Source organism: Quercus robur, chromosome 1, assembly GCF_932294415.1.
Source record: "Quercus robur chromosome 1, dhQueRobu3.1, whole genome shotgun sequence".
NCBI lineage: Eukaryota > Viridiplantae > Streptophyta > Magnoliopsida > Fagales > Fagaceae > Quercus > Quercus robur.
Window position 1 is genome coordinate 21688754 of NC_065534.1, and position 144179 is coordinate 21832932.

The 144179-nt window shown below is 36.7% G+C and overlaps 7 protein-coding genes, 1 long non-coding RNA gene and 1 pseudogene across 12 annotated transcripts; 4 read left to right on the top strand and 5 right to left on the bottom strand.

Annotated features, from left to right (window-relative positions):
• Positions 1-20685: 20685 nt before the first annotated feature.
• On the bottom strand, positions 20686-23022 carry LOC126732808 (cytochrome P450 704C1-like; annotated as a pseudogene).
• Positions 23023-28482: 5460 nt separating this feature from the next.
• Positions 28483-30720, top strand: LOC126725391 (elongation factor 1-beta 2-like). Its single transcript, XM_050430102.1, has 5 exons — positions 28483-28807; positions 28899-28971; positions 29782-29896; positions 30123-30236; positions 30337-30720. The coding sequence occupies exons 1-5, from the start codon at positions 28605-28607 to the stop codon at positions 30498-30500; spliced, it is 669 nt and encodes a 222-aa protein (XP_050286059.1). The 5' UTR covers positions 28483-28604; the 3' UTR covers positions 30501-30720.
• A 17724-nt stretch (positions 30721-48444) lies between these two features.
• LOC126725401 (probable E3 ubiquitin-protein ligase RHC1A) lies at positions 48445-50987 on the top strand. Its single transcript, XM_050430112.1, has 2 exons — positions 48445-48703; positions 49633-50987. The coding sequence occupies exon 2, from the start codon at positions 49707-49709 to the stop codon at positions 50583-50585; it is 879 nt and encodes a 292-aa protein (XP_050286069.1). The 5' UTR covers positions 48445-48703; positions 49633-49706; the 3' UTR covers positions 50586-50987.
• Positions 50988-57261: 6274 nt separating this feature from the next.
• On the top strand, positions 57262-58523 carry LOC126725418 (uncharacterized). Its single transcript, XR_007655449.1, has 3 exons — positions 57262-57956; positions 58046-58118; positions 58211-58523. It is a non-coding gene; the product is annotated as an uncharacterized LOC126725418 (long non-coding RNA).
• A 34-nt stretch (positions 58524-58557) lies between these two features.
• LOC126725404 (uncharacterized) lies at positions 58558-83141 on the bottom strand. The gene is made up of 14 exons (XM_050430120.1): positions 82743-83141; positions 82535-82575; positions 81984-82076; positions 81829-81903; positions 80273-80322; positions 78966-79055; positions 78758-78814; positions 74484-74553; positions 73506-73607; positions 73384-73436; positions 60044-60194; positions 59843-59927; positions 59402-59530; positions 58558-59011 (listed from the first exon to the last, which is right to left on the bottom strand). The coding sequence occupies exons 1-14, from the start codon at positions 83044-83046 to the stop codon at positions 58830-58832; spliced, it is 1482 nt and encodes a 493-aa protein (XP_050286077.1). The 5' UTR covers positions 83047-83141; the 3' UTR covers positions 58558-58829.
• On the bottom strand, positions 67862-69144 carry LOC126725413 (uncharacterized). The gene is made up of 2 exons (XM_050430131.1): positions 68676-69144; positions 67862-68594 (listed from the first exon to the last, which is right to left on the bottom strand). The coding sequence occupies exons 1-2, from the start codon at positions 69075-69077 to the stop codon at positions 68049-68051; spliced, it is 948 nt and encodes a 315-aa protein (XP_050286088.1). The 5' UTR covers positions 69078-69144; the 3' UTR covers positions 67862-68048.
• Positions 83142-83753: 612 nt separating the features above from the next.
• Positions 83754-92248, top strand: LOC126725435 (4-diphosphocytidyl-2-C-methyl-D-erythritol kinase, chloroplastic). 3 transcript variants are annotated; one of them, XM_050430191.1, is made up of 12 exons: positions 83754-84154; positions 84258-84353; positions 84670-84738; positions 84912-85016; positions 85103-85159; positions 85263-85463; positions 86541-86633; positions 86724-86823; positions 87712-87811; positions 90284-90369; positions 91283-91394; positions 91674-92248. In XM_050430191.1, the coding sequence occupies exons 1-11, from the start codon at positions 83966-83968 to the stop codon at positions 91381-91383; spliced, it is 1197 nt and encodes a 398-aa protein (XP_050286148.1). In that variant the 5' UTR covers positions 83754-83965; the 3' UTR covers positions 91384-91394; positions 91674-92248. The 3 variants fall into 3 exon arrangements, with proteins under 3 accessions (XP_050286148.1, XP_050286158.1, XP_050286141.1); XM_050430201.1 differs by having other exon boundaries at positions 91752-92248; XM_050430184.1 differs by lacking the exon at positions 91674-92248 and having other exon boundaries at positions 83755-84154; positions 91283-91597.
• Positions 92249-92349: 101 nt separating this feature from the next.
• Positions 92350-101642, bottom strand: LOC126725419 (uncharacterized). Of its 3 annotated transcripts, XM_050430161.1 has the most exons (4): positions 101427-101642; positions 99947-100069; positions 99729-99850; positions 92350-94526 (listed from the first exon to the last, which is right to left on the bottom strand). In XM_050430161.1, the coding sequence occupies exon 4, from the start codon at positions 94503-94505 to the stop codon at positions 92526-92528; it is 1980 nt and encodes a 659-aa protein (XP_050286118.1). In that variant the 5' UTR covers positions 94506-94526; positions 99729-99850; positions 99947-100069; positions 101427-101642; the 3' UTR covers positions 92350-92525. The 3 variants fall into 3 exon arrangements, with proteins under 3 accessions (XP_050286118.1, XP_050286110.1, XP_050286128.1); XM_050430153.1 differs by lacking the exons at positions 99729-99850; positions 99947-100069; XM_050430171.1 differs by lacking the exons at positions 99947-100069; positions 101427-101642 and having other exon boundaries at positions 99729-99897.
• A 5631-nt stretch (positions 101643-107273) lies between these two features.
• On the bottom strand, positions 107274-117221 carry LOC126725453 (SNF1-related protein kinase regulatory subunit beta-3). The gene is made up of 4 exons (XM_050430210.1): positions 117117-117221; positions 116713-116802; positions 108075-108176; positions 107274-108002 (listed from the first exon to the last, which is right to left on the bottom strand). Exons 3-4 carry the CDS (start codon positions 108099-108101, stop codon positions 107676-107678), a joined length of 354 nt encoding a protein of 117 aa, XP_050286167.1. The 5' UTR covers positions 108102-108176; positions 116713-116802; positions 117117-117221; the 3' UTR covers positions 107274-107675.
• Between the last annotated feature and the right edge of the window lie 26958 nt (positions 117222-144179).

The following is a 144179-nucleotide window of genomic DNA, read 5'->3' on the forward strand; positions in this document are numbered from 1 at the left end:
TCAACACGGCCACCATTGTTGCCTCTATTGCCAACATTGCCAACGCCAACGCTACCACCATTGCCCGCATTTCCATCTATCCCCACTATTCCAACTCTACCAAAACCAACATTGTGAACCATGTCCTTAATTCGGCAAATCCTAATTACTACAAAGGTCTAGTCTCAATGTCCTCAATAATTTAGTTCAATTACAAGGTTTACAATACTTAAAAACAAATGGAAAAAACTAGTGTTTGATGGTGGTACAATTGCGTTATGAAATTGAGGACCACATGCTTTTTTAGCATCTCAAATGTTATGTGAGGATTTAATTTACGATGTGATATTTGTTTTATCGTGATTTATTATGTATCATCTTGGAGTTTGGATTGTATGTTATCATACTTAATAATCTATGTTCATAATAATTTTTTAAATTTTCGATTGGGATTTCTCCTAATTTGTTGTTGTTGTTGTTAGAGAAATGAGAATGATGCCTATCCATCAAAATTGATCTATTGACCTTGGCTTATCTTCTACCAAGATTACACAAATATGGTGGTACATATATAAGCATCATAAATTTATATATACGTATGTATGTATATATATATATATATATATATATATATATATTTGTTTATTTATTTTCATTATCAAAATCAAAATTAAGAAAGAGCTTAGAGGTTTTGGAATCAATAGGCTTCATTCAAGTAGTTGCGATCTTATGCGGATATAAGCCTATAGTTTCCTTTATTTTCTATAAAATAAGGTAGTCTCATCAAAACGAAACAATGTTGAACTAGCCCTTAATAATATATACACCATTATGTGGCCAAGGCCTTATATATATATGTATATATATAATTGTTGGATACACAAAATGGTGACACGTACCCCTTTATCAAAGCCTATAACAATGATAAATGTGAAAACATTTAATAATTATCAGACTTAATAATAAATACATTTTAAAAAAAAAATGAAAAGGGAAAGAACCGCCATACCTTTAATATTAAAAAAACATCCGAAGTGAAGAATTTGACCAGGAAGAAAAGCCAAAATTAAATGATTTCTTTGGTTACAAAGTTAATTATATTATCATTACCATAGTTATAACTATTATGTTATAAATAAATAATACAATAGAAGTACTCAAGTCTAAAAGCACATACTTGGTGCGATAGTGGAGGCCCATTGTGTCCGTAGTGCTTGGTATCAAGACACTCCTTATCTTGGAAAGTAGGAGGCCCATCCTAAACTAGTTGTTAACTTGTCATTCCATTTGCATCAAAAGTTCAAAGCATGATGTTGTAACAAAGCATAGTACGAATCCAAAATGATAGGAATTCATTCCTCATCGTAGTGAGGGATATCACATGGCATCTAATTCAAAAAACCATTGCTCACTTGCATGGACATTGCATCAGGTTTAAGCATAAAAATCAAAGTTACACTTCTTTCATGGCAAGCAACGCAACATAATATGGGCATTAACCTTAATTTGATGAGCAGAGGAAAATCTCATTGTCACATAATCAAATCATGCATTCCCCAAAAAAATGAGCAAATTAAGAGTTTCATGATGATTTTATGGAACAAAGGGTGTCCTACAAAGGTTGTATATTCTCTTTGTCATCCAAAATCCTAAAGCTTAACATAACCAAGAATGGTTCTTGATATGCAAATGGTTTTTTCGCTTTTTTGACCCAAGTTCAAAAGAGGGGAGTCAGAGACTCGAGATCTCACCCCACTCTAATGTTTTAGACAATGAAGGCTAGTGGTGCACTATGAAGAACCGTTCAAAAGTTATTGCTCACCAAAAGAAGTATCAACAACTTTAATTGGTTGGAGTTGGCTCATATTTGTTACTGAGCGATTGAGTAACCCTATTTTCTCATATAGTTGTTATTTGTCAAATTCTCCAATAGATATAAGCACACTGTCAAATCACATAAATTCTTTGTATTGATTTATCTCTTCTTTAATCTTGAGTAAACCAATTTTTCACAATATAATCCTTGCATAATATTAATAATGTCATAATCACTATACAAATAATTGGGGAAATAATAAAGAGGTGATGAGAGAGAGAGAGAGAGAGAGAGAGAGAAAGAGAGAGAGATGATTCATGTAGTGGGAATTAAAATCATCTATCTTTCAACAACAGAGAAATATCTTGTGAAAATTGGAATTTCTCAATAACATTAAAAAAAAATACGAAACAAATGCATCTAACAAAATTGTGGTGGAACATACTTTAAATTATGAGGATTTATGAGAAATCTAATCAAACCCAGCTATTTGCCAACTTACTTTCTACAATGAATCTTACTTGCAATAAAAGACATGTATATGCACATGAACATACTTAACACTATTGTAAAACCCACATACAGTATAGTGCCCAAGACCTAACATTTATAAAATTTCACCATTTTGACCCTTTAAGTTGAAGGAAGATCACTTCTAAAAATATATAATATACAATCATTATAACATAAAAAGAATGATAAATTTTAGGCGTCTACACAATAGCACACGGGAACGTAGTGGATAGTAGAGATGACTATGTGAACTTTGACTCAAATTTTGAAGTAAATTTAGAGAGTTTTTTTATCAAATTTAATTGAAATATAATACGCCTTGTGCCCATCATAACTTAGATTGAAATATTAGATTAAGCGACTTTATTAGTGTTCTAAAGAAAGTATAAACAATATGAAAATGCAATATTGGCAACCGGATTTTGATAGTTGTTTTAGATGGTATATTAATGAGCGAATAATTACGTTGGTTTGGGATTTGTACATATGAAAAGTATAACGGTTTGCTTAAGTGTGCAGTATTTTCTTTTTAAATTTTTTTTAATGTAAATGTGGCTTAATAGGAAGTAATTTAGAAATAAGCTTCTGCAATTATATGTAGTAATAGACTTATGTCAAAAAAAAAAATTTGTTTAATGTATATTATGTGTAAAGTTGTGATTTACAAATATGTATTATGTTGGCTATTATTTCGTGCCAAATTTGATTGTAATTATATTCAATATTTTATACCCTGTATTTATTGTGGGATTTGATTGTAAGGGTTGTGTGATAGAGAGAGAGAGTGTGAAGACTCAAGCAATTGAAGCCAGAAGATTTCTTGCGGGTAGCTCGCGAGTAAGCATCCCGCGAAGTGAAGCTTGTGCCCTGCACATGATTGGAATGCGAAGAGTTAGTACAGATGGAGACAGCTGTGTTTCGCGAATAGCTCGCGGATAAGGCCTTCCCGCGAGACACCGATGAGACATTTTGTTCTGCCAGACTGTACTATCTGATACACATTTTCTGTATCCACACTATATATACCCACATTACCCACAAATGTTAAGGAGTGCTTCTGAGAGAAAACCCTAACCAAACACCTTAAGTTAGAGATTATTTATACCCATATATCTCTACACATGAGCTTGTGGATTTCCTCAACTCCTACCTCTCCATTTCCATACCATTGAGAGGTTGATAGCCCAAACACTTACCACACACTTTGAGAGTGTCAAGTGAGGTTTTGGTGCTACTGGGAAGCATAGGAAGAAGCCAAGGATGGCAGATGCAACATGGAGCTTGTTGCGGGATCCGGAGAGCTGGACAAGACACAGTTCCGAGAAGCCTTGTTGGAGTAGGAACTTGGAGGGCTTAGGTACAACGGGTAGATTAGGCTTGGAGGGTCTCTTGCTAACCCATGTATCCCAACTGATTGTCTAGTGGATTGATTATCGCTTGGATTAACAATAAAACTTTATTGTGTTTGTTTTCTTGTATTGCATCGTGTTTGTGTTTTGGACATGCATATATCCCTATGCTATTGTGCTTCATTGAATGCATGTTCGAATGATCATTTGCTTTGCTATGTGATCATTGTAGTCATTTCTATATGACTGTTTTGGTGTATGATCAAGTTGCTCACATGTTTCACATCATGTTTACTTGATCGTAATTTGCTTGTTACATTATACTTGTCATTTTATTACTTGCTTTACCTTGAGGGTCTAATGTGTTTTGTGCAAGTGTTTCAGGTTACAAGTATATATGTTCCAAGTGCATCACAGCTTCTCATTACTTTGAAGGGGAGAAACTTTATGCACTTTTAGTTTATATCGTTTAAGTTTTTATTCAATATAATGTGTTTGTACCCATGTGCTTTTGTAAGCTTTTAGGGTTATGTTTTTATGCATATTTGTAGGCTTTATGGTTTGTACCATGCTTTATGCAGCCTTTTATGCTTTGTTTAAATAAGTACTTCTATATAAATGTATTGCATTTTCTTTTAAGTACTGTCACTCTTGTGCCCTTGTAGGATTTTTCCTAGATGCATATACTTAGTGTATTATGCATTGGTTGAGTGTTGGGCATACAATTAACTTGCATTGTTCTTGTTAGCTTGTATGTTCAAGTGTTCATTCCAAGTGTGAATGAGCATTGTGATCACTACCTTGTAGTGATTGCTTGTTTGATCAAGCCATGGTTTGTTTCTTAACTCCATCTTTGCTTAATCACATATTGCTTGCTTCATATGCATTTCATGCTTTTCTACATACAATGATCATGGTGTATTGTTGTGTTTCAGGAGATTCATGTTCATATGATTCAAGAGCTGCACAGTTTCTAGATTTAGGTGTGAGTGAGTTTTGCCATTGTTCCCAAACTCACGTTTAAGTCTAGAGTCTGTTTTAGGGTGTTTTGTCATGGAATAGCCAAAGGGGGAGATTGTAAGGTTGAATTTAGTCAACCATGTGTTGGCTTTATTCCATGACAAATTTGCTTATAATATAGCACTTAGAAACCTTGTATTTAGGTGGGAATCATGTAAGGGTAGTGTGTGAGAGAGTGTGTGAGAGAGTGTGAAGAAATGCTCAAGACAGTGCAGTGAAGCAGAGACTCGCGGCTAGGACTCGCGGGTGGCTCGCGGCTTGCAAGCCGCCAAAAGTTGCTCACGTGCAGAGCATACAGGGGAGCTGAACAGTCACGCCACCTGGAGCACTACATGACAAAAATCCAGACTGGCCATTAAGTTAGCTCGCGACTCAGTCAAGTCGCGAGGTCAAGTCGCCAGCCAGCCCTGTTTTTGGAAAAACTGACTCTTCGTATTCCATTCTCACACCAGTATAAATACCCCTCATTCCCACAAGATATGAGTGGCTATTCAGAAAGAAAAACCCTAAGAGAGGTTTCTTCAAAACACCCACCCAATTAGAGAGAGCTACTCATTCTTAGAGAGAAATCTTTGTAGTCTCTTCTCATTCCCTCTCTCATTGTCATACCTATTGAGAGGAGATTTCTATCCAAACACTACCCACACCCATTCAGAGTGTTGAGTGTCTTTGGAGCTTTGGGAAGCATTGGAAGATGCCAAGGATGGCGGATGCTACGGTCTAGTAGCAGAATCCGGTAAGCTAGAAAAGAAAAAGGTTCGGCGCAACCTCGTTGGAGCAAGAAGCTTGGAGAGCTTAGGTACATCGGGTAGATTAGGCTTGGAGGGTCTATTGTTGTTCATGTATCCCAACTACATTTTCTAGTGGATTATTGACCGCTTGGAGGGCGGCGGAGAGGTTTTACGTCGAGGGCTTCGGTTTCCTCTTCGATAACACATCGTGTGTTGTCCTTGTGTTTGAATCTCTCTTCCCTTTATCTTTGCCTTTTATTTTCTGCTGTGGATGTGATTTATAATTGGCTTAGATAGTTTTTACCAATTCCATATTATAGCTTATGTTCATTTTCCGCACACTAGTTGTTTGACATAAAGCTTGAATTGGTTAAGTTGTAATTTGGTGGTCTAAACGTTCAAAGGTGTTTATACACGTTTTTGAATTGTTGTAAGGTTGAATTTATTCAACCATCTAATTGGTTTTATTCCATGCCAAATTTGCTTGTAATTCAGCATTTAGTAACCCTGTATTTAGGTGGGTTTGTTGTAAGGGTAGTGAGTGAGATAGAGTGAAGATTGCTCAAGAGTGTGCAAGAAAACAGAGACTCGCAGCTGGGACTCGCGGGTGACTCGCGGCTGCAAGCCGCCAGAAGCAGCACACGTGCCAAGCATACTGGAAGATGAACAGTCATGCTAGCTGGAGCACTACAGGACAAAACAGGACAACTGGCCATACGATTAACTCGCGACTGGATCTCGCGACTTAGTCAAACCGCGAGGTCAAGCCGCGAGCCACCCCTGTTTTGTAAAACCTGACGTTTCACATTCCTCTTCCACTCCAGTATAAATACCCCTTTTACCCACGATTGAAAGAGGGCTTCCAGAGAGAATTTTGAGAGAGAAACCCTAAAGAAAAACAAGATTGTTTCACCCACAATCTATACCTTAGAGTCTCTTCAAATTCCTCTACTCTCTTCCTCTCCATTGTCAAATCCTTGAGAGGCATTATACCAAACCTGGTTCTCACCATCATCATCACTGTGAGACAGTTGTTTCGATTTCTAGGAAGTAGTTAGGAAGGAACCAATCTTCATTGGTTGATGCTACGGTCTAGTAGCGAAATCCGGGAAGCTAGAAAAGAAAAAGGTTCGGCGCAACCTCGTTGGAGCAAGAAGCTTCGAGGGCTTAGGTGCACTGAGTAGATTAGGCTTGGAGGGTCTATTGCTGTCCTTGTATCCCAACTGTATTTTCTAGTGGATTGTTTACCGCTTGGAGGGCGGCGGAGAGGTTTTTCGCCGAGGACTTCGGTTTCCTCTTCGATAACACATCGCGTGTTGTCTTTGTGTTTGCATCTTCCTTCCTCTCTATCTTTGCCTTTTTATTATCTGCTGTGGTTTTATTTTGTTATGGCTTAGATAGTCTTTAACCAATTTCATATTATAGCATGTGTTAAGTTTCTGCACACTAGTTGTTTGACATATTGCTTGTATTGGTTAAGTTGTAATTTGGGGGTCTAAACGTTCAAAGGTGTTTTATACACGTTTTTGAACTTTCATTTCATATTTTGAATTTGTTGCATGATATCTTCATTATTAATCCTACAAACTATATCTCTTTCAATGTACACAGCCAAGAAATCATTCATCAATTGATCTCCTATTTTATTGATTTATTTCAATTTTTTTAAGATCTAAGTGAATTTTTTCTAAGGTAGATCAAGGATGATCAAAGGGGCACAAAGTAATCCATATAAATGCATGAATGTAATTAAACAAGATGTTATGGATGACAAGATAATAGAAGGATGCAAAACATGTAAAAAAACAAATTTCTCAACAAGAAAAATGTTAAGCATATAGATCCCAAAACACACACACACACTAAACAAGTCTAACTAATTTTATATTTCAGAAACAAGTTAAGACAGTTTAGTGAGCTTACATTAACACAAGTATTCCTTGTGATGGCCAAATCACATTGTACCTGCACATGTATCAAGAGTAACAAAGAATATTGTGTGTCGTGTGTGAAAAACATTGCAAGATTGCATAAGTGTATACATGTTATGACGATTTGAGATATGAGAAAATCACTTTAACTCACACACAATCATAACTGTTTGATGGGGACTATCACTTTCGAGGTACATCCTATAATTCCCACATCTCCTAGAATACACGCTTGCAATCATATTTAAAGCATTTTTTATCTTTTTGCTTTTTATTTTCTTTGCATATTTTTCTTTTAAGCAAATCATGCATGAGCATATAAGAGATAAAAAAGAAATACCCAATGATGGTAAGCATTTGACATTCTAATTTTGCTATGCCGAAGCACACAAATGTCATTGACATCACACTTTTGCTATATCGAAGCATACAAATGTCATTCATGATTGGCGGGCAACAGTGGTAAGATGGTTATTTATGCCTTTCTCCTAGGATTTTCTAGTCCTGCCCGTCAAAAAGAGTGATATGAGTGTTAAGTACAAGAGATAACTTAATCTTACTCATCACAAACAGGAGTCACAAAGCTCACTTGCTCAGTTGTGCATAGAGATGCTCATCTAAGCTACAAGAGATACAGAGTATAGAAAACTTTGTTTCAATAGCCATCCAAGGTACACAAGTACCAATGTACACAAAACACGCACTGTTTTTGTATTTTCTGATTTTTCCTTTTTATTTTTATTTTGAAAAAAAAAAAAAAAAAAAAAAAAAAAAAAAAAAAAAAAAAAACTAAACAATCAAACAAAAACAGACAAACACATGAATGCATGAAAGAAAGATGCATATGCCTAAAGGCATGATAGAAAGATGCAGATGCGTGAAAGCATGATTCCAAAAGCAGATAAGAAATCAAGCAAAGAGAGTCCTACTTTAGATAGAAAGAATTAAAGCAGAGGACAAACAGAAAAGACAATTAAGTCTTAGACTCCTTTCTCACCCATACAACACAAGTCTTTGGCCGTGAAGATGAAAGGCACGTGTCTTAGTATGTCTACTAAAGGACATAGAAGAATTAAAATTCTCCTAAAATTGAGTTAAAAAGCTCAAAGCTTTTAATAACTCACCAAGAATAGGTACAAAGCCTTTAGTCAAAGGATGAGACCTATTTGACACTCGCTTATGAGGAAACAACTTAAAGCAATTAGGACGAATGTGTCCAGCAATTAGACAAATCAGTTTTGAATTTCATACCTTTATCACCTTTCTCAGATTGGGGCACAAAGACAGTCCTTGATCCAGAAGCCATGGAAAAGGAGGGGCTGGAAGAAACAGTATATCCTAAGCCAGTCTTATCAGAACTAGGCTTTTGAATACTCAATACCTCATCAAGCTTTGCACTAGACATCCTCTCTATTTGAGTTCTAGCTTGACTAAGCTCAACCTCAAGATTCTTGACCTTCTTTTCTAATGAGGTGTTCTCCACAACAAGAGTCTCAACTAACCTTGTAGTCTCATCTAGTTTGACTAACAGATCAGCATTTTCAGTTTTTACCTCTTTAAGCTCTTTTCTACAAAGACGAGAAATCTTTTTAGATTTTATGAATTTAGTGCATAGCTTATCATAGGCTTCCTGAAGGGTCAACTTCTTGGGTACTTCATCACCAGAAGAATCCTCACTGTCACTGGCACTCTCCACAGTCACCTTATCAGTTGTGGCAGTAAAGGCCATAACGTGACTACATTCATCCACATACTCATCAGAAGAGTCATTCTCAGTATCACTCCAGGTAACAACCAACCATTTATCTTTTGACTTCTTAGTATTTTCCTTCATGAGGTAGTTTGGGCACTCTATCCTCATATGACCAAAACCTTTGCACTCATGGCATTGGATGAGGGGTTTCTCATTCTTACCCTTCCTAAAGGATTTAGATTTCTTAGAAGGTTTGCCCTTATTCTTTTTCCTAAATTGAAGAAGCTTGATAATCTCATCAGTTATAAAAGATAGATCCTCATCCTCCTCTTCATCACCTTCAGAGTCCTCAATCTCTTCCTCTATACCCTTAAGAGCCAAGTTTTTACTCTTTCCACCTTTTCCCATTGAGCCTAATCCCATCTCATAGGTTTGAAGGTTCCCTACAAGCTCAGTCAAAGGAAGTTGATCAATGTCCTTGACTTCTTCAATGGAAGTGATCTTGGCATGGAATCTTTCAGGTAAGGACCTAAGGATTTTTCTAACAATCTTGGATTTTGCTATAGATTCTCCAAGATTGAAGGCAGAATTCACAATATCCTTGAGTTTAGCATAGAACTCATCAAATGTCTCATCCTCCTCTATCCTTATTTCTTCAAAACTACTAGTGAGTCTTTGAAGCTTCACAGTCTTTACTGCCTTGGTACCTTCATAGGTGGTCTCAAGAATGATCTATGCTTCCTTGGCAACTTCCGTGGATGATATTTTCTTGAATTCCTCATTGGTCACCCCACAAAACAAAGCATTCAAGGCCCTACTATTGAAATTTGCCGCTAAGATTGTTGCATCATCCCAATCCATCGGCACTTCCTTTGGCTTAATCCAGCCAACTTCAACAGCTTGCCATACATGTTCACCTAGAGCCTACAAAAAAACTTTCATACGAACTTTCCAGTTCGCATAATTAGTTCCATCAAATAAAGGAGGAATCAAAAGAGATTGTCCATAATCCATGACAATAGGGGTTAAGGATCACACTCAGGAAATTAATCCAATCAGAGTGAACCTGCTTTGATACCACTTATTGGGAAATTTAGACCCCGGTTGATAGAATTAACAAGTTTTAAACCCAAGTTGTTAATTAGATTAATTGTGAATAAACCTTGTTAAAACAAACAAACATCAATATCATGTCAAAATTATGCACAGTGAAAAAGTAAATAAGATAAGATATGATGACCCAGGAAAACCAATAAAACAAACTAGTTTCATAGTAAAAAAAACCTTGGGGGAAACCTTCCCGAAAAGCAATCCATTATAGTAAAAAGAAGTTTCAGATCTAATACAAAACCTTTGTCCCTATACTCTACAATCCCCGTAGATGAACTTACAGCAGAAACCTTCTACTGCTTCAGAACCTCTAAACTCTTCAATATATGAACGCCACCCTTTTTGTTGCACGAATCCCAGTACGTGACTCACTCACCAACTTAAAGAAGATGTTGGCTGCAAAGTTCTTCACTTCATCAACAATGAAAATCAAGAAGCACTTGGTTACAAAACCCTAAGACGCAAAGACGCAATAGCTTCTTTCAGAGAGAATAAGGCATTGGTCACCTTTTGCATATGTTCTCCTTGTATTCTCACATGTGACGGCCTCTAAAATAAGCCTTATATAGGTCTAGGGTTGTGAGAAAAGAAACCCTACACAAATATAAAAACATGAGCTAAAAATCATATCTGAAAATCTGAATTCCCGTAACCTCGATTGATCGGGAGGTGTCTAGGAGGTGTCGAGCTTTAAACTTCGACATATATAGCTATTAAGAAGCTATCGAGGAGACAGGAGCTTTCTCGATCGATCCACTAGCTATCGAGAGGTATCGAGATTGCGTTAAGAAACAGCTTAAGAGCTCGATAGATAGCCTAGTTGTCGAGAGGTGTCGAGAAGCTATCGAGTTTTAAAAAATCAACACTTCTTCAATTGTTTCTTGGATAGACTTGCATGGATTTAACACTTGAACTTGAAACAAGGTTTCCTAAAGTATTAAACACATCCTAGATCTACCCAAATACAAGTAAAGTGCGTTTTGTCAAAGGATTAACCAATTACATAAAATAGTGACATGTGTTCCTAATAAGTGAATCACATATGTCCTAATAGTCCCAACCAATAATAAAAGGCCACCTATTTAAAACAATGCTGACTCAACTTCCTAAATGGCAAAGCAAAAACCAAACCCATGTTAGATTTAACCACACAAATTAAACTCTAATTAAAAAGAATTAACCGAGAAAAAACACACATGAATTTAAAAACCTTTCTCTCCAGAAAGAGGTCTTTCTCTCTCAAAAACTCTAGATTAGTTTTCCTTCTTCCACTCCACAACCATTGTGTAGTCTCAGATGTTCTACAAGATGATGTCAAAGAAGCAACACCATAAGTCTAAGGCTCTTCAACGATTGTTATATTCAATAGTGGGTTTGCTGTGAGTACATTGGTTCTAATGTGATGTACCTTTCTGGTTTGAAATTGTAATGTTTTTGGCTTATTAGAAGGTTGCCATTAAACAATGAATATATTGAATATAAAGAATCTGTATAGAAGAAAGGATTCTTGGAGATATATATATATATATAGAGAGAGAGAGAGAGATGGGTTCAAGTTACACCTGATATAACTCTAAACAATGTTATATTACCCAATAACTTATTATTGAATTAATATTTTAAAAGTCTAACCGCTGAATTATATGTTCTTAACATGCATGCCAATCTTCATGCCAATCCGATGTAATTTGTCATTTGATCCATAAACTCATCTGAAAGTTCAATAAATGTATAAAACAACTTGAACGTTTAGACCCCCAATTTCCAAATTACCAATTCAAGCTTAATATCAAACAATTAATGTGCAAAAAATGAACATAAGCTTAATACAGAATTGATAAACAATCTAAACCAAATAAAATCACATCCACAGCAAAAATTAAATGGAAAAGATTAAGGGAAGAGAGATGCAAACACAAGGACAACACTCGATGTGTTATCGAAGAGGAAACCGAAGCCCTCAGCGTAAAATCTCTCCGCCGCCCTTCAAGCGGTAAACAATCCACTAAAGAATATAGTTGGAATACATGAACAGCAGAAGACCCTCTAAACCTAATCTACCCAATGTACCTAAGCCCTCCAAGCTCCTACTCCAACGAGGTTATGCCGAACCTATTTCTTCTTTAGCTTGCGGGATTCCGCTACTTGACCATAGCATCAACCAATATGAAATTGGTCCCTTCTTAACTGCTTCCTAAACACCAAATGGTCTTCTCGCAGATATGGGTATGGTGAGAAAAGGTTTTGGTAATGCACCTCTCAAGGATTTGACAATGGAGAGGAAGAGAGTAGAGGAATTTGAAGAGTCTTTATGTGAAGATTGTGGATGAATTAATCTTGTTTTTCTCTAGGGTTTCTCTCTGGAAGATCTCTAAATATCGTGGGTATAAGGGTATATATATAGTAGGGTGAGAAGGAATGTGAAAAGTCAGTTTTTCCCAAACAGGGTGTTCTGGTGACTTGACCTCACGACTGGGTTGAGTCGCGAGTTCAAGCCGCGAGCTAACAGCCTGGCTAGCTTGGGACTTTTGTCCTGTAATGCAACAACTGGTGTGACTCTTCAGCTTCTAGCATGCTTGGCACATGTGAAACTTCTGGCGACTTGAAAATCGCGAGCCACTCGCGAAATCCAATCGCGAGTCCCTACTTCTTTGCACAATCTTGAGCATTTCTTCACACTCTCTCACACACTACCTTTACATGATTCCCACCTAAATACAGGGTTACTAATTGCTAAAATATAAGCAAATTTGGCACGGAATAAAGCCAACAAGATGATTGATAAATTTCAACCTTACAATCTCCCCCTTTGGCTATTCCGTGACAAAACCCTAAAACAAACTCTAGACTTAACATGTGAGTTGGGAACAGTTGAACAAAACTCACTCACACCTAACTCTAGAATCTGATAAGCTCTTGAATCATATGAACAAGAATCTCTTGAAACATAACAACACGGTATCATCATTGTATACAGAAAAACTTGTAATAGCATATGAGACAAGCACAATGCGATCAAGTAAAATGGAATGAGAAATAAACCATGGCTTAACCAAACAGGCAATCACTATAAAATAGTGACCATAATGCTCATTCACACTTGGAATGAACATCCGGACATACAAGTTAATAAGCTCAATGCAAATCACTTGCATGTCCAACACTCAACCAATGCACAATACATAAAGTATATGCATCTAGGAACAAAATCCTACTAGGGCACAAAAGTGAGAATACTTAAAGAAAATGCATAACATTTAACTAGAAATATCAGGCAACAAAACATAAAGGCTGCATAGCATGGTACAAACCATAAAAGCCTACAAGCACATGGAAACAAACCCTAAAAGCTTACAAAAGCAACATGGGCACAAACCATAAACATACTGAATAACAACTTTAAATATTAACAAACCAATGTAACATGAGTGTTTTAAAACATATCCATGAGTTTAAAACCAAAACAATAACCTAAGTGTTTTGACATATCAAACCCATAAACTATAATAGACATAAACTAAAACCAAAGCATAAACTGAAAGAAAAGAAAAAAAAAACAGTTTCTGACAAGCTCCCCCTTAAAATGACACTCCCCTTCAAGAGCTGTCCCTCAAAAGTTCTCCCCCTTTTTGACCGGAATGGCCAAAGAGTCACTACTAGGTGCTAAAACTGTCAAACTTTGCTGAAAGTAAGTTAAGCTGATCCTGAAGTGCTGCCATCTTGTCAGTATGCTCATTCTGGACCTCTCTGAGTCCATCAATCCTTTCCATAATGATCTGGAATGCATCAGGAGATACCTCTGATGAGGTTGAAGCTCTGCTCCTATTGCCTCGGCTTCTAGGTGTTGAAGCTTCTCCTACAGTCACTGTCTCAGTCTCCATTTGGTCACCTTCATCTTGATCACCCACCTCTTCATCACCTGGAAGACGAACTTGAATCTTGATGATGGTTAGCTTGTTGATGGTTGAAGGTGTAGGCATGGGACTGATATCTTGAGGGATTTCAACACCTTTTGCTCTGAAAAGCCTCATAAGAAGGCTAGGAAAGATCAGCTTGGGCCTAGAGGTGGTTTTAGTCTCATCCACAATAGTGTCAAAGATGTGAGAGCTGATGTCAATGAAGGTTTTCTCCTTAAGTTCCATGAGGAAGATAGCTCTGGCATTGTTGATTGTAGTTAGCTTCCTCACAGGATACAGATTGAACATCATGATGGTGGTTAGGCACCTCATGTCAGCTGGAAATGCGGTAGTGTTGAGGCATCTCCCTTCTCTTTGTCCACCAATGCAAATTTGGACAGTTTCTATAGAGAGCATCCTGTCCTTGTAGTTAGTGAAGTCAGAGTCCTCTAATCCTTCAAGCCCTAGCACCTCACCAATATCATGGGCATCTATGGTGAATTCCTTTCTTCTAACCCAACAACTCAACTCATCCTCCCTTATCACAGCATTAGCATAGAATTCTCTAATTAAAGGCTCACAGACAGCAGGTAGGTCACTCAATAATTTATCCCATCCTCTGCCCTCAAAGCAACTTGGAATGAAGGTGTCCTTCAAATCCCTTAAGTCAACAAATCTTTCCTGAATGATGGTTCCCCTCAAGAAAGAATCCCTATTTCTATCAAAGTGTTGAACCAACCTAAATAGGTTATGGTCCATTTTCAACCTTTTGTCAGCTTTCTTAACAGGAGTCTTCTTCTTGGTAGGAGAAGGTGCCATCTGTGAACAAGCAGAAAAGGCCACAATACAGAGCACAATAGAGGGACAATCAGAACATTAGTAAAACATTATTGTTAAAAATATAGCACCAAAACACTCAATCAAGACACAATTCGGAGGCAGGTGTAGAATGAGAAAGCTCAAAGCAGAAAGGAATAGAACAGTCTATTTACACAACAACTCAAACACAAACACTCTAGGTCACAATTCCAAACACAAAAAGCAACACCACTACTCAGTTGTATTGAAACAATGAATACCACATTTAGCCAAAAAATATGTCTATGAGACATATCTAAATGATTATGATATGATCAAACCAACACAGAGCAAATAGCATCCTCAAGGCAATAGTAGCGTTCATGAGAACAAGAAACTATAGCAACAAGCAGACAAGACATTATAACTCAAGAAACAAAACTCAACCAAATTGAAACAAAAATACTCACAAACAGAGTATATCACAAAAACAATATCATATGACAATGTGGCCAATAAACATGGGTATGAGATTTACCATACATCATAGATCAAATAATAAACTCTAATAGTGAAAAGAAACATGAAAGTAATCATATTTAGCAACCTAGCCTAAACAAGATCAACCAAGCCCAAACACCCAAACTCAACAAACATGAACTCATCCCATAGTCGAAACCACAAAAATTACAAAACTCAATAACGAATCACAAATCCAAGAAAACAAAGCACAAAACATGAAATATGTAGAGAGAGAGAGAGAGAGAGAGAAAACCCATACCTTTTTCTTGAAGATTTGAATGAGAAATGAAGTAAAATGGAAGTTTGTTTGAGAGTGACACGGTGAGTTTGAGAGTTTTTCAGAAAAGGAAGAAGATGAATAGTCAGAAATATTCGAGGGTAAACTGAAAAGGTTTAAAAACTAACCCATTTTGTGCAAAACACGCGATTTTTGCGACTGAGACAAGTCGCCAGGACTAGCCACTAGAACACTTGAAAAAGAAATCTTGAAAAAAATTTCTAAGTGTTTTTCACAACTGGAAGTTCCACTTGCGAGAGAGTCGCGAACTGAGCCGCGAAAATCTCTGTGTACCCCTCACGACTGGACCTTCCACCCGCGAACAAGTCGCCAACCTGAGCCGCGAAAAGTATAAAATTCTAAACTTTTGGAAAACATTCTAAGTCTTTTTCACGACTGAAGCATTTACCCGCCAATGAGTCGCTAGTGAGTCGTGAAAATCTCTATGCTGGACTCGCGACTAGTTCGACCCGCGACTGAGTCGCCAAAACAGGGCAATACAATTTTTGAAATTTTTGACAATTTTTGCAAAAACAAAGTACTTTCCAAAAACAACGAAAACACTCAAAAATCTTTTTGTGATTGATCAACAAAGATTGAGCATGTGAAAACACATTTAGTCAAGTACAATCACACGAATGAATATGGCATTCATTGAACATAGACATGTGTGTTATGTGTGAATATCAAAAATGAGATAGTCATTAGTCTAATGTGAAGCTTCAATGATCAATTCAATCAAAGCATACACAACTAGCACTAGATAATGTGATCCATCTCAATTATAGAAATATGCATATATGACCTCCCACAAAGGCTTGAGTACAATATCTTTGAAGCTTTTCATTTGGCTCCATGTTTGACATATCATTTGATCTATTGAATCAACACATCTCATTTTGAGATCGATGCCTGAAATTTTTGATATTTCATATTGATGAGTTAGCCTTTGGCTTTTTGGTATTTCATATTTCCTAGTTAAATACTAGTATGTGCGACAGGCTTTTGCAACTCAATATCTCTTTTCATTAGGAGATTTACATTTGGTGAGCTCTTTTAGCAAAAACAATAAAATAAAGAGTGGGAAGATATATAGACACAAGTCTATGCATGTCTCAAGATCAACAAAACCAGTCACTAATCATTTATGTCAAGGTTGAAGATCTATTTACAACAGTCACAAAGATTTCAAAATTTCTCCCACAATGATATAAGTGTATAGAGAACAAGCTATGCTCGAAGATGCACAAAGCCATTTGCACAAAGGTACAAGGTAAAACATATTTTGAGATAAAACTCAACAATGTCAATCAATCTTTTTGGATTTTCTACTTTTTATGTGGTTTTTGGATTTTTGACACACAAGAAGGAAAAGATTTATTAAAAGCAACAATGTAAAAACAAACAAAAAAAATGAAACAAACAAACAATTTTCAAATCTCATAATCAATAAACAAACCAACAATCACACAACATAGGAAGTATTAATGCATGGACATGTGGTAATGTTTATGCATGAGTACCCTTCATCACACACACGTCACGTGCGTTTGGGGTGATATCCTTATAGGATTGGATATGAGAGTTAGGACTTTCAAACCTTCTAGTGAAGCTTTCCAAGCAGTTGGTGAATGCACCAATCATTTTCATCACGTCCATCATTCCGAGATCAACATTTCGATCTCTTGATGACTCAACAGCCTAAGTCCTCTTGTCATTTCTTGGCCTTTGATCACTAGCATTCCTCAATGCTCTCGGCTTATGATAATTGGTTCGGGTGTGCCCTTGAAGTCCGCAATAATGGCACACATGATTCGTTCTAGGACCTCTTTGCGATTGTAGAAGAGATTTTGATCTGCCTTCAAACCTGACCACAGATTGATTACGAGGCTTTTCCAACACCCATTGGTCAATTACATTCTTCTTCTTCTCAATATTTGCCTTTTCAATAGTAGGGGCAACTACAACCGGCTTTTTGGCCTTCTTTGGAGATGTTCACAGCTGAACTACTTTCTCCGATGTATCCTAATCCGGTTTTGTCGGAGAAGGTCTTTTGAGAAGAAAGGACATGATCAAGCTTCTTTGTAGAAACTCGCTCCACCTTGGCATTTGCTTGAATCACCTCAAGCTCAAGGAATTTTACCTTGGTGTAAGCCTCGGTTAGCTTGCCATTTAGTGTCTCTATCTCACACTTGGCCTCCTTATATCTCACTAGAAGACTTTTATAGTCCTCTTCAACTTTCTTCATCTTTTTCACAACTGCTTTGCCCACCTTTGCATATTCTCCTGACTTCTCAAGTAGATAATTGTAGTTCTCTTTAATACTAGTTGTATCTTCATCTTCTTCAGCATCTGATTCTTCTACAATTCCCATGAATTCCTCATCACTATGCTCCCCAAGTTCTTCCACAAGCAAATTCAAGTCCTCCGAAGACTCAACATGAGCAACAGTCATGAATGTTGAGAAATTCCCTTCTTCATCACAGCTATCCTCCGAATCAGAGGTGGAGGAATCTGAGTCACTAAGAGTGGTGGCATACACCTTGCCCTTCGATCTCAGATAATTAGGACATTCCTTTTTGAAATGGCCATGTCCATTACACTCAAAACAAGTGACTCCTTGTGTAGATTGGGACTCCTTCCCTTCTCTCTTTTTGAAGTCTTTCTTCTCCTTTCCGGAACTCATAAATTTCCCTTTATCACCAAATTTCTCACTATTTTTGAACTTTAGAAATTTGCAGAAATTCTTTGCAAGGTAGGCAACTTCCTTTTTTACTGCATCCTCATCCGATGAACCATGACCTTTTACCCTTTCATTTATTGTCTTAAGAGCCTGTGACTTGCTCTTTCTTTGATTTGGTAATGAAAGTTCATACGTTTGGAGAGAACCGATCAGCTCTTGGACTTTGATTTCATCAAGGTCTTTGCTCTCCTCAATTGTAGTCACCTTTGCACAGAAGCTCTCCGGCAATGAACGAAGAATTTTTCTTACAACTTTTGAGTCCTCCATTTTCTCTCCCAAGTTAAACTTGCCGATGACTACTTCATTTAGCTTACTATAGAAAGAGTCAAAGGACTCATCCTCGCTCATCCTGAGCTCCTCAAATCGGGTAGTCAGCATTTGTAACTTTGTGTCCTTAACTTTCTTTGTACCCTCATAAGTGGTTTCCAAAATCTGCCATGCTTCCTGGGCAACGATGATATGAGAAATCCAATGGAATTCATCTAGGGACACACCACAAAAAATTGTGTTAAGTGCTTTACTATTAGCATTTAACGCCACGAGGGCTGCCTTATCCCAAGTGGATTTGGCTGCCTCTGGGTTTGTCCAACCTATTTTAACAACATCCCAAACAACCTCATCTATAGAACACAGAAATGCTCTCATCCTTACCTTCCAAAAGGCATAGTTGCTACCATCAAAATATGGTGAAGCATTTAAAGATTGAGACCAGTCCATCTCAAAATGGGGTCAAGGATCACACTATGGTAATGAAACCAATAAAAGTATACCCGCTCTGATACCAATTGAAAGTTTAATAAGTGTATAAAACACCTTGAACGTTTAGACCCCCAATTTCCAAATTACCAATTCAAACTTAATATCAAACAATTAATGTGTGGAAAATGAACATAGGTTTAATACAGAATTGATAAACAATCTAAACCAAATAAAATCACATCCACAGCAGAAATTAAATGGAAAAGATTAAGGGAAGAGAGATGCAAACACAAGGACAACACTCGATGTGTTATCGAAGAGGAAACCGAAGCCCTCTAAGCGGTAAATAATCCACTAAAGAATGTAGTTGGGATATATGAATAGTAGAAGACCCTCCAAGCCTAATCTACCCAATGTACTTAAACCCTCCAAGCTCCTACTCCAACAAGGTTATGCCGAACCTATTTCTTCTTTAGCTTGCCGGATTTTGCTACTTGATCTAGCATCAACCAATATGAAATTAGTTCATTCTTAACTGCTTCCCAAACACCAAATGGTCTTCTCACAGATATGGGTATGGTGAGAAAAGGTTTTGGTAATGCACCTCTCAAGGATTTGACAATGGAGAGGAAGAGAATAGAGGAATTTGAAGAGTCTCTATGTGAAGATTGTGGATGAATCAATCTTGTTTTTCTCTAGGGTTTCTCTCTCAAAATTCTCTCTGGAAGCTCTCTAAATATCGTGAGTATAAGGGTATATATATAGTAGGGTGAGAAGGAATGTGAAAAGTCAGTTTTTCCCAAACAGGGTGTTCTGGCGACTTGACCTCGCGACTGGGTTGAGTCGCGAGTTCCAGCCGCGAGCTAACGGCCTGGTCAACCTGGGACTTTTGTCTTGTAGTGCAACAGCTAGCGTGACTCTTCAGCTTCTGGCATGCTTGGCACATGTGCAACTTCTGGCGGCTTGCAAGCCGCAAGCCACCCGCGAGATCCAGTCGCGAGTCCCTGCTTCTTTGCACAATCTTGAGCATTTCTTCACACTCTCTCACACACTATCCTACATGATTCCCACCTAAATACAGGGTTACTAATTGCTAAAATATAAGCAAATTTGGCACTGAATAAAGCCAACAAGATGGTTGATAAATTTCAACCTTACATCATCTTTTATGTATTATTTTAAATTACAAAAACTTGAATTTAAACAATTGATTGATGATATAGCTATTGATCTTTGATCATCTGTAAATTTTGTTAGCATTGAGAATATACGAAGATAATGTAATCCAGCTTCAAATTACATTATCTTCGTATATTCTTCATGCTTGCAAAATTTCAAGGTGATCAAAGATTTATAACCATGACATCAATCAATTTTTTAAATTTAAATTTTTGTAATTCAAAATAATGCATAAAAGATTAGTTATGGATTAAATGGTAAATAACATCCAATTAACATGAAAATTTAGAACATATAGAACATGTAATTCAATAGCAGGATTTTCAAAATATGAATTTTATAACAAGTTATTGGATGATGTAACTTGAACTCAACTATCTATACATTGGATGGTTTTTATTTCCACGCTTATAATATACCATGCTACTTTCAACGCCTGTGGAAGGCATGAATTTCGAGACCTCCATCTATGTGAAGATTAATCATTGTCCTGTAATTGACAATTTTGTTTTCGTTAGCCATTTTGAACTCGAAACAGCCTAAGAAGGCAGCTGAGGAGATCTTCATCTGCCTGTAGGCAAACTCCTTTCCTAGACAAATTTGTGGCCCTGCCTGTAAGCAAATAGAAATTTAATTCTGGTTTCTCCAACAAGCAGACAACAGTCTTTAACTTTCTACCCTAGAGGTGACTTTGCATCAAAGGAAAATTGTCTATATGTAATTTTTGCAGTAAATTTGTACGGTGACATTTTTATGTTACTTTAAAGACAATTAAATGTTAGCCACAAAACTAAAACATGTCTATGATGAAGATGAGCCTAAAGCATGAAAACAGAAAAAGTAGAAATGCAATATGTCCCAACACAATTTCCACTAACCTGGAAGGCTGTGAACTTGAAAGGGCTCTCTGGCTGGAATATTCCTTCTTCATTGAGCCAACTCTCTAGTTTGAATTCCTCAGTGTTATATATCACCCCGTATGAATTTCATCCTACCCATTGCATAAGGTTGGTAAGCCACCATATTTACTTTGTTCACATTGTATCCATCTAGTAGAGTATCATCAGAAAAGCATATCTTTGCATTCTGTAAGGTTTAGAATTACATTTGGGGGAATCATGTCAAACTGGTGGGAAGTTACTAGGAAGTAGCTGTCAGACATTTAGGAAACTAATGGTGGCAATGTACATGTCCTTATTAGTTAATAATCATGAATATGTAGTGTTACTTTGTAGTAAAAATTTTGGTGAACCATTACTCTGGAATCATGCACATGGCACATATTCATCTCTAAGAGGAAATATTGAAGAAAAGACATGCAGTATTTCATATGCAACTATGAAATGTTGACAGTAGACATAGTCAAATTTCCTTACCACAGGAACTACAGGATAGAGTCTGAGAGTTTCAGTGATTTATGCATGGTGATATTGCATCTTTTCTGGAGCTTCTTCACTAATACTGGCTGCAAACTCTGCATAGTTTGTGATCTCTTTCATGTTAGTAGCTTCCTTCACTACTTTTGCAATTTTCTACTGCACAGCAAGATGCTTGCAGACCATGTAAATAAACCAAGAAATTGTGGTTGCTGTTGTGTCTTTTCCAACTATGATGAAGTTAAGAATTATATCTCAAGTATGTTGGATCAGTGTTTTTCACTTGCAGAAACCTTGATAAAATGTCTTCTCTCTTCATCTGCATTGTGCATGATAACAAATTTATCTCATGGCAAAGTAAATAGTAAGGGCTAAAACAAATTTATCTCATGGATGTATCAACTAATATGAAACAAGAACTTTTAGCTAAAGTCTACCCACGGAAGATTCGTTCACTGAATTCTTCATTTGCTAGATCTTGCTGTGGATTAGCTTAAACACGAAATTGTTAACAAGTTTGGTGCTTCATTTTAAGGTTGCTTCTGATCCGATATTTAGAAACTTCTTGATCCTCCAAAAGATATCAACATAGCGCCAAAAGGTCATAGCACTTGAATCATTAAAGGCATCGCAAAAATTTTGGCCTTCTTCATTTGATCCACACATGCTATCTAATTCAATTCCAAATGCAACTTGGAACAACAAATCCATAGTTGATTTCATCAATAGATCCTACATGAATAATTAGAGTTAGACAATGCACAATACCATAAGGAATTAATCTCTTTGTGAATGCTGAATTGTCCAAAACTTACTTGAATATCCAATACCCGGTTGGCAGTTGCTACTTTAGACACTAAATTAGCAAATTTTGCAGCATATTTTTAGAAAAATCTTACTACCAAAGTCCCTCAACACCTTTATGGAGAACTCATGGCTTGTTTAGACCCCAATTTTAAAATTACGTCTAGATTACTTTTATACTAACTTAACAAAGTGCGGAACAAGAATAAATATGCACAATAAACCAGTAACACTAATTTTATTGCATGATTGTGAATAATTATATTGCATGATTTTAGAAATGATAGATAAATAAGTTGTGTAGCATACTTAAGGTAAAGATGTAATTTTTTTTTTTTTTTTTTGAGAAAGAGGTAAAGATGTAATTGAAACAAAAGTTTATAAGAAATAACAGATCCGTGATGCTTCTTATTAGAAACCTTGAAAATTTAAGATAATTAGGAGTAGTTACTTTTTTTTTTTCTTGTAACAAACCACTAAATGAATGTCACGCAAATGCTAGCGTTTACTTAGGTCATTGCTATGAATTGACCAAGATTAATGGCAAATTATGGCCCAAATTGAAGATCTTATATCCTTACATCATATCTGTAATATATATATATATATATATATATATATAGCTAAAGCTCAGAAAAAATCCAATTAGATTTTAATTGGATTCTCAATTTTGTGTCATATGTCCCATTTAATTTTTAATTTTGTGCCAAGTGAATTATTGAGTATAAAAATCGAAGAGTCCAAATTCAATTAGATTCTAAATTGGATTTCAATTAGAGTTCAATTTTCTATTGTTAATGCCCATTTTTGACAAAGGGCACAATAGCAGAAGAAGCCCAACAATAAAGAAGATGAGAAGGAAATGAGGGGCAAAACAGTAAAGAAATAAGGAAACAAGTCCACCATGCTGAAGCAGCAGGATTGATGGCCAGCAGGCCTATGAAAATAAAAGAGGTAAAGAATGAGTAAATGGGCTGAGGAGGCCTAAGGAATGAAGCAGTAAGCCCATGGGAATAATAAAAGGTAAAGAAGAAGCAAATGGATCGGAGAAGCCTAGGGAATGAATTGGTAAACTTAATGGGCTGGCTTAAAGGCCAATAAGCCCAAAAGGTTAAAAAGAGGTAAAGATGTAGTAAAAAGGTCGAGGAAGCCCAAGGAATTTAGCAACAAGCCCATAGGAGTAAAAAGAGGTAAAGAGCAAGTAAATGGGCCAAGAAAGCCCAAGGAATGAAGTGGTAAAATGGGCAAACATGGTAAGAATGTTGACCAACAAGCCCAAAAGAGGTAAAGACATGGAAAGTGGGCTGAGGAAGCCCTAAGCAAAGGATTGATGAAGAAATAGGTTGATATGGCAGGAACGTTAGCCCACAAGCCCACGGGGTAATAAGAAGTAAAAAGAAAGACAAAGTTGTAGCAAACACAATAAAGTGATGTGGTAGGATTAATGGCCAAAGAAGCCCACGACCATAAAGAAGAAAGCATGGGCTTAGCAGGAAGATGAAGGCTTTCGCCCGAGTGATACCCAGTCCAAGAAGGGATGAAAGGAAGAAAATATGAGCTCAAAAGCCCACGCATCCTTCACGCCACAAAAGATAAACATCAACTAGTACGTACAGCAGAATCAAACAATGCAAGGGCAACAAAAATGGTGTGAAGGACAAAAAGGAACAAATTCAAACAGAGTGGAGCATGTACAAAGGGCCAGGACACCACCTACTTGTACCTAGCCAATACATGGGAGGTGGGCCATGAGTCAAGGTATTTAGAGGGTGTGGTTTGTCGGTGGGGAAAAATGGGGGGTCTATTCTGGAGTTCCCACTCAAGCTTCTTTGGAGGAATTGTCCTGCTGGGATGGCATTTCATCCAAAAGATGTAAGTATGGGTTAGGACCACTTGATGCATGCCATAGAAGCAGGTGATGAGGCAGCTTAATCCTTTTCCACATGGGTAAAATAAGAACAGAGAGAGGTAAGAAATAAGACAAGTAATTTTGCCTAGGAAAGGAGAGTGGTACAACCAACACACTTTGAGTAGAGGTAATGGCTTGGCAACCGGCAGGCTAGTGAGTAGTCCTAGAGGGATACCCATAAGGAGCCAAAAACGGTTGAGGGACAAAAAAGGTAAATCCCACAATGGCAAATGATATAAAAAGGGGTAGCCATGAACAGTAAAGGGGGGACGGAGGAAGTAGAAAAAGAAAGAATAAAAAATAAAGGAATACACGAAAAAACCAAAGAGAAAAGAAAGAAAGATTGGAAAGAAAACCAGAGAGAGAAAGTAAACAGTAGAAATAGAGGCATGCATCAATAGACCAAATTTTCTTTCCCTCTTGACAGACCCGCTCTCTAAAGATCAAGAATCAAAGTTCAAACCATTTAGACCCTTTCTCCAATGTGTGTAACTTCTATCGCATGAGCCTTTCTTGAGGTTACTCGCGTTGAAGATTGGTTCCCTTCTTGGGTCTGCTTTTGCTGAAAAGTTCAGCCTATCATTTGGCAGACAAGCTTTTCTTTTTACTGGTCATATTTATTGGGTGATTCACCCACTGTTCAGTTATTGAGTTATTTACTTTTTTCTACTATAGTGTTATTTCTATTTGCTGTATTATTCTGTTGTAACTCTGTTAACTATCTTCTCGGTGTTAGTTTTATTTATAACGTTTAGTATCGTAGTTATCCTGCTATACTGTATTCCTGCTATAACACTTGTAACAGTTATTCTTGCTATGACCACACCATACTTTCAGCCCACAGCACTCATGCTAGGATGCATCTACGTTGGGTTGGCTCGACTTGTGCACAAGCTGGCTTGAAGTGTATCCCGAGTAAGGCCAATCCCAACTCTCTTACCTCAAACTAATGGGCCACATCGCAGCAGAAGGGATTGAGGCCCAACAGTGCAAAAAAGCCCACCACATTTAAATTGGCAACTCCACTCGAGATCGAACCTAGAATTTTTTGTGGCAAGTGAATTACTGGGTACAAAAATTGAAGAGTCTAAAACCAATTAAATTCTAAATTTTATATATATATATATATATATATAATGATAAGCCATTACATATTTTAAAAATGTATGGTTTAAAAAAAATATAAACTAATAACATGTATAATTCGAACCTCTTTCCAAAAAAATGTATAATTTAAACGGTATAATTGTAATTATTTTTTATTGTACGCATGCATATGCACAGAGCTACACGCTAATAGTTATAAAGGTTAAATAAAAGAATAATTTTCCGTTGGTTAGGATGATCATCAAATGTTACACAACAGCTCCATGTATGTTGGACTAAACTTTCATCGTTACCTATTCCATGAATTTCACATGTGTGACAGACAATGTGACCGATTCCCAGGCAAATCCTAAGCACCACCAACGACACCCTATTCATTGCCAACCCTCTATGGAACGAAGCTCCCAAAATCCAACCACACTTCACAATGGCCTAAAATCCATCATCTATCACCACTTTTAAAGCCATTGAAATCTACATAAACCCTTGTCAATCTATAGATCACCACCACATAGACACCCACCACCTAAGGCAAACACTACCGCACAAATGGCCAAAAAAATCAATACTCAACACCACTTAAACCACCAAACACTACCTAACGTGCACCACACCTCGAACCTTCACAACATGATGCTCATGGCTAAGGAGAGAGGAAGGGGGTTAGAGAGAGAAAAGTCGAAAGGAAGGCTTGGCCAAGTGGAGAGAGAGAGAGAGAGAGGTGTTGGCCAAATGGGGATGATGAGGAGGAATTAAAAAAGGAAGAAGAAATAGACCATAAACCCAATCATTATCTTGGGTTGGCCTACCACAAGTGCGAAATTCTATCCAATTAAGACCACCAAAAGAAAAAAAAAAATGTAACATTTTTAGTTCAGTCCGATGTAAAGTGTGACAATTAAAAATTCAGGGAGCAATGTGATAATAACATTAATCATTGGGAGGATTAAGTCATCTGCCCATTTAAGGTGTAGCAAATTGAAATGTTCAAGTATTTTTTTTTATAGTTTCTCAAAAAAAAAAAAAGTATTTTTTTTTATACAAAATAGAAATTTTACTCTAATCTAATCTAAGTGTATATGTGTGTATGAAGCTCTCTCCTTGGGACTTGAATCCTAACCCTTACCTTCCACACTCCACAAGCACACAATCGCACTAAGAATATGTTTTGGTAAAATATACAAGTATATATGGACAATGATAAGTTTACATTTAGTATTCATGTAAATTGTGCCCACTCAATACACTCATTCTTTCCACCCAAAAAAAAAAAACACTCATCCTTTCAATGTGGCTAATATTTATCACTTTGGAAGAAAAGTGTACAATCATTTTAAACTTCAATGTACACTTAGTGATTATTAACTATTTTATGTAAAGTGTACATTGGTTTTTTTTTTCTTCTCTTAATTTTAGGATTTATACATACTCTATAATTATGCAAGTGCTGTTGACCTTGTCAACTTGAAATGATGAATTCAACGCATATTCTAAAAAAGTATCACAATTTTCAATTCATCAAAAAAAAAAAAAAAAAGTATCACAATTTTCAAATAAATTTCAAAATACAATACTTGCAATATGTTATTGTTTTAATTTTTTTATCAAAATATAATTTCCACCCAACACTCATGTTTTAACATAACACCAAGTTATTCCAAAATTACAACCTGTTTCACACTCTTTTTCACAATTATCATACATGTCAAACTGATAATTGTAGTCTGAAAAGTAAATTATATTAAATTGCGATTAGCAGTTTGACACTTTCACATAAACTCATCACTTTTTTTTTCTCTGTTAATGTAGTCTTATATGTAGGGGTGTCAATATTCGACCCAACCCGCGAACACGACACGAACCCAACACAGGTTTTTTCGGGTTAGGGTTGGACCTTAATGGGTTTGGGTCATAAACGGGTCGACCCGAAAGCGACACGATAAGAAACGTGTCATAAGCAGGTCAACCCGCGTAACCCACAATAGACACGTTTGACACGCCAATTTATTTGTGTCAACCCGAAATGACCCACATAACACAACCCGTTTAACTCGTATAACAAATAAATATTTATTTTATTTTAAATTTAAAAAGAAAAGTGAGTAATTACAAAAATTTACAAGGGATATAATTTGAAATTGAAACTTTATAGACCCTAGAGCTACTAATACCTTTTTTTTTTTTTGGCTTAGAACTTGCACAAATGAAAATGGATGAGCTTGTGAAAGATGTTATGAATTTGGACATCAACAAAGAATCTATGGATGATAATCATGGTCATAGTCAGGATTAGTCTACTGTTTGCTCAAATTCTTTCAATATTGATTCTTAGCATTTGGCGAGTTTCAAGGATATTATATTTTTGTTGAACTATGTTATTTTATTTTTGTTAAGTTTTGTTATTTTGAATTTGGGTTGAAGTGTATGCACTTCTTTTAGAGTGTAAAGAACTTATATTCTGGATGAATGTTATATTTTTGTTGAACTATATTATTTTGAATATGGATTGAAAACTTGAAGTGTATGCACTGCTTTTTGGGATGTAAAAAAAATTATTTCTAGATGGATGTTATATTTAATATTATGTAGGTTAAAATGGGTTATGTTCATTCGTGTTAACCCAACACGACTCGTTTATTAAGCGTGTCAAATGGGTTGGGTCAGGTCAACCCGCCTTATTAACAGGTCGGGTTAGGGTTGAAGGATCATGACACGATTATTAAATGGGTCGGGTTAGGGTTGAGTCATTTAGTCGAATACCCCTACCTCGACACGATACGAACCCGACACGCTAACCCGAATTGACACCCCTACTTATATGGAGTAATTGTGAAAATATGTGAAATAAATTATGGGCCCTATAATTTATTTATTATTTTATCTTTTTGAGTATGAAAGGTAACGAAGGAGGTCAAAAATAATTCCTCACCCGAGTCACATTGGAAAGAGAATAGTCTAGGTTGGGTAAAGGGGAATATCCGTTTTAGGGTTAGCGAATGAATATGTACACTATAAATACTCACTCATATCGCCCCGTACGCTCCTCTCTTTAGCTCCTCTGCTTTTTCTCATTTGTTAAACTCCGCCTCCCTCGTAAGTCGCATCGTCCAACTGAACTCAACTCAACTCAGATCAGATCGAATCCAAATCCAATGGCTATCACTTTCTCAGATCTCCACACCGAATCAGGCCTCAAATCTCTCGATGAGTTTCTTTCCGGAAAATCCTATGTTTCCGGAGACAAGCTCACCAAGGACGACATCAAGGTATACGCTGCCGTTTTGGTTAACCCCGGTAACTCTTTCCCCAATGTTTGCAAGTGGTACGACGCCGTTTCTTCCCAACTCGCTGCAAGGTTTGCTCTCTTCTCTCTCTCTCTCTCCCTTTATTTTTATTAATTTATTTAGTTTTTATATTTGTTAATTGTCAATTGTTGTTATTGTTAGCTTCCCTGGAAAAGCTGTTGGAGTGAGAGTAGGTGGCAAAGGTGCCCCAGTTGTTGCTGCTCCTGCCAAGGAGGTATGTTGTAACTTGTCACACATTTCCAAGACTTGGGTCTCTATGTATTTTACATATAGTAATTCTGTTTGGTGTGGTGTGGTGTGGTGTGTGTGTGTTTATGTGCTATGCCTCTAGAATAAGATTTTAATGGACTTTTGGTTATAAATCCCGGAATGGAATATGTTGCATTTACTCTAGTGTGTTAGTGCATTTAGTGTGATCAGATCAGTCAACAGATTAGTCAGGGATCAACAAAAGAAAGATTTTGGTTAGTTCGTTCGTGGCCGTTAGCGCCTTTAGAGTGATCAGTGTATAATGATTTTCAATGTAAAAGGAGGTTAAAATTTTTATTTTTTTTGGTAAGAGCGTTTAATTTTTAATTGGGTCTTTTGTTATAGTTTTTTTTTTTTTTTTTTTTCTTTTTCTGTAAGGATTTTGTAACCTCTCCCTACCTTTAGAAACTTGATCCAATTCCACAAGAATAGAAAATGAGAATTAATGTGAATTCTGCAACTGGGTCATAAAAGTGTCACTACAATTGTTGTTGGTTTCTCATTCTGAAAATTTGTATTAAAGTTGAAAGGGGTTTTAGAAGTTTATGTCTTGGTTAAATACTGTTACCCAATAGCCTTTACTTATTTGTGTTAATGGAGCTGGAATTTTCTTTATTTTTATGCATTTGTTCATGTATTGCTCATTCTGTGGTTTTGCTGTTCCAGTTTATGTTGAAAGCAGTACTGTGTCCATAATATCTAACATAAAAAATAAATAAAAAAAAATCTGGCAACTTCAATCGGAATGTTTCTTATTCCCATGTGAAATTCTCAGGAAGCTGCTGCTGGAGATGATGATGACCTTGACCTCTTTGGTGATGAGACAGAGGAGGACAAGAAAGCTGCAGAGGCAAGGGAGGCAGCTAAGAAGCCAGCCAAAAAGAAAGAGAGTAAGTTTTATTTGTTAAATTATCTGACTTACATGAAGTACTTATCAATAATGAATTACAATAAAATTGCATTATGTTCGTGTTGAAGTTATCAATCATGTAGGTCTCGCCTAACATAACCTTAACTCAACTTTTGCTTACCTTATTTCCTGCCAAAACTAATGACATTACCAGCAGTGTTGTTTTATGCCTCTTCATTTAGTATTTTAACATTTAATCATTATAGGTGGAAAGTCTTCTGTTCTTTTGGATGTGAAGCCTTGGGATGATGAGACTGACATGAAGAAGCTGGAAGAGGCTGTTCGGAGTGTTGAGATTCCTGGTCTCTTTTGGGGAGCATGTACGGTTTAATTCTTTATCAATATATATGGCTTCTCCATAAAGGCACTTCTAATTTCCAATTTTCTGATGTGAATATTAATACATTTTCTTTGTTACAGCAAAATTGGTTGCAGTCGGTTATGGGATAAAGAAGCTCCAGATCATGCTTACCATTGTGGATGACCTTGTATCTGTGGATGACCTAATTGAGGAGCGTCTTACTGTCGAACCTTGCAATGAGTATATCCAAAGCTGTGACATTGTTGCCTTCAACAAAATCTAAGAAACTTCTTACTGGTTCTGGGTAGTAGCCATTTTCATTCGGCTATATATTTTTTTTGTCGTTAGTTGTCATCTCCAGTTACTGGTTTCTTTTTTTGATGTGCTTTTGTTGTGGTTTTGTTTTCTATAATGGTGAGAGATGAAAATTGAACGTTTTGAATCTCCTTGTCATCGTGGCTACCTAATGATATACTCTAATTGAAAGCCTTTGTAGGCATGTATGGAATGTCTTCCTCTATCCATCGTGAAAGAGCGCCCCCATAAAAAATATAGATCTACATAACATGGGTTTTGCTGGGTTCTCCTGTAAGCATTATGTGATTGTGGAAGTCTGCTCTTCTTCTCTCCAACCAAATGTGCTTACTGTTTAGTAATGTCATCTTTTCAGTGGAAAAGAAAATTAAACCATTTGGGCTAGAATAGGGTTTCTTAATTCTTTACTATTTTTATTTTTTTAAAATAAAAAATACTATCCTTTGCCTATTTGGTTCTTTGGATGGGATTTTAATGTTAGTTCTTCTACTTGTATGAAAGTTGAATATCGGTGTTTAAATAATGTGTCATTCAATAGATTTTATTGTTTGATGAACATTGATTTTTTATTTTAATAATTAAACAGTTTCATTTCTTAATGGATTTGGATAGAATAGGACCAGATTGATTCATTTTGGTAAAGGGATTATATTGACAAAAATTAAAAAATTTTGAGCACTAATTTGACAATTGAAGTAGGGGATTTGAATGAATTTCAACATTAAAAAAGATCAAGAAAAAACGTTCTCTTCCGCTACGCCTTTGCTCTCTCTCTCTCTCTCTCTCTCTCTCTCTCTCTCTCTCTCTCTCTCAATTTGTTTTGCCACTTCATGACAATGTGGTGTTGAAGGGGCTGTTATTGGGTACCATCTTACATAAGAATAGGTCCCATAGTGAAACCCACCTATATGTGAGAGAGGGAGTATATTTTTAGAATTCCCAATAAATTTCCAATTTCCAGTATTAAAGTGTCTAATTGTTAGGCAACTTTGGACTTGTGGTATTAGTTGTGATTGGTCGTGGGTAGCTTTTTAACCTTTTAATTAGAGGTTATTAGTTATTATTTATTGAAAAAAATTAATGAATGTTCTAAGAGCATTGATTTAAAAAAAAAAAAATTAAAAATTTTTATAGGAAAAAAAGTAATTAATTTTTTTAATGGTTTTTTTATTATATTTTCCACGAAAATACTGTAAAATTTTTCTTAAAATGGTTTATCATCAATTGTCGTAAAAGGTGCCTATTAACATCATCTTTATTGGATGATGGGATGTTTCTTGGTAGGGAAAAGGCAATCAAGTATGGACTAGGTTTGATTGGGCATTTCTTGGCAATAGTATTTGTAATGGGATTAAATCCCTCCTTTCCTCCAATTGGAAAATAAAAACTAAAAAAAAATTTATGGTAATTCATTTTTATTTTTAATAATCTCATAGTTGGAAAATGGGTGATTTTATCATTTTGGGTGATTTGTATCCTAGATATCTCAATAAATATGATGATGCCAAAAATCATCAGTAAGCTGCATGGTCCTCACGTACTCAGGACAACATCTACGCAACACAGAAAAAGAAAACCTTGCAAAGATTACCAGTGTGGTACTGGCTAAATACCCTCCGAATGTTTAGTTAGAAAACTTTCATAACTCTAGAGTGTCAAAACTGGTGTAAATTATGCGTACCTTAGTTTGTAAGGGCTTTGAAGTTTTTATAGCAGCATAGGGTTGACATCTGTTTCTTGGCGTAAAAGACCTTTCCTTGTAGGGAAGATCATCATTAATATGCGTATCTTGCGGGATCATTTCCTTGCAGGAATTCTCTTGATTAGGGTTAACTGTGAGGCACAAGATGTTTCCTTATATACTCATGCATGGAGGCCAAGCAAGGTCTTGTCAGACCCATCAAAGGTTTCTTTATCCCTGTCAGCTTCCATCAGTCAGCTTCTTATCTCATCTAGGCGTTCTGGTCGTCTTAGAGCATTTCCAGCAGATTCTCCAAATTTTTGTATAGTTTGGAGAATGAACAGTGACTTTTACCTTTTAACTACCCACTTTTTCAAATACACTTTCCAACAGATTCTCTATCTCATTTAAATATTATTTTTTCATTCATTCATTATTATTTTTTTATCATCATTTATTCTTTCTATATTTATTCTCAACAATTATATTTTTTAATGAAAAGTGTTATATTTACAACATTTTTCGCAATACTTTCACAATAATTATAACAAAATCTTATATGAAAAATTGTTACTAATTCTAATTTGAACCCACCACTGAAATTATATTTTTACTCACCAATATTAGCTAATAACAATATGTTACTTAAAATTTATTGTGAAAATATTGTAAAAATATTGTGGTAGTATTTCCATTCTTTCATCCATATGTTTCCTTTTTTTTTTCTTTTTTTTTTTCTCTTGTTTTTTCTGCATCACACACGTATACCCATATATCTCATCCTCTCCTTTTTTTTTCTCTCTAATTTCCACTTGATTCCAGAACCTCCCTCTCTATTTCTTTCTCCAGCTCTCTCATTTTCTACTCTTTTTCTTTTCTTTTTCTACCATAATCTAGCTTTCTCTGTGATACGTCTCACATAATCTTGTTTGCCTTTTGGTGTCATTATCTTCAAACACACACAGACACGCATGGAGAGAAAGGAGAAATTGCCCCTGCTCCACCACACCGCCCCCGCTGCTCCTCCTCCTCACCGCTACTGCTCGACCACACACATGCGTCTTTATTTTTTTTCTTGATCTTTTGTTGTTCTATTTTTTTTTTTTTTTCTGTTCTTGATCTGTTGTTGTTGTTGTTTTGATTTTAGATTTGTTGTTTAAATTAAATCAGTTTTATGAGAGCAAGAATTGTTTTGTGAGAGCAAGAATTATTTTGTGAGAAGAAACAAAAAGAGAGAGTGTAAGACCCAAACAAAAAAAATCAAAGAAGAAAGAGAAAGAAGTGATAAAATATTAAATGCTGGAATTTTTTAATGAAAAAAAATCAGTTGCTAATCTACAGTAGCCCATTAGACTTGATGAGCTACTGTTCATGAGCAAAAAAAAAATTGAGTTTTAGAGAGACTGTTGGAGCACTCTTTTCCTCTTTTTTCCGACTCTATATTTTTGCTATGCATACTCTATTGAAGATGCTCTTAGAGCATTTCCAGTAGATTAGGCAAACTTTGTACTATTTGAAGAATGAACAGTGACTTTTACCTTTTAACTACCCACTTTTTCAAATATATTTTCCAACAGATTCTTTATCTCATTTAAATATTATTTCTTCATTCATTATTTATTTATTTTTTTTAACAACTACACATCTTCCAACATTTTTTTATTCAATACCTTATTATTATAATAAAAAAAAATATTTGAAAAATGAACAGTAGCCCATCAGACTTGATGAGCTGCTGTTCATGAGCCAAAAAAAATTCAGGATATAGAGAATCCATTGGAAAATGAACAGTAGCCTATTTTATGGGTTTACTCTCTAAAGTAGAGAGCATTTTGTGTTTAGCTCTCCTGTTGGAGATGCTCTTATACAGGTGTCATTGATCTTAAGGTGGAGTCGTCTATGTCTCTGAAGCATAAGGCTGACGAGTTCATTGGGACCATCGGCTTCATCTTACGTGAACGAGTTTAACATCTTTTTAGAATTACCCTTATCAGCTGCCCCTTACTCCATAGCTCCGTCGGCTCTAGCTAACGGGTTATGGAGTTTGATTTGTAGCTTTTCTATCATTTTTTATTTATTCAGGAAAAAAAGGGGTGTTTATTAATGGTTCCTTGAGTAGCCATCATTAAATGCTAGAACATGTGGCACAAGCTAGTTGGCCTCATTTTTTAACAAGAGCATCGCTTCGTTTCCCGTGTATTTTTCGTCCTATAAATATCTCATCTCCTCCTCTCATTTTTCCTTATTCCATCTTTGAAAACCTTAAAAGAAAGAGCTATCGTCCCGTTATCTTTACTGCCGTCAGCTTGCGAACCCCGTCATTTCTTAAGTCGTCAATTAATCCTGTAAGTTTTCTTCCTTTCATTTCTTTTTACTTCTGCTTTTGTGGTTAGTCGTCACTTCTATAGAAAGACCCGTCAAATAGGTTCTTAGTTTACTTCGACGCTTGTAGGTGAATAGATGTCAGGTGATAGAGAAGCGATGAGTGTTAGTCGTCAATCTGTTAGGGAACGGGCTACGACGAAGTCTTCTTGTCAGGTCATAAGCCCGAGGAGGACTTTTCCTAGTCGTCAGAGAGGGAATCGTCTACTCATTCTCCTGATGACAAAGGGGAAAGTTATGATGGAAAGGATGTAGAGAATGTAGAAGGAGGTGAGAATGAGGGAGAAGAGGATGAAGAGTAGGGGGGAGAAGATGACGGAGATTAAGGTGAAGGTGATGAGACGACTCCTAAAGGAGGAGATTCAGAAAGCCCAGAGGACGATCATACTCGTCCCTTCATTCTTCCTAAGATGTGGACCGTTAATGACTTCAAGCTGACGATGATGACCAACATCTTTAAGAACTTAAGAGACCATTATCAAATCCCTAACAATGTCCCAATCCATCTGCCCAGGAAGTTTGAAAAGTGCTACTCGAGGAAGATCGTAGACGTCGACATGTATGATGCCATGTTCGCAACAAGACTGAGGTTACCACTAACGGCACTACACTATCAGTTGGCCAATTTTCTAAGACTCTCTGTCAGCCAAATTGCTCCTCAACACTTGGAGGATATTCATTGGAGCTGAAATCCTTTGGGGTCGTCTTAGTGGTGGGAACCGTCAGCTTACTCTTGATGAGTTCTTTTGGTGCTATAGACCCCAACATATTGTCTCATCTCATGGGATATATCACTTTGCAGCGAGGAAGAAGGCACTTAGGTTGGTGTCAGACATGCTTAACTCCAATAGGAATTGGAATGGTAGATATTTTTTTGTTCAAGGGACAAATTAGGTATGCCATCGAGAGGAGTGGGATATAATGCCCCATAGCTTCAACAATACTTAGGGTATTATGAAGGGCTCAAGTTTAGTACCATCAGTCTTTTCACTTTTTTCTTTGTTTATTTGTTTAAGTATTTAATTTCATCCACTTCTCCTTTTTTAGCTAGCATTCACCCGTGTATAACTGACGAGCAGGAAGCTTTTATTTGTCGGGTTCTTGAGATCCCTTTTGAAGAACGAAAGTGTAGGGACCTGATCACTCTTGATACACTGCACGCCTACTGTGGAGGTCCTAAGCCGATGCCTACAGCATGTCGTCTAAACAGTTACTCCCGTCGACATAAGTTCTTACTTCCTTACTTCTTCCCGTCGTTTTCTTTTTGCCTTTTTATCTAACTTTTGTCATTTGCCCTTTGCAAAAATGGAAGCAGCCAGACAGAGAGCTTTGGTACAGGGTCAGCCGCGACTCGTAAAAAAGATAAAGAGGGGGTGTCAATGTCAGCTCCCAAAGTCGTCAGGAAAGGGTCTTCAAAAAGGAAAAATGAAGGGAAAGACGATTGTCCCCTTAAGAAAGGACCGGTCATCCCCGTGGGCGACAAACAAAAGAAGTCGTCGCCTCCCAAACCCAGCCACGGAGCTGGTAAAGGTTTGATGATGGCGATGGGTCCTGTCACCCAAGGGACCATCCATCATCTTCTTACGCACAAAGAGCATGCCATTGAGATGGTTGAGTCAATCATTAAGGACACAGATTTGGATCCTTATGCCCAGCAGATGACAGAAGAGTTGGGGGCGTCAGGTCTTTTCGACCTTTCTAGGGTACGTCCTCTTTAACTTTCTTTTATTGTTGTTCATACACCGGCTGACGGTTGTCTTGTTTTTAAGCGCTGGTGTGTATGAAGGTGCTTCAAGATAGAAGCATCGCTCAGGAAAGGGTGATCAGCCACCTTCGTAAGCATAACGAGACCCTGACCAATAAGCAAGAGCAATATAAAGAGGCCCTCCGTACACTTAACAAGGAGGTGACGGCTTTAATTGAAAATCTGAAGGAGGAAGCCCGTCTCTAAGAGAAGGTGTAAGAGGAAAAAACGAATATGGAGGCAAAGCTGATGACCATTTGTGGGCAAGTCGAGACGGCCAAGGCTAACGCCATAACAGAGTTCAAGGCTTCCCAGGTTTTCATTGATGCCTACGCCATCTATAATGGTGACGAGTTTGAGGACTGCTTGAAGCAAGTCAGGTCCATCTACCCAAACTTGGATTTATCCAAAGTCTCCATGGACAACCCTCTGCCAACGACCCCTGTAGGTAGCGACACCATCAATGAGGAGACCGATGATTCTACTCAGTCAAAGCAGGATCCAAAAGATGACAGTGTGGTCCTTGCCCAACCTGCAATCGAAGGACCTGTCGCTCCCTTGGCTTCGTCTGCTAATGATCCTCCTCCTAAGGACGTCGGGAACCCTTCCGTCGAAGATGCCTAGAACCCTCCTAATGACAACGAAAACCTTCTTTCTCAAGACACCCAGAACCTTCCTGCTTAGTTTTAATTTTTTATTTTTCTTGTATCTTATTTTCAGAAAATATTAAGTGCCCTTCTGTTTTTGGGCCTTGTTTGTAAACACTTCATTTTATTTATGGTGTGTTTTTATTATTTTACATCCGTCACTTTTAGTATATTTTTCCTATGTGTTGATCTTTATTCTCAGATATGCGTGTGTCCGTCTGGTTCTGTGGATTCATGTTAGAATGTACTTGTCTCCCAAACGACTTGGTGGATATCTGGGATGAACCCATCTACTTTGGTGGACTCGTCCACCTATAGACTTAACAATGAACTCGTCCTATTTGAGGACCTAATAATAAACTCGTCCACTTATGGACTTAACGAATTCAGAGCATCCCTATGGGGTGAACTCGTCCTTTTGTGGACCCGATAATGAAATAATGAACTCGTCCTATTTGAAGACCTAATAATAAACTCGTCCACTTTTGAACTTAATGATTTCAACACATCCTTATGGCATAAACTCGTCCACTTATGGACTCAATAATGAATTGGTCCACTTGTAGACTTAATAATAGATTCTCCATGTGCAGACTATATAATGAACTCGTCCCCTTGTGGACTTAATAATTTCAAAGCATTCACATGGGATGAACTCGTCCACTTGTGGACTCAATAATGAACTTGTCCATTTGTGGACTTGATAGTAGATTTGTCCACGTGTGGACTTTATAATGAACTCGTCCACTTGTGGACTCAATGATGAACTTATCTACTTGTGGACTTAATAGTAGATTCGTCCATGTGTGGACTTTATAATGAACTCGTTCACTTGTGGACTTAATAATTTTATGGGATGAACTCGTCCACTTGTAGACTTAATAATTTCAATGCATCGAAATGAGATGAACTCGTCCACTTGTGGACTTAAATATAGATGTAGTTTTGTAGAGGCACATACATACACAGGTCATCTTTGAATAACTCCTTTTATTATGATAAATGTGTGCATAAGTAAAAAATTGTTCTTAAAAGAGAAAAAACTACCTTTGGGCTTAAAAGGTACTGTAGATATTAAAAATTAACAAAAAGGAAATAAACTGGAAATGAGGAGTGTTGTTTTTCATACCATTGTCTACTGGTATTATTTCTTCAAGTGCTCTGTGTTCCACGGGTGGTGCAACTTTTGTCCGTCTAGCTTATTCAGGTGGTAGGTGCCTTTCCTCTACCATGAAGCGATCTTGTAGGGTCCTTCACAATTAGGTCCAAGCTTTCCCTAGGAGGGATCTCTTGTAGCGCCCGTCACTTTTCTCAATACGAGATCTCCAACCTGGAAGTCTTTGTGCCTGACTCTTGAGTTGTAGTGTTTGGCCATGAGGTATTGGTACTGCGCTAATCTTTGTTCGGCAGTTCCTCTAACCTCATCCACCAAGTCAAACTACAGGCGCATAGCTTCATCATTCCTGCTCTCGTCATGGTTTCCCACTCTGTAGCTTGTGAATCCAACCTCAGCTGGGATGATTTCCTTGCTTCCGTATGCCAGTCGAAACGGCGTCTCTCTTGTAGGCGTTATGGCTGTTGTTTTGTATGCCCATAGTACGCTTAACAATTCTTCTGGCCATATACCCTTTGCCCCCTCAAGCTGAGTCTTGATGATTTTGAGCAAGGATCAGTTCATAACCTCAACCTATCTGTTGGCCTGAGGGTGGGCGAGGGAGGAGTAGTGGTTTTTGATCCCTAACTGTAAGCAAAATCCCCTGAAAGAGTTGTTGTTGAATTGCTTCCTATTATCGGAGACCAAGACCCTGGGGACCCTGTACCTACAAATGATGCTTCTCTAGACGAAACTTCATACATTCTTTTCTGTGATGGTAGCCAAAGTTTTAGCTTCCACCCATTTGGTGAAGTAGTCTATGCCGACTATTAGGAACTTCAGCTCTTTCATTGCTATTGGGAATGGGCCCATGATGTCCAATCCCCATTAAGCGAACAGCCATGGGGCCATCATTGGGGTGAGCTCCTTTGTCGGCTGTCTAATGACGTTGCTGAAACTTTGACATTTATCGCAAGCTTTAACATAAGCTTATGCATCCTTCTACATAGTAAGCCAGTAATATCCAGCTCGAATTAGCTTGTGCACCAAAGACCAAGACCCTAAATGGTTCCTGCAGATCCTTTCATGGACTTCTATCATGACATAGTCTGCTTCTTCGGGGCTTAAGCACCTTAGGTACAAGCAGGAAAAGCCTCTCTTGTACAATACGTTCTTTATCAGAACAATTCGTGTCGCTTAGACCTTCAACTTCCTTGCAGCCTCTTTACCATCGGGTAGCATGCCATATTTTAAGTAAGAAACTATCGGTGTAGTCCAGCCGCTTCCCGAGTCTATTTCCTACACGCCAACGTCGTCTATTAATGGTAAGGGCTAGATAAAAGAAAGTACCTTACTTGGGATTAGCATGTGTTCCATCGAGGCGGCTTTGGCAAGGCGAATAGCTTTCTCGTTCTCTTCCCTGGGAATCTGGATGAACTTAGCCTGCAGCTCATCTACTCGTCTCCTCACTTGCTCTAGATACTTCTTCATCTTTTCACCTTTGCATTCAAAATCACCATTCACCTGAATGGTGACCACTTAGGAGTCGCAATACACAATCACACTTGTTACCCCTGTGGCTTTAGCGAGATCCAACCCTGCTACTAAAGTTTCGTACTCTGCTTCATTGTTTGTTGTAGGGAAGTCAAGACGGACCATGCATTCGATCTCGTCCCCTTCTGGAGAATGGAGTACTACACCGACTCCTCCAGTTTGTCTGTTAGACAACCTATTCGTGTGGACGCTCCACTGAGGGTATTCTTCTGCCTCTTGGCCTTCCATATTGGTCAACTCTACAATGAAGTTGACGACTACTTGTCCCTTTATGGCAGTACGTGGGTGGTATTATACGTTAAATTCACTCAATTCTATCACCCATAACACCATCCGTCCTGCGGCTTCGAGGTTACTTATTACTCGCTATAGAGGCTTGTCAGTTAGGATGACCACAGTGTGGGCCTAGAAATATGGTTTAATCTTATGGGTTGCAGTAACTAAAGCAAAGGCGAGCTTCTCCATTGGTGGGTACCTTTCCTCCGCTCCACGGAGTGCTCGGCTAGTGTAGTATATAGGCTACTGCACCCTGTCTTCTTCCCTAACTAGGGCAGCACTGATGGCAGCAGGGGATACAACCAAGTAAAGGAATAATTCTTCCCCCAATTTGGAGGGACTTAGCAATGGTGGGGAAGAGAGGTAGACCTTCAGATCCTCAAATGCTTGTTGACACTCGGTCGTCCACTTAAAAGACTTTTTCAGCATGCGGAAGAAAGGTAGACACTTGTCCGTTGCCCTTGATACAAACCTATTCAGTGTGGCTACCTTGCCGTTGAGGCTTTATACTTCTTTCACGTTCCTTAGTGGTGCCATCTCTATTATGGCTCGGATCTTGTTTGGGTTGACTTCAATTCATCTCTGAGACACCATGAACCCCTTTCTAGTCGTTACCCTGAATGCACACTTACTCAGATTGAGTTTCATTTTGTAGGAGTGGAGGGTGTCGAAGGTCTCCTTGAGATCATCCAAATGTTCATCCTTCCTTCGGCTTTTCACTAGCATGTCATCAACATAGACTTGGACATTTTTCCAATCTGATGTCAATCTAATGTGCAAACATCTTGTTTATGAGCCTCTGATATGTTGTGCCCGCGTTCTTGAGGCTGAACGACATTACTTTGTAGCAAAAGAGGCCTTGGCTGGTGACGAATGAAGTCTTCTCCTAATCAGCTTCGTCCAGTTTTATCTGGTTATAGCTAGAAAAAGCATCCATGAAACTCAGCAACTGGTGTCGGGCTGTAGAGTCTACTAGGACGTCAAACCACGAGAGAGGGTAACTATCCTTGGGACACATCTTATTCAGGTCCGTAAAGTCTATGTATATCCTCCACTTCCTATTAGCTTTCATGACCATCACCACGTTGGCCAGCCAGTCGGGGTAGTAAACTTCTCTAATGAAGTCTGCATCTTGCAACTTACGAACTTCTTCTACTATGGCTCGGTCTTGTTCTTGGGCAAACACTTGCCTTTTTTGACGAATAAGGGGGAAAGTGGGCAACACATTTAACCTGTGCACCATGACTGAAGGGTTGATCCCGAACATGTCTTCATGGCTCTAGGCAAAGACGTCCTGGTTTTCTTTTAGAAACGTGGTAAGCGCCTGACGGATTGGCGAACTAGCGAGAATGCCGATTCTAGTCATTCGCTCAGGCCTTGAGTTATCGAGGAGTATCTCTACCAATCCTCGACGGGTTCTACAACCATCCGTTGTTCCTCTATGCTCATGGTCTATAAATGGTCATTCATTTCTAGCATCGCTATGTAGCACTCGCGTGTTGCCACTTGGTCTCCACGTACCTCTCCTACTTCGTACTCGGTGGGGAATTTGATTATCAAATGGTAGGTCAAAGTCATGGCCTTCCACGAGTTGAGAGTAGGTCGACCCAAGATGGCATTATAGGCAGATAAGCAGTTGACAACAAGGAATGTAACATCCTTAGTAATCTGCTGAGGGTAATCACCAACTATTACGGGCAATGTGACCGCGCTGAGGGGATATACTCTTGTTCTTCCAAACCCCATGAGCGGGGCATTGGTCGAAACTAGCCGTTCTCTCTCAATTCTCATTTGCTGGAATGCCGGGTAGTAGAGGATGCCGGTAGAGCTCCCGTTGTCAACTAAGACTCAATGACTGTTTTAGTCCCCTACCTGTATGCTAACAATGAGTGCATCGTCGTATGGGTGGTGGAGACGTCGAGCATCTTCCTCCGTGAACCCAATTATAGGGTTGTCAATCTGTGCCATCTTTGAGATAAAGTCCGTCAGCTGGACATTCTGTACCATGCGTAGGTAGGTTTTGCGTGCCTTCTTGGATGAACTAGAAGCCGTGGTTCCCCCTACGATCATCCTTATTTCTCCTAGAGGGGCCTAGGACTCTCGTTTTCCCTCCGGGCAGCTTGCTCTTGTGGTGTGTCCATCCTCTCCTCGCTGACGAACTTTTGTAGCTTTCCTTATCTGATAAGAGCTTCTATTTGCTGCTTTAAGTCGTAGTAATCGGATGTATCATGACCGTGATCATGGTGAAAACGGCAGCACTTGTCTCTAGACCTCTTACTAGGATCTCCTTTCAGCTTGCTAGGAAATGTTAAGGCTCCTTCATCCTTGATCTGCATCAGGACTTGGTCGATCGGGGCAGCTAGCGGGGTGAAGCTTGTGAATCTCCCAGTGGGGGGTTTGGAGCGCCTGTCTTCTCGTCGGTCTTCAGTCCTAGCCAACTTCCGCCCCCTATCTTGTCGTGCATCCTCTTGTCTTCCCTCTTCTTAGGTTTCTGTTCTCGGGCCAGCAGTGCATCTTCCGCATTCATGTACTTAGTAGCTCTGTAAAGTACATCCGACATGATTTTTGGGTCATTCTTGTATAAGGAAAATAAAAACTTCCCCTTCTATAACCCATTGGTAAACGTTGCCAATAGTATCTTGTCGTCAGCTTCATCAATCGAGAGGGCCTCCTTGTTAAAGCGAGTTATGTAAGACCTTAACGTCTCATCCTCCCGTTGTTTGATGTTCATCAAGCATGCAGTGGACTTCTTATACTTGTGCCGCCCGATAAAGTGCGAGGCAAATTGTGCGCCCAACTCCTTAAAGGTGCTAATGGAGTTTGGCATCAGCCTGCTTAACCATACCCTTGCGAGATCCTTCAACGTAGTTGGAAAGGCTCGGCACATGATCTCATCTGCCACACCTTGCAAGTGCATCAAGGTTTTGAAAGACTTCATGTGATCTAAGGGATCCTTAGATCCATAGTAAGCCTCTACTTGTGACATGTGGAACTTCGGCGGAAGGGGAAATGAAGTGACGGATGCAATGAAGGGTGAATCCGTCCGATGTACCAATTCGTCGAGGTCACTAGACACCCGTCCCCTAAAAGCGTTCATCATGAAATCCATTCGTTCTTTCATCATCTGCATCTCCGCGACCATGTATGGTGGAGCCGTATCTACGACAGATGGATGGCTTGTATCCTATCGCTCTTGTTTGCTTGGGGCATTGCTGCCTTCTAGCCCTTCTTAGTCCATTCTCTTAGCGCTGGTACCTTCTTGGTCCTCCTCTTGAGTGTTAAGCCCTACATTCTTTTGGTGCAGTTGCTCCTCTAGGTTATGGTTTTGCTTAGTGAGGCGTTTTATGGTCACGACAAAAGTCTGAACGTGTCTCTTGAGGGTGGTGGTACATGGTTCGTCTCCTTGATTATTTTTTGTGGTTGCTATTGAGTGAGTAAGTATCATGCAACTCTTTGTCTAAGAAGCAGTAGTATGGATTACAAGTTGATTCTCCACAGACGGCGCCAACTGATGATGCCAAAAATCGTCAGTAAGCTACACGGTTCTCACGTACCCAGGACAACACCTACGCAACACAAAAAAAAAAAAAAAAAAGACCTTGCAAAGAGTACCGGTGTGGTACCGGCCAAATACCCTTCGAAAATTAAGTTAGAAAAATTTCACAACTCTAGAGTGCCAGAGTTGGGGTAAATTATGTGTACCTTGGTTTGTGAGGGCTTTGGAGTTTTTATAGCAGCATAGGATTGACATCCATTTCTTGGCATATAGGACCCTTCCTTGTAAGGAAGATTATCATTAATATGCGTATCTTGCGGGATCCTTTCCTTGTAAGAATCCTTTTGATTAGGGTTAACCGTGGGGCATAAGATGTTTCCTTATATACTCGTGCGTGAAGGCCAAACAATGCCTTGCTAGACCCGTCAAAGGTTTCTTTATCCCCATCAGCTTCTTATCTCATCTAGGCGTTCTGGTCAACTTATACAGGTGTCTTTGATCTTAAGGTGGAGTCGTCCGCCTTGAGGTGGAGTCGTCTATGTCTCTGAATGCACAAGGCTGACGAGTTCATTGGGACCGTCGACTTCATCTTACATGAACAAGTTTAACATCTTTTTACAATTACCCTTATCAAAATATATTGAAAAGTATCACTTGAATTATAATATAAGTTATAAGACTTAGAATAAGTCATTGTTTAAGAAATAAATTTTTTAATTATGGGAATTTAAGAAAAAAATTTGTAAAATATGAACTAGCCCGCATTCACACCTTGTCGTATAGGAATTTTTTTTTTTTTTTTTTTTTTTTTGGAGAAACTTGTCGTATAGGAATTTGATTCTTCTTCTATTGCGCTAAGCATAACTTGACCTCATGATGCTTACCTCATTTTTTAAAAATTATTTATTATTTATACTGTATGTTTGACAAATCTTGGTACACCAGTTTCCATTGTTTTGTATTAAATTCTCGTGATATTACGGTGAAATGAGCTTAGAAATTCGCACCTCGCTAGTATTAGGTAGATTCCAAGTTGCGTGATCGGCTAATAAAATCATTGTTTACCCCCTTTGACTGTTATAAAATATACTATATAGTTTCGCATTTTAAAAAATTAAGCAAACAATTCTTCATAGTTCAGAAAATAAAAAATGTTAAAGTCGAATATGGTATTTTTTTTATTTAAAAAAAAAAAGTCAAAAGCCTTCAAATTTTCCCACCCAATTATTTATTAGTATTTTTTTTAACTTCACATTATTTGTCTAATAGATTCTTTCATTTCACATTATTTCTCTAATAGATTCTTTCATTCAAATGCAACGCAATATAATCTATTTAGTTTGCTAAAAGTCTTGTAGTTCAACTGGTTAACAGCTCATTGTATATCCAACAGAAGTATTCAAGGTTTATTTTTTCTTTTTCCTATCCTATGGGGTTGGTTTAATGGTTTCTATGGCTTCTTGATATCTATGAGATCCTGGATTTAAAACCTCTTACTAGTATTTTGGGGTCACCTAACCTGGTGAAAGTAAAATGGGGGATTGCATACACTCGAGAGAATAATCAGATAATCAAAGAGGTCTGGACAACCTCATTTGTAAAAAAAAAAAATCTCTTTCCCATTGTAATTATCAAATTACCAAAAAAGAAAATCTGTTTAATTTAATTTTAGTGAACATCATGTTTTGTCACCTTAAATATAGTTTCAGTTTAATTTTGGTCTCAATTTTAAAAAAAATTTCTTCAATCATTTAAATTTTAAAAGCCAAAATGTATTATCACTCCATGGAGTTTGGGTTGATTTTTAGGATACTCCTTTTTTTTCATATGCGTAAATTATATATATATATATATATATATATATATATATAATTATTATTGTAAAGAGACAGCTTCATGTACAAGGAACAAGAGGAAGTATAAAGTATTATAAAAGGATATAAATATAATTATTTACAAAAAGGAAAAAAAAAAAATCTATGAACTCTAAAATAGAGGTGTTATTAGTGAGACTCTTATACACGAGACTAATCAAGTAAAGAACCTATAAACATATCTAACAATCAAGTCCCTGTATTTTTCGCATGCTCAAACATACGTTAGTATGTTCCTTGTAGATTGCCCAGGAAAAAATTGCCAAATTTCCTTTTCGGGCAAAAATAGCAACTCTTTGCCCCCTTTCTCAAACTAATTAGGAAAATGCCCTTATTTTGAAACTCGATTTGCAATAAATCAAGTTAGGCCCTATAGCGGCGATTTTAAGGAGCCTATAGTGACGTTTTTAGGACCTATAGTGGCATTTTGTAACTCAACCTCTATGAAATCTAGTTATAGGTTAAAAAAAATAAAAAAAAAAAAAAAAAAAAAAAAAAAAAAAAAATTCCTATAACTCGATTTCATGGAAGTCGAGTTACAAAATGCCACTATAGGTCCTTAAAACGTCACTATAGGTCCTTAAAAACACTACTATAGGGCTCCAGAATTTTTTTTTTTTTTAAACTCGATTTATCTCAAATCGAGTTACAAAAAAAGGGCATTTCCCTAATTAGTTTGGAAAATGGAGCAAAACACTGCTTCGTTTGGGAGAAAAGGGCATTTGCCCATTTTCTCCAGATTGGCCACATCAAACATAAATACAAATAGTTCCAAATTTTCGACAAATGCTTACTAACCCAATTCCTCCAACCAAACAAGAGGTCAATGACCCTCCTCAAATACACTCATTCAATCTCCAAAACTCAAATGCAATAGTGTAGTTTAGTCACTACCTCGGTACCTTCCCACTACACCGACACATACAACACTACCCTATTAATATATAATTTTGCTTAATGAGATTGTCACACATATAACCTTCCCCCATGCCAAATAAAAAAAAAAGAGACCTAGCATGGCGCCTTATCGCTCTAAATACTATGATAAGTGTAATGGACAAATCAATCCCTCGTTTATAGTTTTGCCTATTGTGTATATGAAGTTGCTCACGTCGTTTGCTTGTTAGGAAAGTATCTTAATAAAAGAGTTTATAATAAGAAGGAAAATCATCACGTACAGGTAACAGTTTCTCCCTTTGTAGGGAATTTCTATGAACAGTCTTACATATCTTGAGGGACAACCTCATTGTCATCGGAATATGAATGGATAAAAGTATGCACATAACCCCCTTAAAATTTAATTACCAAAATGTGGGGAGAGTGGATCAAGCACATGACTAGCTCCATCTTGAAAACTAGTTGTTACCCTTAAATCCCTTGGAAAGACATATTCCCCATCACAACTTGGCGAATTTGGATGGCTAGTAACAAGAAGGTAATGGAAGGACAAAATTTGGATCCTCCAAACGTTTTAAGGAAAATCAAAACACTATCAATCGAGACTATCGAGTTGTACCATGCATTATGATAGAAAAAGGCAATGCCTAAGGATGGCTGCAAGTTCTTTGGATGGAATAAACCACCTTTGGATTTCTACAAACTCATCACCAATGGCTCAATATAAAGGAATTCAAGCCAAGCAAGTGTAGGAGGTCGAACAAGAGATATTAGGGGTCTTTGGGTAAGGAATTTCGCTAGATACATTGGATGCACAAACAAAGTCATAGGGGAATTTTGGCCTCTTAGAGACGGGCTCCAATTAGCCCATAGAATGCAAATTCGAAATATCATTTTAAAGTGGAAGCAAAATTAGTAGTAGATATTCTATTGCAGTATTCTAATGTAGATAACACATACCACCCTTGTAGTGCCTTAATTTCTTATTTTAAATCACTCATTTAAAATTTTGAGGCTCAGCAGCTCTAACACACTTTTCATTAAGAGAATTTTTGTATATATCTTTTGGCGAAGGTAGAGGGAGTAGTTATAGGGAGTCTTTTAAATTGTTTTTAAATCCTCTTTCTTTTATTGTAAGCCAATTATTGGTTGATGCAAGGGGTGTTTATTATCCTAAAATCCATTGTTATAATTAAAGTACTTAATAATTTTTTTAATTAAAAAAAAGAGAGAGATGTTTTTGTTATATGGATTGGAAGGAAGTAGGTTTGTGTTTTTAAAAAATTTGTACTACATGAAAAGTTTACAAAGCTTTATGGGAGCATATAAAGTAACACAAATACTCCAAATAAATAATAAAGGCAGTCTATGGACACATGACACTAGATCTCACACACACAGTGTGTAGCACACTTAGCACTTAGACATGTAGCTCATACGAGTATGATGATGCGTGTGGTCAAGATTGGACAATAATTTTTATTTTATTGAAATAAGATGAGATAAACTGGATCATAATGCATGGAAGTAATTTCTTAAAATAGAACAACTAACTTTTAAAAAGATAACTATTTTTGAAGGGTTAGGAATTAATATGAATGAACCCACCCACTTTCAAAACAACACCCAGACCACCATTCAAACCAAACCACCCATACCGTTGAAACCCATCCACCACCACCATTGAAAACCATCACATCACCATAGCCCACCACGTTACTCTCCATCAATCCGTGCATGAGAGAGAGGGAGAACAATTTTTTTTTAATTTGGATTGGCGATGAATAGTACTCAATGAGTCAATAACTTGAGCGAGGTATTGTTCATTTGCTACATTTTCCTTTTTTTAGTATTCTATCGAGCCAGTTGTAGATTATTTTTGGATTGGTTAACCAAAATTTTTTTTTGCTACTTTTAGTATTCCAAGCTTTTAGCAAGAAATATATGGAAAAAAGATGGATAAAAGATGGTTCCCTTTTCCAATTTTTTTTTTTCAAAAAAAAAAAAGGGGGAATATTGTTGGAATAAAAAGGAGAACCTTTTTCAACTTTAAAAGATAAAACATAAAAAACGGATTAAAGTATAGAAATGCATAGACCCCATATTTGAGGGATAATTCCCATCATTGAATTGAATTATATAAATATAAATATAAATATAGGGATTAAGATTTTTCCAAATGAGTAGGTGACAAAACACAAATGAAGCATTTAATAAGTTTAGTAAAATAATACGTATATTAAAAAAGAGTGGGCAAAGGCTAAAGGCAAAAAGGTTTCCAATCAACACACATACAATACAAGAATACAAAGAAAGACCATAAAAAATCTTAGAGGTCTTCTTCCTCTCGCACAGTCACCGCTCACACCTCACAGCCTGTAGACTTGGTCTCCTCTCTCTCTCTCTCTCTCTCTTACATTCTCTTGAAAAAGGGTTTCTGAAATTCCCAACCTTCGAATTCAATTCTTCTCCCTCTCCATGTTCTTCGTTCGTTTCTCCGTTGAGTCGTAGACCCTGTTCTCTCTCGGTATGTGCTTTTCAATCGTTTGTTTTGTTTCCGATTTGATTTTCGTTTTTTATTTCATTGTTGTGAAGATTAATCAGTTAATGGGTCTTGTTTATTTTGTTTGAATTTGAACTGTTGCTGTTGTTTTGTGGGTTTTACATAAATTGGGTGTTTATTTATTTATAATTTTTTTCTTGCTTATGCTGGCTATTCAATTTCACTTATGTGTTATTATTATTTTTTTTTTTAACTTTTTTTTTTTCCTCTATATAAGTGGGATTTATGGATTTATCATATTTTATGTTTCAGTTCTGCTTCATATTTTTCCATGATTGCATTTTTTTTTGGGGGGTTCTGGTTGTCAATATATTTTATGCTTATGACTTTTGAGCACGTTGAATTTGGCTTTAATAACAATCAAAGCTATTGAATTTTTGCTATGTTATTGTTCTTGCCTTATTAGCAATAGTATGAGCAGAATTGAAATATTCAGCGGTGGTGTGTAGTGTTAGGGAGTTATGCAATTGTTCTTGCTTTGATTAATCAGTTTTAAGAGTTCTGTTTAGCTGTAAATATTTTATTTGGGTTGGAGATTTGTTGGCTTGTGTGGAGATGGAGTGAGACACACACGCACATATATATAAAAGTTGTGCAGGGTTTGGGAGAGGTGGCTGATAGGCAGTCTTACCCTCAAATTTTCGTTTGTTTGTTTGTTTTCGGAAGGTCTGATTCCCAGACTTTTTGAGAATAAATGGCAGAGTCTGATTTCCAGACTTGAACCTATAACATGCTGCGTTGGGTGTAAGGCACTTGCCATTGCACCAAGACCTGACCTCCACACACACACACACATATAATTGAGCTTTTAATTGGCTTATATTTCTTATCAAAATTTTATCAATTTTTAATTGTTACTAGGTTGTTGTTGATCTTCTATTGACTATTGCCAGGGTGCACAATAAGCAGGCAAATCAATACATTGTAATCCAAGGATTTTGGTATTACAATTCATTAGAAAGAAGATATGTCAAATGTTGGATACACACACTGGTGCTACCAATGCCGTCAGCGCTTAAGGCTTGAGGGAGAAAGTGCTTGCCCTCACTGTGGTGAAGGCTTTGTTCTAGAACTCAGTGAGATATCAGAAGATGTCCTATCCAATTCAGAAGATGATTCTACTCATCCAATACCCGATCTATTTGAACTCATGTACACATTGATGAGGCAGAGGAGTCCTGACCCAAGATGGGAACTTATGGATGTTGTTAATGGCTTTTTGACCCAGAGTAGAATGGCCGGAGGAAACACTAGTATCGATGTTAGGGGGAGAAATGGTTTGCTTCCTGAACAGGGTTGGAACGCTTTTGGTTCTGGTCAATATGTTGTATTGAATCGCATTCCCAGTCCATCCTCTAATGGCAGTCCAGGAAGTGGACCTGGGCGAGCTGATTTTGATGACTACTTTATGGGCCCTGGATTTGAAGCATTCATTGAACATCTTTCTATGAATGATCGACGGGGTCCACCTCCAGCATCTCGTTCTTCAATTGATGCGATGCCCACTATTAGGATTACACAAGCACATATGCACACTGACTCACACTGTCCTGTCTGTAAGGAAAAATTTGAGTTGGGCTCTGAAGCAAGGCAGATGCCATGTAACCATATTTATCACACTGATTGTATTGTTCCTTGGTTGGTTCAGCACAACTCATGCCCTGTTTGCCGCCTTGAGCTGCCTCCTCAAGGGAATGATAGTACTCGTGGTAGTCGGAGTAGGGGCACAGGGAACAATGTCAGCAGCAGCAGCAGCAGCAGCAGTAGCAGTGACTATGGTGGCTCTGGTAGTCGGCAGAATCAGGGAAGGAGGAATGCATGGGCAAATTTTTGGCCGTTCCACTAATCAAAGTCAAATGCTCATATGATGCTGAAGTAGAGGAAGCACGCCTCAGCCACTCATCAACAGAATAATGAGAAGAGTTATCCTGATTGGCCTTCTGATTGGTTGGCTTTCCTTGTCAAGTGTGCTTGGTTACCAATTAAAGGTAGTGAAATGAAGTGGGTGAAGCAGAACTGGTTTTGGAGAGTGGTTTATTTCAAACTTTAATGTATGGTTGAAAGGTAGCTGGAGGTCAATAGGAGTTTGATTAATTCACACTTCTGTATATGATACTGTGCTAGGTGGAGTGGAACTGGTTTTAATAGTTTAATATATTATTGTAAAGAAATTACAAATTCAGTAGTACTTTTTTGCATCTTATTTATGCCAAGTGAGTTAGTGCTTCTCAGCTTCTCCTTTAAAGAACATGGTGTGTTCATGGTTTCCTTGCATTAGTAAGTCAGCTTTATTTCTCTTTCCTTGCCTTTATTATCTATAGCTTGCTGCAAATAGTCAGATCATAAAAAAAATTTACATGAATTGTATGTTGATTTCTTGAGTTGTGCCACTACAGTACTGTACTTAGTTTTTTAAAATAAAATTTCTTACGTTACTTGTAAAAAAAAATGAATTGTATGTTGATGATATGATGTTGGTCTTGAAATCTACTTGCCTCCTTGCACTATTGCATCCCCAACCAAGACCACTGCTGTCACTACATCACCACCGTTGCTACTGATCATGCATAAGTATCGCCTGATTTGTGTGTATCCATAATTTGCCAACAATGTAAGATGAAAGTCTACCTCCTTGGAAGCCTTTATGCTTGTCATACTTATTCATGGTTTTCCTCTTTAAAAAAGAAAAATTATGCTCCTGCTTTTTTCCATCCTATACTCCGTGTGTTTTTGATGAGCTACCCTCTTTTATGATTTTTTTTTATATTTTTTATGTGACATCCAGATAGCATAGTGCCTAGTCTCATGGGTATGTTGTCTTCAACCTTGCCCATTCCACCATTGGTGTGGATGCAGCTTGATGTATTTTCAACTTTTACTGTTGGTACTGGTCATAACCTTATAGATCAGCCCTAGGGTAAACTGGTTGGGGCTTTTGTGCTTGGATGCATTGAAACAAATTTGAATGCATGATTAGGGATAAAGGAGTTAGAATGTAATGCAGAATAGTTTTAGATTTTTCTGATGAACTCTAGCTTGATTGGCACCTCCTTGTCCTTTGACAAAGAGGTTAAGATAGAGGTACATGGTCGCATTTTGGTTTGGACCCTTTGGGGTACCCTTGAATTTCAAACCTCCAAAGAAAAGGTACATAGTCAGGGGGTGCAGGATGGGTGGAGTGTCGATTAAAACTCAGAATTGACATAGGGTCAAGCCGACTTGTCTTTAACCCATCCTCGGATCCACCACAATGGCTGAACAGAGTTCTATATATGTGATGTGACTAGAGGCTTTATTAATGGGTTGCCAAGATTGTAGGATCCCAAGTCGAATGCTATCCTAAGAAAGGAAAATCAGGTTTTGAGTATAGAAGTAGAAACTTGATCCTTCCAGCTTATCGTGATTTAAACGCTCTGAAGCTACTGGGATTCTTCATGGTCCCCAAAATCCAAATGTTGCTTCCCTTCTTGGGGCTACTTCTTTTATTAAAACAGAACAATCAATAACGAAAAATTTACATACCTTACTATAATTGTCTACTATCCCAAGTGTTGTTTACTAGGCAAGCAACATATATACATCTTTTCTGTGAAGGAAACATTAATTGATTCGTGGGGTTGGAAATGTATTCTTTATTGCAGAAATTCAATGTTAACTGAAACCAAGTGGTGTTTATGGGATGTTAAGCATATTAGTTTAAACCATCTTGCTTATTAAGTTTATTGATGGAGACAGATGAACTTGGAAGGCAGATCTTGTTAATAAGCTGCACCATTTTAAGGACATGTTGGTTTGGCCTAATTCCAAATCAGGTCAATCTGTTGTAAGTAGAGGTTATCATCTGCAAAGAAGACAACTTGCTGAGGAGCACGGTAGGTCTAAAGGTCATGTGTTTTCTCAATTTTTTTTTTTTTTTTTTGGGATCATATTGTGGAAATTGAAAGTACCATTTAAATGTTTATTATTTTTGTAGATAAATTTTTTTTAATGCCTTACCTGTTAAAGCAGAGTTACATGAAAGGAGAATAGCAATTGCTACTGTAGTTTGTGTGGTGAGGATAAGGAGACTATTGACCATCTTTTTTAGTTATGTCCTATTGCAAGAGCTGTGTGGTTTACCTCTGAAATTGGTATGAGAACAGATCTGTCATAGCCTTATTCCATAGGTTTTTGGATTGTATATGGATTAATGAATTTTATGAGAGAGGGGCTGCCAGTACTGACTTTATTTATGTAGTTGCTGACATTTTATGGACATTTTTTTAAGTAACTTTTGAAGGGTGGGAAACTTCAACTGTTTATGTTGAAGTCTGTTGTGAACTAAGATGTAAATTAATAGTGTAGTCAATTTGAGATGACCAATCTCCTAAATTTGAGAGAGGTAATAGACTTTTGAGTTAATTTTCTACATAATTCTCATTAATGCATTTAGTGTACATTTTTTTTTTTTTTTTTTGAGAAGATGAGATAACCTCATCAACAAATCCTAAAACATAGGAACTAATCTTATCCTAAAACATTAAATTCAATTTGAATACAAACAAATAACACTACTAATCTACACAAATCCTAAAACATAGGAACTAATCCTATCTAAAACATAGGAATCAATTTGAATACAAGCAAATAACACTACTAATCTACCCAAATCCTAAAACATAGGAACTAATCCTATCCTAAAACATAGGAATCAATTTGAATACAAGCAAATAACACTACTAATCTACCCAAATCCTAAAACATAGGAACTAATCCTATCCTAAAACATAGGAATCAATTTGAATACAAGCAAATAACACTACCAATCTAGGACTACCTTATTTAGATAAGATCTATCACTAAGCCTAAATTAAATACTTCTAATTCAAATACAATTTATCCAGCACATCATCTTGGGTCATAACTCATAACAAAGTCCCTATATGGCTATAACTATAGAGAAGCATTATAGGATGACAGGAACGTAACTCTCACTGAGTAAAGGGAAGGTAGACTAATTTTGGCACTTGTATGACAGGTAATTTGCTTATTCTACTTCGGTCCTTCTTGTTGCTTTGTCACATTTCAAAATTTTGATTGGCTTATCTTTTAGTTGTAGACCTAGGTTCTAATTGGGAAAATAGAGTCACAATGGAAACTAGTTTTGTCATTTTTCTGAATGTGATGTACAAAAGCTATTTGTGTCGAAATTAATGAAAATTGAGGTTAAGTAAGATGATTTAATGCTAGAGCTTGTTGGGCTTTATAGTAATGCAAAAGTATCATTAAAAAAACCTTCCAGTAGAAGTGAGGTGGTATTACATGTACGATGTATCCACCCTCTCACATGGGGTGAGTCTCACAAATAAGAATGTGAATACATGTATCAGATACATTATAAATTTTCTCTTAGTAGAAGGTGAAGAGATTCTAGGAAGTGGGTTATGACAAAATTGGAGCTTTTGAGTAGTTGGATTTATGGGAAAACGAGCTAATCTAGTTTTATACCGATCAAGGGAATTTGGTTGATTTTTAGTCTTACGCGTTCGTGGCTTATTCAAAAGAAGAAATCCTCCAAACCACAACTCTTAAATTTTACCATGGCCTTGTTATGTGGATTTGGACCATATTTGGAGAGGATAAAAATTATATCATGGGCTTGAGGCCTGCCCATTCAACAAGAACCTCCAGACGATCTTTGTCAATTCTATGGCTGGGCCAGTCACTCTAAAAAGCCCATCTCGTTTGGTGTGATGAAAATTGGGCTTTTAACGGCACTTTGGACTCAAGGCTTGTGGATTGTGGTGGTGTTTTCTTTCTTGACCCAAATATTTTGTGCTTGTAGAAAAATTGGCCATGAACACTTGGTTGCATGCACAGTGGTAAAGTTGGGTAATTTTAGGGTCACACCATTTTAGCAATTATGACTAATTACTTGTTAATTTCATATAAATCTACCATTTTTTTTTTCATTACTCACAGCTTATCATATTAGAGTTGTGGCAAAGTTGTAACACAAGAGGTTGTGGTCCTAGATTTTTTTTTTTTTTTTTTTAACTATAAATTATATGACTAACTGGCTAAGTTTCAACAATGCTACAAATTAAAAAAATAACAAATTTCACAACTTTTTTCACATGTTATAGACGATAAATTATGATCAGTGCAACATCACTTTCACATAAAATCATCATTAACATTACTTTAACTAGACATCAATTAAAACCTCCCGACTCGGTTACTCCTATTATGAAAAAAAGAAAATTTGTGAAATTTGTTGTGTGGTGGACTTATTGAAAGCACAATAGTTATAACTTTAGATCTAGCTCGCTTTTGTTGAAGGGCTATAAATGAAATTCTATGAAGCCTTTAGACATATGATCCTAACTCCCAATTAATTATAAGCTTAGTAAAATATGAGTTTATTTTTCAAGCTCATAAATCAGTCAAAATTTAGCTTCTTTTTTATCGAACTCCACTGTTCACAAGCCTATTTATGAACAAATTTTTTTACTTAGGCTCGACTCGTTTATTAAACAAGCCTAAAATTAAAGTTCAAGTTTAACTCATTTATAAGTAAACAAACATGAACGAACTTTTTACCGAACCAGCCTGAACTACTTATGAACAACTTAGTTTATTTAGAGCATCCACATCCGGATCTCAAATCCTATCTTATTTTACCATCCTAAAAAACTACTTTATTACTTATACCATACCATTTTTCAATATACCCAACATCCCAACTTTTATTTTCCTATCCTACTCATTAAAATAATATTTTTACACAATAAAATAATATATCCTAAAACCCAAATAAAAACAAAAACCCAATACCCAAATAACCTCTGCAACCAACTGCTGCTACCACCACCACGAAGAACATACCTAAACTATTCGTTTTCTTGAAACCCCAGTAACACCAGCCACAAACTCATGGCCATCCAAACCCAGAAACCCATAGATTAACAAAATTAAAATCAAAATCAAACCCATAGATTCATCCCTGTCCTTGTCTCTCTGAGTATCTGTCCCTCTCTCAACAACCAAACAACCCAATTATCACCGCACCACCACCACCATGCCTACCGCGCCACCATGCCCACTGCCCACCAAAATCCCACCGGAACCAAAAACCCAAATTAAGGAAAAAAAAAAAAAAAAAAAACCACCAGATCACTGCCACATCCAACCCATCTGAGCCCAAAAGATAAAAATCAATCCATGCCTCACTGCAAAACACACACAAAATCCACACAAAACCCAGATCGGCGAAACCATTTGACCCACGGCGCCACCAGATCAACGCCGCCACCAACGCCGCCAACATCACACCACATCCAACCCATCATCAGCGATCTTGAGCGATCCATCATCGGCGACATTGGCAACCCACCAATCTCCACCAATCCAAACCCACGCCACCACCTGACCCATGATTCACCGATACACCGATCCACCGATCTCCATGCCGTGACCACGAACCAAACCCAGCTATAGTGCAAGCCTTGAACGAGAAAGAGAGATGTGAGATGAGAGAAAGAGTGAGGAAGGAATCCATAACAAACCCATCGGAATTTATAGCAAACTGATCTGAGATTTTTTTTTTTTTTATGGAAACAAACTGATCTGAGATAGAGGAGAGAGCAGAACGAGAGGAGGAAGAGAGAGAAAAGAAGAGAAATAATGAGAAAGGAGAGAGAAATTCCCGGGTTAAAAGTATTAAAAAATAATTTTTTTTATAACATTCAGCTACAGTACCATCTTACATTTAAGATGGTATTGTAGCTCTATGTCAAATTTTTTTTAACATTTAGCCATATGGCCTGTTGCTGGCGTTTTTTGGGCTTGTATGCCAAATGTGTCTTACATTTGGCATATAGCAAGCCCAATGTGGATGCTCTTACAACCCTAGCTATTGGCACAAAATACCGAAATAGCCCCGTGACTGAAAAGGACCATTATACCCCTAAAAGAATTCAAACCCCCATACCCCTAAAAGAATTCAAACCCCCCCCCCCCCCCCCGGGGCCGCCCCTCAAAATCGTTTTCAACCCGATTGATGCTGCTGCCTAGCCTAGCCTATCGACGAAACAGTCAATCGCCCCACTAACTATCCGGTAGTTTTCTCTCTCATTTCCCTTTACAAATTTCTCTCTCTGTAAATACTGTAATCTTTCTGAAATGGCTTATTTCATTCTTTTTTGTTTTGTAAAACTTTGGACTTTTGGTCATCCACACTGTACAATTTTAGAAATATTCCAGGTTCTTTTAAAACTTTTCCAAATAAGTAAATTTTAAATGCCAAATGCCTCATCAATTCTTACTTCTTAGCTTAGTGTTTATTTCAAATTTTCAATGCTTCTCACAATGTATTTTGTTAACATATTATTTTTATATTCTGAAGATGTAATTTTCTGATTTTGAAAATAATATGTTATATTCTTTGGTGCCCATTTGTGTGATTTTCTTTTTTTAGTTGATTATATGTTTTCTACAAACTAATGTATGAAATTGCTAAACTTTTTCCATGCAGGGCTTGGTTCATACTTTTGGTTATATCTCTTTTCTTTCGAAGTTTTGAGAGAATTTTGTAAATATCTGGTTACTGATTGAGTTATCTGAAGAAAAAAAGAAGATATTTTGATAATGGGTGCAAAACCCATTTGAGTGTGCGTGTGTTCATAGTTGAGGACTGGCAGTTTATGATTGTTTATGCAAATTGCAATACTCTTTTTTCATTATTTGGTGTTAGAGTATTGTAATGGATTTGTCAAGATATGTACTTGATGTGGTTGGGGACAAAGATGAAGGAGAAAATAATGAGAATGGAATTTCGAGAAATGTACTTGATGTGGCTGGGGACAATGAGGAATTTGCTTGTGCATTGCGCATGAGTGAGTTATGTCGTTTGGGGCATGATCTTATTGTGAAAGCTTCATTGACTGATTATACGACCAAAATTGTTATGAATAGTTTTCGTGGGAGCTTGACAAGATGATGTCGGCTATGAATAGTGCAAGAGATGTTGGCAAAGAATGTCCTCAAGAAGATCTTGTGAATGATGATAGTTTGCAACCATGTTTAGTTGCTGATAAACCATTTATTGATCGGTCACTTGTGAGAAAGAATGGGATAGCCAATGCTAGAATAAAAAATAAGCTGAAAAAGAGGAAAAGCAAAGAAGTCAAAGGTGCAGCCACTTCTCAAGTTCTACAACCTAGTTCAATGGTGAATGGTAAGTTCAATTCTATTATTTGAAATATTTTTTTTTCTTACTTTTACCTGTTGATTTTAACCCTTTGATTCTGTTTCTTTTTTTCCTAGGAGATGCTCAAACATCATTTTTTCCACCTGAGGTGTCTTGTGATTATCCCATGGCTCTACACAATTGAATCAAGTACTTTCTAATTTCTATAGCTTAAAACTTTAACATGTGCTTTTATTTATTACTTTTTATAAAATTATGATATATAGTATATAATTATGTAGGACTATGCCACATCAAAGGATGATACAAACTTTTGAAGTATTTTGGACGGTTTTTGCTAAAGCATATTGGACCAACTTTTGGATAGTGTGATGCACAGTTGTTAGGACAACTTGGACAATTGTTTGCACAACTTGTAGCAGCTTTTTGGACAGTTTCTGTATTGGGAAGCTACTTAAACGTGTTGCTTTCTATGTGATATGTTACTAGGATTATGAAAATATGTTTTAAGTCTTATTTTCTATGTAATTGCTTGGAAGTCTTGTTTGTGTGTGTGTGTGTGTTTCTTTTTGAGTCTTGTTATGCTCTCTGAGTAACACTAAATGCAGCATCTAAAAGCTTTATCATATGAAAAGGGGAAGCTCTTTGGTTACCTGTGCTATATTAATCTCTCCATGTCAAAGTCAGAAATATAAACTCACTATAAAAGACTTCCTTTATGGTAGCAAAATATACAAAGACAGGGTGTAGACCAGGCCGAACAATATGGTGCAAGGCTCTCATTTGCTTTTGGAAAAAATAGAAGTGAATGATAATCAAGTTGGACATAACTAACTCTAAGTATAGGCTTTTCAAGGCTTCCAATGATCATATCCAACAAAATTATTCTCATTCTTGATACTAGGGGTGCCCAAAGTTCTCAAGTATTTCTGACAAAACAACACATCCTGCCCCTCCAATGATGAGTGAAAGAGTTACCCTTCCTCCTGGAACCAGTTGTGGCAGTTTCATAGATGGGGATGAATTTGAGTACCTTTCTGACCAGGACATTGCTGCAGGGAGAACTCCAAACAGTACCAATACTAACAAAAACATGAAACAGGGAACAGCCCAGCCATATCAGGTAAAATTAAAATTTATAATGCATAAATTAAAAAATTAGAACCCAAATTGAAAATTCCCTTTTATTGGCTTTTTATTATTATTATTTTATTATTTTTGCCTTAATTATTGGGATGGGTGGCCCCTGGACCATTTGAGTCAACTAAACATACAGAAGCAATTACTCAAAAACATAATATCATGGCTTTTTAAAAGGATTGCTATAGTTTAAAAGGGATAATAATCCTGTAGCTATTTTGCAAGGTGTAAGCCACAGCTCGTACAAGCATCTTCCTACTCAACATTATGTTAAATTAGTAGAAATTTATTATACTGGCCAACAAGAGAAACAATATAAAGCATAGAAGTACCTCCATATGTTCCAGCAAAATCCAAGGCTTTGAAAAATATTTCCGGGTCCAGCAAAGATAGTGCCAGTGGAGGAATCAAAGTCAAGAGATATGGTAGAGGCCGGCTCTCTCCCGTTGGGAGTTTCAGCACTGAACATTCACCAAATTAAAAACAGTAAGATCTTTAAGAAACCAAATATGGATCCTATATTCTATCTTTAACTCAAATAGATAGATAGATAGATAGAAACCAACACGGTCAGTGATAACTCTACCTCTAATGATTTTTTGATTAATGGCAAAGCCAAGAAGTGGCTTCTAATGCCAATGGTTTCATTGTCACTGAATACAGGTTCAGTGATGCATAGAGTGAGAGTTCGGAAGCCATATGCCAATAATACATTGCTATCTAGAAATGGACATGATCTTAGTTTAATCAAAAGGGACGTAAAGGGCACTTACAGTCTGCAAGAAAGTCAGCCAGACCCAAAACAAATCCAATATATGATGTAGCAATTGCAAGAAGTGAGAACACTTGAATAATAGGCTGCAGATTATATAAATGAAACCGGAAAAAAGAAAAGGAAAGGATATCATCACTTTGAATTGCACATCATTTTAAATTCTGACTTGAAAATTAAAAATGTTTCATGCTTTACTTACTCCAACAACTCCATTGGTAGATTGCAGTTGCTGTAATGGGTCCATGATATTACCTGAGCCCATGGCATTATTTGTAATGCTTCCCAGAATAACAGCATTCCAGACAAGAAATAAAACAAGCGGTATTGCTGTGCCTAGAACTATGGCAGTCCTGCAAAATAACAAGTTGATGTTAAACATACAATTTTTTTAACAGGCATTTCAAAATAGATAAAACAAACACTATCTAGAGCATAACTCATCAGACAGGAAAGAATTGAGATACAGTTAAATCTCATTTATAAATGACACCCTCTTCGAATTATGGCTAACTAATAAAAATCATGTGTTAAAAAGCAAATGAGGAAGTCGAGAAAAAAAGAAGAGACTCCAGTTAGTTCCTTACACGCTTCACATGTACATATATTGATGGGCATTCTAAATTTCAGATGCAGAATTTCAGATGCAGCCTGAGGGTACACATCTGGCTGTCGGATTTATCTGTTTTGCACAGATCTTCCACTTTTGGAGCTTACCCTTGTCAACTTGTGTCTACATGGGTATGGCAAGTTGAAGGGTCTGGGTTACACTTTCCCTGCAAATCAAGACCTATGACCTTTTACTACTGCACTATTACTATGGCAGTGCTCAAGACAATAAAGAAAAGTACCTAAGATCTTGTCCCTTTGAAGCAAACAATGTATCAGACAAGTGGGTAAAATATTACAAGATCAGCAAAAAGCTAGTTTGAGGGCAGCATACATTTAAGCTTACTTAGAGCATTACTGTCAAATTTGAAGTTTTCAAGACAGGAATATTTGGGCTCTTCCTTTCCTTGTGTTGACCCTATAGCCAGTCAAGTGGGCTATATATGCATGAGATTCCTTTGCGGGTTTATGTGTTAGGGTGGGACAATTTTTGTGGATTTAATCCTAAATCCAAGTAATACTAGCCCCCAACTTGACCTGGTCCTCAAACATACTTACTCACCAAGCACACACAGAAAGGCTTGCATTGACATATCTGAAGCAGATAATGAAGACATTTGAGAACTGATGGATAGCATTTGATGTGTAATGCATATTCTCTTTGTGTGATGTTTAAAAATAGGGAGAGATGCCAAGGGATCTTAGTCTGATGCTGGTCTCTTTCTATATACCAATGTGTTTTAGCTTCCAGCCAACATTTTAGCCCAATAGTCCTAACCTTTTTCTTACTTGAGAAAAATTATTTTTGTTCCCTACACGGCTACACCAGCCTAAAAGATGGTATTTTCTATTTAAAGGATGTTGCAAGATATTTGGAATTAGATCTTTATTTTACATCACCCATCATTTTTGATGAGGATAAAAACACTGGCAAGGGTGACGGCACGTGCCTGACAAGGGTGACGGCACGTACCTGACAAAGGCGACGGTGCAGACCTGGTAAGTGAAGATGCCGACTTAACAAGGATGACGAGATGGTCTTGCCGTCAGCATACCTTCTAGGCTGACGGTGATGTAAGGCAGAAGAACTCCACATAGGGCCGAACTTCCTGAAGCTTACGGAGTGAGCATAGACTGACGGGATAACATAAACTGACGGTGTCAGTCTATGAAGTTTCCATCTTGCACGTATAAGTAAATAACTTGCTCCCCACGTTTCATGGAACCTAAAGACTCCTATATGGAAAGAATCCCGTAAAATACGCCCAAGGAGACTCCTACAAGGAAAAGACTTCTACTCCAAGGAAAAGAGGGTCAGCCCTCTCTACTATAAAAACCCAAGCACCCTCACAAACCGAGGTACGCGTAATTTACCCTCTCTAGCACTCTAGAGCAGTGAGAATAATTCTAATTTGACCTTCGGAGGGTACTTGGCCGGTACCACACCGGTACTCCCCGCTAGGTTATTCTTTTTCATTGTGCAGGTGCCATTAGTAATCGTACGAGGAACGTGTGACTCATTGGTGGTATTGTTTTCGGTATCATCAGTTGGCGCCGTCTGTGGGAAACGCTTTAGCACGTTCTCGCTTTCAAGACAAGAGAGTTACATGGTACTCACTCGCTCAATGGCGACCAACAACGACATTCAAGAAGAAGAAGCTCCTACAACCGCGCTTGAAAGACAGGTGAGGACGCTCGCCGCCGCCGTGGAGCGCCTCACAAAGCAAAATCACGACCTAGAAGAGCAACTGAGACAAAAGAATGCAGCTCCCAACAACCAAGGAGCAGAGCAAGAAGGAACCAGCGCTGACAGGAGAAACCAGGAAGGACCCCAGGCCAGCAACGCCCCGAGCAAACCTGAACGACAGAACACGAGCATCCCCTCCCTCGCGGAAACCACTCCGCCCCTCGTTCTCGCGGAGATGCAAGCCATGAAGGAACAAATGGAGGTTATGATGAATGCTCTCAAGGGACGGGTATCAAGCGACCTTGACGACCTCGTCAACAGAACGGACTCGCCGTTCACCACTACCGTCAACTCCTACCCGTTGCCAAGTAAGTTCCGCATGCCGCAGATAGACAGTTATGACGGGGTCAAGGACCCACTGGACCACCTGGAGACCTTCAAAACCCTAATGCACCTTCAAGGAGTAGCGGACGCCATCATGTGTAGGGCCTTCCCTACAACGCTAAAGGGCGCGGCAAGAATTTGGTTCAGTCGACTGACCCCAAACTCCATCAGCACCTTCAAGGAACTCAGCGCTCAGTTTACCGCACACTTTATTGGAGGCCATCGGTACAAGAAGTCTACGGCTTGCTTGATGAGTATGAAGCAGCGAGAAGACGAAACTCTAAGAGCCTACATCTCCCGTTTCAATAAAGAGGCGCTCTCAATCGACGAAGCGGACGACAAGATACTTGTCGCGGCATTTACAAATGGTTTAAAGAAGGGCAAGTTTTTGTTTTCCATATACAAAAACGACCCAAAAACCATGTCAGAAGTACTTTATCGTGCCACAAAGTATATGAACGCTGAAGATGCACTCTTAGCTCGAGAAGAGAGGCCTAGAAAAAGAGAACGGCAGGAAGACGGTCGGCAGGACCAAAGCCGAAAGAAGGCAAGAACCGCGGACCGAAGGGACGAAAGACGCCCTAAGCCCCCGGGGGGAAGGTTCACAAGCTTCACTCCGCTAACAGCCCCGATAGATCAAGTCCTTATGCAGATCAAGGACGAGGAACCGCTGACGTTCCCAGGGAAGCTGAAGAGTGACCCCAACAAACGTTCACGAGATAAGTACTGCCGATTCCACCGCGACCACGGCCACGACACAGCAGATTGCTATGACCTCAAGCAGCAGATTGAAGCCCTTATTAGACAAGGAAAGCTGCAGAGATTCGTTAGCAAGGAGAGGGCGGATCCCCCCGCACAAGACCAGCACCCCCGACGGGACAATGAGCGACCAAGGCCCCCAATTGGGGATATAAGGATGATCGTAGGAGGGATAACCGCTGCCGGGTCATCCAAGAAGGCCCGTAAGACCTATCTCCGGCTGATACAGAATGTTCAACTGACGGGAGCCGTGCCGAAGATAGCAAGAAGAGAAGGTCCCGTGATCGGATTCTCAGAAGAAGACGCACGACGCCTTCACCATCCACATGACGACGCACTCGTCGTCAGCTTGCGTGTAGGAGATTACAATATGCACCGGGTGCTCGTCGACAACGGCAGTTCAGCAGATATCTTATACTACACCGCGTTCCAGCAGATGAGGATCGACAGGGGGCGGCTGATCCCAACAAATGCCCCGCTTGTCGGCTTCGGCGGGAGCCGAGTATTCCCACTGGGCGCAGTCACCTTATCCGTAGTTGTGGGTGATTACCCCCAACAGATAGCCAGGGACGTGACATTCTTGGTTGTTGATTGCTCCTCAGCCTACAACGCTATCCTCGGGCGACCCACGCTCAACTCATGGAAGGCGATAACCTCCACCTACCACCTGATGATTAAGTTCCCAACTGACTACGGAGTAGGGGAGTTGCGCGGGAATCAGATGGCCGCGCGCGAATGTTACATAGCCATGGTGGAGATGGAGGATCAGGTTCAGACTTTAAGTATAGAAGAGCACCGGACGGTAACGGAGCCGGTTGAGAAGCTGGAAGAAATACCCCTTGACAGTTCCGATCCTGGCCGAACGACCAGAATTGGAACACTCGCTAACACCACGACCCGTCAAGAGCTCATAACATTCCTTAGGCAAAATCAAGACGTATTCGCATGGGGTCATGAAGATATGCCAGGAATAGATCCTTCAATCATGGTGCATAAGCTGAATGTGTCGCCCGCCTTTTTACCCGTCAGACAAAAAAAGAGGGTGTTTGCCCCGGAGCGGGACCGAGCCATAGCAGAAGAAGTCAGAAAGCTACGGGATGCAAACTTCATCAGGGAAGTGTACTATCCCGACTGGTTAGCAAATGTAGTGATGGTGAAGAAAGCGAGCGGAAAATGGCGAATGTGTGTGGACTTCACCGACCTTAACAAGGCCTGCCCCAAGGACAGCTACCCCCTTCCCAGGGTCGATGTCCTAGTAGACTCTACGGCCCGACATCAGTTGCTGAGCTTCATGGACGCTTTCTCAGGATACAACCAAATCCGGATGCACGAGGCCGACCAGGAGAAAACGTCGTTCGTGACCAGCCAAGGCCTATTCTGCTACAAGGTCATGCCCTTCGACCTGAAGAACGCGGGCGCAACATACCAAAGGCTCATGAACAAAATGTTCGCGCAACAAATTGGGAGGAATGTCCAGGTCTACGTAGACGACATGCTAGTCAAAAGCCGAAGGGAGGAAGATCATCTAGGAGATCTCAAAGAAACATTCGACACCCTTCGCTCTTACAACATGAAACTCAATCCGGGGAAATGTGCCTTTGGAGTGACGGCAGGGAAATTCTTGGGATTCATGGTGTCTCAAAGAGGGATCGAGGCAAACCCGGACAAGATCCGGGCCATTATGGATATGGCACCACCAAGAAATGTGAAGGAGGTGCAAAGCCTCAATGGAAAGATAGCGGCACTGAATAGGTTCGTGTCAAGGGCGACGGACAAGTGCTTGCCCTTCTTCCGAACATACTTCCAAGCTCATACTATAAACGTCCTAACGGACAAGCCCTTACGACGGGCGATGAGCAGCCCTGAGACGGCGGGACGATTAGCACTCTGGGCCATAGAACTAAGCGAATTCGACATTCAATATCGCCCGCGGACCGCCATCAAGGGACAGATCGTCGCCAACTTTATAGCTGAGTTCACCCATGGGGAAGATGAGGGGGCAGCAGAGTCCCCTCAATGGAGCATATATACGGACGGATCGTCCAACAGACAAGCCGCAGGGGCCGGCATCGTGCTGCTATCGCCCGAGGGAGACACCATCGAATGTATGGTCCGTTTCGACTTCCCTGCCACCAACAATGAATCAGAGTATGAGGCTCTGATAGCAGGACTTGACCTTGCCAAAGCAGCAGGAGCCGCCAGGGTAGTCATCTACTGCGACTCACAGGTCATCACTAACCAAATAAACGGAGACTACGATTGCAAGGGCGAAAAGATGAAAAGGTACCTTGACGAAGTAAAGACAAGGGTGGGAGACCTAGAAGCCAAAGTCGTCCAGATTCCCAGAGAAGAGAACCAGAGAGCCGACCGTCTCGCGAAGGCCGCTTCAGCCGAACAAATGGTCATCCCTGGTAATGTACTCTCTTTTGTACAGCTTTCCCCGCTAATAGATCTCAGCAACATGCAGGAAATATGTTCCGACAGCAGCTGGGCAGCACCGTTAGTTTCGTACTTAAAAGACGGGGTCTTACCAGACGAAAAGGACGCCGCAAGGAAACTTAAAGTCCAGGCGGCAAGGTTCGTCCTGATAAAAGACGTCCTATACAAGAGAGGTTTCTCCCGACCGTATCTGAGGTGCTTGGGCGCGGAAGAAGCAGACTACATCATGAGAGAAGTACATGAAGGAATCTGCGGAAACCACTCAGGGTCCAGATCATTGGTACACAAGCTTGTACGAGCAGGGTATTATTGGCCCACCATGCAGAAGGACGCCGAAGCCTATGTCAGGACCTGCGACAAATGCCAACGGTTCAGCAATATCATCAGACAACCGACCGAAGAGCTGACCCCAATGACAGCCCCATGGCCATTCGCACAATGGGGATTAGACATTATGGGACCATTCCCTACAGCTATACGGCAGCTGAAATTCCTGGTTGTAGGCATCGACTATTTCACGAAATGGGTGGAAGCTGAAGCTTTAGCCACGATTACGGAGAAAAACGTTCGGAGCTTCGTCTGGAGATGCATCGTATGCAGGTTTGGCATTCCTAGAGTCGTTGTCTCGGATAACGGGAGACAGTTCGACAACGACCATTTCCGGGATTTTTGTTCACAGTTGGGAATAAAAAACCACTACTCCTCCCCCGCCCACCCTCAAGCTAATGGACAGGTCGAAGTCACAAACCGATCCTTGCTCAAGATCATCAAGACTCGGCTCGAGGGGGCAAAGGGTATATGGCCCGAAGAATTGCCAAGTGTACTATGGGCATACAGGACGACGGCAAGAACACCCACAGGAGAGACACCGTTTCGCCTGACGTACGGAAGCGAAGCAGTCATCCCGGCCGAAGTTGGACTCGCAAGCTACAGGGTACACAACCACGATGAGGGCAGAAACGATGAGGCTATACGACTGCAGCTTGACCTAGTGGACGAGATCAGGGCAGCAGCAGAACAGAGGCTCGCTAGGTACCAGGATCGCATGGCCAAATGCTACAACTCTCGGGTCCGACACAGAGACTTCCAAGTCGGAGACCTTGTTCTTAGAAAGGTCATGGGCGCCGCTAGGGACCCTACCCAAGGGAAACTCGGCCCCAATTGGGAAGGTCCTTACCGAGTTTTGTCGTGACAGAGAAAAGGTACTTACCACCTTGAAACATTGGAGGGACAGAAACTACCACATCCATGGAACACCGAGCACCTACGGAAGTACTACCAATAGGAGCAGCAGCATGAAGACCAACCCCTTTTATATTTTTTCAGCAAATTATAGTTTAACTCCTCAGATTTATCGTTTATTTTAGTTTTTTCGCAACAACTTTTTTAGCCCAAGGGGCAGGATTTGGTTTTAATTACTTTTATGCATGGCAATAAGAGGAGTTTTATTCAGAAATTGCTGAAGTGTATTTTCCTTCCGACGGTCCACTAAGTTTGCAGCCCAAAAAACGACTAAGTCCATTACACACGGACTAAAGAAAAAGCCGACGGTCCAATAAGATGGAGTAGCCATCACAGGGCCCAGGCCTTAATAGTTGACGGACTAATGAAAGATGTCAAGGCATCAAGGCTAAAAAAGCCAAGAAAACAGTGGTCCGAAAAGGCTAAAAAGCCGACGGATCGACAAAGATGTCAAAAGATATCAACACCTAAAAAGCCGACGAACTAATGAAAGATGTCAAGGCATCAAGGCTAAAAAAGCCAAGAAAACAGTGGTCCGAAAAGGCTAAAAAGCCGACGGATCGAAAAAGATGTCAAGAGACATCAACACCTAAAAAGCCGACGGATCGAAAAAGATGTCAAAAGACATCAACACCTAAAAAGCTGACGGGCTAAAACGATGTCAAATGATATCAGGGCCAAAGCCAAGAAGGTGACGGCCCAAAAAAAAACTAACAGCCTAAGGGCTGACGGTCCAATAAGGTGGAATAACCATCTTAGAGGCAAGGTCCTCAAAACTGACGGACCAACAAAGATGTCAAAAGACAACTTGTAAACCAACGGTCGTACAGCTAACGGGATATTCAAACAGTTTAAAAAGCCGACGTATTAAAAACGGACGGGAATTTCCAACGTTTGTCTGAGAGAGATAAAAGCGACGGAAATGAAATACGTGCAACTATGCATAAACGTCAAAGGCACTTAAACATTACAATTGTTTAAAACTACAATTGTTTAAAACTGTTTAAAACTAAAACTGTCTAAAAATTACAACTGTTTTCCAGAAGAGATGAAAAAAAGAAAAAAGAAGCAAACTACAAAGCCATAATTAGGCAGCAGGAACGTCAGCAGGATTGCCGTCAGCAAGACGGTCTTCAACGTCCACTATAACAGCAGGAGAATCGGAAGCTGTAGGATTAGCGGCAGGCTGAGCCAGGACGACGCTGCCGTCATGTTCCGGTGTGGGTTCGGGCTGAAGAGAGACGTCGTCTCCATCGTCCATTGTAATCCTAGACAAGTCCAGATCCGGGAAGGCCGACGCAACCTGACGAAGGCAATCATCAAACCCAGTGCCATAATACTGACCACATGAGTCGATGAAAGCCTGCGACGTTTTGAAGTCCCTGATCGCGTCAGCCCCCGCCGTCTGTAGCCTCTCCTCCAGAGCCGTCACCTCTCCTTGGAGCTTGACGTTCTCGCCATTGGCCGCCGTCAGTTTAGTATTAACATCCTGCAGCTCCTGGTTCAGGATACGGACGGCTTCCTTATACTGAGCCTGCTGATTCAGCAAGTTCTTGTTATGGCTGCGGACTCGACTAACGACCCCCTCCTTCGCCACGCAACGGTCACGGAGGGCTTTGACACGAACCAAGGCCTGAAAGAGCATATCCGTCAGATAAAAAGTACGCCAAAACAAGATACGGCATGTTCAACCCAAAAAATGTGAGAAACTTACCCTGGAGAGATCAAAGAGGGCCGACGCCCCTAAATCCTCCGTCCCTACTTGATCACAGGGCTCCATGTCCGTTGGTTTTATCAGGGACTCAACCTCCCCGACGGCATATTCTTTGTGGGTTAGGAGACGGCACGGACCCTCAGTGACGGGACCAGCGGAAGTCATCACCCCCTTTCCCGCACCATGGCCAGACGTCGGAGGGGACTTTTCCTTCAATGGTTCGACTGACGGAGTAACGGCAGGCTTTTTTGAGGGTCGGCCGTCACTCCCGTCAGGTTTCCTCTTCGCCACTTTGGCGACGGCCGTGGGGGTTGACGAGGCTTCCCCCCCTGCTTCCTTGGCCTTCCTCTCCTCCTTCTGACGAGCTGCGGCAGCCCGTATCCTTTGCTTCGCAGAATCCATCTCTACAACACAAAGAAAACACTTTAGGAAAAGTGACGGAAATAATGAAACTGACGGAAAAATAAAAGTCTACTTACGACGTCGCGCAAACTCCTCCAACCTGCGAGCTTCCGCTGACGGAGTTGGGCCCCCACAGTATAGATGGAGGGTGTCAAGGGTAATCAAATCCCTGCACTTACGGTCCTCCAAAGGAATTTCTAGAACCCGATGGATGAACTCCTCCTGCTCGTCAGTTATATGCGGACGGGTATAAGCTGAAAAAAAAAAATAATAATAATAATAACAAGTGTTAGCACCGTCACTTCAAAAAACGCACGAGCCTCGTGGGTGACGGGATTAACCTGAATCCTTGACAAAGGCCCAGGTATTGTCAAAGTAACCACTGGGCATCGTCACCCACTCCTCTTGACGGCACACCCAGTCTGTCCCTTCAACGAAAAAATACCTACTCTTCCAGTTCCTATTTGAGTCAGGCATATCTGACACTAACCGTAGCCCTTTCTCTCGGGCATTAAAATGATAAGTCCCCTTAGACGAGGCAATGTGATGAGGCCTATAACAATAAAAAAATTCTCCAAGTGTAAGCTGACGGTGCCCTCCACTAAAGCTGCCCCACAGGATTTCAGCTCCTATAAAGGTCCTCCAGGCGTTTGGGGCAATCTGGGTGACGGATATTCCTAGGAAATCAGCTAGCTGACGGTGCAGAGCCGTCAACGGTAACCTCAGGCCCGCAGCAAACATGGCGTCATACATACCGACGTCAGCTGTCCGCCCGGAGTAACACCTCTCACCCTCTCTAGGGAGACGGATGGGAATGTGGTCTGGGATCTGATAGCGAACCCGTAACTCCCTAAAGACCTTACCACTCATCCCGGGCAAAAATTTGTTGACGGCCCAATCCTCAGGAAGAATGAAGGGACGGTTATCTCCGGAACCCTCCGAACTCCCTTCACTGGATCTCTCAGCCCCGTCACTATCATCCCCGTCAACATTTATGCCATCCCCGTCAACATTTATGCCATCCCCGTCAACATCCAATCCAACCCCATCATTTTCATCCCCTCTTCTCTCATCCCCCTCTCCCTCAGCAAAACTCTCTTCACTGTCAGGAGATTGGGCTGACGACTCTCTCTCTGACGGGAGGGAGAACTCTGACTCATTTCCAGAACCAAAGGCCTCGTCGTAGCCCGCTCCCTCGCGGACTGACGACTCGTCACAAGACGCGTCACTCGACATCTGACTACCTACAAGTGACGGGTTCAAACTAAGTACCTAGGATGACGGCCTCACTTATGAGCCAGAAAATAAAAAGAAAAAGAAGGAGAGAGGATGAAAACTCACCGGTATGGAAGCCTTCTGGATGGCTCTAGAGACAGCAACGGTAAAGTGACGGTGGTGAAGCTGACGAAAGATGAGCGACGGTCTGTCTCTCCACAAATTCAGCAGGGTTGAAATAGTGAAAAATGACTGAAAACGCTGTTTATATACATGGAAAAAATGGCGCGGAAGACGAAGCGACATCTCGTCAGGAGTGAGGCCAATGGGAACGAGCCACCTGTCCAGGGCATTAAATGCTCAGATCTACGCGATGTTTCTGCCTCTTTTGAAAACAAACTCCATAACCCGTCAGTGCAGAGGGTGACGGAGATATGGAGTAGGGGGCAAATGATGAGGATAAAAACACTGGCAAGGGTGACGGCACGTGCCTGACAAGGGTGACGGCACGTACCTGACAAAGGCGACGGTGCAGACCTGGTAAGTGAAGATGCCGACTTAACAAGGATGACGAGATGGTCTTGCCGTCAGCATACCTTCTAGGCTGACGGTGATGTAAGGCAGAAGAACTCCACATAGGGCCGAACTTCCTGAAGCTTACGGAGTGAGCATAGACTGACGGGATAACATAAACTGACGGTGTCAGTCTATGAAGTTTCCATCTTGCACGTATAAGTAAATAACTTGCTCCCCACGTTTCATGGAACCTAAAGACTCCTATATGGAAAGAATCCCGTAAAATACGCCCAAGGAGACTCCTACAAGGAAAAGACTTCTACTCCAAGGAAAAGAGGGTCAGCCCTCTCTACTATAAAAACCCAAGCACCCTCACAAACCGAGGTACGCGTAATTTACCCTCTCTAGCACTCTAGAGCAGTGAGAATAATTCTAATTTGACCTTCGGAGGGTACTTGGCCGGTACCACACCGGTACTCCCCGCTAGGTTATTCTTTTTCATTGTGCAGGTGCCATTAGTAATCGTACGAGGAACGTGTGACTCATTGGTGGTATTGTTTTCGGTATCATCAATTTTGAATAATTGTTAAATAAAAAAAATAAATTAAAAAAAAAAGGAAGAAAAAAGAGACAAGCTATAGCATTTGCGCATAAAATAAATGTTTCATTCTTCTTAGGAAATGCTGGTCCAGAAATCTACATTTTGAAGTTAAAACTTGACACAAATACCCACTAACATATGGATATCTACATTTGCAGGTTTCTGTTTAGCTTGCAGGTTTCTGTTTAGCATTCATGAACTGTTGATAAGACAAGCTTAGCCTCTTACTTGAGGATGCCAACAAGAACATTGTGTTTTGATACAAACAAAGTGACTTCCGAAAACCTAGACACAGGGACACAGGTATGCATGCATTTGTGAATTCATTATATTAGCCATATATTTATCCCTGCTTAGAGTGTTTCTTTGCATGCAGAAGATTCATGAACAGGAAAACAGTTATGCACACATTTCTTGACAAGAATGAATTAGACCCTCAAACTTCTGTCCACTAAAAAAATTGTCAGACAAAGGTTGAAATGAGGCCCGTCCTCAAGTGCTTCCATGTCCAATTATCTATAACTAAGTGCCGTACAAATCATAGTTTCAAGTTCATTTATGATAGGATTAGTAAAATTTGAAATTATTTCTTCTCTTCTCTGACATATCCTGATTTAAAACAAACCACTTAATATGCTGAAGTTTGTAAGCCTCTTCCCTGTTAGAGCATCTACCATGGTGGTGCTAAAAAGCTAAATTGCTTTATGATAAAGCTAAAATAAAATCACTGATATTGGGTATTTTGTAAAATGAAAAGATAAAATAGCTTTTGGTGGAGCCAAATAGCCAAAATTATAGCTCCACCAATGTGGATGCTCTTATACATGTATTATAACATTCATCATTTTAGAATGATGTCTGGCAGCTTATGCTCTATGATATTTCAATTTAGTACTGAATTTGAAAATAATCTAGACTTCCTAAGTTTAATAGAGAATTCTCCATCTCTTGAACTAAAAGAGAGATGTGGTGTAGATAATAATAATAAAAAGAATTCATTCTTCAATCCAAGAATAGTACAGAAAAGACATGGACATTGGGACTACAGTGATCCATTATTGTAATCAGTGGCATAGAAGAATATTGAAGAAAATGTACTAGTCATGAGAAATTCTTTTAAATTAAAATTGACGAGTAACCTTACTAAGTTTATAAGAATATTGAAGAAAATATACTAGTCATGAGAAATTGACACAAGACAACCAGAGCAAAACTGAAACAACAAAAAAATAAAAGGATATGACCTAGGAGTCAGCACCTAGGCCTTGCTAGGAGTCAGCATCAAGCGAGGAAACCACTAGGAGTCAACACCTAGGGTGGACCTAGAGTCAGCACCAGACTAAAGAAAAACCAAACGGCCATTGTTTTCATTCATCAAAATATCAACTATCTCTCAAGGAGTACAATAAGTTGCTTATAAAGGATTGCTAAACTCTAGCTCTAATTGGCTAAGAAACCCTAATTGTCTTATTACAAAAGTAACTTTGCTTCCCAAATTAAAATACTAATAGCCCAATAAACTACTAGGACCTAAAACATAAAAATACAATTGACTTGCAAATATAAATAATAATTTTCTTGCATCTCCCGCATCAGAAATTCTTTTAAATTAAAATTAATGAGTAACCTTACTAAGTTTATATGACAAAGTTGTCCTTTTTGTTAAGGTATACAATCTCACTTGTACGTTATTCGATGATTTACTAACGGTGATATCTCCATCATTGCTGTCTTACAATGATTTTTAATATAATTCCATGAAATATAATGATGAGGAGGATTTCTGAGCTAACATGTTAATATTTTAGATACATCATCAGAACAAACCAAATCTACAATTGTTCAAATTGGTACCAAGAAAATGTGTGCTGTATTGTCGTGTTACAATTATAATAAACTCTTTATTTAGAATGTATGACATCAGACTATGTTAAATTTAATATCAAGCAAAACGGTGATGATAAGATTTATCACCTTACTTTTGACAGGTTTCCTTCAAGATCCGCACAAATAACAGGTACTACATTCTGAAAAAAATAGATATGAAACGCCAAAACTGCTTCAGTGTTGAATTACTGTAGGTTGGGTGATGTTACCTGGTAAACAAATGAAAGTGCAATTATGGGTATGCTCATAGGAACCGCTTTAAAGTTGGCTTTCAGAAGTGCATCCCACTGCAGGTCTCCACTTGCAACAGCCTGACAAAAAAATTTATTTCCTGCTTAGTGAAATATGCACAAAAGTAAACTCACCACCAAAATACATCATTAATGTGTATCTATGCATAGAAACTATGATAGATACACAGAAGAACAAACAAGCAAACGGATGCGAGCAACTACGCAAAAGAGATTTTTTTATGTCCCTTATTCTAACTTTAATATTTTATTATTTTGTTTCTATTCCCCTTTTTCTGTAGAGAAAAAGAGGGGAGGGGGGGGGGGGGGCAGAGTGGGTTGGCTAATTTTGATAGCGATATGTACTACCTTAAGCTAATTCCTTACAACACAAGCCAAATTGATAGAAGTTTTAGTTTTCACTAATGCAATTACTAGAGTTTAAAATTGTAAAATTTAAAATAATCCTGCAAATTTTGCAATAACAATATAATTTCATCAGTCTTGCACCCATGCAGAAACCCCTATATTTTTGGTCCTGAAGTTCATGCATGCATATATGCTGATAGATAGATGAGAATGGACGTCTAAATCATCTTCAACATCCTCTAATTCACTGGATCAAGTCATTTTTATTTTTATTTTTTAAATTGATTTGCCCTTTTGGTTGTCCTATGGAATTTGAATGAGCCTATCATATTTCGTCAAGGATCTAATAAATAAATTCAAATGAAACTACTTAGGAAAAATTCCAAGTCATCAGAAGAGGGAATTATTCTAAGAATTCATAATATTGCCCTGTTTCAAATTCTTAATGAATAACTGTTAATCTTGAACTGCCCAAATTAAGATATAATTAGATAAAGCACGATTTTGGAATTGTCTTCTTTGTAAAAACTCCTACATCACAAAAAGGGTGCAGTATCCTATAAAAGCATATTATAAAGAGAGAATTACCACAAGAGCTGCAAAAGAAATGATGATTCCAGATACAAGAACTCCATTAATGGCACCAACAAAGCGCTGGCTACAATTGAAGATTTGCTAACAGTCAATTTCAAGCCCCAAAGATAAGAATGTTAAAAAGAGATTTAAATTTCCTTACAGGAGCTCTAGTTAATAGGTTCAATTTATTGGTAGTTTAATGATGAGGTTTTAAAATCTTAAAAGATACTATATCAGTCTACCATTGGAGTTACTGCTCTACATCACCAACTAAAGGAATGTTTCTGTTGGACTGAATGATTTATATACATAATAAAAATTTTAGCATGGATGAAAGGTAGTGTTGTGTATAGGAAAAGCGTTTAGGGAATTTTAATTTAGCCTAACACATATGCTTAGAAGTTATACTAATAAACTTAGTTCATTATTACACGTTTACCCTTTACCCTTAGTATGTAAACCTCCTCAGAAAAACCTGAAGCTGGGACATAAATATCATATAATCCTAGCTTGTACATAGTAAATCCATTCTAGTCTTGTACAAGGGTTTAGTAAACAAATCTGCAATTTGACTCCTGTAGAAACATATGGGTAGCAATAACTCTTCCACATTTTTTCAAACAAGATGACAATCCACTTCTATATTCTTAGGCCGCTCATGAAACGTTGGATTCGAAGCAATATGGATCACTTCCTAGCTGTCAAAATACATAGTCAAAGAGCCATATCAGCTCAACATGATGTATGAGCCATAGTGTTAGGAATCCCGTGGTTCCTAATGGGGATGGATAGGAATTGTATGGGAATTGATGGAAATTATAGGAAAATTGACTTAATTCGAGGTAGTCATCCTCCATAGAGAAAGAGAGAAATTAAGAGAAATAGAGATGCACTAATACACTAAGAAATTGATTTACTCTTCAATGATGGAAATGTGATTACAAGTAGGTATTTATAGAACCATAAAACTATTCTATTGGCCCACATGGCCTTATCCTAATGGTCCTATTATTCCCCATGTGCATTAATAATTCCAACGTGTTAAATGTGATTAACATGCTTGGAATTGTAACTAACTAACCAACTAATTAACTAAATGCAACATTACAACAATTATTATCTATATAGGGGTTCCTATCATTTCCCTCCCCTTCAAAACACCTTGTCCACAAGGTGTTGCTTGTAATGACACCTTCATGAGAGGAAATCGACCACTAACCCAATACGCCAAAGCATCTTGACTGCTGAATACATCAAATACTTCCAAGCATTTGATTATATTGACGGCAAAACTTCTTTCAACCTTTGCTCTTCGATCATTAGCCCAAGCATCACAAGAAGCAATTGCATCAATCATATCGAATCTTGTTGCACTCCAAATTGGTCCCAAAACAACTTGATCAAGGGAATGTGCCTTCCTTGATTTGTGTTGGACAGCCTCATTTCCATTACACTCCAAATCATAGTTGAATGGAATTATATACAAATCTTGATAGACATGATAGGCTACAGAACTTGATAGGCTTGATAGGTTTGGCTTTGGAGCAATAAAGAAAGTTGATGATCTCATATTACTTCCAAGAATTGATGATGGAACCCACACTTCGTGTTTTGGCATCACATTATTTGATGATCTCATATCAATTTTAGTTGTTGAAAATCAAGCATCAGATTTGATGGATACTTTGGAAGAGATAAAGAATTGCCCATTGCATAAATCTGACACGGCTTCAAGCTTTGTTTGCTCTGCATCAAGAAACTGCAAAGCCTTATGGTTCAAAAGCCCCACCTCATGCTCTTGGCTTAACGAGTGATCAATTTCAATTTCAATTGCACCTTCAATATCCGAGGCAGTTTTTGTTGATTCAATAACTGGAAACTTGTCGCTTGTACCTTCAAGAAGCTGCAACTCCTCTACCATCATGTTCTCAAGATCCTCTTGCAATCTTGAGAGCTTTTCTTTAATGGCATTTTTTAGATTCAGCCAATGCCTTGACCTTCTCTAAAATATCCTTGACATCTTCTGAAACTTTGTTCACCATTTGCTATATCTCTTTCCAATGTTTTCTTTGGTCACAATTGCTCATCTCAAGATCGACAGCTCTGATACCACTTGTTAGGAATCCAGTGGTTCCTAATGGGGATAAATAGGAATTGTAGGGGAACTAATGAAAATTGTAGGGAAATTGACTTAATTTGGGGTAGTCACCCTCCATAGAGAAAGAGAGAGATTAAGAGAGATAGAGATGCACTAATACACTAAGAAATTAATTTATTCTTCAATGATGGAAATGTGATTACAAGTAGGTATTTATAGAATCATAAAACTTTTATATTGGCCCATATGGCCTTATCATAATGGTCCTATTATTCCCTATGTGCATTGACAATTCCAACATGTGTTAAATGTGATTAACATGCTTGGAATTGTAACTAACTAACTAACTAAATGCATTCTATACCCAAATGTGGCTTCCTAACACTTAGCATACGTCAAAAGCTTTTCATAAAGTGGCTGATGAGTTGAATCAAAGAGCCAATCTATTACCATGAAAGCTTAGGTAACTGGTTTTGGGGAGGTCAAAGATCACTATCTTGAAGATCCTTTTTTGAAAGGATTGTCCAGTCTTTACAATTTGGATAATGGGCTGTCTATCCAGTATTCATGTTAAATGGATTGATTTCAAAGGATTGAAGTTGTGTGTTCCTAAATGCTCTTTAAAAGAGAAGTTACTTGTGGAACAACATAATTTGGGTCATTTTGGTAGAGATAAGACCCTAGATCTACTCCAAAGTGACTACTTTTAGCCGTGAATGACCAGGGATGTGGAAAGGCATGTTCAAAGGTGCCATGTGTGTCAAAACGGGAAGGGAACAGCTACTAATGCTGGATTATATCTGCCTCTACTCATACCAACCAGGCCTTGGACATGCATCAATGTGGATTTTGTGCTTGGTCTTCCACCTACTCAAAGGAAGAATGACATAATCATGGTGGCAGTTGATCGTTTCTCCAAGATGGCTCATTTTGTTTCTTGTCAGAAGACCATGGATGCCTCAAAAATTGCAAATCTCTTCTTTAAAGAGATCTAAAAGTTGCATGGAATTCCTACTTTTGTTGTGTCCAATAGAGATGCCAAGTTCCTTACATACTCTTGGAGAACTTTATAGAGGAAAGTGGGACAATTGAATTCATCCCCAAACCAATGGTCAAACTGAAGTGATCAATAGAAGCCTTGGCAAGCTGCTGAGATGTTTAATTGGTGAGAATCCTAGAAGCTTGGAAAGTATTCTTCACTTGGCTGAGTTTGCCTATAACTCTTCTCTCAACCGAACTATCAATACCTCTCCTTTTGAGGAGGTATATGGTTCCAAGCCTACAAGTGTCACAGATTTGGCTCATTTGTTACTTCCTAAGAAGACAAACAACAAGGCTATAGACATGGCATATTTTATGAAGAGTGTTTTCGCCCAAGTGAAATCCAAGATTGAAGTGTCCAATGCATAGTACAAATCAGCAGCTGATGTTCATTGAAAGAAGCGTCTCTTCAAGGAAGGAGACCTCGTGTAGGTGGTTTTTACTTTTTAGTCAATAAAGACAATCTGCTAGATCTTAGAAAAGTAGGTCATTGCAAGGTCTTGAGCAGAGTCAATGACAATGCTTACCAACTACCAAGTGCAGCTTTCACTCCACTTCAACATTTCAAATATCTTCAATGTGAAGCACTTACTACCTTACTGTGCAGCTGAGGAAGATTTCTCTGACACTGTCCAAATTTGTGGACAAGTTTCTTCTATAGTGGGTAATTTCTAATATAGAAGTATGGACAATTCACAAATCTAAAACCTTCTGTCTTGCCAAGTTGTCTAATTGTTGTTGTTAATTATTAGCTGTTGTTAGCTGCATGCTGTCCATTAGTTGTTTGATAGATGGTCGTTAACTGTTAAGAGGCTATAACTTGGTTAAGCAACCAGGGTATGAGGGTTGCATAACCAAATTACTGGTTATATGAGTGTATAAATATACAAGTCCTAGCCATTTTGTAATCAGTTTTTATTTGTAATAAGAATTTTACTTCTAATACAGAACAGAGATCTGATTTTCTCTTTCTCTGGGCCTGCTACTTTTCTCTAAACTCAAATCTCACTCTTTCTTTGAAATCTAAAATTTAATTTGCGTCAGTTCAATAATAAACCAAGTCTGATTTGAATTAGTTCTTAGGTAAATATCTCAACTTACAAAAGAAATTGATAGACTAAGAGAATGGGAAGAAAGCAAAACTAACCTTCCGAAGTAGCATATGCATCCAAAAATCAATGAAAACAAAGTTGCACTTTCCCATCTGCAACCATAATGCTGCCATCAATACCTAAATAACATACAAAATTTACTTGAACAATAATACATAAAACTGTCACTCAGAGAACCACAGATTTGGAAAGCACAAAAACAAACACAACCTTTAGGAAAGCAGAAATATAGTTTATTCGTACAATGGAATGCCAAGAAAGTTTGTCAAAATATCTGAGGAACGAGCCACATAGGCCACAAGAAGGGCATAATGTATAAAGATGTAAGACCAACTGCAAGACAACAAGAATGACCATAAATTTTGATGAAATAATGCACATGAATTGATTCATCTTTAGAGAAATAAAAGGCCACAAGGAAAAAAAGAGCCACTTAAATTAAATAAACGCCTTAAGGAGAAAAGGGAGCTGCTTAAATAATATATATTTCTTGCTAATGTTGATTGACTTTGTCCATTCTCTGCTATTAACAATTAACTGAAGAAAATGAAATTTTAAAGACCATTAATTAAGATCGTTTCAGCATTTTAAGGACATAGTAACATGGCTCAAATAGGTTTGACATTAATTATAATGGCTTACGTACATTTTGCCACCTATAGTTTGGGGTAAGTTTCAATCCAATTTAGATCTTACATTTCTATTTTAAACAATGAAGTCCCTAAATATTAATATTTTCAACTGTGGCAATCACATTTAATCAAAGATCTAATGTTAATGAAATTGACAAAATCTGATGAATTGGCTCCCTGTAAAACCTTTTTATTGGAAATAGGTGACATGATATCAGTGAAACATCCATAAGTCTGCAATCACCGCAATATAATTCTTGGACTATTTTAGACTTGTGTCACTATTAAGAAGTGAATTTGTCTAAAACCATCTAAAAGACTACAGGTCTCATCTAGTGTACCACTGCATACTTGAGGTAGATCCTCTTCATCCAGAAACTTATGAAAAAAAAAAAAGGGAATCCATAACCATCAGGAGCTTGATGCTGTTGGTGGTGTCATAATATCATTATTTGTTAAGTTTCTCCAGATTTCCATGGATGTCCCATGCAGGTATACATTCCAACAGAAATTGTAAAATTTATAAATTATCTAAAAGTTGTTAAATGTTGACTAGTTTGCAGTTGCTAATTTATTATCCCGGAAATGCACCATTTTTTTTGGAAACTTGATCAGTATCTCAAAATTTTCTTGTCAACCTGAAGCCTATTTTGCATGATCAAGCTTTTGTGGAAAAGCAAAATCAATAGTATAATCGTAGCAAGATTTCATGAAGATAATAATATAAAGAACATGTAAAACTTTAAAAAATCACTGATACAAAGCTAGAATAAGAGTAACTGATCAACAAAATTACATGGCTTTTAAATTCCTGTCTTTTGTCTCAGTTTTTTGCACATTGGCTTACAAAAATTAGCCACACGCACATGCACACACTCACACATGAATTAAAATTTTAAAGGACGTATATAAGCCTACCAAGCAATTTGAACTCCTGCTGTCCCCAGAGTTCTCATGGCCATTGATACCTGAAATTGCTCACAGGGTGAATAAACTACATTGGCTTTTTAAATTGATACACTGATAATTTGTTCATGGCAATGGACAAACCAAAACTGCAATGTATGTATGTATTTGTGTGTGTGTGTATATATATATATATAATTAGAATTTCAAACCTACACCATCATATATTGAACACATAATATTTCATAAAGAGAAAATACAGTCAAAACTTTATTATTTATAAAAAAATTACGGTTAAAACTTCTGCCAGCTATCTGGAACTGGAATACAAGACAATAAAAAGAAGGGCAGGTGCACACTGCACACATTGCCAGAAGCCTATACTCCCCATTTAAAGAAAAAAAAATTATATATCAGGAGAAACCATTAGACAGCATTTGTTAAAAGCAACCCAACTCGCACTACAAAGATAGTACAGAAAGAAGTTGGAAAAATTACCAGTAATTTTTTCGGCAAGTCTAACCCCAACTATTAAGACTTTTTAGAGAAGACATATAACGCTTTATTCTCCTTCTAGTATTGCAACTTATTAGCACTATGACTTGCATAAATGAAACTCAATTGCAATGGCATTTTCAATCACACTATATGATATGGGTTTTCACTCCTGAATTAGTTGACTCATCACAAGGTGACAAATCAATCCTAAACATATAACCTTGCTTTCCATCTGACCACATAGTGTGACTGTTGCATGATGCAGAAGAAAGCAAACAAGCCCCAGACCATCTAACATTGACCAACAGCTCCAAAAACCAAAACTTGCATACGGAGTAGATGGTGACCTGAGTCAGCTATGCCGACCAGGCACAATCACATGTTCACCTATTCTTATACATGAAATACACATAACCTTCCTTTTTTTTATTTTTTGAAAATGACTTTTTTTTGTTACATGCCCAAATAAGTATACACCACAATTTTGTCAAAAATAATATTTTAGTCTTGTAATCATGTTGCACACATCATATTTGCAAATTAATCATTCACAACCATTCTGCAAGAAATGCTAGAAGGAAACAAAGAATATAAATGATAGGTTGATATTCCACACTGAATTAAGTTATACAAACTAAGAAATCCATGCAGTAAGACTACCAGAATTTCATGGGAGCTGTAAAATGAAAATTTTCCAATATCAAATTTAGTGAACTTAATGTGCTTAAATAGTAAGGAGATGAATTCTTTCACATTCAAAGGCATGAACTCCAATCCGTCTTTTGAACAAATAAACCATCACATGCAGTCTCAATACAGTATCCAGTTTTGAAAGTTACAACTCACGTAATGTGTATCACATAACACTATTTTTACACATAATCCATTCATAAGAACTTATCCTCATCAGATAGGAATAGAGATGCACAGGTTAGCTACAAGTCACTAAATTTATGTGTATGCATGCATCATTTTATTTTTTATTTTTTTCCCCATTTAGGAAGGGGAACATATAAATATAAAAGTATGGGAACTGATTGCAAGTTATGTTAAATAGAAATATAACTTACTAATGATACACCACCAGAACCCAGCTCACGCATAGTGTTGACATTTACTTCAGCAACGAGCAGCCCCGTCACAACCTGGAATGACTTAAATTTCTCACAAACTTCCCTATTTCATGCGTTCTAACACACACACACACAAATCCTAAGAGAATTACCATAAAAGCCCAACAAAGGATGCATGTAACTGCAGAGGCTAGAAATCCAGATTCTTGTGTCACAGCAGGGATTGCAAGGATTCCCGCACCCACCTAATATGTGTTAATTAATAGCATTGAAGATAATTATGGTCAAATTAAACCAATATGTTGTTTGAATTAGTAGAAATCAAGCTAAAACAATGATTAAAAAGTATAAGTGTTAAGAAAAAAATCATGAAAAGAATAATTAAATTAAAGAGAGAGTTTGATTTAAATTCTGTAGGCTTTATTTGAAAGCTTATTTCAAAGAACCAATCTACAGGCTATAATCTTTGAGAGCAATAAGTACATTTAGTCCTTAAAAGTTTATCTAGTTTTCTGATTTCATCCCTTCAGTTCAGAAGTAGCAAATTGTTGATCCAATTTTATTCTTACAAGTTACACCATACCAAATGTTGATGTGTCATATATCCTTAGGCTCGTTATACTCTGCCTATGAAAATCTAACCTAGTTTAAGTGCAATATATATATATATATATATAACTTTTGTGGTTAAAAAGGTGCTTACCGTGGTACCCGCAACCAGGAAAATTGCACTAGTTAGACTTCCTGGAAATACAAGGAAAAATAAATAAATAAAATAAAAATGAGTGAACTTAAACTCAACAAGCAAGAGAAAATGTGAGTGTAACAAAACAAAAGCAGAGAGGAATAATAATAATAACAATATAATAGTGGTGTGCATTGAAATTTTGTAACATTAATAGAAAAGAAACCAGCTTCTCTCTTCAATGTAGCTTGGTTGAGGTTGGAGAAGAGGCGCTCAAACTTAAATTCTTCATTCTCTTCTTGTTGGGTGGTGGACTCGGACTCGGTTTGCTTCTGCTTCAGGGAGAAGCATTTGTGATTGTGATGTGTTGTTCTTGACCTGCCAGTGCCAGTGCCAGACAATTGGAATTGAAGTTGAGAGGAATAATGATTATAGCGGTGTTGGTGAGTGTGCAGCTGCAACCATTGTTTTCTTGGCAGAAGAAAGTTTGGAAACTTGATACTACTAGCAGAAGCACAATACACTGCCATTTTACGTGTCTCTCACTCTGTCAGGACCTTTCTCTGGTTTTTAAGAAACTGAATAAACAGAACAACTATTCTCTGTTTGAGATTTGAGATAGAAGTATGGTTTCCTTGTTTCCACAAAGATAATGTGGACCACAATAATTAACAGTGATATATTAGTTGAAACAAAACAGTTGTGTTATGTAAGCGCACGAGTCATATGTCATTTATTAAATAAGCTTAAATTAGAAATAATAACAACTTACCACCTCTGATTTGTTGTGAAAGTATTGTGAAAATATTGTGGATATAATATTTCTCTGTTTATTATACATAACTAATTACACAGAGTTATACTACTTGTGAAGTCATGTTTAATTTCAGTTATAATTGTGAAATGGTGAAAACACAATTTCATAATTTTGTGTTTCATATACACACAATGTATAATATCACCGCACATTAGAGCAATCACATCAATACTTATATAACAGAAATATAATCACATTTTAGCCCAAAATTCACCTATATTAGGTCATGTAAAGTTGGGTAAAAATACATCATTGCTGCTTACTGCAACCAACACCCACAATATGCTGGATATCTCCTCCTTCCACAAAACCCATCACTACTAAACCCCAGTGCACAGCAACTCACAATAAAAGCCCAAAGAAGAAGCCCAATTAGAAGACCCGTTTTGTCCCCAAAAAGACAGCCCTACACGACATGAACCAACCACCATGTGATGTGAGAGTGAAGAGGACAAGGATGAAGAACAGAAAGATGAGTGTAAACTAAAGAGATTGATACCTTATTTATTCCTTCCCTGTTCAAATTTCGGTCTTTAAAAAAGTCAAAAAAAATATGTACTGATTACTTGAGCTCTTAAATGCACAACTCCAACTAGAGAGGCCTTACTTACCCTCACAGCCCAGTCCCATCCATGGCTTCCTCTCATTTCCTCTGTAGTCACCATGTCTTCCTCCCTTCTTACAATTCCTTCAAGAAGAGCCAGAGCCATCTCTCTTTATTTAAGCCAAATGGGTCATCTTCTTTTCACTCTAACTCACAGTTCAAAAGGATCAGAGCCATGGCTTCTGATTCAAACACTCCCACAAGAAGACAAGTAGAGGTGTTTTCTTTCATCACTATTGTTATCATGCTTTCATTCAAGTTTTTTTTTTTTCTTTTTTTTTTAATATATTAAATTGTGGGTTAGTTGCTGGGGTAATTAGGTAGTATATAATCCTGAAGAAAGGATAAACAAGTTAGCAGATGAAGTGGACAAGGAGGCACCCCTTTCAAGGTTGACTCTCTTCTCACCTTGCAAGGTAATCACCTTCCATTGCTTTGAGTTGAAGTTTTGAGGCATTTCGGTTTCAGTAAACTTAGCTACAGTTCTTTAGATGTTAAAACTTAGGTGCCCAATTAAATTCAATCATGAGGTTGTGTTATCCAATACAACAAAGCCAGTGTTAACTTTTTCGAAGACAATTAAGTTCAACCCAGGGTTCATTGGTCTATGCAACCACATGGTTGAATATGGTAGCCTATGTATGTGCTAAGGTACAACACCTAAGAAACTGTTCTAAGTTTTGTGCTTCTCAATTTATATGTTGAATTTAGTGGTCTATGTATGTGCTTCAGGTTAATGTTTTCCTAAGAATAACCAACAGGAGGGAAGATGGTTTTCATGATTTGGCATCTCTTTTTCATGTAAGTTAAAGCTATTAGTTGCTTAAATGCTCTTCCGAGAATAATAATAATAATAAGTTTAATTTACACTCATTTTTATTGCAAATTTATGTTGGTGGCTTCAATTGTATTTTTCACAATTTTATGGCCTGTTATTCCATAAAACTCACATTTTTTCCCTTTTCTTCCCCCAGGTTATAAGTCTAGGAGATATACTGAAGTTCTCTTTGTCACCATCTAAAACTAAGGATAGTTTGTCAACTAATGTGTCTGGAGTTCCCCTTGATGATAGAAATTTGGTAAAGCATAAACTTACACTGTGTCTTTTAATATTCTCCTGTTCTTAATCTTGCAAATATTATGCAATGGAACTTTCATTTTGCAGATTATTAAGGCCCTTAACCTTTACAGGAAGAAGACTGGCAGTGAAAAATTCTTTTGGGTAAGGAACAATTTACTTGATTCTTAAATATTTTGGCTATAGGTCTGAACATTTGTCTGTATATTGCATGTATGTATAATTCCCATCCAAAAACTGTTGGCAGATTCATCTTGACAAAAAGGTGCCAACTGGGGCAGGGCTTGGTGGTGGAAGCAGCAATGCTGCAACTGCACTGTGGGCAGCTAATCAGTTTAATGGTTGTCTTGCTACTGAGAAGGAACTCCAAGAATGGTCCAGTGAGATTGGTTCTGATGTTCCCTTCTTTTTTTCTCAAGGAGCAGCATATTGTACTGGTCGAGGCGAGGTATGTCTTTATTTCATAAAAGTGCAGTTCAAAGATGTTAGTCTTTTTTCTTATCATATTCCTATCAAGCCCTGTGATTTCAGTCTTCATTAATGTGTAAGGACACACTAGGCTATCCTCAAAAGCCTTATGATTTCAGTTCTCTTCCTCTGGTGACTGTTAGCTTTGAGTTGAATATGATTGTACAAAGGACTTCGTTAGGAGTCAAATATTGGAAATTATGTATTCTAAGAAAGTCTTAGGGTTTGACTTAATACCTCTGTTCTAGATGGATGCATCATCAAATTATTGAATCAATCAGGACATCTGTTCCTCTTTAGAGAAAGCAATTCTTATATTTGTACACTGCGAGTTCTGTACACTGCTTTTAGAGAGCTAAAACTCCATTCTTTTATTTGTATTCTCTGGCTTGTCTCTACTTTTATAATTTATACTATCGTTGCACTACTTATTCCTACATAAGGGCTTGGCTAAGTACACTTTACAACACTGAATAAAAATCATTCTTTATTTATTCTCTTCTGTTACAGTTTGGTTAGGGATCCTGTCCTTTAAATTTCGGAAGATTAATACCTGGAAGTCTAGCTCTTCCTTGCGTTCATGCTGTTTCAAATAATCCTCTTTTAGAGGTTCTAGGATGGGTTGCTGTATAGAAATTAAACCCATGGAATGCCAATTTTAGAGGGAGCACTGGTGGTTTTATCATAACTTTAGTCAATTTGGTACCACACCTTTGCAAGATTTTTTTTTTTTTTTTTAAGTTATGTAATAAACACATGTTAATATTATTTTAGCTATTAAAGGCAAATTTTGTGCCTCATGAAAAACCTTTATCTAAATTGAATGTTCTTGTGATCACACCACCAGACATTGTCAGATCATCTTGTCATGGACAAAAAGGGAAACTCTTGACCTTTTTCGGGGAAAAAAATCTGGATTGCTTCTTCCCCCGAGCCACATGAACACAAACAAATTACAAAAGGAACTTGAAATGTATATTTTATTACTGGACTTGCTTGAATGTGAATTTCATAGTCTGCTGCATTTCCCTCTAAATATTTACTTCGTTTTATCCAGGTTGTTCAGAATATTCCCCCACCAGTACCTCTTGACATTCCAATGGTTCTCATAAAGCCCCAGCAGGCATGTTCCACGGCTGAAGTTTACAAGGTAGTGCAGATTTGAAAGCAATCAAGAAATTACAATTTGCACTTATTTTATACAGGCATAAATTTTCTAAGACAAGCGTTGATGTTTCAGTGCCTTCGGTTGGATCAAACTAGCAAGGTTGATCCTTTAACATTGCTGGAGAAGATCTCAACAAACGGAATATCTCAAGATGTTTGTATAAATGATTTGGGTATGCATGACCTTCTGTTTGCTTCCCCCCCCCCCCTCCCCCCCCCACCTCCCCTCTTTTTTTGTTCCTTTCTTTTCCCTTTACATTTCCTCCTGCCTTGTATAAATTTACCTTCCTTGCTCCATTGAATAAATTCAGTTTAGGCTTCTAATTTGGCTCATTTAGGGACCAGTTATACTTTGAAATATTTAAGTATATAGGCTTGTACGTCAAAACAATCCTTCTGCCTTTTTGATCACATCAAAGTGGTTGTGATTGTTATAAACGTACCCATCCCAGATTCAGCTGAAGTAGGTTCTGATAGTATCACTATAAGGTCTGAATTTAGGATGTTGTTACTATTGTTTTTCTTATTTATTTATTTATTTATAGTTTTTACAACCTTTTCTTCTTGTTTAATATTGATGCAATATATATGAGATTTAGAGAATAAACAATTTTAAGAACAAATGCCAGAGAACTAATTCTACTTATCAAATTAGCAAGAACACTGCATTTTATCCCTAAAAGAAAGGGAGAGAAAAAGCCAAAAATGTTGGCTGAAATTCCATTCAATAGTTCTCCAAAGCTGCTGTTACAAGTTCCACAAATCTTTAAATAAGAAAAAAAAATGTTTCCCTTGCAAATAAACCATCACTACCTCATATTCGGATTCAATCCAAAGGCTCTACATCTGTCCTGCAATTGTCACATGACTGATTACATAAAAGACTAAAGTAGCAAACATATTAAGTTTAAGAGACAAAGCAGCAACAAAAATAAAAATAAAAGATTGATCACACAAGCTAACTTATGGATATCTAGGCTTCCTTGTAGTGTTCCTCTTTAGATGTTCAAGTTGCAATTTCCTCTTCAACAAGCTTTGATCAAATATGTGTTTCTTTGCAGAACCTCCCGCATTTGAAGTTCTCCCATCTCTTAGAAGATTAAAACAGCGTGTGAATGCAGCTAGTCGTGGACAATATGATGCTGTTTTTATGTCTGGGAGGTAAAAATTTGGCATACCTATATAGATCTTCATTTCCAGTCCCACAATTAGCATTATTTTGAGAAATGATGTGTGTGTGAGTGAGAGAGAGAGTTTTGTTTTGTTCATACTAAAATAAGATTGATAATCTTGCACTCAAAAAAATGAGATATATTATGGCTTTGTCATTGATAAGTAACATTGTTCTTACTATTCTATCACTATAATTTCCTTGAGATATGTAAGAGTAGAAAACTTGTGGTCGCAATGATAATTTTTAAGTCTCAAACTACTTCCATAGAAGTCCACAAGAAAAAAATACAGAATAAAGTCTTAAATCCTGTCAATCACTCACATTATTTTCAACAGCATCTATAATTTAAGTTATAGACTAAGAAGCATGGACACTAACACAACACAATGTGAGACACAACGATACAGCAATTCATGAAAAAATAGGACATGACGCATCAAGGGCATGGCAAATAATTAACAACTATGAAGTCTTGGTCCCAAAAATTTTGGGGACGTGACAGTTAATAAATAAACAAATATCATGCTATATATTTTTAGATATTTTATGTTCAGTTCATTTTAGGTTTTAGAAGTAAGCAAAATGGCCATCAAAATATTTGAAAACATATCTGAAAGAGTTTTAAAACTAAAAATAGATAGTGATGCAGCGAAAGGGTTGTAAAGAAATGTGTGTAGAGATTTGAAAAGAAAGAGCATAACCGACCCTAACCACCGAAGGCTACTTGGAATCACCACCAAGCTAGAGAGGAAAATATCAATTCAATTTTATTCATCAAATTAAACATGCCAATAATGTTTCCTCTAGGATCTATAAATAGGGTTCCAAATTACGTAAAATAAGTAAAGAAAATCAAATCATACTTAAAATAGCAATCAAATCCCCTTAAGATCCTCAAAATAAATTCCAATCCCATAATCTCGACCAAGGGAGTCTGTTATCTTTAATCTAGTTTCTGCACCAGGTCTCCCAGGGTGGGAGAGACTTGACCCCATTGAGTATATGTATAAGAACTCTTGCAAGTCAGGGTCTAGCTACTGCAATTATGTCGTGAATGGTGACTAAGTTCGTCGTCAGCACATACAGAGGGTTAAGGCTCAGGTTTATGGGTTGAGATTAGGTGGTTGGAGTCACAGGGTGAATTCATGCCAGATTGCCAGCATTGGTGACTGTTATAGATTTCTTTTATGCCTTTGATACCATGTTCTTGGGAAGTGTGTTTAGGGTTCATTAATTTACCCTGACATACACATATATTATTTATATGTGGGAAATTGCGCTAATATCACAATATTACCCCTATTACATACATTCTTATAACAAACCTTTTTTGGGTAAATAACAAACTTTATCCTTAAATGTAATGGAAACTATTTCAAAAGTTTTCTAGCTCCATGGTCCCTGAACCCACTATGTTATTACGCCCCTGTGGACATCAATAGGTTGTTCCATGGCACCAACTTCCCCACATACCACAAAAATATTGTACTTGGATTTAAGCTCAAGCATTGGTTCCTGTTCAGTTACCAATGCCTTTTGAATCCTCATCCACACCACAGTATTGTTATTAGTAAAGAATTCCCAACTGGTTATCACTGGGTTTCAACTCCCATCTTGAAAGTGTCTAACAATCCTTGGATTTCAATGCAACATACCTCCAATCCATTCCAAATAATCTGCAACTATTGATCTCTTATTTACAGCTATAGAAGTGATTTAGGAAGAAGTTTTTCACAGGGGCCTCCCTGCAAGCCTGTAAAAAAAGAACTTCCTCTCATTCCCACCTGAACCAAATGTTTTCAACAAATTCAGCCTACCTACTTCTAATGACTTTCAGTATACTAACCATGTACTCCTTACCCTACTTGTAGTCCACCCTGCCCTCCCTTCCCCATACTTCCAGTGCACCACCCTCCTCAAAAGGCTAATCATGGGGCCTTCATAATAGAGCCTTCCTGGGGACAACCAACGTAGGAGAGCAAAGTTCTCCTGCTTAACTAAGTGATATTCCTTTGTTGAATGCACAGTTAAGTACCTCTCATATCCCATATTTTGTCCCACTACATATTTCCAACTTGCATAATTTGTTTTTTTCCCCTACTTCTTTTGGCTGTTCATTTGAAGATTTCTTGTGGCAAAGTGAGCTATTGACTGCACATGCTTCTATATCTGTCATTCAGCCCCAGTCAAAATGTTATGCTGAAAAAAAAATACAAAAAATAAAATAAAAAGGAGAAGATTGTTTTGTTTAAAATTTTCAAATAATCAACTGTGTCATTGAATAATTTATTAGATCTTTATTGTATTTATTTTTGTCATTGCTTTTGTATATGTAGCCCACGGAAAGAATATTGCACGTCAATGATTTGAAGTCTTGCATTTAGAAAAGCAGATGTTGACATTTTCATCTTCTTTATTATCACAAACTCATTTTACCTTTTTGCATTATATTGATGCAGTGGAAGCACCATTGTTGGAATTGGTTCCCCAGATCCTCCACAATTTGTATATGATGATGAAGAATATCATGATGTGTTTTTGTCAGGTGAGCCTTGGAAAAGAATGCCTCATAGTTGAACACTTGTCTTAAAAATATTTTTATAGCCTTAAGTCAATGCCTAACTTCTATGAAGTACAAAAATTCATCTAAAATTTGTTTTATTAAATCATTTTGAGGAATATACTCAAGCTACCACATCAGTTATAGGATTCATCTTAGGTTGTTGAGTTTCATATAAATGAGGGTAGATTTATTTGAAATCCAATTAGATGAGTTTTTTATCCCAGGATCTGGACTTGTATATGCATTTATATTTGGGTCAAAAATGTAACATGGGTTGAACTTTGACATAGTGATGTGATGATCCAGATTATTAACTATGAACACAATCAATCCTACTGTGATTGGTGAAATCAATTTATTCTTTTAACTTTTTTCCCCTTTTCTTTTGTGTGTTTGTGCAATCGTACATGGTTTCTCATGTATACTCTCAGATCCGTTCTGTTTCGAACCTCAGTTAAATTTTTAGCGGGGTTACTGAAGTCTGCTTGCTTGTTTGATAGAATAATGGCAATGCCTCTTCATGGCATGATACAGCAGGCTTTAATTAGTTGTATGCTGGTGTCAACAATGTAATGACTCATACACTGACATCCCAATTGTTACAATATTTTAAGAGGTCCATTTATTTCTCAAGGAAAGATGTGAGAGGGAAGTGTATTGTTACAATGTACATTTACACTCAACTTAGAAAAGACAACTGCTGAAACGGAAAGTTGTCACTTCCTGGGCAGGTTGTTAAATCAGAGTTCCCGATAGACTTAAATAGTATGTGCAATTCCCAATGTTTATGGTTAACAAAATTGAACCAATATCCTACAATTTCCCTTCCCTCTCCAGTTGTTTATATTCTTGCTTAAGAAGATGGTACTTAATTCAGTGTTCTTTTTAAATGCAGAGGCAAACTTTCTCACTCGTGAAGTAAATCAATGGTACAGAGAACCTGCATCAACAAGTGCTAGTACCTCACCCTCCAATTTTTCCCAGTCGATTGAGTAAACAACCTTTTTGTAAGATGAGAAGAAAATCATGATATTTGTACCAATTAATAATGCAAAACTCTAATTTATGCTTGCCTATGTTCTGTAAATATTATTTGGCTAAAAATGATCTTGATCATGCATGAGTGGTAACAGTAAATGTTTGAACCGTGCTTTGGTCAGCTTCTATAAAGGCATATCAAAATTCAGTAGCGGTTGCATTCCTGTATTTTTTTCTCTTTTCTTTTTCTCTTTCACAATGTAGTTTCTAATGCCGTACTTTTTTTTCTTATTATTTTGTTTGGTTAGTAATTTGCTCTCCACTCAAAAGGCACCTAAGGCTGACAATTTCTCTGAACTCCACAAAAATTCCACAAATGCTTCCAGGTCGAGTGGCATGGATGATGGAACAGATGATGAGAGACCGTTGTTGAAATAGGGACACAAGAAGGTGAAAGAGCAGACTCCAGAGGTGCTTTTATTTCTGAGCTGATTCTAGTTCGTCAAAGTTCAAGTGGGCATGTACCAAGACTGGCAATGTAATTGCTGCATACAGGGGTATGTGGCATCAAAAAGAAAAAGGCTTGTGCTCAGGGATCATGCGTAATGCACATGATCAGGTGAACCTTAGAGCTTAGATACTTGTCCCTTTCTTTTTGCTGCCACATACCCCTGTATGACTGTATGTGGCAATTGCTGCTTACTCCCTAACCAATATTAGTATTAGTGAGGATGTGTACTTGGGATGTTCAACATCATTTCAGTTTTTTTTGTTTGATAGGACCATCCGTTCAGTTTTTTATCCATTAATCGGGAATCGTGCGTAAGCCTCCATTTAAGGTTTTATTATGGCTATAAGAGAGATTTAACGTCAGTTCTAGATACTGAAACTGCTTACGTTTTTTTTTTTTTTTTTTTTACCGGGTTTAAGCTCTCTCTCTTTCTCTCTCGTTTGTTTTAAACAATGGCAAGGGAAAATAAAATCAAGCAAATGATGCTTTGATGTTTTCTTTCACTAAAAGCTTATCCACCAACAATATAACAAACACCATAGCATCATAAGAACCAACAATGATCAAATCCACGCACATATTTTTTTGGGGTCTTCCTTTTTTTTTTTTTTTTTCCATTTTATTCATTAAAACCCTTTCCCCTCACCCATTACAGAGACGGAGAAGAAACAAACCGTCTGGATAAACTAAAAATATCTTTCCCTTCAAAGGGGGAACTCCACTCCCTAGAACCAGAAGCAGATGTATCAGATGTGACCACTTCACTGTCCTGCAACCCTGCTATTGACACACCATTTGTGATAGGCACTGATCTCATGGCTGGCTGAGCACTAATTCCTGAAGTATTTGAATTATATATGTGGGAAGTATTTGAATCATATATGTGGGTATTGTTCCTCGTAAAAGAAGGCATCCCTAGCCACAACCCATTGGGACCTGGAGAAGACAAACCTCTATCCAAAGTCCAGTCTATGCTTGAGTAATCCAGGTGCGACATTGAGCCACCAGTGCTCCAGTCTACCGGAGAAGATGCCCCTGAAGAGCCAGTTGAACCCAACCCAGAGAAGAGTCCAAGGGATGAAGCAGCGGCAAGTGTAGGAGATGCACCTGTTCTACTCCATAAACCATTCCCTCGGCTGGATCCTGGGGAATCTCCTGGGTTACTGCTGGGAATATACTGTTGCTGTTGCTTATATTGAAGTTGGTGGTACATCTGATTTGAGCTCAGATTGTTTGGACTAAGACTTCTAGTGCTAGGAATTTGCTGCAAAAAGCCATTGGGTTTCATAACTTCGACACCATTAGTAGGATACCAACTGGCAGCTGTTCCAGGAGGTGATGAGCTCATGCTAGTGGTTGGAATCTGCTTTGTATTGAGAGGCTGTGGCCGCTGCATCATTTTAACTGGTTCCCTCACTGTTCCAGGCTGAAGATTCTTGAATTCATTTCCAATGGCCAAATAGCGGGGTTCTGTCTTGGCTGGCGGAGTCGACACCTGCAATGGCGATGCCAAAGAATAGGAAGCTGAAGGATTTAATCCACCATTTGGCCACCTTTTCTCTGCTGGCATCGCAATTTGTTGGGGTTTTCCCCAATCCAACTTCGGTTGACTTCTCTTCAAAAGCTGCTGCAAATTTTTGTTCCCAGGTTCTGAAGACCCTAAAACCGTAACTGCAGCTTTTGTGTAGTTGAAATCCTTATCATCTCTTTTCTGTTGTATTGTAGGAAGATTTGGTTTCATTTGTAGTCTCATGTTAGCAGCAGCAACTGAAAACTTGCCATTAGTAAGAGTAGGAGGATCACCAGTTTCTTCTGGTTTAGGTGGAGCGGATGGTGGATCTTCCTTCATTGCTTCTAAAGTTTCTGCCGCCTTGTCAAGATCACCCTCACAGGTAACAACAGCTCTTTCAACTTCCTGCTTTGAGCACTTGTACCTTGTTTCCAAATCTGTAATCCGAGCAAGCTCTTCTGATATGTCAATTTTCAGATTACTCCCAGCAAGGTTTTGATCCCTATGATTTTCTGTTTCTTCACCACCTTCAAACAGCCAATTTACTGACTGCTCTACTTTACCTTCATTCAATATGAGGGCCATTGTTGCCCTCTCGTGTGGAAATCCCATTATCACAAGCTGTTGAGCAAGTGCTTCAAGCTTTCTGGACATGAGATAGCCACTGCAACGTTCATGCAATTCCTGAGCTCGCCTCTCCTTTTGACGCTGATGCTTCCTTTCGTTCTTCTGGCGGATTTTCTCTCGTTTGTCACCATCAGCACCTGGTATTGTTTCTTGCCGGATGGGAAGATTTGATGATTTTTCTTTATGGTCTTCTGACTCGCCAGACCAGCTACCATTATTGGAGACAGAGTCATACTCAACCCCAGCTACAAGCAAGCCTCCAGGATGCTCATCTGTCTCATCTATGTTCCCAAAGCGACCATTAGTGTGAAGAGGTGAAGCTGAGGATGTTGGTGACATTTCAAGGTTGTGGAATGTTCCCAAAAGTGGATTGTATGCACTAGCTGGGATACCACTACCTGCATTAGCAGGTACCGAAGACTTTGCAGAAGGCTTCTGGGGTTCCTTGCTGGCCTTTTTGTCCTTGGACTTAGATCTGGAAGCTGGAGACATCTAAGTAAAACAAAAATATTCCTGCAATGGTCAAGATAATAATTTATTATGAAGCAAATTTTACAAATTTATAAATTACTTGCTTCAAAGTTCTTACAGTACCAACAAGATTCATGACATTAGTGCAGTGTGTGTGAGGGAGACGATGCCGAGGACGAAGTCGGGGGAATCAAGAAGGTGCCATATATCAAATTATATAATTTCTTTCTCTTCTATTGATACTGAACCATATATCCACATCGGCATGATTACATTATAAAAGCATCCATACAAAATCAATACTTGCATATGAAAGAAAATAATTCTGAAAAGTACCTTCATTCATGAGTAAGTAGTCTCACTCCAAAAACAAAACAAAACAATTTAAAACCAGTAATGATTTTTTCCCCTTTTGGTCAGAGTTGTAACGAACCTGAACTCTCCAAAAAAAGACAAATTTCTTCCATGACATAACATTGAATCTTATCTAGATTTATCTGAAGGGGAAAAAATAATTAAGTTTCATAAGAGAGAAGTCCCCTAAAAAGGGGACATTCCCCTGCTGCATTGACACAACACAGGCATTATCAGTTTTTTTTATAAGTAATTGAAGAATTTAATTGAATTATTAAAAACAGTATACACCCCATGTAGACAGGGAGTGTGCTAGGGACGCTAAAAGTATCATCGAAAATTACATAAATCCAGAAATTCCTTCAATAGAAAAGGAGTTTCCAATCAATGCAGCCATCCAATCATACATGAAGCATTGAAAAATCAGTTTTAACTCTAACCGCAAACTCTTAATCCCTTCAAAGGTATGTTGGTTTCATTCTCTCCAAATAGTCCACGTGAGGCATCATGGAATTTCCCCCAAGTCTGCAAAACGATGTCTGCCAAAACCTCCTTTCCAACAACCCAACAAATCCACTGCCCTCTTAGGCATAACCTATGAAGCACGGGTGCATTTCGGGACTTGGGTGCGGGTGCGGGTGCGGTTGCGGGACTCGGCAATTTTTGAAAAAGTAGGGTGCGGGTGCGGGTGCGGTGGGACTCGGCGATTAAAAAATTATTAAAAATATTTTTATTTATATTTTCTATATATTTTTACTATTAAAATATTCTTAAAAAACACATTAATATACTTGATTCACAAAACAAAGAAAGAATAAGGCAAGAAACGCATCTGAGGTCAGAATTTCGGCCTTTCCGGCGATTTTCATGGCCGATTTCGGCCTGTTTCGGCCGATTCCGGCCTGTTTCGGCAGATTCCGGCCTGTTTCGGCCGTATCGGTCGCCGACCGACATTGACCGATATGGCCGATACGGTCGATACGGACCGAGTCGGCCCGATTTGGGCCGCGTCGGCCCGATTCGGGAGCTGCCACGTGGCGGGACGCGGCACGGACGCGCGGTCTGCGGCGTCCCTCCCGCGTCGCCACGTCCCGCCACGTCGGACGCGGGTGCGCTGGGCTGGATGCCGCGACCGTTCATCCTAGGGCATAACCCACTGGAGTCCATACAATTAAAACACCAATAACCATAGGCTTTGCACATAATCACCATGAAAAAGCAAATGGTCTATAAACTCCCCATTGTTCTTACACTGTTAAACATGCAACACCACTCTACAATACAAATATTTCTCTTTAGCAAGTTATCCATGGTATGAATGTTTCCACTAGCAGCTGTCCACATGAAGAAAGCTACTTTGGTAGGAACATTAACACTCCAAATGCTTTTCCATGGGAGAAAAATGAGGGTTTTCAAGAGCCTTGTAATAAAACCCCAAACATATTGCTCCTAGTGGGAACACATCCAGTCTTCCCCACCCCTAGTAATTTTAGTGGAATAGGGAAGGCTAAGAAAGGATTGTAAAAATGACAACTCCCAATCATGGACAGCTCTAGTGAACATATTGTCCCAATGAATATCTCCACTAGTCCATCTGGCCTACCACAGAAGCCTCCTCATCTTGGGCTATTCAAATCGCTCAGGAAGAGCCTCATTAAGAATCCCCTCCCCACACCATGGATCATGCCAAAATACAAAAACAATTGCTCATTTCAAACTTGATTAGTTTAGGAAATCTGTCCCAACCATTGCAAATATGTTTCCAAAGGGACACACCATAGGGTTCATTGGTTACCCCCGAAACACAGCTGCCTCACTCAAACCCAAATTTTTTTTATCTATCAAAGTTCTCAATAATGTGTCTTTTTCCATGGCATAATGCCAAAGCCACTTCCCAAACAAAGCACTATTAGGACATCCAAAACTTCTAATGCAACTTCCATATTGAATTGGCTCACAAACTATCTTCCAATTTACCAAGTGAAACTTAACATCATCTCCTATCCACCCAACAAAAAATCTCTTTGTAATTTCTCTAAGCAGCTAGCAATGCGAACAGGGATAGAAAATATGTGGGCAAATTGAGAGCATACTCTTCATTAAGGTGATTCTATCTCCTTCTGACAAGTAAAGCTCCTTCCATCCTTCTAACTTCTGTTCCCATATCACTTTGGACTTGTTTTTTTTTTTTTTGATAGGTAAACAGTAATCTATTATAAATGAGTAAAAAAGGAAAAGTACAAGTTGTTCATGATGATGAACAACAAGAAATAAAAGAACAAACAGCACAACAAAAAGAGAAATCAGGAAACTAAGCTAAGGGAAGCCATAAACAACAACCCCAAACAACAACCCCAAGCATTTCGTAGGCAGAGCAGATATCTTGCACCCATTAATGTGAGCCCAAACTGCTATCTCTAGAACCTCTCCAATTGGGATCATCTGAATTTGCTTAAATTAATCTTTAAACCAGATATGGCTTCAAAACACGACAAAGCAAAATTCAAATGGCAAAGTTATTCTATATCATTCCCACAAAATACCAAAGTATCATCCACAAATAAAAGATTTGAAATCATCAGCAACTCAATTGTCCTTCCAGCCACTCTAAAATCCTGAATACACTGCCCATCTACTGCCTTTGTTACCATTATCAATTATTTTCCGATTAGCATTATAGTTGTTCAGAGATAAGTACCTTTTACAATATAATAGTTTATCACAACTAGACCTAATACTGCAAACAGCCTTTATGTTTCGCAGAATTTCAGCTGTCCATAAATTATACTGCTTCCCACTTCATGCTTTAATATGAATCAAACATATCTTGCAAATTTTGTGAAGTACATAATTTGATCAATGCCCAACAGATTAGCTTCCTCATGCTTAGCTGGATTAATCAAATTAACAAGATGGAAAGTATACTAACATGCCATGCGCTATTAAGATAACACAAGCTATGATGAACTTTCAAACAAAGAATCAGAACTTGCGTTACCCAAATTTAAAAACCATAATACTGAAGCATTTTGCCTAAACTATGTTTTAAGAATTACAGAAAAATAAGTAGATGAATTCCAAACTGTAGAAATAGCCTTTCAATGTCTTTTTTTATCAGTAAGTTACACACGATCTCAGTGGGTCTTGAACCCACGACCTCAACCTCCATCCCATTATAATGGGAGAAGGAAGTGCCAGTGGAGCTATTCATTGGCCAAAAAAATATCCTTTCAGTATCTATAACTCATTTATCAACTTCTGTGGAAAAGGATCACCTTTTTAATGATAAAATAGCATATAACAAAAGGGTAAAATATTTTCTAAAGGCACTAAAGAAGCAAGAACATAGTGATACACTGAGGTCGCAAAGGCTAAAAGAGAATAGTTTGTTGTGGTCCCAACTCCCAAGGGAAGGAGAGAGGGAAGATTTAAACCAATGAACTCCACTAATAAAGAAAAGTATAAAAGAGCATCCTATGATACTACTAAAAATAGGGGCAATTATCTTGCTAAAATTTTCATGGTGCAAGGACATTCAAAGTATAACCCATTGAAAATTAATTACCGAAGTCTCTATTTGCAGACCCTAACATAGTAAGGAACATAAAAAGGGAAACAATAAATCAACGCTGCCTGTCTTCATATTAACCACTGATCAAAACGCATTTGCTCTCAAAATATTTTTATTCCATCTAATCTATTGATAAACTAGTCCATGTAAAATGTGTGTGCACATGTGTGTGTGAAGAGAGAGAGAGAGCTATACAAAAACTAGCAATCAGTAAGAGAGATATAAAGTTGAAAATTATTAACATAAATGTCAAATCAATCTACTACGGTACAACCACTCAGACTAATTTCCATAAGTCAACAAACAGACATAGCTCTATTTATATTCTTTATTGGTACGATTAACCAAATAGACCAACAACCCCTGCATAAACAGTTGTTCTAAAATTATCTATAATTGGAAAGATTAGGCTAAGACCTAAACCCCACACCTTTATAAATAAGAACCTTCAAAAATATTTGTCACATAATAAATAACTTCTTAAATTCTTATTCCATGCTTAGGGATACATACGAAGATTTACGCAAGTCTTCTCTAGTAAAATCCTCTAGTCAATAAAGCAGCATAATTTTCATTCCTGGGAGTCAGGCCAGAACATGTTTTAAGAAATAGTTTTACTTGCTAACCATTTAAGGTAATTGAGACCCAACAAGCTCTAACTCAAATGGCAACCCCTCCCCTTGCAAGTACAGGGTGAAGGGTGATGTAGAAAATTCCAAACCCACAAGTGCATAAGGTAATTGAGCATCCATTTGAAAAAAAAATAATAATAATAGTAATCTCAAAATACTCACCATCATGTCTGCTTTAAGATGGACATACAACACATGCAATACAGGTATGGTCTACAGCAACTGCTAACTAAATTCAAAGAAACAAGTCACAGTTCTAAGTGAGCATTTCTTAACCTGAAGTGTTACTCTTCTTGAGGTCTAATATGTTGTTCATGTTTCATTAAATCAACTCCCCAAAAGCATCAGGGCAACTTGTGTGTTTGGATCAGTGTAATTTTGTTAGCTTATTTTTGTTTAAAAAATTGGCTGTGTAAAATACCTAGCCAAAATAAGCTCATCCAAACATAATGATGCCCAAGTTGGTGAAATTTTGATTAATCATGTTATGATAAAATTGTGATACACAACTTTGATCAATAGCATGGCAATGCTCAAATATGTAAAAAGCAGGGTCCAAATACCATAAGAAGGTACCATCAGTACTAAGAACTCAACATACACAAACTTGTGAACACCCAGCCACATACATACACAGACTTCTCACACTAATCATATAAAAATCAGAAATCTCAGACCAACACTCACATGGCCTGACTAGTTGCTGATGTTTCCTCTTCCACCATAAATTTGTAATTGACAATCAAATACTCCATCCAAGTGGTCAAAATCTTCTTGTGGCTGCTCATTACCAGTAAAAGCAGCAACCTCTATGGACCGTTGACCAGGTCATGAAAAGGAACATTTCCAAATTAGGTATGACAAAAATAAACTAGGGTCATCATCAAAGTAACAGAATCCCATACCTTCAACAACTAATATACAGACCTCATAGCATCTGCTTTCAGTGTCTGCCAAGCATTACATTGGTTGAAATAAAAGTTTCAGCATACTCCACTTGTGTGAACAACCAGACATACTTAACACACCTTAAACAAGATATTATATGATTATTCACTCATAAAACCACAGCTTGTTGCAGCAAGATGTTTGGAATTTCTGAGGATAGATTTTATAGCTTAGCCAACCATGGGTAAAAAAAATTGAAACAAAAAAGAAACGACATCAACTGAAAATTTTGACATGCAACATTACAAAAGCTGTTGATCAATCAAGGTGAGGGATAAGGTTAGCTACTTCAGGCTTAGGTAGCAATATTCATTACCCACACAAAAAATTATGTGCCATATAACCACATTTTAGGAAAAACTAAGATACCAACTCAGCAACTTTTGGATAAATTTTTCTAACAAAGAATTGAAAATGATAAATGCTACATCCACAACATTTTCACAACAATTTTACAATAAACCCTAGGTGGCAGGTTGTTACTGGTTCTAATTTGGGCCAACCACTTAAATTATTTTCTTGCCTACCAGTAATTGAACAAAAAATTGAAAATGATAAATGATACATCCACAACATTTTCACAACAATTTTACAAGAAACCCTAAGTGGCAGGTTTTTTTTTTTTTTATAAATCCTAGGTGGCAGGTTTTTACTGGTTCTAATTTCGGCTGACCACTTAAATTATTTTCTTGCCTACCAGTAATTGCCGGCTTACAACCTAGAATTTGTTGTGAAATTTTTGCAGTCGTAACATTACTCGTTGAAAATTTATTCTTACGCAAATAACATTCATGCCCTATAAAATATGTTTCCATAAATTCCTAAAAATCACTAACACTATAAAATACGACTTGAATCCTTCACTACCAAATCTGTGGCTTGCTACCAATATCAAGAACTTATTAAAAACCAATAATTGGAATTATATATCTAGGCTCGGAGTGATTGCCCGTTATTTATATAAATAAGCAGAGTATGCACAATTGCAATATCCAGAATCATATTTATCACCAAAAAAAAAAAAAAAAATTAACCAGAATGATAATAATTGAATAAAACAACACATGTTTGCTTATTTGGAGGCATTGCCAAGAACATACAAGTGAGAATATGCAATGACTACTGAGTCTGTCCGAGTCGGCCAATTGAAGAAAAATCTAAGAATATTTCACGCAGGTGGATCCACAGGAACAATTGAAGTCAATTGTCAAAATCTCAAAGAAACAAAATCAAAGAATCGAACACAAGCAAAGCGGAAATTGAAAAAAAAAATTATAATAATAAATTCGAAATTTTCATTAATTCAATTAAATTAAACGACATGGAAAACGAATCGAAGAATTTAGAACTTACAGAACAAGATCTAAAAAAAAAAAAAAAAAAAAAAAGCGATTTGGTGAGAGAGAGAGAGAGAGAGAGGGAAACGAAGCAACGAACCTGTGAGTTTGGTAGCAGATCGATGGAGGGATCGCGGTTCACTGGTTGAGAGCTTCTTCACACACAGAAAGAGCGAGAGCGAGAACGAACGAGCGAGAGAGAGAGAGAAAGAGAGAGGGAGATAGGTATTCCGAGGCTCAAACTGCCCGTAATAGAATTAGGGTTTTTGAAAATAATAATAAAAAAAAGGAAAATGAAAAAAGAGAGATTTTGTGATTGTCTGAAAATACGTACTGGTATGTCTTTTCACTTTTTATTCATATTGCCACGTCGCTTTCCTTTTTTTTTTTCCCACTTTTTTCTACTTTCTCTTTCTTTTTATATAATTATTTTATTATTGTTCCAACAACGGATATCGCGTTTGTTAATAAAACATTTTAAGGAATTTTTAATTCTATTTGTGAAAATATAAAAAAGTGAAGCTTGTATCTATTGTCATTTTTGTATCCGATTCGTACGGCATCCAGTGCAAAATGGCACTGAACACAAGCGGTATTCTAGCTGTAAAAAAACAATAAAATAAAAAATCAATTATTTTTTTTTCTTAATAAATTTCTAAAAATATTTGTTAAATCAATTCCTTTGAGACATCTGTTAATTTTTCCCTTTTAATTATTTTATTGTTATCTATACTACTATTTAAGGTTTTTCATGTCTGGAGTTCAACTTTCAAATGCCAAAAATATCCCCATTTTAGTCATTTACAAGTTTTCAATTAACAAAATAAATACATATAAAATAAAATCCAAACTTTAACGACCCACTATTAGGGGCAACTCCACTTTTAAGTTAGGGTGGTTATGGGACCACCTAACTTGCAAAAAAATGTTTGTATATATATATATATGTAAGGACTCAATATGTAACGATCCCAAACTCGTATTGGGTTCGTACGCTGAAGTCCCAAACAATAAATTTGTAAAGCGTGGATATAAAAGAATTAGATTAACTTCAAAAGAAAAACGATTAAACTTAACGTTTTTAAATGGATTAACGCAAATATTACGATCAATTTCTCCTTGAAACAAGCTAAGTTCTTTATTTCATAAGATTTTCCTCTAGGCATCACTTGTTTAGAAATTCCGATCTTTTCTCTCAATGCATTCTTCCATGTTATATACTGTCATCTTGGTGTCATCTTCACCACACACGTGTAGGTTGGATTCGGAGGATCCCTTCCTGTCCCATCCAACACTTCCTGAAACTTTCATCCAATAGCTGTAAGGCTGCTTTATCACCGTTCAGGCATCACCTCCACATTAATGCAACCAGAGAGTTGGTTGAGAAGCATTTAATGCAGAGGCAGCAGTTGTTAAAGATATTTGTTTATCTTTTCTTTCTTACCCTTGGTCTCATGTCCCACCTTTAGTGGTAATGTAGATCTGAAGTGTGTTTGTAACAATATGACGTTCAGGTCGTCCTCGAACACATATTGCCGAGAAGGATTTTGTCCTCGGACGAATACTGGACCCATCTTATGTGATATCTACTCCTCTTTTCATTTGATTCCCCTTATAACCTTATATGGGCCTCCTCGAATGGCTTAACGTCCTCGGATGGACCACAAGCCAAGTTAACACAATTTTAATAATTATTGATTAACCGGCTCCCACAATATATATGTGTGTGTATATATACACATCAAAAAAATTATATACTAAATTAACATATTTTAACCACTACGACTTGAGAATTACAAAAATTTGAGTTCAACAAAAATAAGAGTGATGTTGTATCCATAATATTTTCACATTAATTTCTCAACAAATCATATATCGTAAGTTGTTACTAATTATAATTTGAGCCTAATATTGATATCACTTTTTCCCCCACCAATAACAGCTTGCTACATAAGATTTGTTGTGAAAAATATTGTGGATGAAACATTATTCCAAAAATAATTTTGGCCCCCTAAAACATAATCCTTAAACCTTTAAAAAAAAACTTAAATAATAACAATAAAAATTAGCCCAAATAATAACAAAAATAACCCAAACAAAAACAAGACTAAACCGAATAAAAGTAAACAAATTATTAAACAAAAAACCTATTCAAAAACAAAATAAAAATCCATAATCATTCAAATTTGTAACTCATTTAACCCATTACCAAAAAAAAAAAATCTAATCCATAATCATTTTTTTTCTTTTAAAAAATATATATCAAGAGAAATACTGTGGTTATGAGTTCTTCATGGCGTTGCTGGCAATTATGCCCTCTTTAACGACAATTTGCTCTCTTTAACGACTCAATTCACATTTGTAGCAAATATCCTCTCTCTCTCTCTCTCTCTCTCTCTCTCTCTCTCTCTCTCTCTCTCTCTCTCTCTCCATTTTTTCTCTTTTCTACTATAATTTCAGACTCTCTCTCGAGTTCCAATGTAAAGAACTTGAGTTTCTGAAACTCAAGTTCCACTAAAAACTTTAAAAAAAAAAAAAAAAAAATCATCTCTTGATTTTTTTTCCATGGAACTAGTCTTAGAGTTTTAAAAATGGTCACATAACTAATATGTTTCAATTTTTGTTAAATAACTAAAATGTTTGCAAAATTAGCTTATCGGGCTAAAAAAACCGACAGTTTACATCCCAGTATCCTCCTCATCTCTTAATCCTTCTTTGTGTTTGTTTACTGGGTCTGGGTTGAGTTTGCAAAATCATCCAATATAGCATTTCCTTTGCACGACTTATTGTGCCAAATTCTCTTCATTTTTTTTTTTTCTATTTAGATTTTAGAATTTTGTCATATAATTTTTTGAGAAGATTGTGGCAATTGGGAATAGCCTCTGAGTTTGTCCGTTGGTTTTGTCCATTTGTTCCTATAATTCCCTGAATTTTTATTTTGTCATATAATTCTCTGAATTTTTATTTTTAAGTTTGTGTATTTTCAAAATTCCAAAGTTATTATCATGAAGCAGTTACTATGTTGTTCTGTTTCTCCACATCCTTATTCCTGACATCTCTTTGTTTCCTCCAAATGGGAATGTGCCTTTTTTTTTTTACATCTACGTTTTCCTTTTCCATTACTTGGTTTCAATTTGATTAGTTCTTTGGGTTGCAATTGTTCTAGTATTTGTTTTGATTTGCTCTCATTCTTTGAACTGTCATCTCCTAGAGTTTGCTACACATTTGGCAATGTGTTTAAGAGGTCTGTGACTGAATTCACCCATTTCAGGATGCAAGGGAGATGGAACGCATGGTTGCATGCACTCCAAACAACAAGATCATCAATTGCTATCATAAAATTTCATTGATTGCCACCCAAAAAAAAAAAAAAAAAACGCACACACAAATATTTCTCCTTCCTTTTTCTTTTTCATTAACTCACCCCCCCCCCCCCCCCAATTTACACGTTAAAGTGGCCGAGTGAGAAAAAAATTGTTGGATTCATGTGAATGTAACTATACACCACTTCAACTAGTTATAAGTTATGTAATTAAGTGTATCAGTTATATATATATATATATATATATATATATATAATTTTTTTTTAATTGACAATTGTTGGGCCAACAAATAAGATAATGGCCCAGCTGGAAGCCAAAAATAATGCATAAATATATAGTAGGCTCTTCCACATTCCTTGATTAAGCATATCACATGCTCTTCTTTTTCTTTTCTTTTTCTTTCTAAAGATCAATACTTTTCATTGATCATAATTAAGGGTTGATACATTTTCCAATCACAAAATACCTAAAGGCGTGATAAGAGAAAAAAATAAATTCAGCCACAGACACATAAATCTCATCACTCTCCTAAATATATTTGTAACTGGAAAATGCATTAACCCTAAATTATAATAAATGAAAAGTATACGCACGTGAATACTTTTTTTACGTAGAGAGAGAGAGATATCTAAGGTCCCCGCCACCATCAAACCACTGTACTGCCACCAGTTTATTTGATTTGGAAATTCAATCTTAAATGATACATTTTACGATGATTTTTTTTACTCTATAAACCTAAGTGGTTCTGTTTGGGAGAAAAAACTGTAGGATTTGTTCAATTTATTTAAATTCTGAACTTTGAAAGTATAATGTTAATTGCTTTAAAGATTTTGGTAGAAATTTATCTTTTAAGCGGTGATTTTGCTGTTCTCAATGTTAGATTTTTTTCCCCCCTGGGGTTTGCATGTTTTAAATTGTAAAATTTGAAAGTATAATGTTCTTTGTAAAGCTCATTTTCTGGTTTTGGTAGAGATTTATTTCTTAAGATATTTTTTAACTGTTGATTTTGTCGTTTACACTTTACAATGTCTAAATAAACATGGAGCTGCATAGGGACTCAAATGGTTCCTAAATCTTCCTATAGAGCTGTTGGGAAATAACTTAAATAAGGAAGACCTCATAATCCTAACATTTGTAATACTATAGTAAAAATTAAAAAATTAAAAAGGATACAAACGTTGCCTTGGAAAATTCAGCTCCCCTACAAGAAATTTCTTTAAGAGAAGAAGAAACATGTTTCTAGTCCACTTTTAATGCATACATTTCCCCCCTTTTGTTTAAGAAATTAAAGAGGAGAGAGTAAATTATCCTTGAAGACCTAAGCAATGAACACAATCTGGGGAATTGATTGAAGCATTCCACAATAGCCAATTATGGGGGGTTTGGAAGTGGCACCCTTGTCAAAACAAGCCCGAGGAGTGACTGGACCCGACCCACTTCCAAACTAGGCTTGGCCTAGCTGAGATACCCAATATGTTCAACGAACAAGTAAACTCGAGAAGTACCCCACACTCGAGGAGGCACCATAAAGGGTGCCCCATGGGAGTCGAGGGGGAAGCCACCTGAATTGAGAACCAAAGAACTAAAGAGGTTGCAATGACAAATGCAAGTGAGAGGAAAAAGAAGTTTCCAATAAAGCAACCATCACCTCCGCATTAAAAACATTGTAACAACCCAGCTTGCCACATTAATAGTAGAATGACACATGAACAATGCCCATACAACCTATGCCTTACTCAGCCACCATCAGCAATGCAAAGATGGGACAAGTATCTAAAGGAAGATTAGCAGCCCTCCAAGTGGGAGGCTGAGATGGAAATTGGATGGTTATAAAAGGTAAAATATCCCAAGTGAATAGAAAAAAACAAAAAAAAAAACAAAAACAAAAACAAAAACTCAAACTCTTAAAACATTGATTGTTAATTTCTCTGAGTATAAAGGTGATCCTTAACCAACTCGAGGAGAAAGATAAATAAGAATTTTTATCTTTTTATATATCTTGTTGTTGACAAGTCATAGATTCAAGCCTTTTCTTTTATTCTCCAAGCTGTAAGTCAGGAAGCCCAAGTGTTGGTCCACATACTCATCTCTATAAACAAATTATATTGGGCCTAAATCTAAGCCTAAACGAGCATAACAGGCCTCTCAACTTTTAGCCCCTACACCAATAATGCATTTGTATAAATTAATCTCATGTCTAGGTAGGGGGTGTGATAACTACCTACCGTAAATGCTTGACTAGTTAAGATTATTTATAAAATTCTTATAGTATATAAACAATCAAATCAAGTGCCTTGCATAGTTGCACCTGTCTTAAATAAGTTTTGTGAGTTTGTGGGTCTGGCACTCCTATCCTATTTTGAGAGTTGGATAATACTAAACACTAGGTTGCAAGACAAGTTACCAATACAACCACCAACACGCGGTGTGGCATGATATTATGAGTCCTCGTATCGATTTACATGATACCTGACAAGAATTGGACGGTACAAGTATTGGCATTTTAATGAATAATTGTGTCCATGATAATAGCCCCCATCAAGGCCCAATGGTACACGAGAAACCTTTTTTATTCAATAATAACAATAATAATGAAAAAGAAAAGAAAAAAAAAAAAATCCCAGTACAACCAAAACGAGAATATTTTGTCATCAGGAAAGGCATGCTAATCTACATAGACCTGCCCCGGAAATAATTTCCACGTATGCATGCATATAATACCACGCATTACAAATGAATTCTCACATTTCATGGTAAGCATAATAGCTCAACCAATACCATATAAAAGTGAGAAAAAAAATAATGGGAGGAAAACAGTGTGTGTAGCAAGTCTAGCCTTTCATGAGTCATGACACTATCAGTGACTCAAGTCTAAACAGAACTTTAATAAAACAAATCTAGTGCATCAGTTGCTGTGACGCAATAAATATCCTTCACGGCTAATTTTGTATTTGGGTCAATCATGATTAATGGCATCATAACAAGGTCAAACAAAGCAACCTAATGATTTCTCTCCTATATGCAAGTCAAGCACTTGTACTTCCCCTTCTATGAACTGGTTTGTAAAGCACAACTGTAACAAATTTTTGACGGAAACGGTGAGTGAAACCGAGAGCCACTACCGATCGTGGGGCTTCCCTGTTCTCAATGTAAAGATGGTTGAGAATCACATTCTGTGGTAATGGAATAGTTCCAGCAGCATCTCTGCTTGCTGGGTAGCTAAGCAAGGTGTTTTGCAGATGTGTAGGGACAACAGGTGGGTCCCGTGCCTCATCTTCATTACCAGGGTACGCGTTGTTGTAACTTGAATCTGGTGAGTCTGGAACTTCGAATCCCGCAACAGTTGCTTCATCCTGCACAAAGGATTTAATTTGTTTAAGAGTCTTTTGATATTAGTAATCAAACACCCAGGTTCCATGGCTTACATGCTCTTCACCGTACTGGTTGTTCATCTTGAAACAAGAACCCAACTAACAGCAGAAAATCATCAACTGAGGAAGATTATGGTGACTGTTGTACTGATGAGCCTGGAAAGAGGGCAATTTATCCTGTAAGCATATCAAGATATACTGGTAGTGAATTGAATAATATTTACATAAACTATTTTCTACAACTAGCATATCCATTCCATTCAGCAAAACTTTCTATCAACTATTCAAAATCAGCCAGACAGAGATATTTGTGTTCTTATTAGAATTCTTTCTCATAAAGATCAACAGAAGGTTATATGCTAGTGCTTTGCATAAAATAACTTTCTTTCTTTGTGTTAAAAACTTTGTTACAAAAATATATATAAAAATTTTCACACAACAAAGGTGGAGTTCAATTTGCATCCTATTATATAAAGGACATGCTATTTCTGCACTTATAATGTCTATTTCCATACCCACCTCTCACATGGAGGGTCCCAGCCATTATGGTTCTGGAAATTGTAGTTCCCTAATATAGTTTACAATAAATTTGGTCAAAAAGCAATTAAATTTTTTTATTTTTTTTAATAATTCAATAGTTACAATGGGGGACGGGAGATTTAAACTCTGAACATATCCGTTGGAAACACTAGGAGGCCCCAGTTGAGCTACAACCTACAAGGCACTTGGCTAAAAAGCAACTAAACAATTTTACATCATGGGATCAACAGCATTAAATCCCAAGCCCACATAAAAAATAATATGTTTCTTCCCCTAGTTTGGTGATTATCAGAAACAAATCAATATTACAATTTTCAAAGCCTGTTTAGTTCTGTAACTATATTGCTGATTATTATAAACAATATCAGCTTAATTCTGAAAAATTCTATATAAAAAAAAAATGATTAGAAAATCACTATATTTTCCATGATAATTGGGTTCATTTAAATGATTTATTCACATCCTTTTCTTGAGATATATGACATTGATTGGCTCTATTCCCTTCTGATAATTTTTAATTTCTGTGGTACTGATCAGGATGATTTAATCTCAGATAACGACATTGATACTGAATAGTACCCACTACCCATGACATTCTTTCTATAAATTCCAAAATTATGCTGTCATAATCTTCAATTGAAAATGATATATTCCTTGAGTTTCAATATGATTTTTCTTTAGTGCTGAGAGATAAAATTGCGGAGCTCACTTAAAAACCCAGCTTATGTACTGCAGTTCTCATGGCATGCAGACACTCTCTTTGGTTGGTGGAATTGGCCTAGAACGCATTTGTCTAGCATTTGGAATTTAGCTCCGTTGTGCCTAATGTGATGTCTTTGGAGGGAACGTAATTGGAGGACATTTGAGGACATGGAAAGTTTTGATGACCAGCTATTGGCTTCTTTCAGTGGCTCCCTTTATGACTGGTCGAGGGCTTTGGGACTCGCCACTAGTGATTCTCTCCCTATGTTTCTTAGCTCTCTCCTTTGTAATTAGTATCTTTTCTTTCTTTTTGTCTTTTTTTTCTTTTTTCTTTTTTTTTTTCTTTTTTTTTTCTCTTCTCTTTATGTAATTTTTCTCTGCCTTATGTTTTTCTGCATAAGGCAGTTTTCTTGAATATACATCTTTATTACTAATAAAAAAAAACAGAGCAGCGTTTAACAAACAGGAGCAAGACAATCTAGAGGCCCTACATCACTCATGTATATTAGGCTGTGTTTGTTTTGAGTGAAAATCATTTCCGAAAATGCTTTTCCGTAAATGTGGGTGTTTGGTTGCGCATGGAAAATAGCATTTCCGGAAATGCTTTTCAATTGACCGGGTGTTGGGGTGTAAAATGATTTCCGTTTTTATTTTACCTTCAAATACCATTTTTCGGAAAACAGAGAGAGAGCTGAGTGAGAGTGAGATAGAGGAAGAAGAGAGAGGGAGAGAGCACACCCTCCGGCCAGCCAAGCTCCAGCCAGAGAGATCGCACCCAGAGAGAGATCGAACCCAAAGCCCAGAGCCCTTCGACTTCGACTTCAAATCGCACCCTTCGACTTCGCCGTTCGACTTCGACTTTGAATCGTTCTCATCGCACCCCAAAACCGATCGTCCTCAACCCAGATTTGTTGTCCTCGATCGCGATCTCGCCTTCGAGCCGATCGCAATCGCAGCACCATGCCGATCGCGATTGCAGCACCACGCCGCGCGATCTCGCCTTCGCCTCCGCCGCACGATCTCGCCTTCGCCTCCGCCGCGCGATCTCGCCTCTCGTCGAACCCAATCGCCTCTTTCTCTTCCTTCTTCTCTCAATTTGACCGGATTATGAATTTTTTTTTTCTGGGTTTTATTTGTGTTTCTGGATTGAGGGATGAAATTATGTATTTGTTTGGCAGATAAGAAAATGTGAGAAAATGTGAGCAACAAGTAGAAAATGTGTTTTCAATGGTATTTTCGACAACACAACCAAACACCAGAAAATATTTTTCACAACATTTTCTGAAATGCAACCAAACACTTAAAAATATTTTCCTTTCCTGAAAATAGCATTTCCGGAAAATAAGTATTTTCCGGAAAATATTTTACATGAAACAAACACAGCCTTAACTTCAAATATTTGGGATTCCAATCCAAACAAGAGAACACACACACACACACACAAAAGGAATAGTCTTGACCTGCACGCTAGTATTATAACTTATAAGACAAGAATTAACCTAGTGAAATGCAATTAATCCAGGAAGAGATGGCCAACTCTTCTGTTGATAATTTGCTCCAGCTCTTATCACTATCTATCAATGTAATTTATTGAATGAATAACTAATGTATTACATGACCTTGAAGCAACCATTTAAAGTTATAAGGGACTATATGGATGGAGCGTAATCGTCGGTCCTTTGAAGATTCTGAGGAGTCTTTGGTTGAGTTAATAGGCTTGTGCCAGAGAAGTCTTTTTGATTGGTCTCGGTGCTGAGGTTTTATAGAATGTTCTTCTATTGCTCAGTTATTTTCTTCTCTTAGAGTGCGTTTGGGAATCGCGTTTTGCGCTTCGCTTCCCAGATGCACGTTTGCGTTTCAGATTTTTTTTTTTTTTTTTTTTTTCCAGCCGTAACTTTTTGACTTTTCTTCTGTGAACAGTGCTCTCGTGCACTGTTCATGGATCCCACAAACTACACTTTTCAGCAACTTTTTCATTAAAAATGGGTCTCACGGTACTATTCACACATTTAAAAATTATTTTGCTACAGTGTTTTTCAATTTTCAGTTTCAGTTTTTAGTTTTCAGCTGTATCTAAACGGATACTTAGTTTAGTCTCCTGATTGTTTTCTTTTGTGTTCTGTTTTGTGCTTTGCTGTGTTCATTCTCATGAACACATTGTATGTTTCTTTTTCATTTTTTCATCAATAATATTCTTATATTACCTATCAAAAAAAAAAAAAAAGTTATAAGGGATCCCAATTCTCCTTTCTAGTGTATTGTTTAAAAAGAACTCCGTAATCTAACCTAGCTCCAAATTTACTTTGTAACTCTATGCTACATTTGGTTTATTCCAGCCCAACACATCATGGTGCAGACACCAATTGCTAGAATTTAATTTCCAATTCCATTGATGTAATTTTATTACGATTGAGGATCATGCGGGATTATGTTTATGGTTTAATTATTTTCCATACGGAGGATTCCTAGAAAACTATTCTAAAAGGTCCCCAATAAACAAAAGGGACACAAATGATTGATGAATAAATTTTTATGTTTGAATTTTCCAATGACTAGGTGCGGATTCTTGGCAATGATGATTCCTAGGATTGCCTGATTGGTGCTGATTCCAGGCAACTTAGATGTTGATTCCTAAGCCTACCTTCTCTTCTCTATTCTTCTTGTCTCTCCCAATTTCCTCTTGAACTTATAAATGCATCAATTTGGAATCAGAGCATACCCTCAATCCAGTTCTCCAACAAAACCCCAAAGCAACAACCCATAGCCTGCTCACAATCTATCAAACCCCTTACCTCCTCTCATCACCTCTAAAATTGTGACACCTCAATCGCTTCTATGAATCAACTTCAACCTTTGGGCTCTGAGTGACCATTTTGGATTAAACTGGGAAATCCTCATAGTAATTGTGCTAAAGAAGAATTCATTAGGCCCCTCAGTAGTATTACACATTAATGTTGTCCATAAACATTAACATTGTTGGGGCCCATTAGCCTTAGTCTGTGACACAACAACCACAATAGCATGGCCAAGCTTGTTCCCAGAACAACACAAGCCCACACACTGAGCCATCTCCAATTGTGATCTAGGTAAAAAATATCCCAACCAAGGTTTGATTTCTTCCCTCCCCCCCCCCCCCCCCTTTGTGGACACAATTGTCATTATAAAATGGTTTTAATATTTTTGTAGTGCTTAGTGAATTTGATCTAGAAAATCCATTACTATAATCACTATTGGTTTGTACACTTATTAGTTGTTAATGTTGATTAGTTTATCGTGGAACAAGCCCTACAAACCATATTAAAAGCTACCTAAGACATCCAAGACCTGACCCAAGACACTGTTAGGAATAACACTTGATTAGATAAAGTAGCAGCTTCCCTCAACATGATGATTTGTGACAAACCAAACCAAGCTTCCCATATGAGAAGTTATAATGTTGATATCGAGGGCATGTTACCTCCTAAGAAATACTATTAGACCCCTTTCAATAGGAATCTGGGTTAGGACTCAATTTAAACTATTCAAATCATGTTAACCCTAGGGAACCTAGAAACACCAATGAACGGGTAATAGTGAACAGTTGAGACACCTAAAGAAGTTGAGGCATCTAAGATGAATGAAGTTAAGTGAGCATTATCACAACCTAAAGAAGTGACAAAAGAAGAGTATTTGTACACCATAAGCCCAAAAAATTCTGAAAAGCATCCAATAAGGAGTCCATAGAGCCATAGGCATGTGACTCTTTGAAGTGCTTGGTTACAAACCTATAAAGCCTGTATAGATCTTATTTCAAAGTCAACATAGGTTAGGCACAAGCAGGTTTCTCTTAGACCATTCAGAGTTTTAAATCATGTTAAAGTGATTTAAAACTTATTTCATTGATATTGCATTTTATAAAGGTCCAATTGTCATTCTAGACACTCCTTTCAATGAGCCTTCCCCTCATGATCCAATTGAAAACTCTATAATCCAATAGCACTAAACCCTCCACCAGCACATAAAGAACATATCAATGCTATTTTGTATTAACAAATTGTTTTCACTAAGAACAGAAGAGTTCAGCACTACCTAGCTCATTGGAAGGGACAACCAAGTTCCAACTGCAGCAGCTAGCCCTAACATGCTAGAGTACTACTCAGAGCTATACTCAATAGAGTCAAGTCTCTCTCAAACCATGAGTTTTGGTGTGAACACCAAAATTGTTGCTCATTTGAATTTGATTTCCACCGATGTCACTTAATTAGGACTTAGGATTATGTAGAATTACATTTAATCTTTTTTATTGACGTTTCCTGGAAGCCTATTCAAAAACAGGCTCCAATAAACCGTAAAGATAAGGGACACAGATGATTGATGAATAAATTTTTATGTTGGAATTTTCTAATGGCTGGGTGCTGATTGTTGACAAATTAGGTGTTTACTAGGTTTCCTGCTTAGTGCTTCAAAGCACCTAGGGGCTGATTCCTAGGCCTCTCTTTTCGTTTTCTTTGTTCTATTGCCTCTCCCAATTTCCTTCTGAACTTGTGCTGCATTGCATCAAGTACCAAGGAGGAGAAACTTTATTCCTAAACATTATTCCAAGACATGGATAAAATAAAAGGAAAAATGAATCAAATATAATGACAAAGAAGGGAGAAGGGGGGAAGAGTTTGGGGGGGGGGGGGGGGGGTGGAGATATGCATAAGTTCAATAGCATCAAGAGTAACAGTCTCCTAAGAGCCACATTTAAAAAAAGAAAAATAATTTTAGCCATTTCAACGTTTAACTTATCCATGCAAAATTCAGAATAAATCTTATTTAAAGCATAGTTTTTGTGGAACTGTATTTGAATTCTACCCAAATCATAGTGTAACCTTTGACGCTATCTTTGGAGCAAAAGGATATTCAATGAAGAAAGCAAAAAAGGAGTCTCCAAAGCCCCAGGTCAATTTGAAGGATAATTTTTGAATCAATACTATTTAAAGTCTATTCAAATCAGTCTTTGAAGCCTCCTCTATCTCTTTTCTGAGATCATACAGCCCCCCTTCCCCAACCCCCACAGCTGTCTGTTCCTCTCTATCTCTCTATTTGCTATAAAGAATTCCTAAGAAGAATGTGAGGTGGTCAGAAGGGTCGGAATCAGCACCCATACATATTTGAAAAAAAAAACAAATGAGAAAATAAAAGAAACATGCAACAAAAAAAGCAGTCATTCATTACTTATCAAAAAAAAAAAAAGCAGTCATTCATGCTTTAAGTGTTGACATTGTCCACATGAAATACTTTAAGATCGTCCTTTAGTTTTAGTTGTAACAAAATCCCATGCTTGCCTTTTGATTTGGAGAGTGATAGAAAACTGGGATTACATCTTGGGAAGCAACTAATGTAAGACGATGGGATCAATCTTGGTTTCAGACTTTGAATAAACTTTTTCCCCCTTTTCTTAGTCATCAGAACTACATGTCAGTTTGCTAGAGCATCCAATCCCACCATCACAAACACACGAATCACACACCCTCCTTTCCTTCATAAACCCAATAAGTTCTCTATCAACTACTCATCTAAATCCATTTATGTTTGAAACTCAATCACCAAACTTCGATCACATTCATGGGGATTGTGTTAGCATGGAGGGCCCTTTTCCTTAAGCATTTCATTTTCCATATAAGGTCAGGGAAGGACCTGAGGAAAAAACGGCTTTCTTACAAAGAAATTAGAAAGGAAAAAGGAGCTGCTAGTCCTAGGAAAACAAAACACTTTGGTAGGCAAGAAGCAACCAGGTATAGGAGATGGGGCGATTGGCTTAGTAAATATATCTCATAAAGAAAACATGAAAACCCCAAAGCCATAAACATGTAAAAATAAATAAATAAAAACCTAAAACCATGAAATAGGGAAGAAATCATATATGAACACAAAAATGGAATTACATATTATTTTATAACTAAAAATAATTCTATTCAAAAGAGGAGATAGTTCAAATACACATGATATGCATCTATCCACTCCCAAAGAATTAAAACTCAAATTCAATAAATCTAAAAAGCTAGTACTAGGTGCACAGGGCTCCTGCTTCTACTGGGTTTGGGAACGATAGTTGGTATGCTACCTTACCCCTAATTTTGAAGAAGCCGATTCCCAAATTCAAACCCATGACAAATCCCTTGCATGGATGGCACTTGCCATTGCACCAAGGTCCAACCTCCCTCAAATTTAACGCATCTAGAAATATAATGGAACTACATCCATTGTTCAACAATGCTTGGATAAACTTCGCCTCCCCCTTCCCTTATTTTAAATGAAGCAGAAAGTCTTCACTTAGTAGTTGGCATTCTATAAGCATTCACCATTTCATTTTCTTTTTTGCAATTACAAAAAAGAACAAGTCAAATAGAGCATCAACAACAGTAACGTATCCTTTAAATTTTGTTATACTTTTCTTTTTTTTTCTTTTTCTTTTTTCTTTTTTTTTGAGAATAAAAAGTGAAGCTGAAATGACTGGCTTCTTGTTTATTTCAAGATCCTGTTTTTTGATAGAAAATAATATGGGTGCAGTATGATCCCCTCTTTTTCAAGAGGGCCAGACAAGAAAGATATTGAAAGCATTAACTAAAAGATGAAACCAGGGGTTTCATCCTTGAAAATAAGAGAATTTTAAGAACTGGAATAGGATTGCAACTAGCACCACCCTTACAATCTAATGGAAGAAGCTCCATTATAAAATAGTAGCTCCATAACAAAATAAGTACAAGAAATGGAGCAATACAAACTAAAGGCTAGCCATGGTTTAAATTGCAAACTTGTAGGTGCTTGGTAGGACACACATTTATTTAAGCTAATGAATCAACCTAACCTCCAGTAAGAGTTGATTTATACAAAATAATCGCCACATTCTCTTTAAAGTACTTGAAGGAAATCACTTATAAAGTAGGCAAAAACACAAGAAATGTAGTGTGGTTGGTATGTTGTTAAATTTCTCAATTCTTACAGGAAAATCCAAATTTTGGAGAATAAGTCAAACACAACTTGAATATCAACATGGCTTTGGTGTAAGCGACACAACTCAACTGAGCCATAATCCCAATTAAGATGGGGTTGCCTTCACGAATCAATGTAAGCAATCTTCTTAATTGCACATCACAATTTTCTTTCCAGCATCAAAACAACATCCTCTTTCTGGTTTTATAAATAAAGAAAACCCACTTATAAATGTGCATCAACAATGAGAAATTGAAAAGAACAGGTAGAGTAATTGATCCAGAGAATTCCTACTTCCCTCAAACAAGATTCAGCTTCCATGTATCAGAATTCCTAAGCAAACCTAAATATCCTCAAAAAAGCATGCACAATCTCTCAAAGTAATCAACTTCGGAAGCACAAAGATTAATCTACTCCAACCACACAAAATACAAAAAAGCTACAATATGCTAAACATTAAATTTTGTAGTGACGAAAAGAATAAAACACTGACCAGATAGGACTGCAATTACCAACCAATAGCTTCTGAGTGCCACACTCCTCTACAGATAGAAGAGCTAAATTCCCCAGAGCAAAGGCTTATCTGCAAAAATCAGTGAAACCCAGATGAAATCAAACGCAACCCATCAAATAATTCAACAAAACAAAGTCTCCAACGGTCTTACCCTACCAATTTCAAGCCAAAGCCTCAATTTTGTCAAAATAGTAAACGAAAGACCATAACTTTAGGAGGGAAAAACAAAAACAAAAACAAAATAAAGACCCCCCCCCCCCAAAAAAAAAAAAAAGGGATTTCAATATATTATGCTTACAAGAAAAAAAAAAAAAAAAAAGTAAAAGTAGAAGAAGGAGACCCAGATATTATAATGAAAAGTAGAAGAAAACAAAAAATCTTGCCTGACAATTCTGAGATGGTAGTTGAAGAAGAAGAAGAAGGAGAGGAACCAACAGAAGGGACTGTATTTCCTAGGTGAATCCGCAAAGTGAATCCGACATGAATATTGTTTTTTTAGTTTTCTCAAATCAGTATTCACTATTTTACTTCAGTACAAAAACGAGTAGTAGAAAACAATGTACGTAGCGACGATTTTTTTATTTATTTTTTATTATGTGCAATGTAAACACAAACATATAAATAAATAATAAATGTGTTAGATGCTGTACACAATTATAAAAATGAAAAATATTGCACATTCATTTATAAATGTGTATAACATTTATCACTTTTGGTGTATTTAACTTTATAATATATTTGACCCAAAAAAAAACTTTATAATATAAATTTACATGGTACTTTCTCTGTTTTAAAATCTTAAATATGGTTGTTTTGCCTTTAAACTCTTTTTTTCTTGTAATTAATTTTTAAATTGAAAATATGTTGCACTCAATAGCTGTAACTAGCCTTGTTTTTAGTTTGAAGGCAGGGGTGGCTTGAAGCAATTGGGGATGCAAAATTACTATTAATGAACATGAAAAACATTTTTTTTTAAGTCTATAGATACAAAAAATTTGACAAAACTTTTTACGCCTATTGATGTTACAGGTTGATAGCGATAAGTAAAAGAGTGATGTTAATAGTAGATCTAGATAAGAATTAGTAAAAATTTGCCAACTCAACTATCGTGAAAAAAGTTGTGAATTTTTTTTGTATTGCTCTTTTTTTTTTTTTTTTTTTTTTTTTTTTTTTAAAGTGCTACATTCACAATATTTTTCACAACAAATTCTAGGTGTTAAGTTGTTACTAGTTCTAATTTAAGATATTTAAGATTTAAATATTTTTCACAGCTTGCTATTTAAGATTTGTTGTAAAAGTGTTGTGAAAAATGTTATGGAAAATATAAGTCAATCTCTCTATATAGAATAACCTCACAGACACAATAATTTTCACAATAATTAAGTTGACAATTTTTATTAGTTCTAATTTGGATTCATTACTAATATTACTTTTTGTATCTAACAATAACTACTTATCAACTTTAACAGTTGTAAAATTTTTATTCTCTACACTTGTTATTCAAATTAATTGGATTGAGTTGAGGGCATCTATGAATTAATTATCAACTAATTGTTTACATGACAACACTCTAAATATAACGTGTATCATACTTTTTTTTAGAGAGAGTTTCAATCTATGGCGTCCGCTCCTGATAATAGCTTTTCATCATCAGACTAAGACACCAATTAGTTTTCGGTGTAGGAAGGGAATGAATTCTAGATCTCTTATTCAACTATCAGAGATTTTACCAGTTGAGCTAGTTGGAACCCACGATAACGTGGATCATATTGTTAGTAGAACATAATCAAAAGCGAACCCATGAAACCTAATATTATTTAAATAATAATGATGGTTAGAAGAGCTCAATAGCTCATGATTGTTTTCTGCTTTTTAAAATTGGGAGTCACTCCATTTTTTAAAATTTGACTATTATATATAATGGTGAACTGAAAATTGAACCAACTCCAATTCGTCTATGAGGATCGTCCAAGCCAAGAAGACAAGAATGGAAGTACCTTTCAAAACGATCGTCCAAAGACATATGGGTCATCCAGGAGGAAAGCACCTGGATGACCCCCGACGCTTGGAAAATTCCATAAAGATTTATCTACAAGAGCTAGTAAATTGAACCACGTGTTATTATTTCGAGGCATGAGTAAGATCCTAGTTCATCGCTATAACTTCATACTCAGTACTTAACTTCCAACGACAGTTATAGAAGATAAAGATAAAATATTCTAACTCTTATAGCGGTTGTGGAAGTTAACCTTGAACCCTCTAACCTTCTCAAATATAGGGGAAATTACAAGACAAGTAATCATTTCAAGAGCACACTATATAAACACTCATTCAAATCAAATGAAGGTAAGTTTTTAGACAACTCCCAAAAAGTTGGAACTCTAGAATTTAAGAGAGAAACTAACTCAAGCATCGAAGGGTTCTTGGCCGGTTTGCTCCGGTCACCTTTGATCGTGTATTTTTCTTTTCAGGCCTTTCAAGTAGTCACTAGATCATCGAAACCCGGAGCATTTAGCTAATGATTTTCTGTGCATCATCAATATATATATTTGAAAAAAAAAAAATTTGATCCCAAATATTATAATAAAACTAACTTGTAACCTCATGCATATGCATGAATACACTTAAAAATATACAATAAGAAGTATAATATAATTCCTATATATATATATATATAATTTAAATACTATTGATAGTCATTTTTATATTTTGTTAATTCTTTAAAAAAATTTGTAAGGATTTTATTATGTATAAAATGTAAATTGTCTATTTTATATTATTATTGTGAAGCACTTTTTTTTTTTACGATTAATTTATTCTAGACTCTTTGGTTTTTGTACTTAATAAATCACTTGGATGAATATTTATGATGTAGTCCCACATTTGATTCTAAAATTTAGAAATAAAACTCTTTAAAAATAAATAATTTAGGACACATGACGCATGAACTCTAATTTGAAATTTTAATTTGAGTTTCTCTCAACTTCACTTATTATTATTATTATTATATATATATATATATGAATTTTATTATGATGGGAATACGAATAAGGGTATAAGGGTTTAAAACACACACACAAATTGTGTGTTTTGTTCTATTTTTTGTTTTTTGTTTTTTTGAGACAAACATTGCGTGTAAATACAAATTTTTTTTTTTTTTTTTTTTTTTTTTTTTTTTTTTATAAAAAAATTATAGTGTAAATACATTGTTAAGATTTAAGAAGCCATTGAGCACCATATTTCATGGCAATTTTTTTTTTCTTGGTTGGCCGAATAAACATACTGACCATGACATGGTCACTTCAATATGGGCCCGTATTTATTATGAATAGTAGTAGACTAATGGCATTGGTTTGGAGCCCAAATAAGCCCATAAATGGGGTCATGAATCAACTGAGCCCATATATTGATACCCAGGCCTAACATAGTAGTCAGCCTACCAAGCTACTAGGAATGGGCTGGCAAAGGTTAAAACTTTGTTCCTATTATGCTTGAGAAGGCAATGGATCCCTATGGAATTCACTAGTCCACAACAACGGGCCTCCCTTATTGGGCATGCGTTAAGCATGTGTAGATTCTCCCGAGGAAGGGGGTAGGGGTCATAATTTGTATTGGCTAATCATATTGAGATTGGAATACTCCGCTACATAGGTCAATCCAAACATAACTCATTTAATAATTACGTTAGAATCTCTCAAGTTTAATATGACTTGACATAACCCATGTTATATATTTAATAGATAGGTTGTATACGAATTGACAATGATGTTTTCCATTTTAACTTGTTTAATGAATAGATTGTGTTGGGTTGACACAAATTTAACTCATTTCAACCCGTTTAAAAATATATGATCCAAAATCATTTATATTTTGCAAGCATGTAAATTATACTAACTACATACAAATAAATTCTATACAAATTTTATATCATAATAATATCAATTAAAGTACAAATTACATATAATTTAAAACTTCTCATTTCAAATCAATGAAACTCCACCCAAATTTAGAATACTTATTTAAGAAAAATGAAATGAAATGAAAGCCTTTTTCTTTTTCTTTTTTTGATTGCGTTTTGGTAAAGGGAATCGGACTTTGGAGTTTTAATAATGAATTTACTAATGTAACTATTACAATTTTTTTAATTACTCAATTTTATATCTAAAATTCAAATTTATATTAGATACAAATAAAGTTTATTTATATGAGTTAAATGGGTTTGTTTCAAGATGGGCCAACTTGCCTTGACACGAATAATAATGAAATGAGTGACCCAGTTTTTTTTTTTTTTTTGAGGGAATGAGTGACCCAGTTTGATTGTGGGTTATGTATGTCAACAGGAAATTGACATATTTATTACTCATGTTAAAGTGGGTTGACTCGTTTTTTTACATAAGCCCATTTATACTAAACGCTAACTTATAAAAAATAATATGCTATGTCAAATATTATATATCTCCCTCAGACATGAACAACTTTATGCCTCCAAGATTTGAAGGCAATAGGTTAACTTTGACTTTTCAACATCCTAATTCTTCACATTTATAATTTTATCCTTTTCAAACCTCAATTTTTTATTTTTTCTATGAACAATGATTTGCCAATTATTTCTTAAAAAATACTACTAATATGTGACTAATGCAAGATTTCAATTTTAAAGCCAAAAAAAAAAAAAAAAAAAAAGAAAAAGAAAAAAAAGCTGCCTTTCATTGCAAACCTTAGAGCACTAGTATTAGACCTATTGGTGGTGCTAAAAGGCAATATAACTTTTTAGCACCACCAAATACCAAAATGTGACAAGACTATTTTTTTTTGCTCCACAGCTACCGTGCACAGCTACTTTTGATTGTGCACTGTAGCTCATAGTTAAAAATAATAATATTATTATATTTATGTGTTCACACTGTACTAATATTTAAATAATTTCTTATTTTTCTTGATCTCCAGTAGCTTCTGATCTATTTCGATGAGGCACGGTGCTTCTTTTTTTTTTTTAGTGGCTATGGTGGTGGTTTAATTTTTGATTTTGTTTGTGGGTTTGTTTGTGACTCTGGATTGTGGTTGAAATGGTGGTTTGGTGGCTGTGTTAGTGGTGGTTTTGTGTTTGATTTTGTCTGTGGGTTTGATTTTGGCTATAGGTTTGGTTGTAGAAGTGGGTTATGGTTGTGGTTGCCGTGGGCTGTGTTGTGGTTGTAGTTGTGGCTGTGTTGAGTTTGGTTTTGGCTGTGTTGGCAGTGGAGTTGTGGTGGAGTGGCTATGGCTGTTTTGGGCGTTGGCAGTGGAGTGGTGGTAGAGTGGCTATGGTTGTTTTTGGCTGTGTTGTGGCTGTTTTGGCTGTGTTGTTATTAGTGGAGTTGTGGAGGTGGTTGTGGCCGGTTGAAAGGTTTTTGTGGTGGATAAGTTTTATTTTATTTTAATGAGTTATTTATATTATTTTAATCAAATAGCTAAAAATATAGATCCATTAATGTTGGATGTATTATGAAGTGAAGAGGTAAAATAGATAAGTGGTTGTCCTTTTTGACAAAATATTTTTGTCACAATGTGTTAAATTTCCATAAGGCTAAATTTTTTAATTTTGCCCCTTAAACCAAGGTATTTAGATTAATTTTCCCGATGCTAAATGGAGGGTATGTCCACAAAAGAGGACGACTTGGTCGGCGTTTGTCTAACCAATGATTGTCTTTGATTCCGGGAATTATCCTTAAAGTGGAGTTCTACTATAATTTAGTCCTAAAGTAGATTATGCTATTAATATGATAATATCCATGTGATTAAGTTATTCAATTATCCTCTCAAAAAAAGTTATTCACTTATTTTCATTTCCCTTTCTTGGCAGTAGCTCAATTCCCGTTACTATAAGGTTGTTTTTGTCTTCATTATCCTTACAAATATTGTTTAGTCATGTTAAAATACTTGTATATTCAAAGACAAGTTAATTAATTAAGTTGCAACTTAATTATTATTTGAGAAATAGGTAGTAAAAGATCAAATTAGTGACTTCACTAAGATGAAGGGGTTCGCATATTTAAAGGAGAAATTAAAACCATTTCTATTTTGGAAAAAGTTCCATAGTATGTGTGTGTTAGATCATACTCCTTCCATCATATTTTATTATTTCTCTAATCTATTTTGGGATGTTTCAGAATACAAAAATTTCATTCTATTCATTTTCTTCCTCTCAAACGAAGTGTTAATGAAATAATCCAATAATAGTATAGTTCTAAGGAATTTAAGTGTCTTCATGATCGATTCCAATTGGTTCACAAGTGTTTAAGTCAACGGAAAAATAGATTAAAATTCTTAGAAATTTTTTTTTTGGATGAATTTGAGAATAAAAATTCAAGTCAAGACACTTCATGGTAGAGTTCTATATCCAATTCTCTCAATTTTAGTGCCGATGAGCCGTTTACTTTCTTGATTAAATTCTTTTTCTTGCCTTACTAGCTAGTTACTTGTTTTGTTGCACTTTCAAGCTCCCAACTGCTTGGTTCATAGTGTTAATGTTCAAAACATAAAATAACATTTCAAACAAGCATTTTAAGGCACCAAAGGTCATCATTGATCTAGCATCAACACACCTATTCTAATCAAGTGTTTTCAAGGTCACAATGCATGCCAAAGATTAGTTAAGGCGTTTCTCAAAATGTGTGTGCATGTGGTTACCACCAAGGTAACCCAAAAAGTTATCAAAATTTTTTAAAGCTATATTCATAAGAAAAGAAATGTTGAGTATTCGTAATGGTGGATTTACAATAATAATAAAAACAACAATGATGAGAAGTGCTACGGTTTAAATAACTTTTTTAAGTCTTCCCTCAAAGCTCAACTCCTTGCTTCTTTTGCCTGGTCTTCTAATCAATAAAGGAGCTTCTTCCTCTTTCTCTTTTTCTTCATCATCATCCAAATTGATGTGAATTGCCAGGTTTTCACTTTTCAGTGGGCGTTCTTTGATTCAAGGGCCAAAATGAGATTTTACCCCTCTCTCACAAACTTTTCAGCAAAATGTCCTCTATCTGAAACTATTTAGGGATATGTTCCTGTTTTGAAACTCAATTTTTAGAAAATCGATTTTCAAATGTAAAAAAATCGAGTTATAGGGAAATTGAGGGTCCGTTTGGATTGAGCTTATTGTTGCTGAAACTGAAAACTGAAAACTGAAAACTGAAAACACTGTAGCAAAATAATTTTTAAATGTGTGAAAAGCACCGTGGGACCCATTTTTAATATTTTTTAATGTGTGAACAGTGTTGCTACAGTACATGAACAGTACTGCTACAGTGCAAAACAGTAATTTTTGTCCACCAAAGTCAACTTATGCGGGCAGAAGAAGAAAAAAAAAAAAAAAAAAAAAAAACAAAGAAAACGCAGCACCAAACGTGGACGCAGGAAAACGGACAATCCAAACGCCCTCTGAATTTAGGGAATTTTTCTTTTTTCCTTTTCTGGAACTCGAGTTCCACAATTTTTTTTTTTTTTTTTTAAATTTTCAGTTCGCTATAACTCGATTGTCCAAAAATCGAGTTTTAAATTGAAACTAAATTTTTAGAAAATCGAGTTTTAAAACAGAGACATTTTCCTAAATAGTTTTAGATATAAGACATTTTGCTGGAAAGTTTTGGTGAAAGGGGCAAATGCCCATTTTGGCCTTGATTCAAGGGAAACAGTTTCAATATTCTTTGATTTAGACTTCAGTTTAAAAGTCATTTTTTGTGGGATTGGTGGCTTTTGTTGGAAAATTTTCTCTCAAACTAAGAATTGAAAATTTTTACAAAGGCTTTTTACCTCCATATAAGTGGTCATTTTTTTACCCAATTTTTTTCTCCCAAAATGAATTTCACATCATGATGTTTCATTGCATGACCAATATTCAATTTGCATCGAGAAGGGATTCATGTCACTAGGTCATGTAAGGATCTTTAGTCATCACTTTAAACAATAAAAGGAAGCACCCTAGAGACAAGCCAGGAAAATATATCCATGGCCATGGGAAATCTCTAAACTTTTGTACCCAAACCTCTCCTTTCCTGAATTTCCATTTAGTCATCAGTTTTTCACTTTTTCTACTAGGATATGTCACTAGAGAGAAAATTCTCCACTATCTTTGTTAAAATAATGTTGGACTTTCTACATTTATGCTTGGATCTCAATTTTTATGCTCTCCTTGAAATCTTTTTAGGGAAAAAGTCCTGGTCACAATCTTGTATTTAAATTTGGTCGTAAATGCAAAAAAAAAAAAAAAAAAAAAAAAAAAAGGAGAAAATTTGCTCCAAGGAGAATTTATCAAAAGAATTCGTGCATGTCCTCAATTTCCAAAGGTTAGAATTTCCAATGATAGGAGGCCGTCCTTAGCCTAACCAAATATCATTACCTTTTTTACATGGTTGTTTTTATCCCTTGTTAGCCAATTTAAGCATTCATACATTTTGCCTCTCTTTTTTGACCCCATAAGCTTAACCTTGGGCGGTGAAAATCTTAAATGTGCACCAAAATATATATATATATATATATATATATATATATAAAAGTTTTTGCGTTAGAACTTCATTTTATGGAAAAACCAAGTTAGACTCTCATCTTTAAATTTGTTAATGGATATGATTTATGTCAAAATCTAATAGTGAAGAAAATAGAAAAATAAATAATAAAAAAATTGAATTCTTCAATTTCCTTTTGTTTTAGTTGGATGTGTAATATGTGACATTTATTTGATTTTTAAATGTCACATGTCTTACACATTTAAATGAAGAACTTCATTTTACGGAAAAATCAAGTTTGAAGTATTGGTGGGTTCCAGTTAGTTTAATTAGTAAAGTCTCTGATAGTTGAATAAGAGATCTTCATAAGTTGAAACTTTCTAAAAAAAAAGTTTGAAGTATTAACTCTCATCTTTAAATTTGTTAATGGATATTGATGAAGTGCAAATTCGTCAATCGGAGTGAATGCATCCAGATGGAGCCAAGCCCTCATCTCTGTAATAGTAGAAATGGTAAAATAGCTCCCTCAGAGTGGTCACCGGTGTGGTGCCTGCCACAATATCTTCGATGCCAAAATCAGTACAAGGAAGCTCTAAAATATAAAGCAATGTAATGGAACAACAACAAGTATTTCTAAGTGTGTCTATGTACCTGGTATGTGGCTGATTGAGGCGCATATATACAGCTTTGAGGTTCCTAGTTGTTGGGGGCTTTAATTGTGGTTTTAGTACTTTTTTTGTAACACCTCAAGCCTTATGAATACGGGTTTTGATGAGGTTCCAATGGTCTGCCAACAGTTTAGTAACTGCCCCGGGCATTGAATGCCTTTATTAATGGTCCTCTTGTCTTCGTCCATGTCGCATCGAGGTGGACGAAATTGTTTGATGATATCATCTAGGTAAATTAAGGTCGTCAGTCCCATCAGATATGATTTATGTCAAAATCTAATAGTGACGAAAATAGAAAAATAAATAATAAAATTTGTTAATGAATATGATTTATGTCAAAATCTAATAGTGATGAAAATAGAAAAATAAATAATAAAAAATTGAATTCTTCAATTTTCTTTTGTTTTAATTGAATGTGTGAAATGTGACATTTATTTGATTTTTAAATGTCACATGTCTTACACATTTAAATGAAAATTGAAGGTTCTACCCAAAAAAAAAAAAAAAAAAGGTACTGGAGGATTCAAATTTCAAAATGACGGGATCTTATTCCAAAAAATAATTAAGAGTCTAACATGAATGTCAGCACAAAAGAGATATAAGAAAAGAAAAGAGAAAAATGAAATTAAAGAAAAAGAGAAGAAGAAAAATCATACTCTACCATTATACCAGAATTGTCAACGAAATGAAAAAGAGAGAAGGAAACAGTGGTTGTAAGACTTCACGTTCAAAACATGATGCAAACTTGGGAAATATCAAATTGGATTTTTGAACCATTACACAGGGCCGGCTGAATGGGTGAGTAAAAGATGCGATCGTCTAAGGCTCCAAGTAAAAAATAGGCCCTCAAATTTTAACCAATAGAGTTATTTATAATCAATAAATAAAATAATATTTTTTTTCCCAAATGAAAAACAAATAAAAAAGAGAGAAAAATGCAACGTTCACAATATTTTTCACAACACTTTTACAACTAATGCTAAGTAGTAGGTTGTTACAACTTGTTATTGATGACAAAAAAATAATTATAGTGATATTGTCAAGTAGAAAACAAAAAGCAACTTAAAACCTAGGAGTTTTTATAAAAAAATATTGTGAATGTTGCACTTCTAAAAAAAATAAGAATAATAATAAGAGTTGAGTTAGCAAACTTTTACTAGTTCTCATCGAAGTCTACCACTAACACCACTCTTTTACTTACTACTACAATCTGTCACATCAATAAGTATGAAAAAATTTGTCAAATTTTTTCTATCTATAAAATTTCTAAAAAAAGAAAAATTTTTACATAATTCATGTTAATTAGTAGTAATTTTGCATCTAAAATAAGATAATCAATTTTCACCTTAGGCCCCCAAATGCATCAAGCCGCCCCTGCCATTACACCGAACATTCTTGGCCTAAACCTAGTCGACAACACAACTTATATACAAAGTCCTCCTTGAGGTTTTTCTAACGTTAGGTATGCATGATCGAAATCATTACAAATATTCCTCGGAGAAAAAAAGGATGACTAGAGAGAAGTTAGAGCAAAAAGACAAATGATGGATGGTCTCTGGAAACTTCAAAGTGCCCTAGTTTTCTTGACTTGTAAATCACTCATTTTTGACACAAAAGTTCAGGCCATTGTTTTACCAGTCGATCAACCTTAACATCCACTCAATTTCCTCTCTAGAAAATGTCATGTTGAGTCTGCAATCATTCACCCGAGGGCCTTTTGAGTTGGCAACCTTCAAATTGTAGGCATTCTCTTTCAATGTCCAATTAGTCTATTGAGCATTCATTTTCTCTCTAATCTAGGGGCATGGTACTCCACTGCCTAATTGATCCAAGCTGGTGTGACATCTCATCCATTCAAATCCATATTGAGGTTTTAATGTCATCTTCATGAGATTCAAATACAAATTAGGGGCATGACCCTTTCAGTACCCAATTGATCGATGTAGATTTATTCAACTGTTTCTTTGCACATTAATTTTTTTTTTTTTAAATATAAATATTTGCATTATGCATCATAATATATAATATGCTAGGAACATACTAGGTCATGGTAGATTAGGAACATATCGTTTCTATCTTGTATAAAAAAAAAAAGATTAGGATTTCTTAGTAGATTTATTTCATACATCTTTAATTTCATGTGTCCATAATGTAAATAAAATTTGTCTCATAAAAAATTTGGAAACATTTTACCAAAAAAAAAAAAAATTTCTGCACAACTGTTGAAATTTAACATGTAGTGATCATTTAATTTGCATCACATAAAATAAAGTAAAAATCAAAATAATTTATAAAAAAAAATTCTAAAACATCACTCACATGTCATGTAAATTAGTTCCATTCATGTTCCTCAGATGAGATATAAGACAATTTACATAAAATAATAAGGCTATTATTAAAAGTAAAAAGATAGCTTGAAGAAATTGGTTAATGTGGCATAATGAATTTTAAAAAAAGAAGAAGGAAGAAACTACCCCATTAACAAATGGTTGCATTTAATATTTTTACATGATCATGCATTCCAATGCACAATATGATGATGTTCATGCATTTTTAGAATTACGCATATTCTATATGTGCAAAAAATTGTGATTAGTATAAATTCATGCATTTGATTTATTTTATATATCATTTTGGAATTCAATTATTTTGTTTCTTTGTTTTATTGATTTTATTTATTATTATTTTTTTTTTTGTGTGATGAACGGTGAATGCGTGAGTGTTACTTAATATCTTCACACTTTATAATTTGGCCTCTAAACTTAGTGTTGATAATGTATATTATGTTTTATCAGTGTAATTTTCTTATTCTTTTCATTTACTTGTACATAGGACACAAGGCTTAATTTTTTTATTTTTTTTTTATTTTAAAGTTTTGTAATTTGTTTCATTTATTAATAAAATTTATTATGCGATTTTTTTAATAAGAGACATATCCATTATTGAATCTCCACCATAAGATTCATTAACGATGTATGTATAATAATTAAAAATCTCGATTCACTCGGATGATAGTTCTCACACAAGGCCCTCGCTATTGGCCTTTAGGCAAAATAATAACAGTTCACACAAAACGTGATCAGGAGAAGTGTAAGGCAGATGCAAAGGAGAAGAAAATCAAGGATAGGTGTCTCAGGGAGGATCAAACCTCACTTTAGTAGTAGCCAAAATGGAGCTCTCACTAGTCACTACCCTGTTATGGCAAGCTTTTACAAACACAATGAATGAGATGGTTGAACTAATTAAGAGGAGAAGGACTTAGAAGATAGAAAGGAAAAAGGGAACCACAAAAAAAGAAAAGAAAAAAAAGACTCTGATTTTGTTAGCCACGTTTGTTGCCTAATTGTCCTATGGTTCTTAGCGAAACAACAAAAGAAACAAAGAAATTCATTTTCATGTTGAAAAATGAAATTTAAAAAGAGGGCGACGAAAACATTTTGTTAATGAAAATTGCAAAACATGAGCGTTTTTGACATAACATCCCGATCGTGAGAAAATAAAAAGTCGTAGCAAGAAAACATGTAAAATAAATTTTATATGTTTTGAGCACACTTTTTTTTATCTAGAAAAATAATTATGAACACCTTGACCAAACTAAACTTTTTTGAGAAGAATATTGCTAAAATTGATAAACTGTTGGTTAAAAGAAGTGGAAATTCATAATAATATCAATCAGTTGGTTAGTTTAATATATATATATATATATATATAAATCAATTTTTTTCCCAGGTGACAATAAATTCATGTTGAGCTCCTCTCAAGGGTAACAGTGACGTGACCTACTTAAAAATTTGTCTTGGATTGCAAGAGTTACTAGTAAAAGGACTGAGCCAGCCACACTCAATGGAATAACTTAAGCCACGTATGCTCACCATTTGGTAGACACGTGTGTAAATTGTGAACAATACTTTTAAAGGTACTATCTTACCCACCATATTTCATACTGTGAGGTGGGGGAACAAAAGTCGTGGTTCAAGTTTTAAGGACTTACAAGATGATCATAAAGTAGTTGAGTACTTGAGTCAGAATTCGTTGCTAATTTCTTTTTTGCAACCTTGACATGATAGTTACAAGTTTTTGTGAGGTGGGGGAACAAAAGTCGGAAGCTTCACATACATATACACTTAGATTAAGCTATAGTAAAATTATATCTTGTATAAAAAAAAAAAAAAAATCGTTTGACACTAAATTAAGTAATTTTTTTGGAGAGTATACTAATCTATTTGAGAAGTTAAAGGGTTTTCTTTTATTTTCTTTTGATTTTATGAGGGTGTTCTCTAGAGTCAAGAACTCAATAGAGAAGAATAATGAAATGCAAAGTTGATGTACCATCTGAGTTCTTATGATTACCATAATATTCCAAAAATCTATAGTGTTGGTTCATCTTAATCATACGATGGTGGCCCTGTTGTTTATAATAAAAACAAAGGAATAAGAGACTGTTGTAAAAAAAACCATCAATTATAGAGTATTCCTGTCATGCATTGTTTGTGGCCTGGGGGAGGCCTATCATTTGATGCTTGTTGATTGGAATATTTTATGAGTTGCACATTTGAACTAAATGGATTTTAATTGTCAATGAAGTCGGTATATCAACCCCACCGGCCACCACCCTATCATGTTGCTTAACAAAGTAAATTTCAGATTAGAGGATTAAGCTTAGCATTTGCATCAGCTTATACAAAAAATTTTGTCTTTATTAACATAAAAATCTTTTTTTTTTTTTTTTTTTTTTTTTTTCTATTTTACATATTTACTTTTTAAAACACCTATATCAGTTTATCTATTTTACACTACATTTCATTAAAATATTTAAAAGATTTTAATTTTTTTAATTGTTTATCTTTTTTCATTTATAACAACTATCATTTATTCTTTTTTTTCATACTTGAATGTATAAAGAAAGAATAAAAAACTAAATGTAAAATGAACAGTGTCAATATAAACTTACACTATTACTATAGTAACTATGTATTTTTATACAATTTTGTATTGAGTAATGCGGATAAATTTTGAAATTAATAACTAAAATGCGTACTTTTTAAATTATAATAAGAGTGCTTAGCCTATTTGCTTGAAAAAGAAAAGAAAGGGGTTTTGATTTGGTTTCCTAATAAAAGCTCTAGCACGCAAAGACAGCGGGAAGAAACAGAAACAGAAAAAGAGTTTGGGTCGATACCCACAAACCACAACCAAAATGAAATGAAAAGAAAATCGAAAATACTCTGCCCTTCCCATCGCCCATCACGTGGCAATGTGGCCCGCGGTCCCTCTTCCGTACGATTTTCATGCTTTTTGACCAACAACACACCGTGGTTCCCATGTGACACCACCCGCTCACCTCTCACCTCTCATCCTCCTTGTCCTTTTTTTTTTTTTTTTTTTTTTTTTTTTTTTTTTTTTTAAATTAAAATTTTACTTTGCCATATAAAAGTCAAAATCCATGCATCGATACTTTTTTAATATATATATATATATATATATATAAATGTTAAATTTTGAATGATATCCTTTTTTTACTTTGGTCAATTTTTGATTTCTTTCATTTCAATGCTCTAATTTTGATCTGTTTTTAAGGTAGTCCTTCAATTTGATTCTGTTATGGGAATTCTATTATTTATTTCAAAATGATGTAGTTTGATGTTTCAGAGCTTATTAGATTAAAAAAAAATATATAAGTAATAAAATTAAAAATAAAATTACTCATTTTTTCTCTCCCTCCCTCTAATAAATGGCATCAACATTTCCTTGATTGGATCGCATGATTTGCCATCTAGCTAGACTAAGCATTATATCCCAAGATCCATTGATCTTCGTTGAAGGGTCCTTGAAAAGCAACTTAAATCCACTAGAAGAGCATGCAGATGAACAAATTTGGGACTTGTTGCAGAGTTGGAGAATGAAGATAAGTCTTTGATCTCTATTACAGTCTCTGATACCACTTGTTGGGAAGATAATACATTGAAAGGACTTCAATTGAGAGGTTAATAATATATATATATATATATATATATATATATATATATATATATATATAGAAACACTACTTAACCCAAAAGCTTAAGCTAATGAATTTGAGCCGAACTATGTTACATTAACTAATCATTTTTGTAATTATTATTATATGTGGGACTTCATTAACACATGTATACCTAACAACGAAGGAGAAAATGAATAAACTGAATTATGCTTTGGATTTCTTGTTACTTTGGATTGTAAAATCAAGTTTCAAATTTGGTTGGTTTTGCTAGATAAAAGAAACTCTCATAACCAATGTCCATCAATCCCATATTGAAGGTGGTTCAAAGATTTTTATCAATGCTCTTTGTCATGGACACAAGCTTAATTCTTCTTTTGGTCACTTATTAAAAGACACTTTGTCTTTCACATGCTCTCTTCAAAACTTCTCTTTTTCTCATATTTGTAGGCAATGCAATGTTGTGACAGATGCGTTAGCTAAGAGAGCAATGTGTTAAAGAAGAAGAAATTCAGATGAAAACAAAGACTCAAACGGTGTAGTTATAGCAACAACTTTCTCACATGTGCTAACACTTATCCAAATGCTTGTGTTTTAGGGTGTGTTTGTTTGGAGGTGAAATAGGGTAGATGGAAAACTTTTGAGAGAAAATGGGAAGGAAAACTTTTTTGGAGTATGTTTGGTTAGGTGGGAAGAAAGGAAAATAAATGGTGGGGCCAAGGTGTTTTCTCTCCTAGCCCAGCAAAAAGTTTTCTCTCCAAAATGAAGAGAAAACTAAAGGGAGAAATTGAGCATTACATTTGGACAAAAATGCCCATGTACAATTGCACCTTAACCCACTTTGCTTTTCTTCACACTTTTTTTTTTCTTTTTTTCCTACATTGCCTGCCTCTTTTTTTTTTTTTTTTTTTTTTTTACCTTTTCTTTTGATTTACTGGGTTAGTATTCTTTTTCTTTTTTTCTTTTTTTGCTTTTTTTTTTTTTTTTTTTTGGTTTAGTTGTGGTATTTTTTATGGACATGATTTTTATTTTTTAATAAATTTAGGTGATTGATTTTTTTTTTTTGTTGGTTGTTTGTCACTTTTGGGGTTTTAATTGGGCATAATTTTTTTTAATAAGGGTATATGTGTAAATTTATATAAATTCACTTTTTCCATCCCTCCATTTTTCCACTCCCAACCAAATAAAAAAGAAGGAAATTAAGATTTTTTTATCCTCCCATTTTTCCACTTCTCCAACCAAACGGACCCTTAGAATTGGAGCTCTACATAGCACGTGTTGTTACTTGGACCAAACAGAGTGTTTCATTAATCAGTGCCATGTCAACAATCAGTTGGACTTGAGTCTGTTAGAGCTTCCTAGAGTTAGTTAGTGATTCCGGTTTAAAGGGAAAATCTGTTAGGATTTGTTATTAGATATTTATTAATGTAAATTAGATATTTTCCCTTAATTAGAAGCTATATTATATGTATTGTACTTGTATAGAAAGCTTATTTTGAGCAAAGATTGAGAGATGCTACGTCCACAATATTTTTACAACAAATTACAAGTGGTTAGTTGTTATTGGTTTAAAATTGAAACTAACACTAAGATTACTTTTTTGCCCCAACAATAATAACCAGTAACAACATGCCACTTAGGATTTGTTGTGAAAATGTTGTGGACATATCATTTCTCGCAAAGATTTCAATCAAAGAGTTCTCTCTCTCTCTCTCTCTCTCTCTCTCTCTCTCTCTCTCTCTCTCTCTCTCTCTCTCTCTCTCTCTCTCTCTCTCTCTCTCTCTCTCTCTCTCTCTCTCTCTCTCTCTCTCTCTCTCATTTTCTACTTTAATTGCTTTGCTTTGCTTTCAACTACCAAAGAAGGCTCTTGATTTCTTCACAATGACCTCTTTTCCACTTTGGGTTTAGATGAAGTTTGTTCTAGCTTACATTTATGATCTCCTTGTTTCTGATTTTTCGGCTATTAAATAAAGGCCCCACTGTTATATTTCTCCAAAAAAAAAAAAAAAAAAAATCCATATACTTTCTCTCTCTAAAAGTATTTATTGATAACGAATCACAATCAACCCACTCTTTTTCCCTCTTACTCCTAAACCTTTTGCCATTGGTCATATTTAATTTAAGATACGCAAATTAAATCGCCATTGATAACCAGTCTCCATCATGTTTTATATATGATTGATGTGAAAAACGATATTGTAAAGTTGATTTTAAGTGAATATATATGGTTTTTGCTTGTGAAGGTTGAGATTATTGGAAGATTATATTGTTAAGTGAAACTATAAGAAACTTGATAAATCAAACTCTATTGTTCTACATTTTAAATTTATTTTATTTTGATATTGAAACTTTAGATTTATAAAAAATAAATTTCTAAAATAATTTTTATGAATAAAAAAATTTTAATTGACATAGTAAATTATATAAGTAGACTAGATTTTTGTTCAAATGTATGTATCATTATATAAATTTATTGACAATTCCTATTAAAGTTGCTCATGTAGAAGTATTTTCTCAAAATTAAAATTGATAAAATCATATTTAAAATCAACTATGTAAAAAATTATTAAGAGAATTAGTCAAGTTAAAAAAAGATGTTAAATAAATCTGAAAAAATATAACTAAGAATGCATCTAAATAGGTGAAAAGATTTTTTTTTTTTTAATTTGATAATATAGAAAATTGAATAAATATTATAAAATTAATATAAAAGTACACAAAAATATCATACCTTACGGCATATTTTGTGTTTGGGTAATGGAATTGTGGGTGCTAGAGTTAGTTGGCAACATGGGTACCTCATCTTGGCTTTACGGCCAAACTTGCAAATATATCTGAAGATTCTGAAACGAGGCATTGTTATCTTGGTAGCCACTGTTGCATGCTATCCAGATTTGGATTTGTTTTTTCTTCTTTCTTCTCTCTCTCTCTCTTTTTTTTTTTTTTTTTTTTTTTTTTTTTTTTTTTTTTTTTTTTTCATACTTTGGAGTTGATTTTGTGATATTTTTTGATATGTAATTAGGAAAAAAAAAGGGAGCAAAAGAAAAAATGAACACAATAAAAATAGAAGAATGTTAAATAAGTTTTTTTTTTTTTAGTTGAACTGCTCAAAACAACTTAGTTTTAGCATGTTAAAATTATGTCATTTTGAACTTATATGGTATTTAATTAATAACCACGTAATTAATGAAAATAGATAAAAGGGAGAAATTGCAAAAAATATAGCCAATGCAACAAATAAATATCATGGTTGAAAAAGTCAATTATTGTAGATTTTTCCATTATATACAAATCAAATTAAAAAAATATCTCTAAAAAAATCAAATCCATTATTCGTCTGACCAAGAAATAATAAGTGTTGCAAACATTACTCAACGTCAACCTCAATACAAATTAAAAATTGTTAGTGCATTTTAAATTAAAGTACGTTAAAACTTAAATTAACTGAAGATTAATAAAGAGATGAGTTATAGTAGAATTTGTTAAAAAAAGAGTTAACTTGTATGTAAGTTAAATTAAATAAATTTAGAAGAGTTATCTAAACTAATAAATAACATGTAGGTTATGAGAAGGATTGAAAGAATATATATATGGCTATGCTACAGACTAATTTGATATCAAGAGTGAATGAAGATAATAGTTAAAACAAAGAGTGATAAGGATAAAAGAGATTGATGTCACAAAAGATAAGCCGACGGTTTATTAGTGACGGGATCTACTGAGCCGTCAGCCCTTGTTTAATGACTGACGGCGGGCGAAAGTTGTAGGGAGAGGCACCAAAGGCACCCATAGGCTGACGAGATCATAAAGCTGAAGGGTGATCCTGAAACTGACGGGATGAAGACTGAAGGCATAATGTAAGCTGACGGCACTAGTCAAAGAATACTTGCTAACCATGTTTGCGTGTATAAGTAAATGACTTGCCCTCCACGTGTTGAGAAACCTAAGAGGGATTCCTATATGGAAAGGATCCTGCAAAATACGCCCAAGAAAACTCCTATAAGGAAAAGACTTTTACTCCAAGGAAAATGGGTTAACCCCTACTACTATAAAAACCCAAGCACCCTCACGAATCAAGGTACGCATAATTTACCCTCTCTAGCACTCTAGAGTTGTGAGAATAGTTTTGACTTAACCTTTGGAGGGTATTTGACCGGTACCACACCGGTGCTCTCTGCTAGGTCCTTTCTTTTTGCTGTGCAGGTGCTGTTTGGAGCGTGCGAGGACCGTGTGGATTATTGGTGATATTTTCAGCATCATCAAAGAGTATTATGTGAGAGAGTAAATTCAATAATACTTCTAAATACTTGAGAGATTTCGAGTCAAAGAAAGGTGTTTCTTTTGGTGGAGCTTTGAGCTTAACCACCTATGCAGAATTGGTCCGAGCTATACAACGAATTGTTGGGTTGTTGTATCATGGAAGGTACAAGTCAGAAGTGAATTCCTGCTGCATCTGTTTCTAGGCTTTGCCAACCGCAGAGGGCTTGAATCGCCTTAAAGAGAGTGAGATTTTCATGCCTTAATCCGACATTGTTCGTTTATATTTATATTTTTATTGTAATCAAAAATTATTTTATTGGTAATTTCTCCAACAAAAATTACTCGACCTCAATCTCTCAACATTTTATTTTTATAATATGTAAAACATTATTTTAATGTATAGTAAAAATTATTTAAAAAAAAAAATCTAAATGCATCATTTAGGTGTAGTCAATAACTACGACAACACCCAAATCCCAATTTTATTAGTATTATTTTAACTTAGGGTCCAAAAAAATAGCACTATAAAGTGCCAACCACTGACATTTGAGAGGAAGAAGCCCAACAATAATTTGAAAATTGAATTTTTTTTAAAAATTTTATAAATAAGTTGATAATGAAATTTATTCTAACCATGCTGCTATGATGTGATTAAGAAACCAAACAAATGAAACTTAAACTATTGGTGCCATTAATTGAGAAGATAAATAAAGATAACATAACTATCATAGTAACTAAAGATCTAATTAAGAAACTACAACTTACAAAGTTATTTAATTGCATTAAGGCCTTAATAAGACAACACAGAACTCGAAACTAATGATCAATTACAAGTAAAATAACAAGAGGAATCAGTTTGGGACGTGAATCTTTATTTGAGGCTTCGACAGTTGTTCGGTGTAGAGCTCCACCCTCCATTTTCTAAGACGCTTGTCACTGTAGGGCGTTAACTGCCATTTCTTAATAAAATTGACAATAAATTCAATAAGAATTTGGTGTATAAAAATGGACTTTTACACCCTCCAGTAATAATGTGTCACCTCAGTTTTTTGCATTTGAAAGATTAGGAACTACTATACTGAATTATGATCCCAAACCCTTCTTCTCATAAACAGAACTAGCTATCGCAAAGCAGAGAAGCCTTTGATGCTGCCATCAAAGCGCAAGGTTATGGAACATTATATGCCCATATTGGTTCAAGAAATTGAGCATATCCAAGAAAATGAATCAGAGGTAGTAAGACCAATTTAGTGTCCTTACATTTTGGGCAAGAATTAGAAGAAAAAGAAGAGAAAGAATCAAAGGCTAAAGCTTTAGCCAAAGAAGAAGCTTTTCATCACAAAAAAAAAAAAAAAAAAAAAACCCAAACCCGAAGAAGACCCGAACCACGAAGGGGGGGTCCAAGTTTGTAAATTTTCGACCTAGATTGCCATGCACATGGCTATTCCAGTGGCATTGCCAAAAACTTCTCAGTTCAGCAATGACATTGTGCATGAGAAGAAGTTTTTGTTTGGAATTATCATTGAGTGTGGCGTTACAAAGAGAAAAATACATGTAAAGAGTGTTAGTAGATACATTGTGGTGCAACATATTTAAAATGTGATTATATGGTGGCAACATCTTATTTAAAATATAGGAACTAAGAAGTGGGATCTACAATTCACTACAATTATTAAAATTAAAAAGTCAATAAATTAAATAAGGATATGGTGTAAAAATAAAATATTAAATCCTCCCATAACTGAGGCAGCTCTACATAGAGTTCAGGGTGATCACAGGACTACCCTGACCTGGAAAAAAAAATACAATTATTATGTATAAATTTTAAAAATTTATGAGCTTTTTATTTTTAAAAAAACTTTGTAATCACCCTAAATTTTTTCTAGGCCCAACATAATTAAATTTTGGATAAAATTTGGCAACAAGCATGGTTGTAGACGAAGGCTACAACTCTATTCAATATTTTTTATTGAATATGAATTTTAACTAATCTACCATTTAATTATATTTTCTTCTTAAATCCTTCATATTTGCAACATTTCAAGAAGCTAAAAGATCAATAACTATGTTGTTAATCAAATATTTAAATTTCGAGTTTTTGTAGTCTAAAATTATACATAAAAAATAATTTTATGGATCAAATGACAAATAACATCTCTGATTGACATAAAATTTTAATGTGTTTTAAGAATATAGAGAACATGCGATTCATCGATTAGATTTTCAAAATATATAACAATATTAATTCATTTAGTGAGAGTGACTACAACAAAGTTTGTAGTCAAATTTTGTTCTTAAACTTTGGTCTCCTTAACAATATATTAGATTCTTACAAATAAAAAAAAAAGGTCCAAGAAAAATTTTACTTAACTAAACTTTTGAAGATATGTAGCTTGCAACATTGATAATGAAACTATCATGTAATGATTTCAAAATAAAAAAAAAAAATTGTAGAAAGAAATTGTAAGATTTTATGTATTTGCGTGTATGGTTTTTTTTTGTTGTCAATGTATGAAATTTTCTTTTTATTAGATTTTATATAATTTAAGTTTCTTAATGATCACCCTCAAAAAAAATTTTGGAGCCGCCATTGTCCCATAATGATTTGCCACCTCAACTTTTTTTTTTTTTTTTTTTTTGAATATAAAAGATAGAGATTAACACTCTGTTTGTTTTAGTATTAGAGATCATTTTCTGGTGTTTGATAACAATCTTGAAAATGGGCTTGAGAATGTTTTCTGGTGTTTGGTATCCACAATTTTTATAACATTTCTTGTATAATTTAAAACATGAATAATATGTGTATTGTGTAAACCCACCTAATGTAATGAATATAAATAAATAATAAAAAAACCAAGAATGAATTTGGTTTTCAAACTAAAATTTTGACACCGAATATAATCAAAATTAGCTGTCCAATTTTCATGACTCAAATGCTCATCTTGTTCATGTATGTGAACAGTATTTTTGATAAGTAACGTAAGAAATTTTATTAGAAAAAAACCAAGTACACTAACACTGGAAGTGTACTATAGTGGCACAAATCAACAACAATATATATATATATATTAACCATACTTCTCATAATTCAAAATAACCGTTGTGGGGCTTGATAATTTGTGGCCCAAGCCCACTCCTCGTTTGGGCCCAAGGCCTAAGCCGAGGAGAGGGCTGTCTCCGAGGATGCCTAATGAAAGCCCAATAAGGGCACGAGGACATGGCCGAGGACGATCTTATGCTCAGCACCTCCCAAAACACCTGGATAAAAGAAGCAAACTCGGTACAGGGGCAGGGCAAGGGAAAAAGCCGCCAACACAGTAATACAGAATCCTGCATCTGACAAGCCCATACTCAAACTCATGCCCTTGTGCTTTTCCAGCAACCCCCAACCACTCTAGGTATGGGTTGACTGGAAAAGACCTGCACCCCAAAAAAAGTAAAAACTAACACGTGGACACAAAAAGGGGAATGAAACACTAGTATAAAAGGAGAAGAAAACAAAGCTAAAAAAAAGGGGGGGCGGTGAAGCCTAAGTCTTACAACCCTTGCTAATGAAGGGTTTAGCTAGTCAAGCCAAGCCCGTCCATACATAAATTCCTGTAGGAACTACGACTAAATCGCTCACCTGTGCCCAAGGTCATGCCCTTTAGGTCCACTCTTTACAAATCATATTGTTGGGGCCTTTTACATGCGAGCCCAATGTCGTCTATGGGTCGTTAAAAATCGAGTCCCTACAATTGGCGCCGTCTGTGGGGAGGGCTTGTGTCTTGGCATAGGTGATAGTTCGAGACAGTTCCCTTGTCATTTCTACCAGCCGGTTATGGTGTTCTAGCGTAAAGTTACGTTAGGGGCTACGATCCTTGACTAGGGGCTACGCTTTATAGCGTCAACCGCGCAGATGGTTATAGGGGCTCGGCCGAGGAGCTAACTCCCTTAAAGCCAAGGTCCCATAGAAGAGAAACCACAAGTTTTGGACAGAACCAAGGCCTTGTATGGTCCTCGGACTCAAGCCTCTGGGGAAACCAACTACTTAGAAGAGAAACCACAAGTTTTGGACAGAACCAAGGCCTTGTATGGTCCTCGGACTCAAGCCTCTGGGGAAACCAACTACTTAGAAGAGAAACCACAAGTTTTGGACAGAACTAAAGCCTTGTATGGTCCTCGGACTCAAGCCTCTGGGGAAACCAACTACTTAGAAGAGAAACCACAAGTTTTGGACAGAACCAAGGCCTTATATGGTCCTCGGACTCAAGCCTCTGGGGAAACCAACTACTTAGAAGAAAAACCACAAGTTTTGGACAGAACCAAGGCCTTGTATGGTCCTCGGACTCAAGCCTCTGGGGAAACCAACTACTTAAGAGGAAAAGTGCAGGGTTTGGACACAACCGGGACGTTATATGGCCCTAAGAGTCTACCCCAGATGAGAGTTACCCATTGATAGTTGGGTTAATTCCTAGACCGATTGAAATCCGCAGCCTACCTTCGGATCCTCGATACCAAGGGAATGGGTGCAATTGTTATAGGGTCAGGTGTTATCAAAACACGGCCAAAGCCCCTCACTGCTCAGCAGCCCCCTTGGAGGGAATATTTAGTATTTATCATTCTCGGACGGTCGCCGCGCATGCATTACGGGGCATTAAGCCGTTATCTCAATTGGTAAGGTTCTGTTTCAAGGTTTCCTGCTTTAAGCATCACTAAAGGAAGATACATACATAGCGCACCCGTTCACAAAGTAATTGCTGCCGAAAGGAAAAGTATTTACAAAGAAATAAATTCATCTTTTATTAAGACAAAGAAATAGTACAGTGTACAATGAAAAGCTGGAATAAGCTTATATTAAAGCTAACTACATAAGCGAAAAGAAAGATACAAGAGAATAAAGAGAAAGCCGAGGAAGAAGTGCAGAGGAGAGGTTGGCTGATGTCCCAAGACGTTGTTCAAGGAAACCATTCCTCAACACTTTTACATGCCTATAACTCAGGCAGCCAAAGAGCCTAACTTGGGGCCTGCACCGTTGAAGAAAAGGTGCAGGGAACCTGACTTCAGGCTAGCACCGTTGAAGAAAAGGTGCCGGGAGCCGGAAGTTGAGGAGCCTCCGTATAACCGCGCCCGCGATAGAGCAGACGGCGCTGATGGCGGAAAACCTTACTTCTGACGCGTCAAGAATTTGACGCGACCAGTACCTGCTTCGGATTTTGGCTAAAAGAGGTAGAGATACCATCCCCACCTTACCAAGATGGAAGATCATCTTGAGTCTGTGTCTACCCTGTCCAGACCACCTCACCTTGAGTTTCGGAGGGACTCGGTGCCTCTGTGGCGGGTGTAGTTCCTTCACCCCTACACGTGCTTTAGGCATATTGCACTAAGGGTGGGAAGCACTAGATATGGAGACTCTAATTATGGCTGAAGGATTACCGTTGTGAAGAAAACCGAAGGGTTTGTATGTAAGAGGAGTAACCTCCTATCCTGCTTATTTAAAGGGAAAGGAGGAGATATTTGATTTACGCAGAGTTCCAAGGAACGCTATGGACAAGGAGGACTTGGCTCAGTCTCCAACGCCATCTGCAACCATAAAATTAAAAGATCCTCGTGAAGGCGCGTCTCGAGCACTGTAACATCAAAGAAACCTCGTGACTAAAAGTTAAAAGGGCGCCTCTTATAATTTGGTGCATCTTCTATGCAAATGGAAAGGCACAGACATCGATGAAGTACAGAATTTGAGCGAGTCATGATGAGAACCCAACATAATCAAAACCCTCCTCCCCAACTAAAGTCGGGCAGCAGGATTTTGAGGGGCTACTGTGGGGCCTGATAATTTGTGGCCCAAACCCACTCCTCGTTTGGGCCCAAGGCCTAAGCCGAGGAGAGGGCTGTCTCCGAGGACGCCTAATGAAAGCCCAATAAGGGCACGAGGACATGACCGAGGACGATCTTATGCTCAGCACCTCCCAAAACACCTGGATAAAAGAAGCAAACTCGGTACAGGGGCAGGGCAAGGGAAAAAGCCGCCAACACAGTAATACAGAATCCTGCATCTGACAAGCCCATACTCAAACTCATGCCCTTGTGCTTTTCCAGCAACCCCCAACCACTCTAGGTATGGGTTGACTGGAAAAGACCTGCACCCCAAAAAAAGTAAAAACTAACATGTGGATACAAAAAGAGGAATGAAACACTAGTATAAAAGGAGAAGAAAAAAAAGCTAAAAAAAAGGGGGGCCGGTGAAGCCTAAGTCTTACAACCCTTGCTAATGAAGGGTTTAGCTAGTCAAGCCAAGCCCGTCCATACATAAATTCCTGTAGGAACTACGACTAAATCGCTCACCTGTGTCCAAGGTCATGCCCTTCAGGTCCACTCTCTACAAATCATATTGTTGGGGCCTTTTACATGCGAGCCCAACGTCGTCTATGGGTCGTTAAAAATCGAGTCCCTACAAACATTATACCCATAAGTTCCATTTTAAATAGTTCAAAATGCCACATAGGTCAAATAGTTTGATAAATACCGAAAATTGTTATAGAATTGTTGACGGATCTCTGAGGAGGAAAAAAAAAACCTTATTAAAAAACAGTGTTATAGAGGGGAGAAGAAATAGGGAGAAAAAAGAGAAGAGAGGCAAACAAAGAGAGAAATTTGTGGGAAGAGAAGATGCCAGAGGGGGTGATACTGAGGGTGTGAGAAGAGAGAAAAAACAAAGGGAAGAGAAGAAATGAGAGAGTTTATTGTGAAAAAGGCTGAATGAGAGAAATAAAATATTGTTTTTTGAGTCAGAAGAATATAATATTTATAGGAATTATGCGCTGCATGAGAGAGAGATTGTTTTTCATTTTTTTTTTTTTTTTTTTTTGGAAAACAATCTATAGAAAATAAGTCTTATTTTTATAAGAGTTTTCCGTTGATCAAATATAGTTTTCCGTTGACTAATTTTTATTTTTATTTTTTTATGTTACAAAACACTAGAAAATGTGGAAAACTATCTTTATAGAAGGTTTTTAAGCGAAACAAATAGAGTGTACTACATTGAGTGAGTGTTTGGATTGCACTGAACATTTGCGTTTGTGCGTTTTGTTGAAAAAATGTGAGTTCCACAGCACTGTTCACGGACCTACAAAAGTCATCTAAACATAGATTTCAATATAAATTTGGGTCTCACAGTACTATTCACACATTTAAAAATTATTTTGCTACAGTTTTTTCAGTTTTCAGTAATAAGCGGTATCCAAACAGACTCTGAATCACAATCTCAAACCAATGTTTCTCTTTCTCCACACAGACTTGCCACCGAGCTTAGATGTCTCCGGCGATGGCACTGGAGCAGCCATGGGCATAGTGGCTGTCTAGGTGGAATCTACAAACTCGGATCCCGGATCCTCTTCGTGGGTTAATAAGCAAAATTTATAATGAGGTAGTTGCAGAACAAATTGTCAACTCTGTGGTAATGCGTTTTGATATAGACAAAATGTGATGATAAAGACAGCCACTTCGCCACTTCTTCTTATAGTTCTTATTCTTCCTCCTCTACATGATTCTATGTTTTAAGTATGATTTTTATAATGAGAATCCTTGTGCTTTAGAAATTTTTAAAACAATGTTTTCCGTAGATCATCCAGCGGAATCCACACACACACACACACATATATATATATATATATATATATATATATATATATATATATATAAATCTGAGACCTGATGAGTGGGTGCTACTGCTACGAGATGATTGAATATAGTTATTTGGCTTTCATTTTCACAAATCTTATCCGAAGAAAAGATGCCATTTGACCCAAGCAAATACTCGTAAGCAAGCAAGGAATACTAATAATATTAATTAAATTGAACTCACATCACACGTGTCTGCTTAGATACAATTCTTGTATTTTTTTTTTTTGGGTCGGCAGTATTAAATTTATAGTGTCGCGCTATATATATATATATATATGATAATTGCTCTTTATCATTAAGGTTAAGACATCAATTAGTTCTTACTGTAAACATAGATTCAACGTTACATCTCTTATTCAATTGAATGCAGTGCAATTCTTGTATTTTATAGCGCACCATTTG

Bases quoted from the DNA above. Each gene is read 5' to 3' on its own strand.
- LOC126725401 (XM_050430112.1), top strand. From the start codon at position 49,707: ATGTCAAATGTTGGATACACACACTGGTGCTACCAATGCCGTCAGCGC.
- LOC126725404 (XM_050430120.1), bottom strand. From the start codon at position 83,046: ATGGCAGTGTATTGTGCTTCTGCTAGTAGTATCAAGTTTCCAAACTTT. The intron at 81,904-81,983 runs GTAATTCTCTTA...AAGTCATTCCAG, and splicing joins TCCTTTGTTGGGCTTTTATG to GTTGTGACGGGGCTGCTCGT. The intron at 73,437-73,505 runs GTAACATCACCC...TATTTTTTTCAG, and splicing joins CACTTTCATTTGTTTACCAG to AATGTAGTACCTGTTATTTG.
- LOC126725413 (XM_050430131.1), bottom strand. From the start codon at position 69,077: ATGGATTCTGCGAAGCAAAGGATACGGGCTGCCGCAGCTCGTCAGAAG. The intron at 68,595-68,675 runs GTAAGTTTCTCA...ATGCTCTTTCAG, and splicing joins CCCTCTTTGATCTCTCCAGG to GCCTTGGTTCGTGTCAAAGC.
- LOC126725453 (XM_050430210.1), bottom strand. From the start codon at position 108,101: ATGAACAACCAGTACGGTGAAGAGCAT. The intron at 108,003-108,074 runs GTAAGCCATGGA...TCCTTTGTGCAG, and splicing joins ACCAGTACGGTGAAGAGCAT to GATGAAGCAACTGTTGCGGG.
- LOC126725419 (XM_050430153.1), bottom strand. From the start codon at position 94,505: ATGTCTCCAGCTTCCAGATCTAAGTCCAAGGACAAAAAGGCCAGCAAG.
- LOC126725391 (XM_050430102.1), top strand. From the start codon at position 28,605: ATGGCTATCACTTTCTCAGATCTCCACACCGAATCAGGCCTCAAATCT. The intron at 28,808-28,898 runs GTTTGCTCTCTT...TGTTATTGTTAG, and splicing joins TCTTCCCAACTCGCTGCAAG to CTTCCCTGGAAAAGCTGTTG. The intron at 28,972-29,781 runs GTATGTTGTAAC...TGAAATTCTCAG, and splicing joins TTGCTGCTCCTGCCAAGGAG to GAAGCTGCTGCTGGAGATGA.
- LOC126725435 (XM_050430191.1), top strand. From the start codon at position 83,966: ATGGCTTCCTCTCATTTCCTCTGTAGTCACCATGTCTTCCTCCCTTCT. The intron at 86,634-86,723 runs GTAGTGCAGATT...TTGATGTTTCAG, and splicing joins CCACGGCTGAAGTTTACAAG to TGCCTTCGGTTGGATCAAAC. The intron at 90,370-91,282 runs GTGAGCCTTGGA...TTTTAAATGCAG, and splicing joins TCATGATGTGTTTTTGTCAG to AGGCAAACTTTCTCACTCGT.